The sequence below is a fragment of the Magnolia sinica genome, chromosome 8 (genome assembly GCF_029962835.1).
Source record: "Magnolia sinica isolate HGM2019 chromosome 8, MsV1, whole genome shotgun sequence".
Taxonomy (NCBI): Eukaryota; Viridiplantae; Streptophyta; class Magnoliopsida; order Magnoliales; family Magnoliaceae; genus Magnolia; species Magnolia sinica.
In genome coordinates, this window is record NC_080580.1 from 1417472 (window position 1) to 1561650 (window position 144179).

Sequence of the window (144179 nt, forward strand, 5' to 3'; positions counted from 1 at the left end):
GTTGACCCATGTATATTCATCAGCTACATGATGCCCTTGAATATCAAACATTACTCATATAGCTTCTAAGTTTCCAAATTTTCTCATACTTGCGGCCCAATTAATTAATGGAACTTCTTCTTATCTTCATCTGCTATTTTAATAGTGGGCCCAACCTGTTGAATAGCATACGTTCATGCGCTCCACATATGATGGAGGCCTGTTCTTTAGGTGGGCTCTAGCTAGAATGTGGACTACTGGTAAATCCTCTACTCCCCCTTTTTTATTAAGAGGACTATTGCACATATTGAAACATGACAATCCAAAATTATAGGCCATGGCACATTCCTAGACATAAGTGAGAGTATATTCCTATAGCTACACTGAGAGTAAGATTCCAATAGTTACTCAAGTAATTAAAAATAACATTAATAATATGGTTGGGAATGGGTACCCTCCATCCTGTAAAAGTTCATAACATAGCACGTGGATTGATGTTAGAAATTCCTAACTTCAGGAAAAACAGAAATACTAATTACTTATTTTAATGGATTCAACCGCTATTTTTATTTGAATACAAGTGGTTGCATACATTCCTGTGAGACATAAATTATTGAGTATGGAATGGGCGGTAAATCATCCACACAAGGAGAGGAAAGAGAGAGCTGCCACCTAGACCACCGATGCCATAAGTTTTTAGCATTCGTGTGTTAAAATTCACAAAATGCAGCTCGTCTCAAAAGTTATACAATTCTTATTATTTCCTTTGGTGTGGTCCACTTGAAATTCGGATTCTCTTCATTTTTGGGTTCATGTTTTAAAATGAGTTTATAAAACAGATGGACCGTGTGGATGAAACACATACAGCACCGTCTGCTCCAAAGATTTCGACTAAGTCTCCTGGCAATCCGCATGGGATCAACTGTAGAATGAGTTGAGGATATGTCCGTCTTGTGGGTTTTATTGTCAAATGTGAGCCATCCGTGTGGTTCCCAATACATAGGTGGACCTACATATCCATCACTCTGCCACGTGGCTTCACCATATTCTGGTACTTCCAGTTCTACAGTTGCATCTCCCTCTCGAATGGCACTGGATTGGGTGCGCGCCTGACTGCAGGCCCATCTTGATGTACATTTTACATATCCAAGCAATTCATCCGTTTTGCCAGCTCATTTTAGGGCATGACCCAGAAAATGAAGCAAATCCAAATATCAGGTGGACCATACAAAAGGAAACAGTGGTGATTGACCATTAAAATTTTCTTGTGGAATCAAGCTGATATTTGTTTTTCCCTTTTACCAAGGTCTGTGTGAGCTCATCAACAGGTTGGATGGAAAATAAACATTATGGTGGGCCTTAGGAAATTTTTTACAGTGGGTGTCCAATTGCCACTGTTTTGAGTATATGGCCTTAGGAAATTTTGTACGGTGGCTTCTACGGAGGATATGGCATTGGCACTAACACCAGGACGGAGATCAAGGTGATCCTTGATGGCCTTATGCTATGTGCTCTTTTTGGATTCAATAAAGTCCAAGTTGCTAGCGACTCTAGAATTGTGGTGCAAGCTCTATCCAGCAGCAAGAGTGCTGGGTCAATCTGGTGTTGGAAAGCGAGCATCTGGTCCATCTCGCAAGATGTACAGACTGAAATTTCTCATACTCCTAGAGAGGCTAATTCGGTGGCAGACGGCTTGCCAAGACTGGGGAGTGAATGCCAGGAAGACCGCAACTTCCATTCATGGAAAGCCCTCCCACCCACCATCAGATGTCTCCTCTTTCTTGACAAAGTGGGTCTGGATAACCGTAGGACCTCCTAGTTTGCTGTCTGATGTTTATTTGTATAGTCACACAATAGAGGAGGCCTTTTCCTTTTGTTATCAGCCCGCCTCTGAATCATTGCGCTGTAAGCCGTACGTGGCATCTCCTTCATTCAATATAGTTTTCTCTTAAAAAAAAATAATAAAAATAATTTGCCACTGTTTCCTTATGGTGTGGTCTACCTGAGATATTGAACTGCTTCATTTTTGGGTTCATGTCTAAAATGAACTGTATGTATAAAGTGAATTGGAAAAACCGATTAACGGTGTGGATATACAAAATACACATCAGGGTGGGCCCCATGGTCAGGACAATGCCGTGTTCGGTGAGGCTGGCCGCACCAAATCCACCCCCCTCCAATGAGTCGTCCCATAGATGAAATTTGTGGGTCTATACATGGTGACACGTGCACAGTGATTGAGTGCTCGATAGTTAATTTATAAGCTATTATCACCGTCCGTTCCGATGGGGGCATTTATTGCAAAAATACACCTAACGGTTGTGTGTTTACTTCTGAATGTATTAAAAATACATTCCAATAGGTAGCATCCATTTAGATTGGAACGTACAGGTGATACACCCGTCCATCAATCGGGGTGGGACACCAAGGTGTGATCTGCGCTAGTAGAATGCCACTTGGGGTGAATGTGCGTGTGACCCACCTCACCCATCGTATACACCACCTCATTTTTCAACCTGGATTTCAAAATTCAGGGCAATTTAGAAATTAGGTGGGACTACACCACAGGGAACATTGTAAACTCTTGTTTGAAACGTCTAAATTCTCATTCTGTGGCCCGGATGACTTTCGAAATTGAGATTGTCCTGATATTTGGGATGAGGGCCAAACCCACGGGTGGTGCACCAGATGGACGCGGTATGTCCCGTGAACTTAACAGCGATTCCCTCAAAGCTAGTCAGGTCACGCCTCCCCAAGGTCCGCAAGAGTGGTTGGGTTCTTAATAAAGGTAGTTGGATCGTTGCACAAAAAAAAGTGGTTGGGTTTTTAATATTTCCGATGCAATAATGAGGGTGCCCCTCCAAATTGACAGGGCAGTTGGATTCTTAACAAGAGTAGTTGGATTTTTAAAGAAGAAAAAACTTAGAGCCACAAAATTATGTGATCTTCTGTCATTACTAGCCTTCCCCCAACTCATCAATGGTTGAGAATTAGGCCTTCTCTATTAATAAGAGGATTCCCTACATATTATTTCTGGAACTCCCCAGCTGAATAATGGACCTCACGCCTATGATTTTAAGGGGCAATTTGCTCATTTTTCCTTCACACCATCCTTGTCTCCTCCATGAACGTTCTAAGGTTAGGACCGCCGCTATCTACTCAAATACTGATAGGCTCTCTTTGCTCTGCTTCAAGGATTAGAAAACCACGGATCCTCTGTAAATTTCTTGAGGGCCAAAAAGGTTTTAGATCAAGTTTTATTTGTGTTTTCCCTTGATATAAATATGTGTGACCTTATTTACAGGATGTACGGAAAATAAACATTACGGTAGGCCTTAGTACGTTTTTAATGTTGGGCGTTCAATCACCGGCATTTTCCTGTGGTGTAGTCCTGCTGAGATTTGGGTAATGTCCTAAAATGATTCGGCAAAACAGATGGACGTACGGTGCGGATGTTAAACACATACATCATGGTGGGCCTCAAAATTATGGATTCACCGAGTTTGCTGGCTCCCCAGATCCAACGAATACGCGTTCAATTTTCATATGGCATCGACAGCGTCCTTGTAATTAAAACATATACATTACAGTCGTGGTTCCAGATCCACCGAGTAGGCGTTCAGTTTTCACATGCTATGAGATAGTTAAACATGGATGCTTTCTGTAGACTTTACATATCGGATGAACAGTCCATATTCAATGAGCCATGGAGTAGGGTGATCCAACTAGTGTGCCTTTTCTTTTTGTTTACCACGCATCCACCGAAGATGAACACTCTGCTCATACACTATCTATCATTTGCAGATAATATTAGAACCTGGGGACAATGAGTCGGATTCAAAATTTAAGCAATCCACGCCTAGCATTTGAACTCTTCTCGGGACCTACCCAATTTTGGACCAGGTTGATATTGTTAATCCCCATTGTAATGGGTTTAAATGGTCACCCGGATTTCTGCATCAACACCCATTATCACCATTCCTCAAAAGAACCAATTGGAATAGGTTATGTGCGATCTGTACGGATTCGGTGTATTTGAAGATTTGCAGAGATGTATGAGGAAGATTTCTTAGTAATTATAGCTGAAACATATTAAACAACGTGTTGTGGGTGGAATTGGACTGATTGATTAACCGAAGAAAGATGAAAGCAACACAAGGCCAACAGCTCGGATGAAGGGTCGTGAACGAGCTCAGCCTTAGATGGCGAGCTCAACCCCCATGACTAATCTGAGCACCCATCATGAGGGGTAATGTCGACTACCGACCACGACCTTCTCTACTACCGAGTGGCGACCACAAGCACTCACCTAAGCAACCGAGCTAATGCCTCGCATCGACCATGGATGACGACTTCGCCTCTTGACCTCGATCATCCATTCCAGAGTTATCAGCCTTAACAAGTGACTTAGAGGTTGGCCTCAGCTATCAAACATGACCTCATGGGATACCAACCACCGGAGGTTGTTTCGCATTTGAAAAGGACATCCTCTTTGAGATCCTTGCCGAGAATCACGCCGAAGAGAGATCCCTTGCACGATATGCACCTACATAGTAGATTCATTACCACGTACGGAAGAGGCATTAAGAGAGTATAAATAAGAACCTTACCTACAGGAAAAGGTATGCACATCTACCCTAACCCAACGAACCCATTAAACTATAAACCTAACTTAGGCATCGGAGGGTCCCTGGCTACAACCAAGGCCCCAATTATTATTTGATTTTTATAGGTACACAGTGGTCCAGCAAGTGACAACCATATTTTAGCATCAACACAATGCATTGTCATTGTGTAACCAGCCGATAGATGAGCAATCATGAAAGATCGGTTATAGGACAGATGGCAGAGGAAAAAACAAAGGAAGCCAAGTAGTGGTTAATGTTTATAGCAACCATTAGAACATGAGAAGCATTTAGATAGACAGATTAGAGTTATAAATAGTAGAAGAATTCAATAAGAAAAAGTGTATCATATCAAACCAATGAAAACTAAACACTATCTTTCAATTATCATTTTAATTACCAGTCATATTACATTCTATATATAGTGTAATCATTTACTTTGCCTATCAAGTAAATTACATTTCTTAGTGTAACTCTTTACTTTCAGCCTACTGTTTACATTCCATCGTATAATCCGTAGCATTAATCAAGTAGTTGATAATCACAGTTGTAATTTGAGCCTATGCTCACACGCTGGATTAAGTTCTTCACTTGAAGTGGTGTTTTGCAGTTGTTCCTCACAATTGACTATATGGATCCCTTTCTCATTTTATTGTATCTTTATTGAAAAAGTCTATTTGTATGGAAGGCAAAAGTGTAATCCACCATCAAAGGGTGAACCCCGCCCTCTGAATATTATCTGATCTTGTCTACACATTGAGTGAGTGACTGAATTGGTGGCCAATCGCATCAGATATCGGTCATATACTATGTCTGACTATCTTGGCATTTGGGGTCATTGTTGTTCAATTTAAATTGATCTTCAATTTCATCATATAATCCGTAGCATTAATCAAGTATCTTATAATCTTAGTTGTAATTTGAGTCTATGATCACACGCTAGATTCAGTTCTTCACTCAAAGAGGTGTTTTGCGGCCGTTCTTCACAATCGACTGTAAGGATCCCAAAATTTAGGCTGCGCTATTATAAAAGTCAAATAATAATAATAATAATAATTAATAAATAAATAATAATCCATCTTTTGATGCGTATCAATTCATCAATGGATTAGAAGGGAAACGGATTGGCTGGTGTACCACACACCGCCAACCTACCTGGTCTGAGTACGTGTCCTGGGATGAAGAGCGCTGACTCTGGTCCCCGAGTTGTACGAACGCTTCAAAGGAAATCAAAGTTATATGGCCCGCAATGATGTATTTATCATAGCTATACTGTTCATCCATTTGCCGAGATCAATTTAAAAATTGACCCTAAAATTGAGTAATTTCCTATGCTTAAGTGGACAGCACCACAAATTAATATATATAAAAGTCGGGACAATGATTCTTACCGTTAAAACATTCGTATGGCCACGGTAATGTTTACTTTCCATCCAATCTATTCATAAGGTCACTCCGACGTAGATGAAAAGAAAAAACAAATGCCATATTGATCAAAATTTTTATGACTCTCGGAAGGGTTTCAATTGCAGGCGTTCAATCCCCCACTGCTTAAAAGTGGAATTTTTGGATCTGTCTTATTTTCGCGATCAAGCCTTACGACGAGCTCACCGAGTGGACAGACGCTAACTCATACTTTATGACGGTACTCACTGAACTTGGTGACGTCAAAACACCAGCTAGGTTGGTGGTGTGTGGTACACCAGCCAATCCGCTTGCGACTAGAAGTTGCCTTCTCTTTAAATACGGGAGAATCCACTCCGGTTTTGCACCTCACTTTGGCTTTCCTGCAATCACAAACTCCACAATGGAGTTCCCACGTATGAGCTTTTGGGCAATATGGTCATTTCTCCTCGTCTCTTCCATTCACGTTCCATGTTTCTTCGGATCTGCTGCTCGCTTCTCCAACGAAACGGATCTCCTTGCTTTGCTCAGCTTTAAAGATCTAATAAGGGACGATCCTCTCCAATCCTTGAGCTCCTGGAACCATACTCTCCACTTCTGCCACTGGCAAGGTGTCATTTGCGGTGGTCGATGGCATCCTCAAAGGGTCACCGCCTTGAACCTCACTGGCCAAAACTTGGTGGGTTCCATATCTCCCTACATTGCAAACCTCACCTTCCTCAGGATAATCGATCTCTCAGCCAACAGCTTCCATGGGAGGATTCCTGAAGAGATTAGCCGGTTGTTCCGCTTGAGGTATCTCGGTCTGACCAATAACACATTCACTGGAGAAATTCCAGTAAATCTGACCCACTGTTTGAAACTCCAAGTTCTTGATCTTTCCGGGAATCAGCTCACAGGGAGGATTCCGACTGAGCTTGGCTCTCTATCGAAGCTCACCAACTTAAGCCTTCGTCGCAACAATCTTACAGGAAGCATCCCACCTTCACTTGGAAACCTTTCGTCTCTCACTTACCTTTATCTCTCAATAAATAGTCTAGATGGCAACATCCCAAGCGATCTCGGTCGGTTGGTGAGGTTAACCATTCTTGTCATTCGTGAAAATGAATTGTCAGGTATGATTCCGCCCCAGCTATACAATCTCTCCTCTATTAAAATTTTGGACGTGGGAGGGAACAGATTCCATGGAAACATTCCGCCTAACTTAGGCCTCACTCTTCCTAATCTCCAAGAGCTTTATGTCAGAGCAAACCAATTCACAGGAACCATACCAGTTTCATTATCCAATGCTTCTGGACTTCTAAATATTCATCTTTCTGAGAACGGTTTTATTGGATCCGTGCCTATGAATTTTGGAAGTCTCAAGGGTCTCCACACCTTAGCTTTTTGGGGCAATGAACTTGGAATTGGGAAAGCTCGTGACTTGAATTTTCTCAGTTCTTTGACTAATTGCAGTAATTTACAAGTGCTGGACATAAGTAAAAATCGTCTCAGTGGGGTGTTGCCTGACTCCATGGCTAATCTTTCGACGCAGCTGAGGTTCCTATCATTAGGAGTTAACAGTATATTTGGAAGTATACCATCTGGGATTCAGAATCTTGTCGGCTTAACAGCACTAGCAATGGAGTATAACTTTCTAACAGGTACTATTCCCGTTGGCGTTGCGAAGCTTAACAATGTGAGAGTACTTTACTTGAATGGAAATGAATTATCAGGGAAAATTCCGTCAACCTTGTGCAACATCTCCCAATTGTTCCTACTCGCTTTACTTGAAAACAATCTATCGGGGAACATACCTTCAGCCCTTGGTAATTGCATAAAACTTCAATTCATATACCTCCAGTATAATAACTTCAGTGGTAGCTTACCCAAACAACTTTTCAGCATTCCGTCTCTGATTAAATTTGAAGCTCACAACAACTTCTTTACTGATCTGCCATATGAAGCCAGTTACTTGCCAGCTCTTGGAATATTCACTGTTTCTAATAACAAATTGTCAGGCAAAATTCCAAGCTGGCTAGGCAATTGCATCAGCCTAGAGATTCTCATGTTGGATGGGAATTTCTTTCAAGGATCAATTCCTCCTACATTTAGTAATCTAAGAGGACTTCAATCCCTGGATCTTTCCCACAACAATTTGTCTGGGAAGATTCCAGAATACATGGCGAAGCTTCTTGGTCTGCAGTATCTAAATCTGTCTTTCAATAATTTCGAGGGTGAGTTACCGAAAGAAGGGGTCTTTGGAAATGCCAGTCAAGTTTCAGTGCTCGGAAATGGTAAGCTTTGTGGGGGTATTCATGAATTACAATTGCCTCCATGCTCTGGCCAAGCTTCCAAGAAACGGGGGAAGTCTCTTGCTTCAAAAGTAAAATTCTCAGTAATTGGTGTTGTCCTGTGTCTAATTTCATTATCATGTTTCTTTACCGCTCTTTATTGGGTAAGAAAATCAAGAAGGAAACCTTTGACTGTGACTTCTGCGGAGGATACTTTTGTGAACGTGTCCTATGGGGAGCTCTTTAAAGCAACAGATGGGTTCTCTGCTTCCAATTTGATTGGCACTGGAAGTTATGGTTCTGTGTATAAAGGAATTTTGGAGGGAGACGGAAATATCGTGGCTGTGAAAGTCATCAACCTTCAACGACAAGGAGCTCTTAGGAGTTTCTTGGTTGAATGCGAAGTTTTGAGAAACATTAGGCATCGGAATCTTGTTAAGATCTTAACTTGTTGCTCGAGCATTGATTATAAGGGCAGTGATTTCAAAGCTCTAGTTTACGAGTATATGCCCAATGGAAGTCTAGAGAAGTGGTTGCACAGAGATGGCCATGACGAGCAGCCAAGGAACTTGAACTTTATTCAAAGGCTAAACATAGCCATTGATGTGGCTTCTGCATTAGATTATCTACATGAGCATTGCCAAACGTCAATTGTTCATCGAGATTTAAAACCAAGCAACATTCTTCTTGACGATGATATGATTGCTCGTGTGGGTGATTTTGGGCTAGCCAGCTTCTTATCTGAGGTTGCTCAAACCAGCTCGGTTGGTATGAAGGGATCTATTGGGTACATCGCTCCAGGTAACTATTTCATTTGTTTTTTTTTCTTTTTCTTTTTCTTTTTTCTTTTCTGTTTTTTTTCATGTAACTATTTCATATATTTCCATTTATTATATATATATGTTTGTGTGAGAGAAATTTTATACCAAAACTTGTGAGAACCCCCTGAGAACTCATCCTTCGTGATGTGTATACGCAGGCCCTTCATCTAGCTCAAATGAGGGGTTGGGCCAAAAATTCTCATGAGAGTCAGTTCTCAGCAAAATCTCTCTCTCTCTCTCTCTCTCTCTCTCTCTCTCTCTCTCTCTCTCTCTCCCCACAGGTGAGAGCACGCCCCTGTAACTCATTAACAGATGAAACATGTTACAGGAAGGGGAGAAGCTGTCAATTCTTTTCAAAAGAAATTCTAGCCCCACACATACCTTTGCAGTGCCGAATTGGGTGTGTGGAACATGGTAGCCCCCAGCGTTAACTTAACCATGTGCAAAAGTAGGGCTGGTACAGTTTTAAGGGCGATGAAAACTGTACTCAGTCAAGGCACACGTTTTGCGTGCCTGAAGAGTACTGGACTGCCGACTGACTTCTCTATATTGTATGCTTGTGGAGCATCTCTAGGGTAACAGTATGCTTCTGGTTTGAGTAGATAGACGTATGGGTGTAATTTGATCAGCCATGTTTACTTCTTCTTTTTTTATATTTCAACAAGAAAATATTTTTTTATCTAAACCATAACCACATAATAGAGAACCATTTACGATTACTAATTGTAGCTCTTGAGAGATCAAAAACCATAACAAGAGATCAAAAACCATGACAGGACAAGATCGAAAACATAACAGGAGAAGAAGATAACCCAGTCATTCCTCTCCACACATCATTTAACACAAGATAAAGATAACACAGCCATAACTAGTACTATTATTGCTGCTACTTAGTTCCTCCAGTTGCCATATGGTGCAAACCTGCCACTCTGGTAACCATTAGTTACTCCAGTTGCCTTCTGAAGCACTACCACCACAGTAACGAGATCCTTCATTTCACCCATCATAGCCACAATTCCCCTTCATAGCCATCACTGCTATTGCAACCACTGTTACAAAATCCTCCGCCTCTGGCACCGCTTCCTCTTGACTGAGCCACGTTTACCTTAAACATGAAAAACTAGTCATATTTTTATAAGCTTCCAACCTTTTGCATACGTGTGGCTGATTAATCGAACTTACCATGTTGGTCTGGTATTTTTTTAACGGATCCAAACTGTTGAATGGCTTAGGTTATTATACTCCCTACATATGACCAAGGCATGCTCTTTGGGTGGGCTCTAGCAAGTGTGTTGCCTTGGCTTGATCATTCAAAAAGGTGGGCCCATCATGGCAGGACAACTTAAATGGACAGGTGAGATGTCATACAAACACGATGGTGGGCTTCACATGCCAACTAGTTGGAGTATAACTAGTTGTGTGTGGACATTTTTATTAATAAAGGTGAGAGTTATTCCACGCTCCATGGTGGGCTGCTCCATGGTGTTAATGTGAAATCCACCCGACTATCAGGTGTGTCACCTCATGTTAGGCACATGGCTAAAAAATCTGACCCATCTGCAGTTCAATCAAGTGGACACACAATTAGAAACAGTGTAAAGAGTGAAGCTCACCATCCAAACTGTTTTGGTATGGCTCACCAGAATCATAGATGAACCTGAATTTTCCCTCTCTATATCTCTCAATATTCATCCTCTAATTTTGTTTGTACTTAAATAGTTTTTTTTCCATTAAAATGTGATATGTATAAATTATAGAGTATGCGATGGGAGTTAAAGCGTCTACACAAGGAGATATTTACAGCTATGGGATCCTTCTATTGGAGATGATAACAGGAAAGGGGCCAATTGATGATATGTTTAAAGACAATCTAAGCCTTCATCATTTTGCTAAGTTAGCATTGCCTGGAAGAGTAACGGAGATTGTAGATCCATTTCTCTTTAAAGAAGCTGAAGTTACTCAAGGTAGTGGAAATAATATCAATATAAGAAATTCGATGTGTGACTGCTTGATTTCAATGGTCAAAATTGGTGTGTTATGTACCGCGGAATCTCCAAGAGAACGAATGAAGATGAAAGATGTCGTCACGGAAATGCATGCAATCAAGGGCTTATATCGCAGGCCGGGCTAGGATTCACCAAGACAAGCAAGTTAGATCATAGAAGGCAGGTGAATGTCCATCTTATGTCAGTCTTTACTAAGATATTATTGGTAGTTATATTGAGAAAGATTTTAAAATAAAATAAATTTGTTGAATAATTTTCTTAACAAGCTTTAGATATATTAAGTCTTGGCTTAGAAGTGTACTCGTACTGATGGTAAATATATGAAAATACGTCTTTCTTTTTCTTTGTTGTATTTCGTGTTATTCAAAAGGAGGTTGTATCATGAATATAAGAACACTTAGACATCATCTTATTATAATAATAATACTGTTTGGATGTTGAGATATGGTCGATGCTAAAGGATTTTACTCAACCCTTTTCAAAATGCCATCACAGTCTAACGGAAGTGCTTCAACATTTATTTTTATTTTTTTTCGTGCTTCAGCAATTGGACTACCCATAGGAGAGTAATTAGAGGAAGTATTTGTCCAATGAATGTCATTAAAAGATTACGTTGTTTTGGGAGATGAATGTGAACCATTGCTGTACTTTCAAATATCCGTCAATACACCACCAACAAGATAATTAGAAACATCGAAATATAGTGGTGTCCTACAGCACAACCGAAATGCAAATGCCTAGATAGACTCCTTTTAAAAACAATAAATATATATATATATATATACCATGCGAAATGTCAACAAGAGCAAATGCATCTTTGTTCATGGGAATGTTTCCATGCACTTAGCCCACCAGATCATTCCTCATTGTTAATTATGATTGACGTCTTTTTTAGTATCTTTTTGGAATAGTATTGCTGTGGAAGATGTACGATATCCCCACTACACAAACAAAATGAGGAAAGAAAGTACAATGCTTACGGATCAATATTGGTGGCATTTCTCTACCGATCCAAATGATTCATATTGTGTCCCCCAGCGTAGATGGGAGATGCCCTTAAAAGCTCCTGCATCAGTCATGCAAGTAAAATATAGGCCATTGGCTGCTATTCATTTTCATTGATTTTCTAGGATTATCTAATTAAAAATATATATATTATGGCATGCAACATGCACGTAATGGAGTCCGTGAAATCAATGGACTTGGTTACCAAGATGTGTGGCCCAATAGTAACATTTATGGGTCAAGCAAAGGATCTATATTGGTTCTGATCGAGCATCACACAATATGTGAACAGAATGGCATCACCAGTTCCATTGAAACCAAGTACTAAGAGATTTTTGTTGAAAGATTTTCACATTGGAAGCAATTGCCTGTGCCCCTGCCCACAGGAAGTTCCTTGTGGGCGTAAGCTATGAGGGGCCACAGAGATGCCTGTGAAAGATCCAATCCGTCCATCAGTTTCTCAAGCTCATAATAGTGCAAGAATCCAAAAATCAGGCAGATCCAAAACTCAGGTGGGCCACAAGACAGGAAATGGCGAGAAGAAAAACGTCCATTATTGAAACCTTCCTAAAGCTGACCATGATGTTTATATGTCATCCAAACAAATAGCTGATTGTGCTAGGCCTGATCTGCTTTTGAGCCTCCTTGAAGATCTAACAGCTTGGCAAAGACCGGTGTTGGGGGCTGTGGACCAATCTTAGACCATTTTGTTATATCGTGGCCAGGGCTTGGAATCTGGTCCTCCACTCATAGGTCAAGCCAGAAACAATTTCAAGAAGACCAGGCCAGACCAGATGCAACTCTAGGGCGTGGTTCATTGACAAATAACCAAGTTTTGTAGGTTGTGAGATCTTTAGTAGAAGATTTCCTACCAAAGCCCAGCCAGGCCCAGCATGCTTGTGGGCTTTGGCCTGAAATGATGGTCAATTACGTTTCTTCGGCTGGAGGCATGCAGCTTTTTTTTTTTTTTTTTTTTAAATTGTATATTTGGATTTAATGGACCAGAGAGTCCCCCTTCGTCCGCATCTCTTTCTAACAAAAGATTTATTTTTCATTCTTTTTAAAAAAACGAAGATCGATTTCACTAATAACAGAGAATTCCTATACCAAAAGCAGGGGCCTCTCAGGATAGATGGCAACAGGCAAAATACAAGGAGAGAGACAAAAGGGGGAATTTTACATAAGCCTACCTACTTAATATAAAATCTACATTCGGATACTTTTCAAAAAGGTTTTCAATAAGTTACCCTTAATTTAAGTATTTATCATTAGGTAGCTTCCGTTAGATTTCTTAAGCGGTGGACTGTCTGAGCAAGTCAGCAGCATGGATGGGCCCCTATGAGAAATCCACCCCTACTACCAGGAGTATCATCCCATGCTAGGCCTGGGGCCCAAAAATCAGCCTAATCTATAGTTCAGGTAGACCATACGATTGGAAACAGTGTACAGGCAACCCTCACCGATAACACTTTTTCCCTTGGTGTGGCCCCACCAAAACCACAAATGAGCATCATTTTTGGGCCCATGTGCAAATTTTGGTGTGTCATCTAATGGTTAGAGTGGATTTCATTTAATCATCATGATGGGCCCTGCAAAATTCAATAGTGGACAACCCTCCCCCAATTGCGATTGCATGTCTAATGGTAAGAAGGGATACAACATACACATCATGTTGTAACCCTACAAAAAATAACGGTGGCCTCCCTATCATCACTGGATTTCAAAGGGATTTTAGGGACGCCCACCTTTAGTCTGATAAGGTGTTCATCGAGTGACTCCTCTAAATTCGGTGGAAAAAAGAAGAGGAAGAAGAAGAAAAAGTATGATTAGATGGTTCCATCCAACTGACGGAGTTCTTTTGCCTTATGAATGTGAATCATTACTCTATTTGAAATGTTTATTGATGCAGCACTTACTAGACTGGAATTATCAAATCAGGGTAGTGCTGGACATAATGGATGGTATTAATATGCGATGTGAGTAGCAACAAGTGCAACTATCTCTCTACCTCTGTAAATATAGATTGACTAGTGTTTGAGAGGAGGATTTTGCTTCTGTCGAAAGAAATATCAATGGAGGTTTGGGGAAGTATGGGTAGCATGGCATCAGAAAGTACAGGTTTATTGGACCCACACGTGAATAGATCCCTGTCCATATATAACATGCAATCACATGTGCTAATGTGGGGTATGTGTGACATCTGAGCCTTCCACCAGCCGAGCCACATTTACTAGTTATTGTGACTTTTTTTTTTTTTTTTAAAAAAAGGCCCTTTCACTCCTCAGGTAAGCCAAAAATGTACAATACAAATAAGCAGTCCAAATGGAAGTTAAACAGCCCGATTGGTAGGCCAAAAGGCCCAAAACATCCAAGCCCCCTGCCTACCCATTAGACGGTTCGTGTCTTATGCCTAGCACTATACTAGCCTGTATGCTTTCTTGTCGATGGTCAGGGTTTGAAACGCATGTGGGCTCTGCAAACCTTAGAAAGCAACTGCTGTTTGTTTTGCACATATAATGGCATACCTAAGAGCGAGTGAAATGGCCAAATTTTTAGAATAGATCTCAAAGGTGTGACCATATGATAAAATTTCAAATCTCCTACACAAAAAATCTTGGCACATACGAGCAATATACCAACTTTAGATTATACTTTAAACCTTGGATCGGCCTGAGGAAGGTACAGGTTAGAATTTGGAATGGTCGGGCTGGTCATATTTAAAATCTTGATTTTTCTACTCCCAGTCTCAGCCCATAGCTAACACCAATTTTCAATGACCCAAATCATTATTATGTGAACCCTACCATGGATAGAGGATGCCCAAAAAGTACTCCCAGATTGGCCAATAAGGAGCTGGATTTTACCCAAGTACCATTTGTAGCATTGTTAGCAGAGAATGCTTGATAGCCGTAAGTGTTCGGTATTGGAAAATTTTCAAAGTAAAATAATTTTTTAAAACATTATTATCTTGTATAAAAATTATTTTGGGATCTATTACAAATGTGTTGCTAGTTTTAGGCCCCAATTTGGTTGGCTTGCTTGATATCCTTGTAGTCCAGCTTGATGTACTAGGTGGGCTGGGCGGGTTGATCTTTGTGCAGACTTGGGAGTAGATGTCAGGCAATGCCTTCTTGTCCTGGCCCCGCTTTCTTTATGTTCATTTTGCATTTTTTTAAAAATCATTTTTCGTGTTTTAGAGATGGAGGATTGTAACTGAAGTTTTTGTTCTTTCATTTGTCATGTGTATTGAAGTGTTCAGGGTTGCCTTCAACACCGTCGGGTTATTGTGCAACATCATTATTTGATGTACCGGTGGACGTGGAATTGCTATATATATATATATATATATATATATATATATAGAGAGAGAGAGAGAGAGAGAGAGAGAGAGAGAGAGAGAGAGAGAGAGAGAGAGAGAGAGAGAGAGAGAGTCATGCTCACCTGCGCACCTATGCATGTGTGCACCTCTGCACACGTGTCATGGGCATCTAATCCGAACAGTCCAAGGGATGTGGAATCCTATGAAACCCCAATGGAAAAATTTTCACCTTAATATAAAATTCTGGTAGGCTATAACAAAGAGAAATACAAATCAAGCGACTAAACTGTTTTCATTTCTCATGGCCTACAAAGCTTTGGATGTAAAAAATTGGGCCCAAGGAGTTTCATGAGGTGCTGAATCACATGGACCGCTCAAATTTTGGAGTCAGATCAAGTATGATGAGTTCCAAAAAATGTTCGCATGAGTTATGTGTGAATTGGTGCACAGCTGAGCATTCGAATATATATATATATATATATATATATATATATATATATATATATTCGAATGCTCAGCTGTGCACCAATTCACACATAACTCATGCGAACATTTTTTGGGAACTCATCATAGGTTATGTGACTCCAAAATCTAAATGGTCAACGTGAAATAGCACCTCAAGAAACCCCCTGTGCCTAATTTTTACTTTGATCCAAAACTTTGGTGGGGTCATGAAAAACAAAAACAGTTACCTCCCTTAAAATTTGCATTTCTCTTTTCTATGGCCTACCAAAATTTTAGTTCAGGGAGAAAAAATTTCCCTAGAGATTTCATGGGATTCCGCATCACATGGACCGTTCGAATTAGACGCCCATAACACACACACACACACACACACACACACACACACACACACACACACACACATATATATATATATGTCGAAAAACTCATCCTGATTTGCAAGATACAACTTATTTAAGGTTCCGACGGTCTGAATTGTTTCCACCTCCGATCCGTCTTTCTTTGGCCCATCTTTGACATGAAAGAATATGTGACCTACTCTACATCAATCCCCTACACTTCAAAAGAACTCGACCTTGAGTTCTCGTCCAGCTTCAGTTTATAATACTCATTCAGGTCCACAACATTGAAAGTACGTGAGATCTACATGTTATATTAACAACATAAGAATTATCATTGATCTTTCAGAGGATCGGTACCAATCCAATTTTCTTATTCTTCAACTTGTTGTAGGTCTCGGCCGGAATCTCTCCTTACGTAGATGAATCATACTGGGCAAAGGGACCAAGTTAAGTGTGTGTTCGGGCAATCAACCATAAATAGTCTGGAATGAGAACTTCTATGTTAAGCGGTTCACCATATTGTTGAATACAAATTTTGCTTGAGACAACGCCAAATCCCACTACTTCGACCGGGAACCGGAAATACACCGGAGAAGGTTTTCCAATGTGTGATTTAAAACTTCAATTTGTCCATCGATATGCGGGTGGTAAGCACTATTAAACTAAAGTAGTATACCGAATGGATTCCATAAAGTCCATTAGAAGTGGCTTAAGAACTTCGCGTAATAGTCAGAAGTAATGGTCTTAAAAACCTTGTGTAGCGGCACAACCTCTCTGAAGAACAGATTCACCAAATGTGTTACATCGAGGGTCTTTTTACATGGGATAAGGTGTGTCATACTTGAAAAACAATCTACCTCTACAAACAACAAATTTATACAGTGTTGTGTTCGTGGGAGACCAAGTACGATGTCAATAAATAAGCCATCCCAAAGGCCACCAGGCATAGGTAACGAGGTATAAAGGCTCATATTTTGAGATTGTCCCTTAGAAGTCTGACAAACATGACAGTACTGCACTGCTTTACCTACGTCACGTATCAATTGCGGCCAGTAATACAGTTCCTCAACAAGAATCTGCATCTTGTCTTGCCTAGGGTGTCCACCAAGGTCACCTCCATATAGTGCCTGGATAATATACTCTCTCAGAGAACTTTGGGGTATGCATAGTTGATTCCCTTTGAAGAGGAAATCGTCTTCAGAATGAATGTGAATTCCTATAAAAATGCGACCTATCTAGCATGCACACGATTTACATTAGCCTGATTATAAATAAACTTTAAAGCTTGATAGTTAGTATAGAGAACAAACTCTCTCTGAATTAGATAATGTTGCCAATGTCGCAGCGCTTTAACTATTGCATACAACTCAAGTTCAAATGTTGACCATTTCTTTTGGGCTTCACCAAGATTCTCACTGTAGAAGACTACCAGCGTGCTTTCCTGTAATAAGACTCCTCCAATTCTAATATATGAGGCATCACACTCAACCTCAAACAACTTATCGAAATTGGGAAGAACCAAGATCGTTGTTGTAGATAATCGTTGCTTGATGTCAACAAGGCTCTTGTCAGCCTCCTCAGTCCACTAAAACGATCATTTTTCATGCAATCTGTAATGGGTGCGACTATAGTACTAAATTTTCACACGAATCGTCAATAGAATGTCACAACTCGTGGAAATTCCTCACTTCATTAATGTTTGTTGGAATCGGTCATTCCTTGATGGCTCAAACATTTTCATTATCTATACGAATGCCCGTAAATGTCACAACAAATCCTAAAAATAACAAGTTGTTTGTTAAAAAATTGCACTTCTTTAAATTAATGTACAACTTATTAATTGTTAGGACTTGTAGCACTTTTCTGAGATGTTCCATAGTTTATCTCACTTACACATCAAGGTGGGCCTCCTAAAAATTTAAAAGAGGAGACTGGGATGAGAATTATCATACCGCGTGATGAAGAGTACACCATTTCGGAAAAAGGGGTTGGCAGCTTGGGTGGGCTCCACCTTGGTGTTGATGTGAAATCTACCACCGTCCATCCGGTATGTAACACCATGCTAGGTACATAACTCAAAAATCAGCCCTATTCGTGATTTTAGTGGCATAGACAATTGGAAGCAATATATTAGATAAGGCTGACCCTCTAATCTATTTCACTTGGTATGGTCCACCGAAATTGTGGTTGGGGCTGATTTTTGGTTCACATGCCTAAAATTTGGTGTGGCAGCAAATGGTTGGAGTGGATTTTATATAATCATCATGGTGGGGCCTTATAATAATCAATGGCTGACATCTCTCTTGTAACTGTTTTATTGGATGTGGCCCACTTGAATAATAGGAAAGCCTAATCGTTTTTCCCTTGGCTTAGCATGGGATTACACAACTAATAGCCTGAGTAGATCTTATATACACATCACAGTAGATCTCTTGAAAAATAAAGGGTGTCCACCCCTTTCCAAAATTTCATGAGATTTGAGTCGACCGCATCTTGTATAAAAATCTAGTCTGGCACGGGCTGGACTTTTTTGGCTCATCATGGGCCTAGGCTAGGTTTGGGCTTAGCATGAAAGTGCAGGCCCACTTTAAGCAGAGCTTAGCCCAGCCCAAACCATGCCGGTTGACACCCCTAGCCCCACAGCCGCACTCGCAGCCTTCCAACAGCACTCGCCCAAGTAAGATGGTAAATGCATGGCCCTGCACCAAATGGCTAAAATAGAATAAATTTAAAATCTCATCTGTTCATTAGGTAGAAATTCTCGTTAGAATGATATTGACATAATATAATTGGCCATATATCCAATAGCCTCTATTTTTTATTTTTTATTTTTTATTTTATAAAAAAAAAAAGAAATGGACAATGGAGAATAGATCAATGACTAATATTCATCAGTATGAACTTTCATCGTATTACGTTTGGTTAGGAAACAGCCAGTCCAGCAATCCCATGACAGTGGGGCCCACCTTAATGTATGTGTTATATATCTACTCCATATATCCATTTTGTCATCTCGTATTGAGGTATTGGCCCAAAAATGGGCCAGATCCAAATCTCAAGTGGACTACACCATAAGAAATAGTGGCCATTGAACGCCCATGATTAAAATCCTCCCAAGGGCCATCGTAATGTTTATACTTTGCAATCCAACCTGTTGATAAGGTCACATAGACCAAGATGAAGCAGGGAAAACATCAAAACGGGTCCACCTTCACTGCTTGACCAAAAATGTTGTTATCTGACTTGACTTTGAGTGATTGTTGGATGAACCCAACTCTGCTCACTATGATGTTTCTTAGAAATTTACCCCATTCATCCATTTTATGGATCATGTTAGGAGGTAGGGCTGATGTTTGGGCCTCTGTGGTAAATTCTGATGGGTCATCTAGTGGTTAATTAGAGTGAATTTCATATAATCATCGCAGTAGGTGCCTGTAAAAATCAAGAGTGGACTTCTCTTTCCTAATTGTTTTCTTTGGTGTGGCCTATACCTGAATCATAGGTCGGCCTAATGTTTTGTCCTTGGGCCTGACTTGAAATTCTAACTGTCCGAATGGATTTCACATACACATCATGGAAATTACCACACATTCAAGCTGTGTGGGATCTAGTATGATGATTGAGTGATATCCAATTCATCCATTAGATGTACCCCTCTATTCATGCTTAGATCTCTAAGTCTAGCCTAATCCATAAGTCTGGTGAATCGCACCAAAGGGAACAACTGCGGCCATTTGGTAGGAAACACCACAGATATTTCCAGATGGAATGCCGCGCATGCTGTGCATATATCATCTAACCCAGTCATCGGGTCTGCATCACCAGGATGAAGGGACAAACCAAAACTCAAACCATTCCAATACTTATCTAGGCCACAACAAGTTAATATATATAGGTTTTTAGGTGTGATTATACATTGCTCCAGAGTTTTTGACAAAGATATTACCTTCTTCTTTTTTTTTTCAAAATGTTAAATGGAGGGAAAATAGTTTGCCTCTAAGAAGAGGTTTCAAATGAGAAGGGAAAAAGGTTTTCCTTTGTAGGAATTGCAATACAAACGGTTGCAAGTGCAAAGTAAAAGTATTTTATAGGATTTTTTTATTTTTTATTTTTTTTTATTTTTTTTAAGTGATAATACTTTGCTTTCGTAGTGCTGATGTGAGTTTACCTTGTGATGCATTTTCAACTTTTCCTTGTATTTCCCTAACTTCCAATCTATCAAACTTAAATTTCTCAGGCTAATCAAAAGGCTAGGACCATCCCTTCAATGTTTGACTTGCACCATTTTACCATCCCCCAGTAGGGAAAAACATCTTGTATGGTATCAATTGCTCCGACACCATACCATCTTATCTCGGGATTCTTAGTGTTGAGTGAATTGGTCCTAATTGATAATAAAAGTCATAAGGTGGCGATTGGGCATATAATTTTCAAAGAGGAGATATGGCATTGCTTACGTTCGTGCACTTATTTTTCCGTGTCTAAAGCGATAGGGCATCCATTTTTCTTCGTAGACTTTGACTTCTTTACATGTGAGATAATGAAGGGTTGACTAGATTGAGGAGGTGACTGTGGTATGCAACTGGATTATCTTTGCCGTTGTGTGTGTGTGGAAATGGTTCTATTGGGTCGAGCTCATGGGAAGTTCCCATGAGGTCTAGCTATGTGGTCCCCACCGTGATGCATGTCGACATCTACTCCATCAGTCAGATGCACCATTCTATGGTGGGCCTCAGTCTTAAAAATTAAGTCAATCCATGACTTATGTGGGTCACACCACATACAAAAGTTGAGAGGGATTACCTCCCATTAAAACATTCATAATCATTTGGGCTCACCGAGATGTGATTCACAAATCCAACCCATCCATTATGTGTGTCCCACTTGGATGTGGGAGCAGACCAAGTTTTAGACGCATCCAAATTTTTGGTGGGGCCCAACCAAGTGCTTTTTGACACGCATCATGGTGGGGCCCACATAGCTCGAACAAATGGGAAGTTCCTATGAGCTCCAATGGTATTATGAGGTCAAGGTCGAGCTATGTGGACTCCGCCATGATGTGTGTTGAACATCAACACCGTGCATTTGATTGGTCCACTTTAAATTATGGCATATCTCAAAAATCAGCCTTATACAGAACTCAGGTGGGCCATACCATATAAAACCATGTGAAGACATGTCTAAAACATCTAAAAGTACTTGGTGAGGCCCACCTAAGTTTTGGATGCAGCTGAAACTTGGTTTAACTGCTTATCCAAATGGGACACACATAATAGACGGTCTGAATTTATGAACCACATCTCAATAGGCCTAATAAATGATCATGAAGGTTTTAATGGGTGGGTAACCCTTCTCAAACTGTTATCTGTGGGAAGTTCCCATGACCTCGAGCTCACATTACCATTTCACACAAATTTTAGGTGGGCTCCACCAAGTAATTTTATATGTTTCAGGCATGTCTTTACATGATTTTAGATGATATGGCTCAACTAATTTCCTTATAGGGCTGATTTTTGGGATATCCCATAATTTAAAGTGGACCCATCAAATACACAGTATTGATGTTCGACACGCATCACGGTGGGACCCACACAGCTCGACCTCATGGGAAGTTCATATATATATATATATATGGGAAAAAGGTTTTATATATACGGGGGAGCTCATGGGAGCTCCCCATGAGGTCGAGCTGTGTGGGCCCCACCATGATGTATGCCAAACATTCATCCTGTCAATTAGATGCACCACTCCATAGTAGGCCTAAGGCATATGTATCAAGTCAATCCATGACTTGTGTGGGCCACACCACATACAAAAGTTGAGAGGAGTTACCCTCCATTAAAACATTCATAATCATTTTTTTGGGCCCACCGAGATGTGGATCATAAATCCAGCCCATCCATTATGTGTGTCCCACCTGGATGAGGGGTTAGACCAACTTTCAGATGCATCCAAATTTTTAGTGGGCCCCACCAATTGCTTTTATAAGTTTTAAGGATGTCTTCACATGATTTTAGATGATGTGGCCCACCTGAGTTCCATATACGGCTGATTTTTGGAATATCCCATAATTTAAAGGGGACCCATCAAATGCACGGTGTTGATGTTTGACATACATCATGATGGGGCCCACATAGCTCGAGCTCATGGGAACTTCATGGGGAGTTCCCATGAGCTCGACCTTAATAAAACCTTTTTTATATCTGGGAAAAGATATTATGTGCTCGAATGCATGTTACATTCCCATGAGGTTGAGTGTTGGCTCTATGCTAGTAGTTAGATGGTGAAAGTTTTAAAAGAATTGGTGAGATTTTATAAGGAGAAAAGTGAGATTTTATAGGAGAGTGGAGAAACAAAATTAGCATGAAGGTCCCACCCCAGAAACCTAAGTGGGGCCTACTGTAGGGTTTTTTGAGAAATCCACCCCGTCCATTTATTTTTCTCATATCATTTTAAGATATGATCCAAAATTTGAGTCAGGTCCAGGGATCAAGTAGACTACAAGTTGGGGATTGAACATCCACCATTAAAAACTTCTTGGGAGATGGAGAAGTTTAGGATCGGATCAATCAGATATTTGTGTTTTCACTTCATCAACATCTACATGACCTTTTGAATAGGTTGGATGGTAAAAAAAACATCACGGTGGCCCTTAAAAAGATTTCAACAGTAGGTATCATTATCACTGCAGCTTCCTTTGGTGTGGTCCATAGGAATTGTGGACCTACTTCATTTTTAGGATTACCTAAAATTCATAACTTGCTATAAATAGTAAATTTACTATTTACAGTAGGTGTCCTATTTGACTTAACCACATTATTCTCCTATATTTTCTAAGCACTTTTCATGTTGGACACAACTCCTAAAGCTCAAAGGAGAGTTATAATCAAACTAAAACTTACTATAAGTAGTAAAAATGGAAATAAAATGGATTTTCAACCATCGATCTGATGGAATCTCGCAAATTCGGTGTGGGAAACCCAGTTATGCATGGTTGGTTGGCAAAAGTAGCTTCTCCTACCCCAAAATTTTAAATGGTACGTTGAGTAATTCATTTTGGTTCGCAGGATATGCTTGTTTTAAGGTTCTGACGGTCTTGATGACTTCCTCCTCCGATCGGGCCTTCTCTGGTCCATCTTGGAAATGAAAGTGTACACGAACTGCTCTACATCGGTTATACACCATTCCATAGAAATAGGCTAGGTTACTTACCGAGAATAAATTGTATCTTAATATAAGAAAATGTTACTTTTTTTACTGATAGCCTATTGTTTTTGAGTTTTGTTGTGACGTCCATGGGCATCTGGTTGGATGATCAAAAGGTGAGAGGCATTAGGGAGTAGTCAATTCTCACAAACATCTACGAAGTGCGAAGTTTTAACAGGTTGTCAACATTTTATCGTTGGTTCGAGAAGAATTTCAACATCATTCTGTCATCAGTTACATATTATATGAAGATTGGACCATTTTAGTGGACTGACGAAGCTGAAAGGTGCTTCGCTAAAATTAAGCGGTTTGCTGAAATTAAGTACAAGTTGTCCACAACCCCGGTTCTCGTACTTCTCATCTTCGATATACTATTTGAGGTCTAATGCGATGCTTCCTATATTGGCATTAGGTGACTTTTGTTACAATAAGGTAGGTTGGTAACCTTCTACAATGAGAAGCTTAGTGATGCACGTAAAAGTGGTCGATGTATGAGTTCGAATTGTAGATAGTGGTCCAGACATTGCGACATTAGCAACATTATTTCATTAAGATGGAATTCATTCTTTACAAAGACCATCAAGCTCTCAAATTCATAAATAGTCAAGCTAACATGAATCATATGCATGCCATGTGGATTTCATTCATGCAGGAATTCATAATTGCGTTAAAGCATAAGTCCAGGCAACATAACAAGGTGGCTGATGTACTTAGCCATGTGCAACCTTATTACTCACCATGAGCAATGAGGTTGTCGGATTTAAATGTCTCAAAGACCTATATGACAACTTCAAGGACGCGTGGATTAAATGGCAGGAAGGTCCAACCTCCATATTCAGTATGGATTTCTCTTCTAGGGAAATCAGTTGTGCATTCCATTAAGTTCATTGCGAGACCACGTCATTCAAGAGCTACATGGACATGGCCTCGACAGTTATTAGGCGAGACGAGACAATAACTCTCCTAAAAGAACATTATTATTGGCTACGACTTAAACGAGATGTAGGAAAGGCGGTACAGCGGTGCCACACGTGTCAGGCATCTAAAGGACAGTAATAGAACACCAGCCTATACGCTCCATTACATGTCCTTGGTGGCCCGTGGGAGGATTTATCTACGTACTTTGTGTTAGGACTCCCCCAGACCAAGGGTGGTGTGGACTCAAAGTTCGTCATGGTCGATAAATTTTCCAAGATGGCCCATTTCATACTATGCAAGAAAATTCTCGATGCTATCGATGTTGTAGATATATTTTTCTGAGAAGTTGTTCGGGTACATGGGGTCCCAAAATCCATCACCTCAAATCGTGACACTAAGTTCCTCAGTTACTTTTGGAGGACTTTGTGAGGACGATTTGACACCAAACTACAGTTCAGAAGTGCATATCATATGCAAACTGATGGGTAGACCTAAGAAGTGAATTACACACTTGACGTACCAATTGCGGCCAGTAATACCGTTCTTCCACAAGAGCTCGCGTCTTGTCTCGCCCAAGGTGTCCACTGAGGCCACCTCCATGTAGCTCTTGGATTATCTGTTCCCTTAGCGAACTGTTTGGGATGCACAATCGATTTCCCTTGAAAAGGAACCCGTCTTGCATATGTAAGTCATCGGGGTGACCTTCTTGGCATCTAACCCATGCGTCCTTGAAGTCGTCGTCATCGGCATATATGTCTTTGAGGCGCTCGAACCCGACAACCTCATTGCTCATGGTGACTAACAAAGTTGCGCGGCGACTCAGTGCATCAGCTACCTTGTTCTGTTGCCCTGACTTATGTTTTAGTACGAACGTGAATTCTTGCAAAAACGAGATCCACCTAGCATGCACACGGTTAATGTTAGCTTGACTATTAATGAATTTGAGAGCTTGATGGTCCGTGTAAAGTATGAATTCCCTTTGAATCAAATAATGTCGCCAGTGCCGCAGTGCCTGGACCACCGCGTATAACTCGATCTCATATGTAGACCACTTCTTACGTGCATCGCTAAGTTTCTCGCTGTAGAAGGCTACCGGCTTACCTTCTGAAGACAAAACTCCCCAATTCCGACATATAAGGTATCACATTCGACTTCAAATAGTTTTTTAAAGTTGGGAAGTATAAGAACTGGGGTCGTGGATAACTTGCACTTAATTTCGGCAAAGCTCCTGTCGGCTTCGTCAGTCCACTGAAATTGCCCTTTTTTTCATGCAATCCGTGATTGGTGACATAATGGTATTGAAAATTTTCACAAACCGATGATAGAATTTCGCCAGTCCATGAAAACTTCGCACTTCGTGAATATTTGTAGGAACCGGCCATTCTCTGATTGCCTTCACCTTTTCCTCATCCACCCGAATGCCCGTGGATGTGACAACAAAACCCAGAAACAATAGGCTATCAGTCATGAAGCTGCACTTTTTAAAATTGAGATACAGTTTATTTTTAGTGAGCACTTGAAGGACCTTCTTGAGGTGTTCCATATGGGTGGTTTCGTCTTGACTGTATATCAAAATATCATCGAAGTAAACCACAACGAACCGCCCAATGAAAGGTTTCAGAACTTGGTTCATCAATCTCATAAATGTGCTAGGCGCATTCGAAAGCCCGAAGGGCATGACCATCCATTCGTATAATCCTTCCTTGGTTTTAAAGGCTGTTTTCCACTCATCACCCGACCGTATTCGAATCTGATGGTAGCCGCTCCTTAGGTCCAATTTAGAGAATATTTTTGCACCCTCTAGCATGTCCAGCATATCGTCCAACCGTGGTATAGGAAACCTGTATTTTATAGTGATTTTGTTGATGGCTCGGTTGTCGACACACATGCGCCAACTCCCATCTTTCTTTGGAGTTAATAGAGCTGGTACAGCACATGGACTCATGCTCTCTCGAATAAGACCCTTACGGATCAACTCATCTACTTGTCCCTGCAGAATCTCGCATTCATTCGAACTCATTCGATAATGGGGACGATTCGGTAAACTGGACCCAGGGACAAAGTCGATATGGTGTTGGATATCCCGCATGGGGGGTAACCCATCAGGAAGGTCATCGGGCCAGATTTCTTTGAATTCATGTAGCAGGGGCCTTAGTCTTTCAGGGATGTTGGTAGGCTCGAGTTCTTCCCCTTTTACAATTAATGCATAAGTCTGTCCTGTTTCCTTTGATTCTTCCACGAAGTCCCGTATGGTTAAGAGAAAATGGCCCTCCACTTTAGAAGTTTCAGGTGGTCCCTCTGGATCCATAGGGGCCAATATGGTCTTCCGGCCGTCCTTGACGAAGATATATATATTATCTCGCCCTTTATGAGTGGCATCACGGTCAGATTGCCAGGGCCGACCGAGTAGTATGTGACATGCTTCCATGTCGACCACATCGCATACTACTTCATCCTTATAATGTTTGCCAATTGAAAAGGATATGGTGCACCGTTCAGTTACCTTTGTTTCGTTGACCTTCTTGATCCAACCAATTGTATATGGAGAGGGTTGACATTCTGTTTTCAATTGCAATTTTTTCACCATGACCTTGGAGACGATGTTCTCGCTGCTCCCACTGTCAATGATCACGTCACAAACCTTTCGATTCACCGTACACCTAGTGCGGAAGATGTTATGCCGCTGTGGATGCACTTCTTTTCTTGGCGCATATAATAGTCGCCTCACGACGAGCAACTCGCCGTGATCTTGCTGAACCCAACCTGAATCATCTGCCTCGTCCTCGGTGGTATGCTCCTGTTCTTCAATATCTGGATCTTCATAAGCGTTATTAGCACTACCATCATTGATGGCGAGGTTTGCCACTTTTCACTGGGGACAAGTATTTGATAGGTGGCCCAGTTGGCTACAACGATAGCAGTTATCAGGCCTTGGCCGAGCATAGGGGTTCGGGGTTCTACTTGGACCAGTAGTAGTCGATACACCCCTTTGGGGTCTAGCTTGCCTGCTTTCTTGATCTCGGTTCTCAAATGTAAGAGGTTAAGTGCGTGCTCCTATGGGCTCCTTCCCCTTAGGCTGTGCAGTTCCCTGAGATAGATCTGCTACAGGGATCCTTGCAGTATGATAGGTCTGTGTGTTGGGACGTTCAAGTTGCGCTTCTGCCCGAGTAGCCAACTTGATCGCATCATTCATCGTCCAGACGAACTGCATCTGGACCCAATCCTAGATAGCTATACGCAATCCACCATTGAATCAGGCGACTTGCTGCGATTCAGTCTCGACCAAATCGTTACATGCCGCCAGGCAGTAAAATTCTTCTGTGTATTCTCTCACCGACCGACTACCCTATCGACAATTTTGGTATTGTTGGAATAATAGTTGATCGTAATCGCTAGGGAGGAATCGGGTATGTAGTAGCTGCTTCATCCGCTGCCATGTGCGGATTAGTGCTTTCATCTGCCTGGTTTGTGCGAGTCGCAGTTGTTCCCACCAAGTCGAAGCTCCTCCTTTCAACTTGTAGGCCACAAGCTTGACCTTTTTACTTCGGGATGTCCATGTAGTCAAAAAATCGCTACCTTAGAAAGCCAATCGAGGAAATCCTCAATGTGTAGTTGGCCATTGAAGATGGGAATATCAACTTGCATATTGAATTTTCGATCCGTTCGATCTACTCGATCACTGCCTTGTTTGTGGTGTTGGAAGATTATCTCATCGATTTTCTCCTCACTGGAGCCCCCTTCCTCAGGAATGACCCTTGGATGCACTGCCGGTACTATCCTGCGATCAGGGCGATTACGATTAATTAGGGGTGGAGGATTATCACCAGGAACACGGAGTTGCCTTAGGTTTTCTACAAAGAGATCCGCTATGCAGTCGATGGAAGCCTGCAGCCCTTGCATGGCTTGCCGATTTTCTCGTTGCGCTACTTCGAAAGCTGCCTCCTTAAAAGTAAATTCCTTGGAGCACTGTCCTTGGGATTGTTGCCCGACCCATCGTTAGAAGCCATTAATCCGAGGAGAAACCTCGCTTTGATACCAAACTGACGCGGGGGAGGACGTGAGGTCAAGCACCGTCTTCCTCAAGAGGATAACTATTCCGAATCCACGGAACTTCTCTGGACTCCTCACAGAGACTTCTCGAATCCACGAGGAAAGAAAGCAGAAAATAGAAATAAATTCTAATAAAATCGAAATTGATTGATGAATAATTAAAATCGAGTTCACAACCCTTTAAATAAGGGTATCAAGCAATGGGAAAGAAATCATAATCAAACTACAACTCAAACTCCTAGAATTCGCGACTTACTATAAATAGTAAACTTACTATTTATAGACGGTCGTGATGTCTACTAGTGCGCAAGGTTTTCGGCCAAAAATAGTAAGTGTCGTATTTGGCTTCACCAAACGGTTCTCCTAATTATTCTAAGCTCTTTTCACGTTGGGCGCAACTCCTAAAGCCCAACGGATGAAGAGTTATAATCAAACTAAAACTTACTATTTATAGTAAAAACGAAATTAAAATAGAGAAACGACCGTCAATCAAGGGGTTTTTCGCAATTCCGGGCGGCGCAACCCGGCGTAGCGGGGTTGGTTGGCTAAAGTAGCTCGTTCTACCCCAAAATCATATATTTTACGTCAGCTAACTCCTTCCGGATTGCGAGATACGCCCGATCTAAGGTCCGATGGTCCGGATCACTTCTGTCGTCGACCGGGCCTTTTCTGATCTATCTTGGCCATGAAATTATGGCATGCAACATGCACGTAATGGAGTCCGTGAAATCAATGGACTTGGTTACCAAGATGTGTGGCCCAATAGTAACATTTATGGGTCAAGCGAAGGAACTATATTGGTTTTGATCGAGCATCACACAAAATGTAAACAGAATGGCATCACCAGTTCCATTGAAACCAAGTAAGAGATTTTTGTTGAAAGACAGATTTTCACATTGGAAGCAATTGCCTGTGCCCCTGCCCACAGGAAGTTCCTTGTGGGCGGAAGCTATGTGGGGCCACAGAGATGCCTGTGAAAGATCCAAACCGTCCATCAGTTTCTCAAGCTCACAATAGGCAACGAGACCAAAATTTAGGCAGATCCAAAACTCAGGTGGGCCACATGACAAGAAATGGAGAGAATAAAAACGTCCATTATTGAAACCTTCCTAGAGCTGACCATGATGTTTATATGTCATCCAAACCAATAGCTGATTGTGCTGGACCTTTGCTTTTGAGCCTTCTTGAAGATCTAACAGCTTGGCGAAGACTGATGTTGGGGCCTGTGGACCAATCTTAGACCATTTTGTTATATTGTGGCCGGGGCTTGGAATCTGGTCCTCCACTCATAGGTCAAGCCAGAAACAATTTCAAGAAGATCAGGCCAGACCAGATGCAACTCTAGGGAGTGGTCCATTGATAAATAACCAAGTTTAGTAGAAGATTTCCTACCAAAGTCCAGCCAGGCCCAGCATGTTTGTTGGCTTTGGCCTGAAATGATGGTCAATAACGTTTCGGCTGGAGGCATGCAGTTTTTGTTTTTTTTTTTTTTAATTGTATATTTGGATTTAATAGATCAGAGAGTCCCCTTCTTCCATATCTCTTTCTACCAGAAGACGTTTTTTTTTCATTCTTTTTTAAAAAAGGAAGATCGATTTCACTAATAACAGAGAATTCCAATACCAAAAGCAGGGGCCTCTTCGGAGAGATGGCAACAGGAAAAATAAAAGGATAGAGACAAAATGGGGGATTTTACAAAAGACAACCTACTTAATATAAAATCTACATTCGGATACTTTTCCAAAAAGATTTTCAATAAGTTACCCTAATTTAAGTAATTATCATTGGGTGGCTTCTGTTAGATTTATTAACCGAAGTTAGGGTGGACCGCCTGAGCAAGTCCGCAGCATGGATGGGCCTCACTGTGATGTTTATGGGAAATCCACCCCTACTACCAGGGGCATCATCCCATGTTAGGCCTAGGGCCCAAAAATCAGCCTAATCTATGGTTCAGATAGACTGTACAATTGGAAATAGTGACAGGCAACCCTCACCGAAAACACTGTTTCCCTTGGTGTGGCCCCACCTAAATCACAAATGGGCATTATTTTGGGCCCCATGTGTGAATTTTGGTGTCATCTATTAGAGTGGATTTCATATAATTATCACAGTAGGCTCTGCAAAAAATCAAGAGTGGACATCCCTCCCCTAATTGGGATTGCACGTCCAATGGTAAGAAGGGATATAACATACACATCATATTGTAACCCTACAAAAAAATAACGGTGGCCTCCCTCTCATCACTAGATTTTAAAGGGACTTTAGGGACTCCCACCCTTAGTCTGATAAGGTGTTCATCGTGTTACTCTAAATTCGGTGGAAAAAAGAAGAAGAAAATATTGTATGATCCGATGGTTCCATCCTACCGACTGAGTTCTTTTGCTAAATGTGAATCATTACTCTATTTGAAATGTTTATTGATGCACAACTTACTAGACCAGAATTATCAAATCATGGTAGTGTTTGACATAATGAATGGTATTAATATGCGATGTGAGTAGCAACACGTGCAACTTTCTCTCTACCTCTGTAAATATAGATTGACTAGTGTTTGAGAGGAGGATTTTGCTTCTTCTGTCAAAAGAAATATCAATGGAGGTTTGGGGAAGGATGGGTATAGCATGGCATCAGAAAGTACAGGTTTATTGGACCCACCCGTGAATAGAGCCCTGTCCACATATGACATGCAATCACATGTGCCAATGTGGGGTATGTGACACAAGGACGAAGGTGATGAGGTCGATCACAGTATTCCTCAAGAGGATAACTGTTTCGAATTCACGAAACTTCTCCGAACTCTTCACGGAGGCTTCTCGAATCCAAGAGAAAGAAAACAAGTAAAATAGAAAATAAATTCTATAGAATTCAAAATTGATTAACGAATGAAATAAACGAGTTCACAACCCTTTAATTAGAGATATCAAGCAATGGGAGAGAAATCAGTTCACAACCCTTTACAAGTTCTTGTTGTTTTTCAATGGATTGAAGGCAGTGCCTTAAAAATAAACCAAAAAAAAAAAAAAAAAAGTGGTTGTCCCAAAGTAGGGGATGAATCAGGGCAAACCATGAGAATGGTTTGGATCATCATGTTGGGCTCACATGTAAATTTAGTTACAGACCAGAAAAGATTGAGATACCACTGGTCATTTATTACCCCTAAAAAAAAAAAAAAAAACTACAACTAAAACTCATAGAATTCGCAACTTAGTATAAATAGCAAACTTACTATTTATAAAGGGTCATGATGTGTACTAGTGCTTAAGGTTTTCGGCCAAAAATAGTAAGTGTCCTATTTGGCTTCACCGGGCTGTTCTCCTAATTATTCTAAGCTCTTTCACGTTGAGCGCAACTCCTAAAGCCCAACGGATGAAGAGTTATAATCAAACTAAAACTCCTTTTTTTTTTTTTAAACACACGCACACACACCACACACACACACATGCTTACACACGCACACCGTGGGATTCCACCACTGATGGGTACTCGAACCCTTGACCCGGTGTTAAAACTCCTGGGAGTCTACTACCTGGGTAAGAGTAAGGACCCAATCAAACTAAAACTTACTATTTATAATAAAAATGAAATTAAATTAGGGAAACGAATGGCGATTCAGGGGCATTTCGCAAATCTAGCTTGCGCAACCCAGCTAGTGGCTAAAGTAGCTCGTTCTACCCCAAAATCATAAATTTTATGCCCGATAACTCTTTCCGGATTGTGAGATACAACCGATCTAATGTCCAACGGTCCGGATCACTTTTGTCGTCGACTGAGCCTTTTCTGATCCATCGTGGCCATGAAACTGTCCGCGGTCCGCTCTGCGTCAGTATGTGTGACATTGAGCCTTCCACCAGCCAGGCCACATTTACTATTTATTGCGACTTTAATATATATATATATATATATATATATATATATATATATATATATATATATATATATATATAAGGCCCTTTCATGCCTCAGGTAAGCCAAAAATGTACAATACAAATAAGCGGCCCAAACACTTTAATTTGGAAGTTAAACAGCCCAATTGGTAGGCCAAAAGGCCCAAAACATCCGAACTCCCTGCCTACCCATTAGACAGTTTGTGTCTTATGCCCTTGCACTATACTAGCCTGTGTGCTTTCTTATGGTCAGGGTTTGAAACGCATGTGGGCTCTGCAAACCTTAGAAAGCAACTGCTGTTTATTTTGCACATATAACGGCACACATAAGAGCGAGTGAAATGGCCAAAATTTTAGAATAGATCTTGAAAGGTGTGACCATATGATACAATTTCAAATCTCTTACATAAAAAATCTTGGCACATACGAGCAATATACCAACTTTAGATTATACTTTAAACCTTGGATCGGCCTGAGGAAGGTTCAGGTTAGAATTTGGAATGGTCCGGCTGGTCATATTCAAAATCTTGATTTTTCTACTCCCAGTCTCAGCCCATAGCTAACACTAATTTTCAATGACCCAAATCATTTTTATGTGAGCCCTACCATGGATAGAGGATGCCTAAAGAGTACTCTCAGATTGGCCAATAAGGAGCTGGATTTTACCCAAGTACCATTTGTAGCATTGTTAGCAGAGAATGCTTGATAGCCGTAAGTGTTGGGTATTGAAAATTTTTCAAAATAAAATAATTTTTCAAAACATTATTATCTTGTATAAACATTATTTTGGGTTTTATTACAAATGTCTCGCTTGTTTCAGGCCCCAATTTGGTTGGGCTGCTTGATGTCCCTGTAGCCCAGCTTGCTGTTTTAGGTGGTCTGGGCGGGATGATCTTTGTGCAGCTTTGGGAGTGGATGTCAGGCCATGTCTTCTTGTCATGGCCCTGCTTTATTTATGTTCATTTTGCATTTTTTTAAAAAAAAAAAAAAACAAAAAACATTTTTCGTGTTTTACAGATCTGTAGTTTTCGTTCAATCATTTGTCATTTGTATTGAAGTGTTCAGGGTTGCCTTCAAGACTGTAGGGTTATTGTGCAACATCATTATTTGATTTACCAGTGGAAGCGGAATTGGTACAACCTATTTCACAATCTATGAACTCAACTGTAGATGGTGCAACTATTATTTAAAGATAGCAATTGTAATAATATTCAATATTCTCGTGCCTTATATATATATATATATATATATATATATATATATATATAGAGAGAGAGAGAGAGAGAGAGAGAGAGAGAGAGAGAGAGAGAGAGAGAGAGTAATGCTCACACACAACTAGTTGGACATTGCATTTTCATCCAACTAAACTGTGCATTTAATAAAAAAATTTCCTCTTTTATATAATACATATGCTTACATTCGGGGATTTTAAAATGCCTCTCATGGTTATGCAAAGTGACACATAAAAGCAATGAAATAAATCAAAGCATCAACCACACCACATAAGAGATTTTTACGTGGAAACCCTCAAAGAGGTAAAAATCCTGGGACCTCGTCCAGATCAACAATCCACTATAAAGCAGAACATTACAACCGATCACAAGCACACCTTGCTATGATCGAACCTTCATCACTCATGCAGGAGTGGATAAACAGTAAGAGAAACAAAGAAAACTGAGAGATCTCATCAACTACGAGGACGTAAAAGCGCTGAGATATGGTAGATCACCTCCACAAGCATAACCTCCCTTTTATAAGCTTCCTTTCTCTCTTTCTCTCTCTCTCTCATACCTTTGATAGCCCTCTTGTGTTTCTCTTGTCACATCATACCTTAGAAAAACCCTAGAGATCTTTTTTTATAGTTTTAGGAAACTCCCTTCCGAATCCCGATTACGAAAGGACTTGCGATACGAAATCCGCGCAAAATCGCGGAACGAATCTGCGTAATCACGACTGGTCGTGCGCCACCCCACGACCAGTCGAGCACCACCTACGACCAGTCGTGAACCACCAACGACCGGTCGAGCACCCCGGAGAAAAATAGTCCAAACTCGCTGGACTTTGAGTTGAGTTACGACTCGACCCCACGACTGGTCGAACACCAGCCCACGACCGGTCATACAGGGCTCACGACCGGTCGAGCATGAGATAAAAATCTCATCAAATCTCTCCCTTTTTGACTCAGGAGGAATTCACCTTCTTCAAGCCAGCCTAGTTTCTACAAACCTTAAACTTGCCCTTGAGCAAAGCCTTGGTCATCATGTCTGACCCATTATCGTCTGTGTGGACCTTCTCAAGCTATAACATATTTTTTTCCAAAGTATCCCTGATCCAGTGATGTTGAATCTCTATGTGCTTCGACTTGGAATGTTGACTTGGATTCTTGTTCAAGTGTATAGCACTTTAACTATCGCAATAAACCACGTGCTCCTCCTGCTTCGGGCTAAGTTCCTATAGGAACCTCTTTATGCAAAGCATCTCTTTATATGCTTTTGTGACTGCGATGTACTCGGCCTCTGTCGTCGACAATGTTACGACCCTCTGTAACTTGCTCTGCCAAGAAAATGCTCCCCCTACAAATGTGAACATGAACCCCGATGTAGACTTCCTGGAATCTATGTCACCTGCCATATTTGCATCTGTTTAGCCTTCTAACACAGGTTTTTCGTTACCATAGCATAGGCTTAGCCTGGATGAGCCTCTTAGATACTGCAGTATCCACTTCACCGCTGCCCAATGCTCTTTGCGAGGATTGGCAAGATACCAGCTGATAACACCAACCGCATATGCTATGTCTGGGTATGTACACACCATAGCATACATCAAACTTCCTACGGCTAACGCGTAGGGTATTTTCTGCATCTCTTTCACCTTTACCTTGGTCTTGGGACACTGTCTATCGCTCAATCTGAAGTGACCATCCAGTGGAGTACTGATCGGTTTTGCTGTATTCATATTGAACAGCTCTAGGACTTTCTCAATATACCGCTTTTGTGACAGCCAAATCTTCTTGCTGCTTCTGTCACGGGTTATCTCCATTCCTAGGATCTGTCTAGCCGGGCCTAAGTCTTTTATCGCAAAAGAGTTGCCCAACTCCTATTTCAGCCTGTCAATTTTCTTGATTTTTTTTTTCATAATGAGCATGTCATCAACGTATAACAGTAGAACTAAGAAATCATTATCTGAGAACTTGCGCATAAACACACAGTGGTCCAACTCCGTTCTGTCATACCCATGTTGTAACATGAACGAGTCAAACTTCTTGTACTATTGTTGTGGAGCTTGTTTCAGCCCATACAAGCTCTTCCTTAGCCTACACACCATATGCTCTTTGCTCTTGACTTCGAACCCCTCTGGTTGGTGCATATAGATCTCTTCTTCCAGGTTACCATGGAGGAAGGCAATTTTAATATCTAACTACTTTATCTCCAGATCCATGCTAGCCGCTAACCCAAGCAATACCCGTATGGATGCCATCTTTACCACTGGTGAGAATATCTCCTCGAAGTCTATACATTTCCTCTGATCAAACCCCTTCACCACAAGTCTGGCCTTGAACCTTGTCTGTGGATTCTTTTACTCAACCTTCTTTCTGAACACTCACTTGTTGCTCAAAGCTTTCTTGTCCTTACGCAGTTTCACAATATCATAGGTGTAGTTCTTATGTAAGGATTTCATCTCCTCTTGCATAGCTTTCAACCACTCCTCCTTATGCTCGTCGGCTAGGGCCTCAGAATAGTCTTTTGGCTCTCCCCCATCAGTCAGCATAATGTACTCATGCGGCGAGTACCTCTTGAATGGTTGTGTCCTTAGATGACCTCCTCACCTATGGCTCAGCAGGTGGATCAAGTGGGGGCTGCTCCCCTAGTCCATCTTCTGAAGGAATTCCCTCGTCCTCTGGATCTTATTGTACTCTCCCGTCATCAGGCACCACAGGAGGAATAATTGGATCCATGTCCTCTAGCTCACCTAAACTAGGCTGGTTCTTCTCTAACTTACCAATGTCTTCTATACACTGATCTTCAAAGAAAACCACATCTCTGCTCCTGATGAGCTTCCTCACGGTCGGATCTCATAACCTGTAACCGAACTTTTCATCACCGTACCCCAAGAACACACACTGCCTGATCTTCATATCGAGCTTGGACCTCTCGTCTTTTGGTACGTGAACGGATGCTCTGCATCCAAACACCCTGAGATAACTGTACGATAGATCCTGTCTAGTCCACACCTTCTCAGGTACTTCTCCATTCAATGAGGCTGATGGAGACATATTTATCAAATACATCGCTGTATGCGTTGCTTCTCTGCAGAACGTCTTAGGCAACTTCGCATGGGGATAACATGCATCTGATTCTCTCAACAATGGTGTGATTCATTCGCTCATCTACACCATTATGCTGGGGGGTCTTGGGAACCGTCTGTTTATGCCGTATACCTAGGGACTTGGAGTACTCATGAAAGTCGCTAATGTATTCACCACCATTGTCAGTGCAGATGCACTTCAATGATCTACCTCTCTCTCTCTCTCAAACATAACATGAAACAATTTAAACACACCAAAGACCTCGTCCTTGGATTTCAATGCATAAACCCAAACCCTCCTAGATGCATCATCTATAAAAGCAACAAAATACAATGCCCCACCCAAGGTTTTTGTCCTCATAGGACCACAAACATCAGAATAAACCAAATCTAATGCATGCACTTTATTAACATGAGAAGCAGTTTTAACAAATGAAACTCTATGTTGTTTCCCTGATAAACAATCATGATAGGTTTTAAGAGGTGTACCTGTCACGTCTGAAAGGAGCCGCTTCCTCGCTGGTAGAGCTGAAGCCATTTTTCACTCATGTGGCCTAAACGCCTGTGCCACATGTCAATAGCTAAATCTTCCGCTGTGTTCAACCCACCCTTACACACACTGAGACATGCCTTGTAAAGGGTGCAACACTTCTTTCCTCTGACTACGATTAATAAACCCTTGATGAGCTTTCAGTGCCCACCAGCAAACCGGCTTTTATAGCTATCATCATCCAACCTTCCCGTCAACATCAAGTTGAGGAGAAGGTCTGAGATATGCCTCACATCCCTGAGAACCAATATGCAGCCCATATCAATCTTCACATAAATATCACCGACCCCTACGATCTTCGATACACCAGAATTTTTCATCTTCACAGTCCCATAGTCACCTGACTTGTAGTTTGTGAAGAAGTCCCTGCGTGGAATCGCATGAAAAGAAGCTCCTGAGTCAATCACCCAGTCAGTGTCCTGACTCGTAGCTGTGAGACATATATCATGATCTGCAGAAATAATAACTACAATGTTACCATCTGAAGTGACCGCAATGAAATCTGATTCATCTTCCTTTCATTTTCCTTTCTTGTCATTTTTAGCCTTACGACATTCATGCTTATAGTGGCCCTTCTTGTCACAATTCCAGCATTCAACATCTTTTCTGTTACTCGACTTGCCTCTTGATTAATCTCAAGCCTTTCCGCCCTTCCTGTTCTTTCTTCTCCCCCATTCCTGTATCACAAGGGCCTTTTGCTGAGTAGACCCCTAAAATTTCATCCTTGTCTCCTCATTGAAGAGACAGCTAGTCACCTGTTCCATGAATATCTTTCCGTCTGGCGCGGAGTTACTTAGAGACACCACTAATGTCTCCCAACTGTCAGGCAACGAACTAAGCAAAAGTAAAGCTTGCAATTCATCATCCATGACCATCTTCATAGCGGAGAGTTGGTTCACTATATTGCTGACCTCATTCATGTGCTCGGCCACAGAACCACCATCCTTGAACTTGAGATTCATAAGTCGCCTTATCAGAAAAATTTTATTACCAGCTGTCTTCCTCTCATACAGCCCTTCTAGTTTCAGTCATAAGCTAGCAGCTGAGGTTTCCGTAGACACATGGTGAAACACAGAATTATCCAGCCATTGTCTAATAAACCCCATCGCCTTTCGGTCTATCTTCTTCTAATCATCATCAGATATATCCTTGGATTTTACTGATATGCCTAAAATTGGAGAATATAGGTCATTGCAATAAAGCAAGTCCTCTATCTTAACTTTCCATATGGTCCAGTTAGAACTATTAAGGCTGATCATCCTTGATGAGCCACCTTCCATAATTCCAAACCGATCCTACCTGTTTAATGAACTTAGCTCTGATACCACTTTATTAGGGGCCTTGCACAAAACCTTAGGATCTAGCCCTTCAGAACAAACCAGAATTATGGGATAATAAAAGCAATGAAATAAATCAAAGCATCAACCACACCACACAAGAGATTTTTACGTGAAAAACCCTCAAAGCGGTAAAAACCACGGGACCTCATCCAGATCAACAATCCACTATAAAGCAGAACGTTACAACCGATCACAAGCACACATTTCTATGATCAAACCTTCATCACTCACGCAGGAGTGGATAAACAGTAAGAGAAACAAAGAAAACTAAGAGATCTCACCGACTGCGAGGACGTAGAAGCGCTGAGATATGATAGATCACCTCCACAAGCATAACCTCCCTTCTACAAGCTTTCTCTCTCTCTCTCTCTCTCTCACCTTTGATAGCCCTCTTGTGTTTTTCTTGTCACATCATACCTTAGAAAAACCCTAGAGATCCCTTTTTATAGTTTTAGGAAACTCCCTTCCGCATCCCTGTTGCGAAAGGACTTGCGACATGAAATCCGTGCAAAATCGCGGAACGAATTTGCGTAACCACAACTAGTCGTGCGCCACCCACAACCGGTCGTGAACCACCTACGACCGGTCAAGCACCCCGGAGAAAAATAGTCCAAACTCGCTGGACTTTGAGTCGAGTTACGACTCGACCCCACGACTGGTCGAACACCAGCCCATGACTGGTTGTGCAGGCTCACGACCGGTCGAACACGGAACAAAAATCCCATCAATACATATGCATACATCGAGGGATTTTAGAATGCCTATCATAGTTATGTAAAGTGACACACGTGTCGAAGATCTAGGCCATTCATCAGTTAAGACTCATTAAAGAGGAATTATGTACCAAAAACTAAGAAACTATGCTTGTAAGGAAAGTACAAGTGAAAGTACATATGCATATTAAATTTGGATAGTTGGATTGTTTTATTAACAACCAATACTTTTCGTAAGTATTTGACATGATTGATCATAAGATTATCGAATTCTTTTTTTCCCTGGCACATTGACGTGTAATCTATCTATCGCATGGATCTGATTTTGAGTTGGATGGTCCAAATCTATAATGGCATACAGCACATCCTAGATTTACTCTCCCTTCAGATGTCCCTTCTTCCCAAATATTAGTATAAAGTTTGCATGACAAACCTAAGAGTAACAGGCATTGCTTTCACAGACCTAGAAGGAAAGAATTCATGTGGAGTAGATCCATCCTCTCCATCATGTGGGCCACCTTATATTTGGACAAGGGCTTAAAACTAAGGTAGATTCAACACTCGAGTGGGCTACACCATGGTAAATAGTTAAGATAGAAATTCCCACCATTAAAATCGATCAAATTGTGTTTAACCCACTGGCTTATACATACGGTTGTTGTGATGTTTTACAAAAAGTAATGCTTGTAATGGACCAACCTATTAGACGGGTTGGATGTCATATTTACATAAAAGGTTGGATGATACGTGCTGGCTGGACATTAAACGGTACTCCAACTTGGACTTTTATTGGAAAAAATAATTTCAACCTACGCTCTATCTTGATTTTTTATGGGGCTCACCTTGATGTGTATATGTGATCCACTCCAACCATTAGATGTGTAATCTTCCATCGTGTACAGAACCTAAAAATCAAGCCCCCTATAATTCAGGTGGACCACACTGAGGAAAATAGTTGGAATAGAGACATCAGCCCTTGATTTTTACAGGGCCCACCATAGAGATTATATCAAATCCACTCCAGTCATTAGATGTCACAATAAAACTTAGGCCTAGGGCCCAAAATTCAAGTCCATCTATCTTTCAAGTAGGCCACACAAACGTAAATAGTTTGGAGGGTGAGTTTTTCTTTATCAACAATTTCCAGATGCATGGTCCACCTGAAACAAGGACGGACCTGCTTTTTGAACCTTAGGTGTAAGGTGAGGTCACCAACCTGATTTTCGGGGTAGATTTAAAATTAACCCATGATGGGCAGACCCGAACGGGCCATTCTTTTCCAAAGTTAGTTTAAATCACTTCTCCACCGGCATCACGAGGATTAATTACCAAAAAAACGCCATTTGTATTCTCTGCCAAGCATTATGAGCATTAATTATCATCTTAAATTAAGCCAAGCGGTAGTGCGTTGGGAACGGTACGGCACGGACTCCCGCATCTGATTTTCAATGAGCCCACTCTAACATGTATGTGAGGATCGTGATTCAGATGGGCCACTCCAATGGAGGAGGGAGACATCCACCCTCGATTTTTACAGGGCCCATCATGATGAAACTGTGAAATCCATTCCATCCATTAGATGTCACACCAAAACTAAGCCTGGGTTCCAAAAATCAGGTCTATACATGATTCATGTGAGCCACACCAAAGGAAATAGTTTAGTGGGTGAACCTTTCCATGTACGATGTTTCCAATTGTGTGGTTGACCTGAACTAAGTATGGGGATGAAATTTGAGATCTCGATCTAATATGGGGTGACATACTTGATGGTCGGGTTTGATTTTACATTAACACAACGATGGGCCCACCCAAGCTGTGGCCCCTTTTACATGCCAAAATGAAATTAGTATGCCGTGGAAGCATTTACTTCCATTAATTAAGAGGGATTAATTTTTTTAAATGCATGGCTAGTTGGACGAAAATGCAATATCCAACTAGTTGTGTGAGCATTACTCATATATATATATATATATATATATATATATATATATATATATATATATATAGAGAGAGAGAGAGAGAGAGAGAGAGAGAGAGAGAGAGAGAGAGAGAGTGAGTGTGTGTCATGCTCCTCTGCGCACCTACGCACGTGTGCACCTTTGCACACGTGTCATGAGTGTCTAATCTGTAGAAACCAATGAAACCCTAACAGGAAAATTTTCATCCTAATATCAAATTCCAGTGGGCCATAACAAAGAGATACAAATCAAGAGAGTAAACTGTTTTCATTTCTCATGGCCTACAAAAGTTTTGGATCAAAGTAAAAATTGGGCCTAGGGGGTTTCATGAGGTGCTAAATCCCATGGACCGTTTAGATTTTGGAGTCACATCACCTATGATGAGTGCCCAAAAACATTTGCACGAGTTCCGTGCAAACATATATATATATATAGTTTTTGGGAACTCATCATAGGTGATGTGACACCAAAATCTGAATGGTCCACGTGAAGCAGCACCATGAAACCTCCTGGGCCGAATTTTTTACTTTGATCCAAAACTTTGGTGGGCCATGAAAAATGAAAACAGTTACCTCCCTTGATTTACATTTCTCTTTTCTATGGCCCACCAGAATTTTAGACCAGGGTGAAAGTTTTTCCTCCAGGATTTCATGGGATTCCACATCACATGGACCGTTCGGATTAGACGCCCATAACACGTGTGCAAAGGTGTGCACGTAAGCGTGACTCTATATATATGTGTACTCACACACACACATATGTCCAAAAACTCATCCAGATTTGCAAGATAAAACTGATTTAAGGTTTCGACTGTCTGAATCGTTTTCACCTCTGATTAGGCTTTCATTGGTCCATCTTTGATATGAAAGTATATGTGACCTAGCCTACATCAGTACCGTATACTTCAAAAGAACTTGACCTTGAGTTCTTGTCCAGCTTCAGTTTATAATACTCATTCAGGTCCATAATGTTTAAAGTACGTGAGATCTACATGTCATCTAGAAAATTAACAACGTAAGCATTATCATTAATCCTTCAGAAGATTGGTACTAGTCCAATCTTTTTGTTCTTCAACTTATTGTAGGTCCCGGCCAGAAATCACTCATTGCATAAATGAACCATAATACTGTCGCGCACCTCAAACACATTTTGCCACTAATGCTTGCCGGATTGCTTTTACTTGTCTTTCAAAGCTAGCAACTTGTCTTGCACATCTGCGATTCAGTCCATCATATGTTCTATTACAATGCTTAAGCCTGAGAGGTTGGGCAATGGGCAGTGGGACCAAGTCAAGTGTGTGGTGGAACACTTGAACATAAATATTTTGGAATGGGAACTCACCGTATTGTTGAATGCAAATTTCGCTTGAGACAATGCCAAATCTCAGTACTTCGACTTGGAACCTAAAATTCATCGGAGGAGATTTCTCATTGTGTGATTCACAATTTCAGTCTATCCATTGATATGCGGGTGGTAAGCACTACTGAATTGAAGTCACATACCAAACTGATTCCAGAAAGTCTGTTAGAAGTGGCTTATATATGAACTTCTTATCACAATCAGAAGTAATTGTCTTAGGAACCTTGTGTAGCCGCACAACCTCTCTGAAGAATAGATTCACCACATGTGTTACATTGAGAGTCTTTTTATATGAGATAAAGTGTGTCATCCTTGAGAAACGATCTACCACCACAAACAACGAATCTATGGAGTATTGTATTCATGGGAGAACAAGTACGAAGTCCATAGATAAGTCATCTCAAAGGCCGTCAGGTACAGGTAACGAGGTGTAAAGGCTCGTATTCTGAGATTGCCCCTTAGAGGTCTGACAAACATGACAGTGCTGCACTACTTTACCCACGTCATATATCAATTGCGGCCAGTAATACAATTCTTCAATAAGAGCTTGCATCTTGTCTTGCCGAGGGTGTCCACCAAGGCCACCTCCATATAGCTCTTGGATAATATACTCTCTCAGAGAACTTTGAGGGATGTATAGTTGATTCCCTTTGAAGAGGAAATCGTCTTCAGAATGAATGTAAATTCCTGTAAAAATGCGACCCATCTAGCATACACACGATTTACATTAGTTTGATTATAAATAAACTTAAAGCTTAATGGTTAGTGTAGAGAACAAACTCTCTCTGAATTAGATAATGTTGCAAATGTCGCAATGCTTAAATTACTACATACAACTCAAGTTCATATGTCGACTATTTCTTTTGGGCTTCGCCGAGATTCTCATTGTAAAACGCAACCAGTATGCTTTTATGTGATAAGACTCTCCAATTTCAATATATGAGGCATCACACTCAACCTCAAATAGCTTGTCGAAATTGGGAAGAACCAAGTCTGGTGTTGTAGACAATCATTGCTTAATTTCAACAAAGCTCTTGTCAGCCTCATCAGTCCACTAAAACGGTCATTTTTCATGCAATCTGTAATGGGTGCGACTATAATACTAAAATTTCACACAAATCATCAATAGAATGTCACAAAATCGTCATTCCCTGATGGCTCACACATTTTCATTATCCACACGAATGCCCGTAAATGTCACAACAAATTCTAAAAACAATAAGTTGTCTGTTAAAAAATTAGACTTCTTCAAATTGAAGTATAACTTATTAATTTTCAGGACTCGTAGCACTTGTTTGAGATGTTCCAAAGTGGATCTCACTTACACATCAAGGTGGGCCACCTAAATAAAAGAGGAGACTAGGGATGGGAACTATCATACAGCGTGATTAAAAGTAGGGGTGCACACAATTCGGTTTGGTCTGGTTTTGGGGTGAAACCGGAACCGAACCGTTCCCTACGGTTTTAGGAATTTTGGAACCGGAACCGAACCGTTAGCACCCTAGAACCGAACCGAAACTGGACCGTGAAAACCGGTTCGGTTCCGAATCGGTTCTAGGGTTCTGGGCTTTTTAAGTAGGTAAGAAAGGAAACACAACTACCGTCCACATATAAAGGATGAAGGCCAAAGATTTGATGGCTGGGGTCGAACGATCTTGGATTTCACGTGCTTTTCTACACAGTTCTCGAAATAACAGCAAAGAACAGAGCCGCTACTTCGTTTCCCTCCCTCTCTTTCTATCGTCTCTTTCTTTTGTTTGCAGCATTTCAGCAAATGAAAATCAGGCGGTGCGAATTTTTCATTTTTCGTTATGAACCGTACCAGCACTGAGCATTTGCGTGCTTTTTCAGCCGAGATTTATTGTAATATTGGCGCATTTAAATCACCTGCTGTAGAATCTCTTGGATTGGATGAGTCTTTATCTTTAATCCCTCTTCTCCCAACACTCTTCTATTTCTAGCTTCCGTTTCTCGTTTTTCTTGTCAAAAAGCAAAAGGAGAGAGAGAGAGATTCATGCATTTGTACTGAGAGATTTCAGATCTTCGATACTTACAAGAATGAGAAGAAAAGTTTCTCTCTTCTCTTCTCTCAGGTGAGAGCAGTTGATTTCTCGTTTCTCTGTCAGATCTTCTTCGGTTTCTTCCGTTTTTTTTTTGTATTTCTTTTTCTTTTTTGGAGTTCAGATCAACGGTTCGGTTCGGTTCTATAAGACCCTAAACCGGAACCGATCCGTAATCAACGATTCTAGGAATTTTAGAACCGGAACCGGACCGTTAGCACCCTAGAACTGGACCAAACCGGACCAATCCAACAGTTCCAACGGTACGATGTGCACCCTTAATTAAAAGTACACCATTTTCCGAAAAGGGGTTGGCAGCTTAGGTGGGCTCCACCTTGGTGTTGATGCGAAATCCCACCCCGTCCATCAGGTATGCAACACCATGCTAGATACATAATCCAAAAATCAGCCCCATTCATAATTCTAGTGGCACAGACTACTGGTAGCAATATATTAGATAAGGCTTACCCTCTGATCTATTTCACTTGGTGTGGTCCACCTAAATTGTGGCTGGGACTGATTTTTGGTTCCGATGCCTAAAATTTGGTGTGGTAGTTAACGGTTGGAGTGGATTTTATATAATCATCATGGTGGGGCCTTATAATAATCAATGGTTGACATCTCTCTTGTAACTGTTTTATTGGATGTGGCCCACTTGAATAATAGGAAAGCCTAATTGTTTTGCCCTTGGCTCAGCATGAGATTACACAACTAATAGTCCAAGTAGATCTTATATACACATTACAGTAGATCTCTTCAAAAATAAAGGGTGTCCACCCCTTTCCAAAATTTCCTGGGATTTGAGTCGACCGCACCTTGTATAAAAATCTAGTCTGGCACGGGCTGGACTTTTTGGCTCATCATGGGCCTAGGCTATGTTTGGGGTTAGCATGAATGATGCAGGCCCACTTTAGGCAGAGCTTAACCCAGCCCAAACCATGCCGGTTGACAGCCCTAGCCCCACAGCCGCACTCGCAGCCTTCTAACAGCACTCACCCAAGAAAGATGGTAAATGCATGGCCCTGCAACAAATGGCTAAAATTGAATAAATTTAAAATCTCGTCTATTCATTAGGTAGAAATTCTCGTTGGAATGTACATAATATAATTGCCCATATATCCAATAGCCTCTATTTTTATTTTATTTTATTTTTTTTAATTAAAAAAAATGGACATTGGAGAATAGATCAATGACCAATATAATTTTAATCATCATCCATCAATCTCCACATAAAATAAAATAGCAACTCCTAATATTTATTTTCATTATTTATCCTCGAGCATAGAGCTACGCTATCCTCCTTGTACGAACAATTTCCCATAATCTTGACCTTTTATTTCGTAAGTAGTTTTTCCATCAGTCTATTCCTTTACGTCCATTTAGAATTCATTACCCAAGGCCCATTGAGGTAATCTACACCCTTCAGATTTATCCAAACCAACATAGGTTTTTAGTTTTTATTCATTTCAAAACATATATAATTGTGATTGTTGGTAGACTAGTGGGTCTTGACTATGCCATTAGGTTCACTAGGCCCCCCTCCAATAGCAGGCCCACAATAGTCCAATAGAAAAAGTAATGGGCTTGATGCAGACCCACTGGGCTTTGGCAAATCTGACTTTATTTTTAAATGTCTCCAATTAATGGCCCACCCCTAGTGTCCACAATCACAATCATTCTAACAGGAGGGACAACTACCTTAAGTCTATTTTCTTTTGCTCACCCAAAGCTGAGTTGGGATGTTAGTCGGTCACCCGTAATATGCCCACTTTATTAATCCAGATTTGATTCTTTTTGTTCTGAAATGATTCTTTTGCTGACCCAAAAATGTTGTAGAAGGTAGATTTTATTCTGAAATGACAACTACCACATCTAGTTCATCCAATGTTCCAGATTACAGTCTAACCCCAAATTTTCTTCATAATTAGGCTTTAAAACAGCCTTTTTAGATCAGAGATATGAATAAAAAACGGCTGCCAAGTGGTCAGATCTGACTTCTTAATATGGCCATTCAAACATTACATGGAACAATATGTGATCGTACGTACTCCATGACCCTGTTTAAGGATTCCAAGGCCCTTAGATTATGGTTCTTTTGAGACCTTTTAATGGCAGATTAATGTCGCATTTGAATAGCATAACAGCTTCAAAAGTTGGAGAAAAACCGTAAATGAAAAGTCATCCAGGTTGAAGTATATAGTAGTGATTGATGAAGTATTATAACAAATAGTTTTTCAGATAGATTTTAGGATATGGAACTGACCCAATCTTGAATTTCTAACCATCCAGAAAATGCCATCCTCAATGGTCCTGATCTGACCGTCAGATTGGACGGTCCAAATCTGGCCTTTTAATGGCCCTTAATTGCAATCGTTCTTGGACTGTCTAGGGTCCAGATTTGCTGAAATTCTTAAGGTTATTTTGTGGTCATTATTTCTTGTAACTGAGAGTTTCTAGATGGTCAGATCTGTCCCATTTCAACAGATTTGATAGCTACAAAATATACCTTCTACAACATTTTTATAATGACAGATTTTTAAGTAACATGATTAATATGGTTCTCAAGGGTGCATTCTGGACATCAGAGAGACCGATTTGACTTGTTCGGACCGACTCAACCCAAACCGAATGGGTGAGTAGGTCCGAACCAAGTAAGCTTCGCCCAATCTTAACTCAAACCGAGTCGAATTTGAGTTATTCAGCAACTCGACTCAATCCAAAACCGACTTAACTCGGATTTGGGTGTGTGTGTGTATTCTAATTTTTAATTTTTAAGTATCTCTAATCCTCACCTGACCCCACCCCAACCCAATCCCAAACTCACTCTTCCTCCCTCATCTTCCTCCTCTTCCAGCGCGACAGTGATGTTTATTCAACCTGTTCATAAGATCACACAGTCATGGATGAAGGGAGTAAACAACTAACAGCTTGGTCCAAGACTTATGTGGCCCCAAGATTTTTTCAATGGTAGAATTTTAATTCACCCGGTTTCCATGGTGAGCTTTGCACATAATTCATTTTTTGGATTCAAGCACTAAATTTATCTGCTGACAGAGTGGATAAAATACATAAATTACGGTGTACACTCAGTATTTTTGGATCTGACTCATTTTTCGTATATGTCCTGCGATGATTTGTAAAATTGGATAAATGATGTGAATATAACAAATATATTATACTGGTGCCCACATGACTTCTTTTTTTTTTTTTTCTTCTTTTTCTTTTTCTTTTTTAAGTAAAGAAACTGATAGGAACCGATACCAAAAGCCAATCGCGACCTCATAGCAAAGTAAAAGGATAAGCAATAAAAAAAATAAAAATAAAAATAAAAATAAAAAGAAAGAAATAGGGAAGTTTATAAAAGACTGCCTGCCTATTATTCAATTTACATTCCGGTAGCTTTTAAAAATTTATTTCAACACAGTACTATTGTGAATTTAGGTAATCATCGTTAGAGTATCCGCCGTTAGATTTCATATATATAATTCTTAACCCAAGTTGGTGTTAGCAGTGTGAGCAAGGCATTTGCAGTTCAGGTGGGCCTCACTGTGATGTTTATATGAATCCACCCTTATCACTATGGACCTCACTAATGTAAGCCCAAGGCTCAAAAATCAGTCCAATATATTATTCAAATGTACCGTACTATTGAAAGCAGTGTACAAGGCAGCCCTCAGGTTTTAAACTGTTTTTTCTTGGTGTGGCACCACTTGAATGAGGGATAGGCCTGATGTTTGGGCCCTATGAGTAAATTTTGCTTATGAGTAAATTTTGCTGTGCCATCTAATAGTTGTAGTAGATTTTATATTATTATCACCGTGAGCCCTGTAAAAATCAAGAGTGAACATTTCTCTTAACTATTTTCTTTGGTCTGGCCACCTGAATCACGGGTCAGCCTGATTTTTTGCCCTGATCATAACTTGGGATTACCCTTATAATGGAAGGGATTTCATGTATACATCATGGCAGTTACAATAGGTTTAAGCTGTGTAGAGTGACATCCAATCCGTCCATTAGATGCGCTCCTCCATACTGGCCTCTTTCCCCAATTCCAGCCTTAATTTTGTGGGCTTGGGCTGGGAATGATTGTGACGCAGGGATGAACGTGATGAGGATAACTACTCCGAATCCACGGAGCTTCTCTGGACTCCTCACAGAGACTTCTCGAACCCACGAGGAAAGAAAGCAGAAAATAGAAATAAATTCTAATAAATTCGAAATTGATTAATTGATGAATAAAAATGAGTTCACAACCCTTTAAATAGGGGTACCAAGCAATGGGAAAGAAATTAGAATCAAACTACAACTCAAACTCTTAGAATCCATGACTTACTATAAATAGTAAACTTACTATTTATAGACCGTCGTGATGTCTACTAGTGCGCAAGGTTTTCGGCCAAAAATAGTAAGTGTCCTATTTGGCTTCACCAAACCGTTCTCCTAATTATTCTAAGCTCTTTTCACGTTGGGCGCAACTCCTAAAGCCCGACGGATGAAGAGTTATAATCAAACTAAAACTTACTATTTATAGTAAAAACGAAATTAAAACGGGGAAACGACCATCGATCCAGGGGTTTTTCGCAATTTCGGGCTGCGCAACCCAGCATAGCGGGGTTGGTTGGCTTCAGTAGCTCGTTCTACCCCAAAATCATATATTTTACGTCAGATAATTCATTCCGGATTGCAAGATACGCCCGATTTAAAGTTCGATGGTCTGGATCACTTTTGTCATCGACCGGGCCTTTTCTGATCCATCTTGGCCATGTAACTGTCGGCGACCCGCTTTACATCAGATTGTCAATTGGGTAGGCTTGGGATTGAATTTTGTATCTGTTTTTTTTTTTTTTTTTTCCTTTTCTTTTCTTTTAAAAGGGGAATTTTGTCCCTTTTAAAATTGGTTAGATTTCAAAGGCCAGCACACTGGCAATCCCCCACTAACTAATTTAAAACATGTTTAGATACATCGCCTGAAGTGGAGCCTAGCCATAAGCAAACAACCTCATGCACCACAAGCAACCATAATATGTCAAGGGATAACAAGATTCTTCGTGAAACATTCCTTTTACAAGCCATGTAATTGGGGGTTGACAAGAGTCTGCGTAAAACATTACTTTTACAAGCCATATATAGGTCAATTGGTTCTCATCCTTGGACCATGGGTGTTTCTTTCCAAATCCTGGGCAATCAGAGCTGGGGCCCACTAAATGTATATTCAAAATATAATAGAAAGACTTTTCCAACAAGTGCTAAAAAAAAAATACAATTACTAATACGTTTTGACTTGGAGGCATGCTGCTTTTTTCTTTTTCTTTCTGGTCTTTTTTCTTCTTTTTTTTTGCCTTAATTTTATATTTGGATTCCATGGACCACTACCCTTAATTTCCCATCTCTTTCTAACAAACGCCTTTCTTTTGTTTCTCTCTCGCTCTTTAAATAAAAAAGTCAGATTTTATTAGTCACTAAAAGAAACCTGATGCCAAAAGCAGGCCCCCTGTGAGACGGCAACAAGCAAAGTCGAGTGAGAGAAGTGAGCGTGGAATGACCAAAGAAGTCCAGATATTCTTGTGGTCCCTTCATCCAGCTCTTCGTGACCTTATAATCAGTGATCGTAGGGCCCAACGTGATGTATGTGTCTTAGGTGCATGTACATCCGTTGAAGTAATCCAAATCTCAAGCAGACCCCACCACAGGAAACAACGGTGACCAACCATTAAAAACTTCTCATGAACGACAAAAGTTTTGGACCAAGCTGATGATTTGCGTAGTCACTTCATCCAGGTCTTTGTCGCTTTATCACCACGTCCGATGGCAAATAAACATTCCGACTGCCCTAAAAAAGTTTTTTTTTTTTTTTTTTTTTTTCATTTTATAGTGTGCCCTCAATCACTACTATTTCTTGTAAGTATGGTTTACATGAAATTTGGATCTATTTCATTGTTTCGAACATCTGTGCAAAATAAGTTGTCAAAATGAAAGGGCGGCATTCATATATAGTACTGGGCTCGCAGAAGCCCTTGGATTGCACTTTCTGTAGTAATGATTCGGTGGGTGGATCCCTGATAGTGGGGTCCACTGTGATGTATGTGCTCTATATCTATGCTGTTAATTCATTTTGACAGTTTATTTCAGGGGGAGAGTGCTAAAAATGAAGCATATTCAAATGTTAAGTGGAACTCACTAGAGGTGTGCAAGATGGACCCGATCCGGCAGATCAGACCCGATTCGCCCCGATTCAAACAGAACCGATGGCCTAGATTGGTCAGTTCGGGTGAGATCGGGTAGATCTGAATGGTATTCGGATCAGATTCGGGTAAGTAGCAAATCCGACCGATCCGATCCGATCCGTTTGGATCCGATTCGATCTGATCCGGACTAATCCGGATGTATGTGTTTTATTCATTCCGTTCATCCATTTTTAAAGTTCATGTTATGGCTTGGTACCCAAAATGAGAGGAATATAAATCTCAGGTGGACCACACCACATGAAAATAATAACGGTTGGATATCCACCATTAAAATCCTCTTGAGACCTACCATACTGTTTATTTGATATCTAGTTTGTTAACTACTTCATACAGTCCCAGATGAAGAGAAAAAACAAAGATCAGCTTGATCCAAAACTTTTATGGCCCTCAAAATATTTTTAATGGTCAACTCCCATTCAACATTGTTTCTTGTAACGTGGTCCACTTGAGACTTGGATATACCTCATTTTTTGACTCATACTGTAAAATGATATGTAAAAATAGATGGACGGCATGGATGAAACAAATATGTCATGGTGGAGCCCACATAGCACTGACCATGTCTCCGTTTCCCTCCCACCATGACTGATGTCTCCGACTACGCTCCGGCTGCCGTAGGAACGTGCCGTGTGAAAGACGAGCAATGATGCTCCTCAAGCTCCGAGTGGTATGAACGGTTCAAAGGATATCAAAGTTACATGAGCCCCACAGTGATGTATTTATTATATTTAAACCGTTCTTATATTTTTAGAGATTATTATAGAGCATCATCCAAAAAATGAATAATATCTAAAAATCATCTAAACCACACCACAAATAGCAATAGAGAATGATTTTCACTGTTAAACAATTGGTATGGTCCACATGATAGTTAAATTTGTCTTATTTTTCATCTCAAGCCTTAAGACGAGGTCGCCAAATGAATGGCCGATTTGGATATAAAACATACCCCATGATGAGACCCGCAATACAGTTACAGAGTTTATGTGGAAAGAACATCAACAACACTTTCTTGCAGTGAATGTTAACACTACATTACGTTTCGGTGAAAGCGTGGATACTGTTTTTGCAGTCATGTGAGGCCTACCTTGATATATATGTTTCATCTAAGCCGTTCATCCATTTCTACATATCATTTTAAGCCTTGAGCACAAAAATATAGTATATTGAAGACTGAAGTGGACCACACCATAGATTAAATTAAAACGATTCGAATTATACCCAACCTAATCCGACTCGGCTTTCCTGACTGAGTCAGACTCGGTTCGGGTCAAGCTAACCCTACTTCGGATCTATCCGAGTCAGGTGACCCGGACTCGGTACTGGATCGGATCAAGTTTGGGTCAGACCAGGGAGATTTCGGATCTGCTCGAGTTAGGCCCGATCCGTTCCGATCCGGACCGATGCCTAGCACTAGAACTCACCACTAGAAATCAACACCGATGGTTGACCATTTAAAACTTTTTGTGAGCCATGAAAGTTTTGGATCAAGCTGATGATTGTGTGGTCCCTTCATCCAGATATTTGCGACCTTACCACCTGGTTGGATGGCAAATAAACATTCCGGTGGACCTCAATAAGCTTTTAATGGTGAATATTGTTTCGCCATTGTTTCTTTTGGTGTGGTCCACCTGAAATTTGGATCTACTTTATTCTTTTGGTCATAACCTAAAACGATCTGTCAAAACAGTTGGATGGCATGGATGTAACGCACATACATCATGGTGGGCCCCACCAAATTTTTTTCATCAAGCTAATTATTTGTGAACCCTCGTAAAGGTTTATTTTATTTTATCCTTTTTTACGGTGGTGGCACTCAATCACTACTACTTATCGTGGTGTGGTCTACTGAAATTTGGATTTGTTTCATTGTCAGATCATCTGGGGTAAAATGAGTTGTCAAAATGAGCAGACTGCTGGAATAGGAGAAACATGCACAACGGTAGGTTCCACATAAGCAGCATCCCTGGATTGCCTGACCATGGGCACTACTATACCATACTATACCATAGTATACTATATATATATATGTGTGTGTGTGTGTGTGTGTGTGGGCCCCACCATGATGTATGTCAAACATCAATACCGTGCATTTGATGAGTCCCCTTTAAATTATGGGATATCCCACAAATCAGCCGTATATGGAACTCAAGTGAGCCATACCATCTAAAATCATGTGAAGACATGCCTAAATATATAAAAGCACTTGGTAAGGCCCACCTGAAATTTTGATGCATCTGAAACTTGGTCTGACCCCTCATCGAAGCGGGACACACATACTGGATGGGCTGGATTTGTGAACCACATCTCGGTGGGCCTAAAAAATGATTATGAATGTTTTAATGGAGGGTAACCCCTCTCAACTTTTGTATGTAGTGTGGCCACACAAGTCACGGATTGACTTGATTTTTAAGCCCTAGGCCTACCATGGAATGGTGCATCTGACTAATGGGGTAGATGTTCTACATACATCATGGTAGGGCCCACACAGCTCGACCTCATGGGGAATTCCCATGAGCTCGACCTTATAGAACCTTTATATATATATATACCGTCCTTCCATTTTGATAGACATGCCCCCAAATTTGAAGTAGATCAGAAGCTCATGCGGATGTGGTGGGGATTGAAAGCTTGTCATTGAAAACTCACCTAAGTCTATGTGACCCTATGAACACGTTGCATGGCAAATAAACATCGTAGGTAGCCCAAGAAAGATTTCAACTGTGAGCGCGTCATTGCCCTCCTCGATGCTTTTTGTGGTGTGGTCCACTTGAGCCTTTGATCTGTCTCATTTTTGAGCTTGCGGCTTAAAATGATATGATAAAATGGACGGATGGTTTGAATATAACACATACATCATGGTAGGGCCCACGAAACTTTGCCACATCAAGTGTGTGACACACCACACATGTCTATTGGGAAAAGTAACGGGTGACTTCTATAGCCTTTCCACATCCTGTCAAAATTCAACGGCCTGTAGAGTAGATGGATTTAGCTGGTGTTACTTTTCTTTTCGCGTTCATGGATCCAGGCTGTGGTAAAGAAAGAGAAATTGAATATTGTAGATGTAACCTTTTACCCAGTTTCTACTCTGAGGAGTCTGAAACTTACCTTCTCAACTTAGACGTTGGATGTACGGACAAGCATTTGATGATCAAAATACTCCTACCTTCTTGTTTGAAGCGGATTGGCTGGGACTTGGATTAGCTACTTACAGGTTGAGTAGCGATACTTACAGGTAGGGCTGTATGCAAACTGGGCTAGCCCGGTTAACTTGCTTGACTTGGCCCGAAAAAGCTCGACTCGGCCTGACTCGGAACTGAGTTTGGGTCAGGACGGGTCATTTTCTTCAGCCCGAAACGGAGTTCGGGCCGAGTTCGGATAGGTCCCAATTCGGCCCAACTCGGTCCAAAACCCGACTCGACCTAGACCGACTCAGTTGAGTGGTGTGTGTGTGTGTGTGTGTGTGTGTGTGTGTGTGTGTGTGTGTGTGTGTACGGAAACGCTCACCTGCGAACCAGTTCGTACGTACTACATACGAACTTTTTTGAGAACCATCATACATGATGTGGGTCCAAAATCTGAACTGTTCATGTGAACCAACACCTCGTGAAACCCCCCGAGACCAAGTTTTACTTTGATCGAAAACTTTAATAGGCCATGAAAAATGAAAACAGTTTCCTCCCTTGATTTACATTTCTCTTTGCTATGGCCCACCAGAATTTTGGATCAAGGTGAAAATTTGTCATAGGAGTTTTCATGGGATTCCGCATCACATGGACCATTCAGATTAGACACCCATGACACGTGTACAAAGGTGCGCACGTGCGTAAGTGCACAAGGGAGCATGACTCTATATATATATATATATATATATTTCAAAACTCTACCCGTCCCTTTCTCCTTTACTCTTCTGAGATAGTTTACCTCCCATCTTTGAAGTAACAGTGACTCATCCACCTCACAGACGTATAACTTGAACGACCTAGATTCTTCCAAATACAAAAGGAATTATAATGTCTTGACAAGTTAGATTTTTTGTGGAGTCTATAGTTCTACTATCTAAACCGTTGATCGAGGGCCCTGTAATGGGACGTAGATTACCTGCCAAAGCCCTTCCCATGAACTTGCTATAAGGTCCGAAACTGGGCCAAACTCGGCCCGAACTTGCCCGATTGCTGACCGGGTCAAGTTCGGGCTGGACATGCTGGCCCGGTGACCGGGCTAGGCCGGGTTCAGGCTGGGTTTGGCTGGTGACTGAGCTGGGCCAGGTTGAGCCCAATTCGACTCAGATCGACTCGTGTACACCCTTACTTACAGGTTGAGTGGCGAGACTAGCTATTGAAGTGACGTCAACAAGTTCCATGGACCCCACCATGATGTATGTTTTGTATCCACACCTTCCATCCATTTGGAGAGATCATTTTAGGGCAATATCTAAAGAATGAGTTAAATCCAAAGCTCCAATGGACCCCAACATAGAAAAAGTGGGACGGTGATGCCCACTATTAAAAACTTCTTAAGGCCACAAAAGTTTTATATCAACCTGATATTTGTGTTTTCCCTTTTTTCATATCTTTTTTAACTTGTGAATAGGTTGGATTTCAAATAAAGATTATGATGGTTCTTATGATAGTTTCAATGGTAGGAATCACTCTTCCCACTGTTTTCTTTGGTGGGGTCTACTACAGATTTTTATTTGCCTCATTCTTTGGTTCATACCCTAAGGGCTTGTTTGGCCGGGTAAATTGGATGGAATTGAATGGGATTGGATGTTGTTAGAGTGGATTGCATGGATTTCAAGGTAAGTTGCGTCAGTGGATTAATCCCTTTCAATCCCTCGAACCAAACACATCCTAGGCAATTTTGAAGGGATTAGGGTGGATTGGATGGGATTTAAAGGTAATGATGGTGATGTCAATGGATTGTCTTAAGATCCATGGGATTGCTATATCCCGGGATCAGGATCCCGTGTCTGTTTGGCACGCCGGGCCAATCCCGAGATCTATCTTCCAATCCATTCCAATCCCTTCCAATCCCATCCAATCTACCAAGCCAAACAGGCCCTAAAATGATATCTAAAAATGGATGAACGGTGTAGATATAACATATACATTATAGTGATGTCACTTCAGTAACCGACTCGCTACTCAACCTGTCAATATCTAATCTGCGTCCAATTGGCTGGTGTGCAAAGACGAGCGTTGACGCCCCACCATGATGTATGTGTTTCATCCATTTTTAAAGATCATTTTATTCTTGATCCCAAAAATTAGAGGTATATAAATCTTAGGTGGTCCACACCACATGAAAACAATAGTGATTGGATATCCACCATTAAAATCTTCTTAAGGCTCACTGTACTGTTTATTTGCTATCCAATTTGTTGATTAGGTCATACAGCCAAGATGATGATTAGGTCATACAGCCCAGATGAAGAGAAAAAACAATAATCAGCTTGATCCAAAGCTTTTATGGCCCTCAAAATGTTTTTAATGGGCTATGCTCATTCAACACTATTTCCTGTAATGTGGTTCACTTGAGATTGGGATATAACTCATTTTTGGTCTCATGCTGTAAAATGATCTATAAAAATAGATGGACAGCATGGATGAAACACATACATCATGCTAGGGCCCACGGAGCACCGACCACCAGCCATTGGCTGGTGTCGGGGAGTAGCCAGTCCGTTCCCCTTTTGAACCGTTCGTACAACTCGGAATTCAAAGACCATCAGCGCTCGTCTTCGCACACCAGCCAATCTGCTTCCGAACGGTTGGTGGGGGTATTTTTGTCCTCTTATGCTCGTCCGTACGTCCAACGTCTAATAAGTTCTGGATTCTTCTGGAAAAGAAACTGGGTCAAAAGTTGCGTCTACAATGGGCAATTTTTCGAGATAAAACAGTGTTCAGTCGTACATGCGCATTCATCGGATGCGGATTAGCTAATGAACCCGACAGTAGCTTGGCTATTGAAGTGACATCACCACGTTCTTTAGGCCCATCATGATCTATGAATTGTATCTACACCATTCAACCACTTGGAGAGATCATTTTAAGTCATGAGCCAAAGAATGAGGCATATCCAAAGCTCAAGTGGATCCCACCACAGAAAACAGTGGGACAGTCGTGCCCACCGTTGAAAATTTCTAGGGCCCACCATGATGTTTATTCGAGATCCAACCTGTTTATAAGCCAAAACAGACATGGAATAAGGAAAAACACAAATTTCAGCTTCATCTAGAAACTTTCGTGGCCAAAGAAGTTTTTAATGGTAAGCATTCAATCCCCACTGTTTTCTGTGGTGGGGTTCATTTGAACTTTGGATCTGACTAATTCTTTGGTTTATGCCCTAAAATGATCTCTCCGAATGGGTGGACAGTGTAGATACAACATATACATCATGGTGGGGCTCAAAGAAAGTGGGACGTCACTTCAGTAGCGAGAATGACACTCCTACTGTCGAGTTCACAGTAGCTAATCCGCGTCCACAAACAGTCGTCGCAAGAAACTCCAATGTTTTGTGTAGGCCACCTACTCCCCGAGTTTCAAGGGACGCGGATTGTATCCTACGCCCGCCCGGACGGTAATCCGTCCGTGCAGGGATATGTGGGGCCCAACGTGATGTAAGTGCCTTATCCCCGCTGTTCATCATTTTTCCTGAATCATTTTTAAGGTATTACCCGAAAAATTGAAATAGTTTCAAAACTCCAATGGACCACACCAAAGGAAGCTGCAGTGATAATGACACTCACCGTTGAAACCTTTCTAAGGTAGAACGTGATGTTTTTTTACCATCCAACCTATTCATAAGGTCATGTAGATATGGATGAAGCCAAAAAACAAATATCATCTTGATCCGAAACTTCTTCAGCTCCCAAGAAGTTTTTAATAGTACGTACCTTCAATCTCCAATTTGTGGTCCACTTAAGAATGTTAGCTGCCTTGTTTACCTTTAAATGATATGAGAAAAACGATGACAGGACGAAATCCGCGTCGTGTTGTAAGTCTTTCCGGACCATTTACAGTCAAAAGAAAAGAAAAGAAAGTTTTTTCGCCTCCTTTCTAAAAGCAGGCTTTCGTTTCTGCGGACGTGAAATGACCGTCCGCTTTTTACATCGCTCTTCACCGCGTGCCTCTTAAACTAGTATCCATATAGAAGCTTGCTGTAGGGAGCCGATTAAGTGAGACATCGGCGTTACCCAATATAGTGTAGCCCTTACCGTGGGGCCCACCTTTATATATATGTATTATGTATCCATGCCCTTCATTCATTTTTCCCCCATCATTTTAAGGCATTACACGAAAAAAGAAACAGATCCAATTATCAGGTGGACTACAGGGTAGAAAACAGTGGTGATTAAATGCCTTACCAAAGCTTTTAGGGCAAGATCCAATTTCGGCAGTTTTTATTTCCATCCAATCTGAAATAAGGGAGGAAAAAAAATAAAATAAACAACCGTCCGTTTTTAAATGCCCTACCATTAGGTGTTTATTTTCTACCTAATGTTTACTTGCCATCCTGATAATGTCACACATACCTGTGGACAATAAAAGTTTTAGATCCAGCTAGTTTAAAATGAATACTAAGATAGTCAGGCCCTTGTGATGTTTAGGAAAAATCCAATCCGTCCACCAGTTTCTTGAAATGATTTTAGTACGTGGGCTCAAAAATGATGAGGATCCAAAACTGAAGTGGGCTATACGGTTAGAAGTAGTGAGTATTGACGGATCAACATTGAGAGACTGGGAGGCCACAGAAGTTTTGGAACAGTCTACTGTTGCAGGGAGCGACCCCTGTTGATGATAGAATTCAATCCAAGGGCGTGGCGTTGGCTTCCAAGTGTCTTTGCTGTCATGGCGAGGGCCTTCTAAGTCAGCATGCGGAGTCCATTCACCACCTTTTCCTCGTTGGCTAGCAGGCGATCTCCATCTGGAACCATTTCGGCAACTTGTTCGGTGTGACCTCGCCTCCTCAGCAAACGGTTCGCAATAGACTATTCCAATGGAGAAGTGCCTCAGCCCCGGGTAGTGCTTCATCCCGTGTTAGAACAATGCTCCCAATTCTGATCCTTTGGGAAATTTGGCGAGCGGGAAACTTTGCTATGTACGAGAACAAACCAATGCATGTCAGGGCCTCTATCGCCCGAATTAATTGGTGGGCTACCCATGTGATTGGAGAGGACAGTGCCTTCACCTCTGACACTAACATTCAGAGGTTACGACTCAGGATAGGTACCGAGAATAGCCAAAGAGGCAAAGCCATCGTTGTCAAGTGGAATAGGCCCCCCCTGGCTAGGTAAAATTAAATGTGGATGGCTCCGCCAGAGGAAACCTCGGAATTTTGGGTGGTGGCAACATATGCAGAAAAGATGATGGCGCTTTCATGTTTGCGTTTGCCACTGGATATGGCATGGGCTCTAATAATCTCGCAGAGCTGCGTGCAATCCACGACGGGATGGTGATTTGCCTCAAGAGAGGATTGAACAAAGTGATTGTTGAATCTGACTCCAAAGTGGTGACCAACCTTCTTCTGGGAAAGTCTGCCACCCCGTGGAGATGGAAACCATGGGCTGCATGGATAAACGGTTTAAAACAGTTGGGCATTTTCACCTTCAATCACATCCTTCGAGAAGGGAACGGCCCCGCCGACAGTATGGCTCGAGCTGGAAGTGGGAATCAGGAGACAGCCTTGTACCTCCATGTGGCATCTCTTCCGAAACATGTTAGAGGTTAGATTTTCCTTAACAAAGTCGGTTTAGGGTCGCTCAGGTCAGAACCGTCCACCCCTTAGGCAGGTTGTGTTCTGTTTTCATTTTGTAAATAGGTGGTCGTGCTGTGACCCCTTATGATAGGTCCCCCAAGTTGATCTTTTTGTTGCTGGGGCTGCCCGAATGTTTTGTACTTTTTGTACAGCCGTTTTGGGTTGTTTTAAATGAAAAAAGTTCCCAAAAAAAAAAAAAACTCACACTAGTAGAAAATACCTTATGAACCGTTTGGTAAACCTTATCAACAATGTGGATGGCATAAAATATATGATGTTGGGCGCGAAAGATTTCAACAGTAGGCATTTGCTGTCCTTTTTTTCTTGCCATGGGACCCACTTGCACTTTGGATCTGCCTCACATTTTGACCCAGGGCAAAAAATGATGCGTCTGAAACTCTTGTGATCAGTCACATGGATAAAAATATTGAGTATTAAACGGCCACCGTTAAAATGATAGTGGTACCATTAAAGTTTTGAATTATGCTACCATTAATGTGTTTTAAAGTCATACAAGTGGGAATGACAATATGAACAATTTGATAAACCGTGTCAACGATTTAGATGGCATATATGCATCATGTTGGACCTCAGAAGGTTTCAATTGAATATATTTTCTACTCCTCTTTTCCCTCTTCTTTGACCCACTCAGATTTCAGATCTGCCTCAATTTTTCGATGACGCCGTAAAATAATCTGGTGAAACTGGTGGACGGTGTGGATTTATCACTAACATCACCAAGGTTGCCCCACCTAGATTGATGGGTTGCATGAAAGGAATTACTGAAAGTGTGCATTAGACTATCAGTTGAGAAATGGATATTACCGTCGATATCAGCGATCAAAATGTATGGAATGTATTCGTAGCTTTGGCTTTCTTGCATTCACAAACTCGATACTGCTAACCTCATTGCTTACCATTACTAAGCTCGGTACTGGAAGGGTCACTACCAAATCCGAATCGGTCATCAACTGCATTTCTCTATAAATAGAGTAGAATGTAGAATCCACTTCATATTTCTCTCATCATCACTTTGGCTTTCCTGCATTCACAAAGTCGATAATGGAGATCCTGCCTATGAGTCTATGGGCATTTTGGTCGTTTCTCCTTCTCTCTTCCATGTACATTCCATGCTTGTTGGGTTCTATAGCTCACTTCTCCAACGAAACGGATCGGATTGCTTTGCTCCATTTCAAGCATCTGATAACCGATGATCCTCTCCAATCCTTGAAATCATGTGATGTAGAACGGGTCGCAGACAGTTACATGGCCAAGATGGATTAGAAAAGGCCCAGTCGACGACAAAAGTGATCCAGACCATCGAACCTTAAATCGGGCGTATCTTGCAATCCGGACTGAGTTATCTAACGTAAAATGTATGATTTTGGGGTAGAACGAGCTACTGAAGCCAACCAACCCTGCTACGCCGGGTTGCGCAGCCCAGAATTGTGAAAAACCCCTGAATTGACGGTCATTTCCCTGTTTTAATTTCGTTTTTACTATCAATAGTAAGTTTTAGTTTGATTATAACTCTTCATCCGTCGGGCTTTAGGAGTTGCGCCCAACGTGAAAAGAGCTTAGGAGAACGGTTTGGTGAAGCCAAATAGGGCACTTACTATTTTTGGCCGAAAACCTTGCTTACTAGTAGACATCACGACCGTCTATAAATAGTAAGTTTACTATTTATAGTAAGTCGTGGATTCTAGGAGTTTGAGTTGTAGTTTGATTTTGATTTCTTTTCCATTGCTTGTTATCCCTATTTAAAGGGTTGTAAACTCATTTTTATTCATCAATTAATCAATTTCGAATTTATTAGAATTTATTTCTATTTTCTGCTTTCTTTCCTCGTGGATTCGAGAAGTCTCTGTGAGGAGTCCAGAGAAGCTCCGTGGATTCGGAGTAGTTATCCTCATCACGTTCATCCCTGCGTCATCATGGAACCATATTCTCCACTTCTACCATTGGCAAGAAATCACATGTGGTGGTCACTGCCATCCTCAAAGGGTCACGGTCTTGAATCTCACTGGCCACAACTTGGTGGGCTACATATCGTCCTACATAGCAAACCTCACCTTCCTCAGGACAATCGATCTCTCAGCAAACGGCCTCCACGGGACGATTCCCGAAGAAATGGGTCGTTTGTTCCGTTTGCAGCATCTGCAACTGGTTAACAACACACTTACAGGAGAAATTCCAACAAATCTGACTCACTGTTCGGAACTCGCATTCCTTCATCTTCGTGGGAACTGGCTCGCTGGAAGGATTCCAACTGAGCTTGGTTCTCTATCCAAGCTCACGAGATTGGACCTTGGTCACGACTATCTTACAGGTAGCATTCCGCCTTCACTTGGAAACCTTTCGTCTCTCACATTCCTTTATCTCACGATAAATAATCTGGAGGGAAGAATCCCAGATGAACTTGGTTGGTTGGTGAGGTTAAGTGTTCTTGCCATTGGTGGAAATAAACTGTCAGGTACGTTTCCGCTCGGCCTATACAATCTCTCCTCTATTAACATTTTGGACGTAGGATGGAACAGATTGCAAGGAAATCTTCCAAGTAACTTAGGCCACGCTCTTCCTAATCTCCAATGGTTTCATGTCGGATCAAACCAATTAACAGGACCCATACCAATTTCATTATCCAATGCTTCAGGACTTGCATCTATTTCACCTGCTGGGAATAGTTTTAGCAGATCCGTGCCCATGAATTTTGGAAGCCTCCAGAATCTCATCTGGCTAAATATGTGGGGCAATGAACTTGGAATTGGGAAAGGTGAAGTTTTCTCAAATATTTGACCAATTGCAGTAGCCTAGAAACATTGGACGTAAGCAGAAATCGTCTCAATGGTGTGTTGCCTGAATCCCTATCTATTCTTTCGACCCAGCTTTGCTTCCTGTCGTCAGGACGTAACAGCATGTTTGGAAGCATCCCATCTGGGATTCAGAATCTTGTCGGCTTAACAACACTGGGAATGGAGTATAACTTTCTAACATGTACTATTTCCCATTGGTGTTGGGAAGCTAAACAAGCTGGGGCGACTTGTCTTTGAGGGAAATAAATTATCAGGGCAAATTCCACCTACATTTGGCAACTTCTCCCAACTGTTCCAACTCAGTTTATCTGGAAACAATCTATCCGGAACCAAACCACCTTCAAGTCTTGGTAATTGCAAAAACTTGCAGTTCATATACCTCAGCTTTAACAACTTCAGAGGTAGCTTACCCAAACAACTTTTCAGCTTTCCATCTCTGATTGAACTCCAAGCTCAAAACAACTTGTTCACCGAAGCCAGTCACTTGAAAGCTCTTCAAAACTTCAATGTTTCGAATAACAGATTGTCAGGCTAAATTCCAAGCTGGCTAGGCAACTGTCTCAGCCTTGAGTATCTCCAGTTGGATGGGAACTTCTTTCAAGGATCAATTCCACCAACATTCAGTAGTCTAAAAGGTCTTCGATACCTGGGTCTTTCACGCAACAACTTATCTGGGAAGATTCCAAGATATCTGGAGAAGTTTGCTCTAGAGTATCTAAATCTATACTTCAATAATTTCGAGGGTGAATTACCAAAACAAGGGGTCTTTGGAAATGCCAGTCGAGTTTCAGTGCTCGGAAATAGTAAGCTTTGTGGGGGTATTCATGAATTACAATATCCTCCATGCTCTAGCCAAGCTTCCAAGAAAAGGGGGATCTCTCTTGCTTCAAAAGTCAAATTCTCAGTAATTGGTGTTGTCCTGTGTCTTATTTCATTATCATGTTTCTTTACCATTCTTTATTGGGTAAGAAAGTCGAGAAGCAAACCTTTTGCTGTGCCTTCTGTGGAGGATCCCTTTCTGAACGTATCTTATGCGGAGCTCTTGAAAGCAACAGATGGGTTCTCTTCTGCCAATTTAGTTGGCACCGGAAGTTTTGGCGTCGTATATAAAGGGATTCTAGATCGTGATGGGACTATGGTAGCAGTGAAAGTCTTCAACCTTCAATGACAAGGAGCTCTGCGGAGCTTCATGGCCGAATGCAATGCCTTGAGAAACATTAGGCATCGGAATCTTGTTAAGATCTTAACTTGTTGCTCGAGCATTGATTTTAAGGGCAATGATTTTAAAGCTCTAGTTTACGAGTACATGCCCAATGGAAGTCTAGAGAAGTGGTTGCATATGAAGGGCCATGACCAGCTGAGAAGGAACTTGAAGTTTACTCAAAGGCTAAACATAGCTATAGATGTGGTTTCTGCACTGGATTATCTACATAATCTTTGTCAAACATCAATCATTCATCAAGATTTAAAGCCAAGCAACATTCTTCTTGATGATGACATGATTGCTCATGTGAGTGATTTTGGGTTATCCAGGTTCTTATCTGAGGTTTCTCAAAGCAGCTCAGTTGGTATGAAGGGATCTATCGGGTACATTGCTCCAGGTAACAATTTCATCTATTTTCTATCATCATCATCATCATCATCATCATCTTTGTTGTTATTGCTGTTGCTCTTATCCTAATCACCATCATCATCATCATTATTATTATTTTCAAGAAAGGTGGGAGCACAATGGCACACCACCTATAACTTTTGTTGATCATAAAAGAGATTTACATAGATTTCGTGCGAGCACCACAAAAAGGGCCATGCCTCGCTTATCATATACCCCAACAAAGAAATATCTACAAAAGTTCATCAAATGCTGCAAAAAAATTAAACTTGCAATGGCTAAAAAAACACAGCCTCAAAACAATACCGGTAGATAACTTCCTTCTAAGCAGAACAGTGTCTGAAACCTGAGAGCACACCCACCACAATTCAAACAGCAGTGCCTCTACAGAGTAATGGCTCCCAATAAACATAAACCAACCCTGAACCACCACACCAAACTCGGAGTAGCTGAGCTTCATAACAGAGCAAGAAAACAGATCATAGAGCTTTCTTGCTTAACAGAAAAGGCGCAAAACACAAGGCTTAAGACCCAAAAATCAAACTGGTTTGTGATTCAGGTGGACCTTACCTAGGGGAACCGTTGGGTAGAGCGATGCAGGCTCTTGGTTTTTTACATGACCCATTTTATGTTTATGTGAAATACACTCCAACAATTTGATGCGGCATCCTGAGTTAGGTTCAGGGCCAAAAGATCCGGCTGCCCTATGATTCAAATGGAGCACAACAAAATATTAAACGAGTGGCAGAGATATATTCACTCTTGAATTTTTATAGAGCCTATTGTGATGATAACATGAAATCCACTCCAACCATTAGACAGCACACTAAAATCTAGGCCGGGGGCCCAAAAATAAGCAATCCATGATTCAGGTGGACCACATGAAGGGAAATAGTTTAGAGCTGAACATTGCCCTTAGTACACAGTTTCCAATCATGTGGTCCACCTGAATCATAGATTGGGTTGATTTTTGGGCCCTGAGCCTAACATAGTATAACACACGTACTAGGGTGGTTGGGTGTGGGCTACAACAGTGGTACAAAAGCAGAGTCAGCTAATCGCCCCCACAGTGGACAATGTCCTGCATAATAAGACCATCTATGCGCAAGCTTTTCACAACTGCCTCTATGCAAACAATTCCAGCTTGTGAGCAGATTATCCCAATTGACAACAACCTCGCTGGGTGATTGGGTTTCACATAAACAGTACTTGCCCTAGAATAGATTCAGACCTGACCTGGGCCTAAATCAAAACGAGGGTCCAAGGACTTGATGACTACACCAACCCGATTTTATTCAAATCAGGGTCCTTAGAGAATGACCCCAAATTGGAAGGACCCACACCCAGCAAGATTCACAAAGATCAGGATATACAAAACGATACTCACTTGCACCCCACATGAATCACACCATGGTAAGGTATGAATAATTCTTTTCTGTTAATGGCTTTAGTTGTGATGTGTTACATTAAAATCATAACAGCAACTCATATGTTCACTTGATGACTGAGGAGCTGATTTCTGTCATTTGAGTAGCAGATACTTTTTCAATATACATATTTATAAGAACTTATAAGTTTATAGCACACCAATTGATGTTAGGAATTCAGATCCTTAGTAAAGGAAAAAGGCAAATTACTTGTTCAAATAGAATATTCTCTCTCTCTCTCTCTCTCTCTCTCTCTCTCTCTCTCTCTCTCTCTCTCTCTCTCTCTCTCTCTGTTTTTTTTTTAACACACACACCCCACATGGGCACTCAAACCCATGACCTCGGTGTTGAAACGCACTCTGTCTACCACCGACTTATGATCACATAGATTCTAATAAAAGTATAAAATACAGAGTATGCGAATGGGTGGAAAACCATCTACACAAGGAGATGTTTACAGCTATGGAATCCTTCTATTGGAGATGATCACTGGGAAGGGGCCAACTGATGACATGTTTAAGGACAATCTAAGCCTTCATCATTTTGCTAAGTTGGCTTTGGCTGAACGAGTAATGGAGATTGTTGATCCACAACTGCTCTTAGAAGAAGTTGAAGTTATTCAAGGCAATGAAAATCACGCCAACACAAGAATCATAATGCGTGACTGCTTGATTTCAATGGTCAAAATTGGTGTGTTGTGCTCTGCAGAATCTCCAAGAAAACGAATGCATATGAGAGATGTTGTTGCTGAAATGCATGCAATCAACGACTTGTATCTTGGGGTCGGGATTCACCGAGACAGACAGGTCAGGTTGCAAATATTAGATGAAGGTTTGTCTTACCTCAATCATTACTAAGTTCTTATTGGAAGTTATGTTGAAAAAGATTTCCAAATAAAAAGAGTTTGTTGAATGCTTCTCTAAACAAGCTCTATATATTTTTAATCTTGTCTTAAGAGTCTACTTGTATTGATATTGAATATATGAGATGTATTTCTCTCTTCTTCTTCTTCTTCTTCTCTTTTTTTGGTGGGGGGCTTGTGTTAGGCAAACGAAGATTGTACCATGAATTTATTAAGAAAAAGACATAATTCTATTATAATAAGAATAACATTGAATTACTAATATGTTTAATCACTATTATATTTTATGCAAAAAATTTCAAAATGACTATACAATCTTAAGGAATCAGTTTAGCATTTGGACTACCAACTTGATATTAGTTACAATGTTAAGGAATTAATTTAGCATTTGGACTACCAACTTGATATTAGTTTTATGAGGTATTCATCCAGTGATTTTGACCATGGATTTGGCAAAAAAGAAAAAGAAAGAAAGAATTTCTATGATCCAATGGTTCTATCCAACTGATGTAATTCTTTTCCCTGACGAGTGTGAATCACTGCTCTGTTTTCAAATATATATTGATGTACAACTAACAAGATGGTTAGAATTATCAAACCCTGGTAGCCTCTAATGTAATGGATGGTACAGATAAAACTGTGAATACCAATAGGTATGGGCTAGGCTGGAACAGGGTTGGGTTAATATAAAATAGGCTAAGCCGGAACAGGATGTGTAAAACTGAATGTGGATGGATCCTCAAGTGGGAATCTTGGTGAGGGTGGATAGGGTGGAATCTGTAGAGATCACAATGGCAAAGTGATCCTTGCCTTTGGTAACTTCTATGGCAGGGTCACTAATACTGTGGCTGGAACACATGCGGTGTTTGATGGCATTATGTATTTCATCGACTTGGGTCTCGGGAACAATTTTATGCAATCTGACTCCAAAATTGTTTTTTCTGCCATATTTAATCCCCATGCACCAGCCCCATGGAAGATTTGGTACCGGGTGGGGGTTATTGCCGGCTTGAGAATTGTTATAAATTTTAGGATTGCCCACACCTTTAGAGAAGGAAATTCATTGGCCGATGGTCTAGGAGAACTTGTGAGTAGTGGAAGGCCTAATCGTTTGTTCTGTAGTTGGGGTGAGCTCCTGTACGATATCCAGGGCTTGGTGGCGATGAATAGTGAAGGTATGGGTAATGCTTAGAAAAGCCGGCTGGTCAATGTGGTAATTAAAGGGCATTGGGTAATCCTTTGTAAAGTTCTCCACAGATGAAATATACACACAGCCTTGGCTGTTTTTTTTTTTTTGAAAAAAAAAATGTAAATATTATATTATGAAGCAGCCAAAAATGAGGCAGTTCAAATAATCAAGTAGACCACACTGGTAAGATTTCATTTAATGGTCCATTATCAACTGTTGAGACTTCCCATGACTTTTATGTCTGGTGTATGCCTGATGAATGGCTGCCTGGGAGATAGCCTATGTTTGATTTGCGAGCTTTAGGGAGCTCAACCTTAGTCCATTTCTTTTGCTGCTGTTACCCCTGACATCTTCCATTACCTTCAGCCTAGTAGAACTTTATGTACATATAGTGGGGCCAGTGCCAGAGTAGTGTGCTACTGGCCGATCTCTGCTGCTGTTCCTGTAGAGTTTGACGCCAGAGCCACTCTTCATCTGTCTTCTTTATGCTCCATTCGTTTAGACCCCATTATGGCTTGCTTTGCTGGTTTTCTTGTGTAGCTCATCATGGGTTTGGTATATGATGGGCAAGGCCGGCTTTTTTTGTGGAAGCTGTCTGAAAGATGTAATTTTTCTTTTGATTCAAGAAATTTACAAGTGTATTCCTACTTTCTTGAGAGAGAGAGAGAGAGAGAGAGAGAGAGAGAGAGAGTAAACTCTATAGCCCAACCGTGATGAATGTCGTATCCACACCACTCATCTGTTTGACCAGATCATTTTAGGGAATTAGCCTGGAATTAAACCACACCCAAAGCTCAAATGCACCACATCATAAGAAAACAATGGGAATTGAATGCCTACTATTGGAAACTTAACGGGGCCACAGAAGTTTTAGATCAAGCTCATATTTTGTTATCTCTGTATCCATGTCTATGCGACCTTATTAACAGGTTGGGTGGATGTCATTATCCCCACCGTTTTCTGCAGTGTGGTCCACTTGAACTTTGGATATGCTTCAATTTTGGGCTCATGTGGAAAAATGGATGGACAGCCTGGATATGACACATACATTCACAGTAAGCTCGGCAGAGTTTACTCAGTACACTATAGCATGCTGCATTACCCAGGACGCAATCTGCTTCCCTCAAACCAAAGACCATCAAAGCAATGGAGCATTGAGGACCCCATTTTAGATGGTCTGCGCACCAAAAACTTCCCACAATAGAGAATCCTAACTGTTCAATAGGCGGTCGTTAACCCAGACACTTAACATGTTAGAGTAACAAGGCCAAATATTAATAGTTCAGGATCTCCCAGTCCTGATTATTTTTGGCATTGCATAGTCAATGCATGATGAGGCCCATTGTATCGATGGTTAGGATCATTTGAACCATGGACCCCACTCACGTAAACCAAAAACCCATATTGTACAGGAACAGGGCTCCATCATTCCTGCATTGAATCTGATACCACTCTAGATTGGATATATGAAAAAAAAAAAAAGCATTCTCAGATTGTAGTATTCCAACCCTTCAGCTGTGAAAAAAAAAAAAAAAAATTCCTTCGAATATGGGCAGTCTCATTATCCATTGCTTCATGGTTCGTTTATAAATATCTTTGAGGCAATTATCATCTACTGGGTACAGGGGAGCAAATGGGGCGGGTTGGATTGAAGAGGGGACTCAGGATAAAAATCAGGTCAGAAATTATTATTATTATTTAATTTAAAGAAGCACTTGTTTCATTAACCTAAAATGCTCCTTTACAGATGACGTACAATTTCGGGCTGGACCTCCAATACAATAAGGTGAGGAGGCAACCTATTCTATAGTAGATTGAACAGAACCTCATTTTGATTCTCTAACTATACCTAGGCCCACTCGGTCGAGAAGGAGCTCTCCTTTGATCATGTGTCGGAGGTCTGGCCCAAGTACAGTTAGGGACACAACCTATTAAACTTTGGGTCAGGTTGGGATTGGGCCCAAGTCAAAATTAGCCAATGTGATGTCAAAAGAGGCTGATCCTTTTGTTTTAATGGATCGGGTGTGGGTAGACCTACGCTCGGGTGATTTCGTAAGGTGGGGAGAATCCAACACATGGTAACGATGTCTTGATTTGACAGAATATAGTAGACCGTGCTAAAGTGATACATGTCCGTCAATCCAACTCTAGGAAACCTCCTGGCGAGATGAGTGTCGTGACGTGAAAATTACATTTTTATTTCTCAGATTATAATAGACTTTTGCCAGATCATACAAGCACATAAATACAAAAATAATTTAAATTTTTACATCTCCAGCTGCCCAGGAGTTCATTTGTAAATTATGTAGCACATGCCAAAGTCGTCTTCAATTCCCACAATATAAAACAAAGATATTTTATGGGATCCATTGGATCTAGCCTCATGTTTGGTGATCCAAACTATTGATTTGATGAAATTGTACGAGCCCACCGTTCAAACATTTGTGGGGCCACAGAAGGTTTGGATCTGACTAATATTTTTGTTCTTCGGGTTCTTCCCATTGTTATGACCTTATGAACGGTTGGAATGATAAATTTTTCAGGTAGATCATGCCATACGAAACAGTGGTTAATGACTATTAAAAATCTTTTGTGGCCCACAAACGTTTTTCATTTTTTCCTTCCATCTAGATCTGTTTGGCTTTATCAATGAGTTGGATGGTCAATCAACATAACGATGAATGCTAGGAAGCATTTAATGGTGGGAGTTAAATGACCCCTGTTTCCTGTGGCGTGGTCTACCTGAAAATTTTATCACCTTCGGTTTTACAAACGATGTCTTAAAATAATTTGGAAAAACAGATGAACCGCATGGATATAAAATGCATACATTGATGTGAGCGTTATGGCCAGGGTCCCACCCACATCGCAGTGTCTCACCCAAGGGAATGGATAGGTGCAGCCTGCTTCACTCAACACGGTGCCGCCCTCACAGTGGGGCCTGCCTGAATGTATATATTGTATATCCACACCTTTCATACGTTTTTCCAGATTACTTGTATCAAGATAATGTTTGTTTTTTCCTTCATCCAGGTCTGTGTGACCTTATCGACCTATTGGATTGCAAGTAAATATTATAAAATGGGCCCTAGGGAGTTTTTAACGGTGGATGATAATCACCAGGTGTGGTCTACTTTAGATTTGGTTCTGCTTATCCGTTTTTGGGTGAAGCTCTAAAATGAGATGGGAAAAAAAGGGTGGACGGCCTGGATATACAATGCATAGATAAAAGCCCCACTGTGAGAGAAGCACCATGTTGGCTCATGCCTGGGTCGCACCTAATCTGGGAGAGTCAGATGGACTGGACTCGATAGTGACCTCGCCATTGAAGAGGTGTACTGGTCGGTGGTGTGAGCCTGACCTATTTTATCTATGTCGTCCATTCATTTTTCTTAAGGTATTATTCCAAAAATGTTTTTCTTAAGGTATTATCCCAAAAATGAAGTGGATCCAAATTTCAAATGGACCATACCATAAGAAAATAGTGCCGATTTAATATCCCCAATTAAAAACTTTCTGGTGGGTCTAATATTTGTGTTTTCCTTTCATCTTTGTCATTTTGATCTAATAAATATGTTGGATGACAAACAAACCTTATAGTGGGCCTCAGTAGGTTTTAAATGGTGAACTATCAATTACCATTGTTTTCCTGTGGGGTGGTCCACCTGAGATTTGGATCTGCTTCATTTAGCGCGGTTCATGCCATAAAATAATTATCCAAAACGGCTAGCCGGAGTAGACAGACCAAATGGATAAAATAAATAAATCATTATTGTGAGGCGACTAAATTAAAGTAGCAACCTTGTCATTGATGTTCTCATTGCGCAATCCGTGTATGGCAAAGGATGGTGAGCGGAGTAGGTGCGTACGCCAGTCTCACTGAAATCGGTGTACTCCTAACCGCGAGGCTTACCTTGATGTGCGCTATTTTATATCGAGGCCATCCATCTGTATTTCCAAATCATTATGGATCATGGGCAGAAAATTTTAAGTAGACCAAATCTCAGAAGGACCAAAGCACAAGAAAGAGTAGTGTTTGAACATTAAAAAAATGGTTGATGGCCACAAATATTTTGGATCATGATATTTGCTTTACCCTTCATCCATGAGTCCGTGACCTTATCAAAAGGCTGGATATGCAATGCGTACATCAAGGTGGACTCCCACTGTGAGGGCCCCACCATATATAGTGAGACCAGGGTGGCACTGACTCCACTTTCCAAAATCGGATAGAAAGCTAAGTCGGGCCCACTATGGTGTTTGTAAAAAAATTTATGCCGACCATCCATTTTTCATATCATTTTAGGGATTGCCTAAAAAATGATGCAGATGCAATGATCAAATGGACCACACAGGATAGATCCATTTTACGGTCTAAAGATGGACTCTCGTTGAAACTTCATAGGCCCCACCTGATATTCAAATATGCCTCATATTTTAAGATCATGGCGTAAAATGAGTTTACAGAATGGATGGACGACAGTACGGATCAATTCGTATACACAAGGGTCTTGTAAACTCTTTAGCATGCCCACCCATTTGGGGTAGAATCAAGACAATGAATGGCGTACGGGTCCTTACTCTTGCTCTGGTGGTAGACTATCAAGAGTTTTAACACTTGGTCAAGGGTTCGAGTTCCCGTAGGTGATGAAATCCCACTATGGCGTGTGCAGTGGCGCGTGTGTTAAAAAATAAAAAAGCAGTTTGTGGCACTAACACCAGCCAACTAGCTGGTGTCAAAGCTCTTTAATTCCCACCATGTTTGTTTTATCTACACATTTATATTCATTTTTCAGCACATTTCAAATTAAGGTAAAAAAATGAGGCAGATCCAAATATGAGGTGAACCGCACCATAGGAAGTAGTAGGAATTGAATGCTCACGGTTGAAATTTTCTTAAGGACCATGGAAGTTTTGGATCAAGTTGATATTGTGTTTCCCTTCATCCAGGTCTTTATGACCTTGTCAACAGGTTAGATGGCGAGAAAACATTATAGTGGGCTTCCGAAAGTTTTTAATATTGGACGTTCAATCAATTCTGGTTTCACAGGTGTGGTCCACCTGTGATTTGAATCTGCCTTATTTTTGCATTCTTGGGTTAATATAAGATGGAAAATTGGATGGATAACGTGGGTAAAAGACACATTATGGTGAGGACCATAGAGCTTTGACACCAGCTAGCTCATCTTAGTTAATCGAAGTTGTTCACTCCCCAAGTATAGGGTTGTGATGTAGTAATAAACTCGGTAAGACCGAGGTCGAATCCATAGGATGAAACTTGTACGTAAATTGAAACTAACTAGAAATAGAACTAGCCTAAGATGCAATCTAAATCAAATATAAATTGATGAATAATGGTGAGAGATTAATGTAAAACTTAAGGAATTTAGAGGAAGGAAACTAGGGATTCAGAGGATCCACTTGTAGGGATCAGGGAGATCTTATGCCTGCATCAAGAATTATGAAATTTAAACTGAACTTTATTTGATCTGGTTTTCAAGAGATGAAAGGTATATGAATTAGAATGGATTCCATCATCTAACCATGCCCAGGAGACAAAGCAAACAACAGGATTAAACTAATTACCAACCAATCAACAGTGTATGAAAGTTAGGAAGGGTACCATCATCCAACCATGCCTAGGAGACGATGGTGAACAATAGGGCTTCCTGACGTCATAAACATCAAAAAGGGAAAAAGAAATATTCAAAGCCATTGCAGACCTATTGTAATTTTAGTCACAACAGATCATTAAAGACTAAGAAAAACATTCCTTTAATAATCAACACAAATCAAATTCAGTTTATGAATTTAAGTTAAAAGCTTGAAATAGTATCTCCCATCTCGCTACAGGCTTCACCTCTTAGCCCTAGCTAAGGGGTTTAGCCACACATGAATGGGCTAAAATAAACAAATAAACAAAAGAAAAAGAAGAGGAAAGAAAAACCACAGCAAGGAAAGTAAAAAAAACTTCTCTCTCTCCTCCCTGTCTTCACGTTCCCATCTCCCTTTCAATCGTCCTCCTTGTTCTAGCTAAGCCAAACTCCACGTCCCAGCTTTTTCTCAATTCTCCCCCTGACGTCCAGCCCAAGCCACGCTCACGTGCCACCTCTCTCCCTCTCTCTCGGCCTCCACGGCTGCCCACGCCAACTTGGATCCCCCCATCCCTCTACTCTCTTTCTTCTTATAGGCAACGGCATCCTGTGTGCGGAGCCTTTACGCACAGCAGAAGACGTGCGTGCGTAATAGGGCTTACGCTGGATGTTGGTGGGCCCCACTTCTTGGTGTCAGGTGAAAGATCCACGCCGTCCATTAGATTCTGCTCGAAAAACTATGTAGAATTGACTGGTTTGGGGTTAGATTTAGTGTGGCCCACGGAACGTTTCATTGCACCGTTTGTCTTCCGTTTGGATAAGAAATTCACACGATCGCTTGTATGGGACTAGAAAGGAATCATATCTAGGGTCTTGGCCATCCTCCAGAGCAAATGGACGGGTCAGATCATCTAATGGAATGATGGGTGGGGCCCACTGTCAAAACCCAAGTGGAACACGTACGTCACTGGACGTCCCAAACTGCTCAATTTGGATATTCTGCGCAAAAAATAGGTGGGGTCCACTGTGATGCCTGTCCTAGAAATCCACTCCCTCCATCAGCTCCTGTACATAGTGTTAGCCCATGGCCTCTAGTTTAAAGTAGATCTGACTTCAGGGTGGGCCACACGCTTAACCGATGTATGGACAACATTAACCCTTAAAAATACAATTTGCTTCACGTAAGCCATGCATGGCACATCTATTTACAGATTTGCCCTTCTCTTTTGTTATATCTTCTGCCGTCAGTATCTCCTGATTGCACCATGCAAATGACACAAAATTTCACTAGGATTTGTTATTTTTCGTGCTCTTTCTAACGCCTAAGTTTGAGCCTTAATCGCTTCTGGATTTCCAAGATGCTCTTTAACGGCTAGCACCCTCTGATCTCTCTGTTTGGCCACTTCCACGAGGATCTAATGGCTGAAATTTGACGTGTACGGTTAATTTATGGTCCTCGTGCCATGTATGAAGTTTCGAGCCGAGTGGATGGTGGAAACCCCGTGATCTTGCATTCGACCAATTTCGTGCCACTTGAGCGTGGGCTTCCGAAAGTTTTTAATATTGGACGTTCAATCAATTCTGGTTTCACAGGTGTGGTCCACCTGTGATTTGAATCTGCCTTATTTTTGCATTCTTGGGTTAATATAAGATGGAAAATTGGATGGATAACGTGGGTAAAAGACACATTATGGTGAGGACCATAGAGCTTTGACACCAGCTAGCTCATCTTAGTTAATCGAAGTCAACTAGGCAGTTTTATCAACGAGTTTTCAAATGGTATGTAATCGAGATTAGGATGTATCTTAGAGCTTTCTAATTCATTTATAGGATTTTCAAGGGCTTGTAAAGGGAAATTTGAAGCTGGTTTGAATCGGGTATTCTTTGTATCTCTTTCTGTCGCTTTGTGCCATGATTTTTTCTCGAAAGGATTTTTTCATGTTAAATTCGGAGTCTTTGTGGTTGTGATTAATTGTGTTATTGAAATGCTTGGCTTGATTCTTCTTATGTGCTTCTGGGGTCTCCTAACAAGTGATATTAGATAAAAACGTTAGGACGCAGGTTGAATATAAAAGTAGAGAATCTATGGCATCTAATCATAAGTTCATTGTTGAGAAGTATTTCAGGAAAAGCAATTTTGAATTATAGAAGGTCAAGATGATTGGCCCTATTCGTTTAGCAAGGTTGGGACTGATGTGGACATGTTGTTTCGTATAGCAACCATGGGCAGTGGAGCAACCAAAGGTGGTGGAGCATCGCTTAAGGTTTGGTGCGAAAGTAGCGCATCCGCAAGACGGTCGAGGGTTGTCTGCAACCCTTGCATGGTTAATTGACTCTCCCCGTGGAAAGCTTCCATTCTTTCCTCAAGATCACGAATCCTTTGATCATCGTCTACAGGATTTTGGTTCATACCTTCGTTGTTTGCCATCAGCCCAATGAGAATCCTCGCTCCGATAACAATTAACGCAGGGATGAACAAGATGAGGTCAAGCACCATCTCCCTCGAGAGGATAACTATTCTGAATCCACGAAATTTCTCTGGACTCCTCACAAAGGCTTCTCGAATCCACGAGAAAGAAAGCAAGAAAAATAGAAAATAAATTCTATAAAATTTGAAATTGATTAATGAATGAAATAAATGAGTTCACAACCCTTTAAATAGGGGTACCAAGCAATGGGAGAGAAATCAGAAGCAAACTACAACTAAAACTCCTAGAATTCACTACTATCAATTGTAAACTTACTGTTTATAGATGGCCGTGATGTCTACTAGTGCATAAGGTTTTCGGACAAAAATGGTAAGTATCATATTTGGCTTCACAAACCGTTCTCCTAATTATTCAAAGCCCTTTTCACATTGGGCGCAACTCCTAAAGCCCGACGGATGAAGAGTTATAATCAAACTAAAACTTATTATTTATATTAAAAACGAAATTAAAATAGGGAAACGACCATCGATCCAGGGGTATTTCGCAAATATGACTTACGTAACCCAACAAAGCGGGGTTGGTTGGCTAAAGTAACTCATTCTATCCTAAAATCATATATTTTACGCCCGATAACTCATTTCGGATTGTGAGATACGCCCGATCTAAGGTCCAACGGTATACATCACTTCTGTTGTCGACCGAGCCTTTTCTAATCCATATTGGCCATGAAAATGTTCGCAACCCGCTCTACATCACAAATTGGGCCCAAGTTAAAAATAACAAGTTCAAAATAGCTGATGCATTGTCAAGAGAGGCTGACCCTTTTATTTAATAGGTCGGGCGTGAGTAGACCTAAGCTCACAAAGTAGTTTCATAAAGCGGAGGCAATCTAATACACGAGAACGGTATCTTGATTTGACAGAATGTAGTAGACCGTGCTCAGGTCATACATGTGTAGCACTCCAAATTTATGAAACCTGCCGGCCAAATGAGTCTCGTGGGATGTGGACAATCAAACAGGCCTAAATGACATTTTGTTTTTGAAAGATTACAATAGATTTTGTCAAGATTATCCAAGCACATAAATCCAAAATACCTAAAATTTTAAATCTAGCAACTGGCAAGACCATCTTCATTTGTAAATTATGTAGCACCAGGCAAAGACATATTCAATTGGCACTAGTTAAAAACAAAGATGTTTCCAGGATCCATGTGGGCTGAATCTATTAGATCTAGCTAGCCTCATGTTTGATAATCTAAACTATTGATTCTATGAGATACATGGGTATGGCCGCCTCCAATATCTTTAACACTGGACCATCCTAGACTGTTAACCAATGGCACATGAAAAACAGAGGAAGGTGCATTTTCGAAAGATCGGTGGGCTGAGTCTATTAGAAACTTACCATGCACATAGTAGCATTTTGGACTCGTTGCAGCAATCAACATGATTTTTTTTGAATTTTTGATGGGTTCGAGCACCTGTTAATAGCATTGACCTCTGCTCCATGGCATCAACAGACCCCTATTGCTCACGAAATTAAAACTTATTATTTATAGTAAAAACGAAATTAAAATAGGGAAACGACCGTCGATCCAGGGGTATTTTGCAAATCCGACTTGCGTAACCTAGCAAAGCGGGGTTGGTTGGCTAAAGTAGCTCGTTCTACCCTAAAATCATATATTTTATGCCCGATAACTCATTTCGGATTGTGAGTTACACCCGATCTAAGGTCTGACGGTCTAGATCACTTCTGTTGCCGACCCGGCCTTTTTTGATCCATATTGGCCATGAAACTGTCCGCGACCCGCTCTACATCACAAATTGGGCCTAATTTCAAAATAGCTGATGCGTTGTCAAGAGAGGCTGACCCTTTTATTTAATAGGCCGGCGTGAGTAGACCTAAGCTCACGAAGTAGTTTCATAAAACGGAGGCAATCTAATACACGAGAACGGTATCTTGATTTGACATAATGTAGTAGACCGTGCTCAAGTCATACATGTGCAGCACTCCAAATTTATGACACCTGCCGGCCAGATGAGTCTCGTGGGATGTGGACAATCAAGCAGGCTAAATGACATTTTGTTTTTGAAAGATTACAATAGACTTTGTCAAGATTATCCAAGCACATAAATCCAAAATACCTAAAATTTTAAATCTAGCAACTGGCAAGACCGTCTTCATTTGTAGATTATGTAGCACCAGCCAAAGACATCTTCAATTGGCACCAGTTAAAAACAAAGATGTTTCTAGGATCCGTGTGGGCTGAATCTATTGGATCTAGCTAGCCTCATGGTCTAAACTATTGATTCTACGAGATACATGGGTATGGCTACCTCCAATATCTTTAACACTGGACCATCCTAGGCTGTTAACCAATGGCACATGAAAAACGGAGGAAGGTGCATTTTCGAAAGATCAATGGGCTGAGTCTATCAAAACCTTACCATGCACATGGTAGCATTTTGGACTCATTGCAGCAATCAACATGAATTTTTTGAATTTTTGATGGGTTCAATCACCTGTTAATAGCATTGACCTCTGCTCCACGGCATCAACAGACCCCTATTGCTCATGAAATTAAAACTTATTATTTATAGTAAAAACGAAATTAAAATAGGAAAACGATCGTCGATCCGGGGGTATTTCGCAAATCTGACTTACGTAACCCAGCAAAGCGGGGTTGGTTGGCTAAAGTAGCTCGTTCTACCACAAAATCATATATTTTACACTCGATAACTCATTTCGGATTGCGAGATATGCCCGATCTAAGGTCCGACAGTCTAGATCACTTCTATTGTCGACCGGGGGGCCTTTTTTGATCCATATTGGCCATGAAACTGTCTGCGACCCTCTCTACATCACAAATTGGGCCCAAGTTAAAAATAACAAGTTAAAAATAGCTGATGCATTGTCAAGAGAGGCTGACCCTTTTATTTAATAGGCCGGCGTGAGTAGACCTAAGCTCACGAAGTAGTTTCATAAAGTGGAGGCAATCTAATACATGAGAACGGTATCTTAATTTGACAGAATGTAGTAGACCGTGCTCAGGTCATATATGTGCAGCACTCCAAATTTATGAAACCTGCCGGCCAGATGAGTCTCGTGGGATGTGGACAATCAAACAGGCCTAAATGACATTTTGTTTTTGAAAGATTACAATAGACTTTGTCAAGATTATCCAAGCACATAAATCCAAAATACCTAAAATTTTAAATCTAGCAACTGGCAAGACCATCTTCACTTGTAAATTATGTAGCACCGGCCAAAGACATCTTCAATTGGCACCCGTTAAAAACAAAGATGTTTCCAGGATCCGTGTGGGCTGAATCTATTGGATCTAGCTAGCCTCATGTTTGATAATCTAAACTATTGATTCTACGAGATACATGGGTATGGCTGCCTCCAATATCTTTAACACTGAACCATCCTAGACTGTTAACCAATGGCACATGAAAAACAGAGGAAGGTGCATTTTCAAAAGGTCATTGGGCTGAGTCTATCAGAACCTTACCATGCACAGTAGCATTTTGGACTCGTTGCAGCAATCAATATGAATTTTTTTGAATTTTTGATGGGTACGAGCAACTGTTAATAGCATTGACCTCTGCTCCACGGCATCTACAGACCCCTATTGCTCACGAAATTAAGACACCAACAATAATTTACATTTACATTACCTATATATGGACAGCCCATTATGTCCCCACTCATTCTTCACACGCGGTCAGCCTTGTGACGAGATACAATGGAAGTTCATCCTTGATAGATACAAGTTTAGAATGTTGGGCCCATGGATTCAACTACTTGGTGTGCCAAGAAACTCAGGTTGGTGGAAGTGACACAGATGATGCTTAATTAGCCATGATCCAATTGGCACATTCAGCCATTTAACTGTACAGCTGCCTCTAATGTTTTTTCCATAATCTGGATTCTGAAAATTGTGATAATTTCTTAGCTTGAAAGCCCAATAGTATGCATGGTGTTGTATTATTAATTGCAATTTGACTTATTCCATTGTATGGTAGGAACTTCGTAGGTTAGGTGTGGTTCACTTGAGCTTTGCTTCGATTCCAGGCTCTGCCCTAAAATAGGCTGGAAAAATGGATGGCCGGCGTGGATAGGATATGATACATGCATCACTGTCGGCCCTACAGACTTTACTCAGTAAGCTAGAGTAACTCAGTAGGCAATTTGCTTCCCATGCATCCACCGCGTCCATAAACCGTACGAACGTGGACGCAGATTGCGTCCTACCCTTACCAAAACAGATTCCCACGGGTCGGTGGAGCCCACCCTTATGTATATGTTTTATCCATGCGGTCCATCAATTTAAACAGATAAATTTAAGGAATAAGCTTAAAAGGAGGCACATCCAAAGCTTAAGCGAGCCACACCATAGGAAACAGTAGGGATTAAATGTCTACCGTTAGATAACTTCCCAAGGCCACAAATTTTATTTTATTTTATTTTTAGGAAGCTGATATTTGTTTTTATTTTCTTCCTTCAACTAGATCTATGTGACCTTATCAACAGTTTGGATGGCAAATAAATATCACAGTGGGCCCTTAGAAGGTTTCAACGGTGGCGTCATTATCACCACTGATTCCTATGGTGTGCCCCATTTGAGCCTTGGATCTACCTCTGTTTTGAGGTCATACCTCAAAATGACCTGTTAAAACTGATGGATAGCATGGATAAAACACATATGTCATGGCAGGTCCAAGAGTATGCAATATATATGTATCCTGTGGACTCATAAACGTATCAGGCTGGTTTTGGGACACACCGTATGGATTGCTTTGGTGGTATGTTTAGGTGGCAAAGTTATGTGGGCCCTGTCATAATACACATCATCTATCCATTTTATAAGATCATTTTTGGGTATGAGCCTAAAAAATATGCAGATCCAAACCTCAAGTGGACCATACCATAGAAATCCATGGGAATTGAACACCTACCATTGAAATCTTGTTAGGGCCATCGAAGTTTTGGATCAAGTTGATATTTGTATTTTCCCTTCATCCGAATCCGTATGACCTTATGAACATATTGGATGGAAAATAAACATCAAGGTATGCCTTAGTAAGGTTTCAATAATGGCTGTCCTTGTCACACTGTTTTCTTTGGTGTGTCTCACTTAAGATTTGGATATGCCTCATCGTGCCTCAACAATGGTCTGGCCCGATCCCACCGTATTAGGTGGGATGGGATCGCAATATCCCTGGATATGCATGACGAGCCAAACAGACCCCGTGAACTTGTCCCTGGATATAAGCAATCCCATGGATCTTAAAACAATCCACTAACACCACCATCATTACCTTAAAATTGATCCCATCCCTTGGTTGGACGGATTGGATGGTAAAATCCCGGGATATGCCAAGCGTGCCAAACATACCCACTGAACTTGTCCCGTTAAATAGCAATCCCATGTATCTTAAACCAATCCACTGACACCACCATCAGTACCTTAAAATCCATCCCATTCCTCCTAATCCCATGGGATTCGCCCGGCCAAACAGGCCCTAAAATAGTCACCTAGAATGGATGAACCGCGTGGATATAAGGCATACATCATGGTTGGCTGCAGAATATTATCAGGCCAACATACCACAAGGGTCGGTGGTGGAGGAAGCGGATTGGCTGGTGTACCACACATCAGCTATCTAGCTGGTGTATTGATGTTAGCAAGTTCTGTGGGTCACATCATGAGGTATATGTGATATCCAAACTGTCCATCCATTTAGAGATCTCGTCGTAAGGCTGTAACCGAAAAATAAGACAGATATAAATATTAAGTGGACCACACTACAAAAAACAGTAGAGGATTGAATGTCTACCATTGAAATCTTTTACGGGTACAGAAGTTTTGGATCAATATAATACTAGTTTTTCCTCTCATATATGTTTTTGTGACCTTATGAAAAGATTGTATGAAAAATAAACGTCATGGTGGGCCTATGAATGTTTTAATGGTGAAAATCATTATCACCGCTGCTTATTTGTGGTGTGGTCCATTTGAGCTTTGGATATGATTCATTTTTTGTCTCATGCTCTGAAATGATCTTGAAAAATGGATGAACGGTGTGTATATAATTAATACATCATTTTGGGGCCGTATAACTTTGATCTCATTTGAACCGTTAGTACAACTCGGAGCCGAGGAGCATCAGCGCTCTTCTTCGCACGACACGATACCCACACCAGCTATATCGATGGTGTGTGATGCACCAGCCAATCTGCTTCCGGTGGGGGAACACCATGCAATTCGCTTCTACTCATGGTGGGGCTGATGGGGTATAAACATCACAGCGGTCCCATTAAGGTTTCAAAAGTGGACGTTCATGTATCATCCTCACCCTTGTGATGGCCGATTGGAGTTTTGCAACGTCCGGAACTTTTGGTTCCTGTCTTGAGGGGAGCAGATTAGCTATTACCATTACTACGGGCCTGATTATGTTTTTCATATCTACTGTCCATCCCTTTTCCGAGCACATTTTAGCATGTAATCCAAAAACTTAATGATGTAGAGCGAGTCGCGGACAGTTACATGACGAAGATGGATCAGAAAAGGCCCGGTCGACGACAAAAGTGATCCAGACCATCGAACCTTAAATCGGGCGTATCTTGCAATCTGGAATGAGTTATCTAATGTAAAATATATGATTTTGGGGTAGAACGAGCTACCGAAGCCAACCAACCCGGCTATGCCGGGTTGCGCAGCCCGGAATTTCGAAAAACCCTTGGATCGACGGTCGTTTCCCTGTTTTAATTTCGTTTTTACTATAAATAGTAAGTTTTAGTTTGATTATAACTCTTCATCCGTCGGGCTTTAGGAGTTGCGCCCAACGTGAAAAGAGCTTAGAATAATTAGGAGAACGGTTTGGTGAAGCCAAATAGGACACTTACTATTTTTGGCCGAAAACCTTGTGCACTAGTAGACATCACGACCGTCTATAAATAATAAGTTTACTATTTATAGTAAGTCGTGGATTCTAGGAGTTTGAGTTGTAGTTTGATTCTAATTTCTTTCCCATTGCTTGGTACCTCTATTTAAAGGGTTGTGAACTCGTTTTTATTCATCAATTAATCAATTTCGAATTTCTTAGAATTTATTTCTATTTTCTGCTTTCTTTCCTCATGGATTCGAGAAGTCTCTGTGAGGAGTCCAGAGAAGCTTCGTGGATTCGGAGTAGTTATCCTTATCACATTCATCCCTGCGTCAATTGGTATCAATGCGAGGATTCCCCTTGGGCCGATGGCAAACAACGAAGGTATGAATCAAAATCCTGTAGACGGTGATCCACGGATTCGTTATCTTTTGGAAAGAATGGAAGCTTTCCACCGGGAGAGTCAGTTGACCATGCAAGGGCTGCAGGCAACTCTCGACCGTCTTACGGATGCGCTACTTCCGCTCCGAGCCCTAGGCGGTGCTCCACCACCCATGGTTGCTGTACGACGCAACCCCGATTTTCGTAGAGCACTACCAGTGGCAAACCGTAGGGCTACACCAGATGATTCAAGTTCTAGCGACGAGGACCTTAATGAGGATTTTACTCGACAACCAATCCATGGAGGTGATCATCTAGATCGTGCTGAAAGAGACTATCGAGGTAAGGCTGAACTTTCTAGTTTTAACGGTTTATTAAGTATATAAGATTTTCTCGATTGGCTAGCCGAAGTAGAGAGATATTTTGATTATATGGACGTGCCAGATCATAAAAGGGTAAAATTGGTAGCGTTTAAATTAAAATCTGGTGCTTCTGCATGGTGGGAACAATTACAACTCTCACGAGCCTGCCAGAACAAGGCGCCCATCTCATCATGGCCATGGATGAGACGTCTTCTTCGATCTCGATTTCTCCCCAGTGATTATGAACAGATATTATTCCAGCAATATCAAAATTACAGGCAAGGAAATCGAACAGTCACAGATTACACTGAAGAATTCCAACGGCTGGCTACACGAAACGATCTGTCAGAATCTAAGTCACAGAAGGTGGCACGATTTATAGGTGGGTTGCGACCTACAATTTAGGAACGAGTTCAGATGTACCCAGTCGGGACTGTGGATGAAGCAGTTCAATTGGCGGGTAGAGCAGAAACACAACTTGTAAGAGCTTCTGCTCGTCCATATCCTTCAATTCGACCCCCCATGACGGGTCCCACGCAGGATCCAGTGCTGCCACGAGGAAAAGACCCAGTACCTCAACTTCCTACAACCGCAAACCGTGATACGGTGAGCAACTCATCCAGGCCTCAACGTGCAGCACGTACAACAGTGAGTCCGAGTAGGATTCCAAATCCTTATGCTCGGCCAAGGTCGAACAATTGTTACCACTGTGGCCAACCAGGCCACTTATCAAATACTTGTCCTCAACGTCCCGCAGCACACTTGATTATAAATGAAGGGGGCACTGAAGATGAGGTCGCAGAAGAAGACCATCGCTGTGATGAATATGAACAAATCACTGAAGAAATAGCAGGTGGTGATGAAATGACGGGCGAGGATCGTGGTGAATTTCTAGTTGTGAGGCGATTGTTGTATGCCCCACGAAAGGAATTACATCCACAACAACACAATATATTTTGTACTCGGTGCACCGTCAATGGAAAGGTCTGTGATGTGGTCATAGATAGTAGTAGTAGCGAGAACATCGTCTCAAGAGTGATGGTGGACAAGTTGCGGCTATCAACGATAAAACATCCTTCCCTGTACTCAATTGGTTGGATAAAAAGGTAAATGAGACCAAGGTAACTGAATAATACTTTGTAACGTGGTCGATATGGAAGCTTGTCATATATTACTCGGTCGACCCTGGCAGTCGGACCATGATGTGACCCATCGGGGACAAGATAATGTTTACGTATTCGTCAATGATAGTCGAAAAATAATCCTTGCCCTATGGCACCAGAGAACCACCCCGACGCCTCTAAAGTGGAGGGGAGTTCCCTCTTGACTATTCGGGGTTTTATGGAAGAATCTAAGGAAATCGGCGAGGTATACGCTGTAGTGGTGAAGGGCGAGGAAGAGGAACCCTCAAACATCCCTCCAAGTTTAAGACTGTTGCTAAACGAATTCAAAGAAGTCTGGCCTGAGGATTTACCTGATGGATTGCCCCCCATGAGGTACATCCAACATCACATAGACCTTGTCCCTGGGGCTAGCCTGCCCAACCGCCCTCATTATCGGATGAGTCCGAAGGAGTATGAGACACTTTATGGGCAAGTGGAGGAATTGATCCGTAAGGGTCTCTTGAGAGAGAGCATGAGCCCATGTGCCGTACCAGCATTATTAATGCTAAAAAAAGATGGAAGCTAACGCATGTGTGTCGACAGCCGGGCAATCAACAAAATTACCATCAAATATCAGTTCCCAATACAACGGTTAGACGACATGCTCGATATGTTAGAAAGGGCCAAGGTGTTCTCTAAACTAGATCTAAGGATCGGGTACCATCAAATTCGTATTCGACCCGGTGTTGAGTGGAAAACGGCATTCAAGACCAAGGAAAGGTTGTATGAGTGGCTGGTCATGCCCTTCGGCCTATCAAACACACCAAGTACTTTTATGCATTTGATGAATCAAGTTCTAAAACCGTTAACTAGCCGATTTGTGGTAGTATATTTTGATGACATATAAATATATAGCCAGGATGAGGCGGCACAGGAAACATCTCAGGCAGGTGCTGCAGGTCCTACAAATTAACAAGTTGTACCTCAACTTGAAGAAGTGTAGTTTTTTAACTGACAGCCTATTATTTTTAGGATTTGTTGTAACGTCCAAAGGCATTCGTGTGGACGATGAAAATGTGCGAGCTATTAGGGAATGGCCAATCCCGACAAACATTCATGAGGTGAGGAGTTTTCACGGGTTGGTGACTTTTTATCATCGATTTGTGCGAGATTTTAGTTCCATAGTCGTGCCTATAACAGATTGCATGAAAAAAGGACCGTTCCAGTGAACCGATAAAGCTGATAAGAGCTTTCATGAGATCAAGCATCGTTTGTCTACAACACCGGTTTTGGTGCTTCCTAATTTCGACAAATTGTTTGAGGTTGAGTGTGATGCTTCATACGTCGAAATTAGAGGAGTATTATCATAGGAAGGCAAGCCGGTAGCCTTCTACAGCGAAAAGCTCAGCGAAGCCAGAAAAAAGTAGTCGACTTATGAGCTTGAGTTATACGCAGTTGTTCAGGCGCATTTGTTTTGTACACTGACCATCAAGCATTAAAGTTTATTAATAGTCAGACTAACGTGAATCGTGTGCATCTAGATGGGTTGCATTTTTATAGAAATTCACGTTCGTTTTGATGCACTTAGCCGTCGTGCATCACTACTTGTTACGATGAGCAATGAGGTGGTCGGCTTCGACTATCTCAAGGAGCTGTATGTCGAGGATGAGGACTTCAAAGATTCTTAGATGAAGTGCCAAGAAGGTCACCACAGTGACCTTCATATACAGGACGATTTTCTCTTCAAAGGGAATCGATTGTGCATCCCCCAAAGTTCTCTGAGGGAGAAGATTATTCAGGAGCTACATGGAGGTGGCCTCGGTGGACACCTAGGGCGAGACAAGACGCGAGCTCTTGTGGAAGAGCGGTATTACTGGCCGCAATTAGTACGCGATGTGGAAAAAGCCGTACAATGTTGCCATGTTTGTCAGACCTCCAAGGGACAATCTCAGAATACGGGCCTCTACACCCCGTTACCTGTGCCTAACGGTCTTTGGGAGGATTTATTAATGGACTTCATGCTTGGTCTCCTACGTACACAACGCGGCATGGATTCGATGTTTGTAGTGGTAGATCGTTTCTCCAAGATGGCGCACTTTATCCCATGCAAGAAGACCCTCGATGTAACACACGTGATGAATCTGTTTTTCAGGGATGTCGTACGGCTACATGGGTCCCCAAGACCATTACTTTCGATCATGACACGAAGTTCATTAACCACTTTTAGCGGACTTTATGGAATCGATTCGATACATGACTTCAATTCAGTAGTGCTTACCACCCACAGACTGATGGGCAGACCGAAGTTGTGAATCGCACATTGGGAAACCTCCTTCGTTGTATTTCAGGAGAAAAACCGAAGCAGTGAGATTTGGCTTTATCTCAAGCAGAGTTTGTATTTAACAATATGGTGAACCGCTCAACAGGGAGATCACCGTTTCAGATTATCTACGAACGAGTGCCTTGCCATACACTTGACTTGGTCCCTCTGCCCAAGCACTCAGGCACGAGTATTGCAGCAGAACATATGACAGACAAGATCATAGGCATCCATGCAGAAGTGCAGACCAAGCTACATGCCTCGAATGAGAAGTATAAGGAACAAGCGGACAAGCATCGGCGACAAAAAGTGTTCGAGGTGAGCGACCGCATTATGGTCCATCTGCGCAAAGAGAGATTTCCAACCGAGACGTACAACAAGTTGAAAAATAAGAAGATTGGACCGGTACCAATCATCTGAAAGATCAATGACAATGCTTATGTTGTTGATCTCCCAGATGATATGGCAATCTCATGGACTTTCACGGACCTAACTGAGTATCATGAACCAGAGCATGACGAGAACTCGAGGACGAGTTCTTTTGAAGTGGAGGAGACTGATGTAGAGCGGGTCACGGACAGTTACATGGCCAAGATGGATCAGAAAAGGCCCGGTCGACGACAAAAGTGATCCAGACCATCGAACCTTAAATCGGGCGTATCTTGCAATCCGAAATGAGTTATCTAACGTAAAATATATGATTTTGGGGTAGAACGAGCTACTGAAGCCAACCAACCAGGCTATGCCCGGTTATGCAGCCCGGAATTGCGAAAAACCCCTGGATCGACTGTCATTTCCCTATTTTAATTTCGTTTTTACTATAAATAGTAAGTTTTAGTTTGATTATAACTCTTCATCCGTCGGGCTTTAAGAGTTGCGCCCAACGTGAAAAGAGCTTAGAATAATTAGGAGAATGGTTTGGTGAAGCCAAATATGACACTTACTATTTTTGGCCGAAAACCTTGCGCACTAGTAGACATCCCGACCGTTTATAAATAGTAAGTTTACTATTTATAGTAAGTCGTGGATTCTAGGAGTTTGAGTTGTAGTTTGATTCTAAACTCTTTCTCATTGCTTGGTACTCCTAATTAAAGGGTTGTGAACTTGTTTTTATTCATCAATTAATCAATTTCGAATTTCTTAGAATTTATTTCTATTTTCTGCTTTCTTTCCTCGTGGATTCGAGAAGTCTCTGTGAGGAGTCCAGAGAAGCTCCGTGGATTCGGAGTAGTTATCCTCATCACATTCATCCCTGCGTCACTTAAGGAGATCAAAATCTCTCCTATGGTTGCGCATTGTAGAGGATATATTCTAAAAACAGAAGTCTAGGGTCAGCTGGCTGCAAGAGGGAGATAGAAATACCAAGTATTTTCACTCCTCAGCGACCGAACGTCAAGGAAATCAGTCATTCGTAGTATAGAACTCAAGTCTGGACTTAGGCTGGATGAAGTATCTTAGATCGAGCTTGTGGCGTCAGAATATTTCCAATCAGTTTACAAGGCAGATAGATCGGACTTGGATCCTTCCCTGCTGGATGTCGTCCCATGTTTAGTTTCCCAAGAGGTTCATGACCGCCTATTAGCCCCTCCTTCCATTCTTGAAGTATATCAATGATGTAGAGTGGGTCGGAGACAGTTTCATGGCCAAGATGGATCAGAAAAAGCCCGGTCGATGACAGAAGTGATCCGGACCGTCGGACCTTAGATCATGCGTATCTCACAATCCGGAATGAGTTATCTGACGTAAAATATATGATTTTGGGGTAAAATGAGCTACTTTAGCCAACTAACCCCGCTACGCCGGGTTGCGCAACCCGGAATTGCGAAAAACCCCTTGATCGATGGTCGTTTCCCTGTTTTAATTTCGATTTTACTATAAATAGTAAGTTTTAGTTTGATTATAACTCTTCATCCGTCGGGCTTTAGGAGTTGCGCCCAACGTGAAAAGAGCTTAGAATAATTAGGAGAACGGTTTGGTAAAGCCAAATAAGACACTTACTATTTTTGGCCGAAAACCTTGCGCACTAGTAGACATCACGACCATTTATAAATAGTAAGTTTACTATTTATAGTAAGTCGCGAATTCTAGGAGTTTTAGTTGTAGTTTGATTCTGATTTCTTTCCCATTGCTTGGTACCCCTATTTAAAGGGTTGTGAACTCATTTTTATGGAGGGATTAATCAAATTTGAATTTATTAGAATTTCTTTCTATTTCCTACTCTCTTTCCTCGTGGATTCGAGAAGTCTCTATGAGGAGTCCAAAGAAGCTCCGTGGATTCGGAGTAATCCTCTTGAGGAAGACGATGCTCGACCTCACGTCCTCCCTTGCGTCAATCAGGCAGTCCTAACTATGCCTAAGGATGGAGCTCCTAGCCTGGACGGTTTCCTTGCTAGTTTTTATGCATCCTGCTGGGATACCGTTGGCTAAGTTCTTCTCAAGGCGACTTCATTCCCATATGGTGGAGATGGGGCATACTTTTTGAAAAAAAGGAGATAGGACATTGGTTCTATCCCTGGACTTATTTTTCAAGTGTAATCGGTTTACATACTATTCTATATGACTTTTAAGTGATAATGTAAACGGAATATATTGTGTATTTGGATAGCTGGTAAAGTGTTTACAATGAATAAAGTACAAATTCATACAATAAAACTTGGGCGGTGAACTACAAACACTAAATGGATTGGATGTCTTCCACCCATCATAGTGAGCCCCAAATGCAATGTAGAAGTTATTAATGATGGACGCCCCATACTTTCCTCATCTGGTCCATTTAATAAGGGAGATATTGTTTTTTAAGGTCACAGGAGAGCATAAAGGGAAGTACATGATGGATTGATTTGATATATCATATACTCATAATATATTATGAGTGTATATTAACTGTTGTTTTATAACATGTATAATGCACTTTTAGCTGTACGAACTTTATGTGAAATATAAAACATGGTTTTTTTATTAGGCATAAGATGCCATCTAAAAGCTGTAATATGTTTACAGCTTGTAAAGCCTTTCTAGAAAAATACATACATCCAAATAACCCTTGTAATTAGATTATCTTTAATTCATTTACAACTTAAAGACTTTACAGGCATTTAAAGGACCATTAAAAGAAGACAAATTTGTCATTTTCTTACTGTTTTTTTTTTTTAAAAGCCAGATGTCATTTTCTTACTTAATAGTGTTGTTATAACTTTAGTTGAAACGTGTGGTGGCAGGTCTGTATATGGTAATAACAAGGTTTGTTTTTTGAGAAATAGTTTAAGACTAAGTGCTTTTCAGTCGATATACCAAAGTAGTGACGGTTTATGAAAAGAAAAATTTATTCCCAAAAATAAGCCGAAAACTGGGCCCACCCAAAAAAACAAAAAACAAAAAAAAATCATCAACGGACGAGAAGCCGGAAACGTCAGTGACGTGTACCAATGGTAAAGCTGGATTCAGGTGCTCGCTGTTTCCACGCAACAGGGGATCATCCGCACTCAAGTAGAGGCGGTTTATGAAAAAAAAAAAAGAAAAAAGAAGCAAAAATAGGCCGAAAACTAGGCCCACCAAAAAAAAATCATCGACGGACGAGAAGTCGCCCTTCTCTGTATATATATGGGAGAATCCATGCCATATATGTCTCCTCACTTTGCCTTTCCTACATTCACAAACTCGAGCTCCCACGTATGAGCTTATGGGCAATTTGGTCATTTCTCCTTCTCTCTACCATTCACGTTCCACGTTTCTTTGGATCTGCCGCTCACTTCTCCAACGAAACTGATCTCCTTGCTTTGTTCAAATTCAAACATTTAATAACCGACGATCCTCTCCATTCTTTGAGCTCGTGGAACCATACTCTCCACTTCTGCCACTGGCAAGGTGTCACTTGCGGTGGTCCCCGTCATCCTCAAAGGGTCATGGCCTTGAACCTCACTGCCCAGAAATTGGTGGGCCCCATATCTCCCTTCATAGGGAACCTCACCTTCCTCAGGAGAATCGATCTCTCAGCCAACAGTTTCCACGGGACGATTCCTGAAGAGATTGGCCAGTTGTTCCGCTTGAGGTATCTCGCTCTGATCAACAACACATTCACTGGAGAAATTCCAGCAAATCTGACCCACTGTTTCAAACTCCAAGTTCTTGATCTTTCCGGGAATCAGCTCGCAGGGAGGATTCCGACTGAGCTTGGCTCTCTATCGAAGCTCACCAACTTAATTCTTCATCTCAACAGTCTTGCAGGAAGCATCCCACCTTCACTTGGAAACCTTTCGTCTCTCACTTCCCTTTATCTCTCAAGAAATAGTCTGGAGGGAAACGTCCCAGATGACCTTTGTCAATTGGTGAGCTTAAAGATTCTTAGCATAAATAGAAATAAACTGTCAGGTACGATTCCGCCTCGGCTCTACAATCTCTCCTCTATTGTCATTTTTTCCGTGGGATTGAACCGATTGCATGGAAATCTCCCACCTAACATAGGCCTCACTCTTCCTAATCTCCAAGCGCTCTATGCTGGAGGAAACCAATTCACAGGACCCATACCAGTTTCATTATCCAATGCTTCCGGACTTGCAATTATTATCCTTGCTGAGAATAGTTTTAGCGGATCTGTGCCTATGAATTTTGGAAACCTCAAGGGTCTCTTGCAATTATCTTTGGGGGCAAATGAACTTGGAATTGGGAAAGCTCGTGACTTGAGTTTTCTTGATTCTTTGACCAATTGCAGTAGCTTACGAGTGCTGGAGTTTAGCTATAATCCTTTCAGCGGCATGTTGCCGGACTCCATAGCTAATCTTTCCACCCAACTGACATTCCTACATTTTGGAAGTAATATGATATTCGGAAGCATCCCATCTGGGATTCAGAATCTTGTCGGCTTAACAGCGCTGTATATGGAGGATAACTATCTGACTGGTACAATTCCCATTGGTGTTGGGAAGCTTAACAAGTTGGAGGCACTTGACTTGAATTCAAATGGATTATCAGGGAAAATTCCACCTTCAATGGGCAACATCACCAGATTGTACCAACTCTATTTAAATGAAAACAAATTATCGGGGAGCATACCTTCAAATCTTGGTAATTGCACTAACCTGAACCTCATATACCTCAGCTATAATAACTTCAGTGGTACCTTTCCCAAACAACTTTTCAGCATTCCCACTTTGATTGATCTCCAAGCTCAAAACAACTCTTTCACTAATCTGCCACAAGAAGCCAGTTGCTTGCAAGCTCTTGGAGCATTGGGTGTTTTCAATAACAAATTATCAGGCGAAATTCCAAGCTGGCTAGGCAATTGTCTCAGCCTAGAGTATCTCGGGTTGGATGGGAACTTCTTTCAAGGATCAATTCCATCAACATTCAGTACTCTAAAAGGTCTTAGATATCTGGATCTTTCACGCAACAACTTATCTGGGAAGATTCCAAGATACCTAGAGAAGTTTGCTCTAGAGTATCTAAATCTATCCTTCAATAATTTTGAGGGTGAATTACCAAAACAAGGGGTCTTTGGAAATGCCAGTCGAGTTTCAGTGCTCGGAAATAGTAAGCTTTGTGGGGGTATTCATGAATTACAATTGCCACCGTGCTCTAGCCAAGCTTCCAAGAAACGGGGGATCTCTTTTGCTTCAAAAGTCAAATTCTCAATAATTGGTGCTGTCCTGGGTCTTATATCATTATCATGTTTTTTTACCATTCTTTATCGGGTAAGAAAGTCAAGAAGGAAACCTTTTGCTGTGCCTTCTATGGAGGATCCTTTTATGAACGTGTCTTATGCGGAACTCTTTAAAGCAACAGATGAGTTCTCTCATGCCAATTTGATCGGAACTGGAAGTTTTGGCGCAGTATATAAAGGGATTCTAGATCGTGTTGGGATTATGGCAGCGGTGAAAGTCTTCAACCTTCAACAACAAGGAGCTCTGCAGAGCTTCATTGCCGAATGCGATGCCTTGAGAAACATTAGGCATCGGAATCTTGTCAAGATCTTAACTTGTTGCTCTAGCATTGATTTTAAGGGCAATGATTTTAAAGCTCTAGTTTACGAGTACATGTCCAATGGAAGTCTAGAGAAGTGGTTGCACAGGGAGGGCCATGACCAGCCGAGAAGGAACTTGAAGTTTACTCAAAGGCTAAACATTGCTATAGATGTGGCTTCTGCACTGGATTATCTACATAATCATTGCCAAACATCAATCATTCATCAAGATTTAAAGCCAAGCAACATTCTTCTTGATGATGACATGATTGCTCATGTGAGTGATTTTGGGCTAGCCAGGTTCTTATCTGAGGTTTCTCAAAGCAGCTCAGTTGGTATGAAGGGATCTATTGGGTACATTGCTCCAGGTAACAATTTCATCTATTTTCTATCATCATCATCATCATTATCATCTTTGTTGTTACTGCTGTTGTTCTTATCGGAATCACAATCATCAATATTTTTATTTTTTTCAAGAAAGGTGGGAGCACAATGGCACACCACCTATAACTTTGTTGATCATAAAAGAGATTTACATATACTTCGGGTGAGTACCACAAAAAGGGTCATGCCTCACCTATCATATACCCCAACAAAGAAAGATTTACAAAAATTCATCATATGTTGTAAAAAAATAAACTTGCAATGGCTAAAAAAACACAGCCCCAAAACAATACTGGCAGATAGCTTCCTTCTAAGCAGAACAGAGTGTCTGAAACCTGAGAGCATACCCACCACAATTCAAACAGCAGAGTCTCTACAGAGTAATGGCTCCCAATAAACATAAACCAACCCTGAACCACCACACCAAACTCAGAGTAGCCGAGCTTCATAACAGATCAAGAAAACAGATCATAAAGCTTTCTTGCCTGACAGAAAAGGCCCAAAAATCAAACTGGTTTGTGATTCAGGTGGACCATACCACGATGGGACCGTTGGGTAGATCGATGCAGGCCCTTGGTTTTTTACATGACCCATTTTATGTTTATGTGAAATACACTCCAACCATTTGATGTGGCATCCTGAGTTAGTTTCAAGTGGACAACAACGACATAATAAGTGATTGGGAGAGATATATTCACCCTTGAATTTTTATAAGGCCTACCGTGATGATAACATGAAATCCACTCCAACCATATGACATCACACTAAAATCTAGGCTGGATGCCCAAAAATAAGCAATCCATGATTCAGGTGGACCACATGAAGGGAAATAGTTTAGAGCTGAACATTGCCCTTAGTACACAGTTTCCAATCATGTGGTCCACCTGAATCATAGATTGGGTTGATTTTTGGGCCCTGAGCCTAACATGGTGTAACACACCTGCTAGGGTGGTTGGGTGTGGGCTACAACAATGGTACAAAAGCAGAGGTAGCTAATCACCCCCATAGTAGACAACGTCCTCCATAATAAGAGCATCTATGCACAAACTTTTCACAGCTGCCTCACCATGCAAACAATTCTAGCTTGTGAGCGGATAATCCCAATTGACAACAACCTCGCTGGGGGATTGGGTTTCACATAAATAATACTTGCCCTAGAACAGATTCAGACCTGACCCGGGCCTAAATCAAAATGAAGGTCCAAGGACTTGATGACTACACCAACCGGATTTTATTCAAATCAGGGTCCTTAAAGAATGACCCCAAATTGGAAGGACCCACCCCCGGCAAGATTCACAAAGATTTGGATATACAAGGTAATACTCACTTGCACAACACATGAATCACACCATGGTAAGATATGAATAATTCTTTTCTGTTAATGGATTTAGTTGTGATGTATTACATTAAGATATGAACAACACATGAATAACTCATATGTTCACTTGATGACTGAGGAGCTGATTTCTTTCATTTGAGTAGCAGATACTTTTTCAATGTACATCTTTATAAGAACTTATAAGTTTATAGCACACCAATTGATGTTAGGAATTCAGATCCTTAGTAAAGGAAAAAGGCTAATTACTTGTTCAAATAGAATATTCTCTCTCTCTCTCTCTCTCTCTCTCTCTCTCTCTCTCTCTCTCTCTCTCTCTCTCTCTCGTGTGTGTTTCCCCTATACAATAGGATCCTTATATAGAGGACATTCAAACCCATGACCTTGGTGTTGAAACGCACTCTGTCTACCACCGACTTATGGTCACTTAGATTCTAATAAAAGTATAAATTACAGAGTATGCGATGGGTGGAAAACCATCTACACAAGGAGATGTTTACAGCTATGGAATTCTTCTATTGGAGATGATCACTGGGAAGGGGCCAACTGATGACATGTTTAAGGACAATCTAAGCATTCATCATTTTGCTAAGTTGGCTTTGGCTGAACGAGTAATGGAGATTGTTGATTCACAACTGCTCTTAGAAGAAGTTGAAGTTATTCAAGGCAATGAAAATCACGCCAACACAGGAATCATAATGCATGACTGCTTGATTTCAATGGTCAAAATTGGTGTGTTGTGCTCTGTGGAATCTCCAAGAAAACGAATGCATATAAGAGATGTTGTTGCTGAAATGCATGCAATCAACGACTTGTATCTTGGGGTCGGGATTCACCAAGACAGACAGGTCAGGTTGCAAATATTAGATGAAGGTTTGTCTTACCTCAGTCATTACTAAGTTCTTATTGGAAGTTATGTTGAAAAAGATTTCCAAATAAAAAGAGTTTGTTGAATGCTTCTCTAAACAAGCTCTATATATTTTTAATCTTGTCTTAAGACTTTACTTGTATTGATATTGAATATATGAGATGTACTTCTGGCTTCTTCTTCTTCTTCTTCTTCTTCTTGGTTTTTTTTTTTTTTTTTTGGTTGGGGGGCTTGTGTTAGGCAAACAAAGATTGTATCATGAATTTATTAAGAAAAAGACATAATTCTATTATAATAAGAATAACATTGAATTACTAATTTGTTTAATCACTATTATATTTTATGCAAAAAATTTCAAAATGACTTTACAATCTTAAGGAATCAGTTTAGCATTTGGACTACCAACTTGATATTAGTTACAATCTTAAGGAATTAATTTAGCATTGGGACTACCAACTTGATATTAGTTTGATGAGGTATTCATCCAGTGATTTTGACCATGGATTTGGCAAAAAAGAAAAAGGAAGAGAATTTCTATGATCCAATGGTTCTATCCAACTGATGTAATTCTTTTCCCTGACGAGTGTGAATCACTGCTCTGTTTTCAAATATATATTGATGTACAACTAACAAGATTGTTAGAATTATCAAACCCTGGTAGCCTCTAATGTAATGGATGATACAGGTAAAAATGTGAATACCACTAGGGATGGGCTAGGCTGGAACAGGGTTGGGTTAATATAAAATAGGTTAAGCCGGAACAGGATGTGTAAAACTGAATGTGGATGGATCCTCGAGTGGGAATCTTGGTGAGGGTGGATGGGGTGGAATCTGTAGAGATCACACAGGCAAAGTTATCTTTGCCTTTGGTAACTTCTATGGCAGGGTCACTAATACTGTGGCTGCAGGAACAGATGAGGTGTTTGATGGCATTATGTATTTCATCGACTTAGGTCTCAGGAACAATATTGTGGAATCTGACTCCAAAATTGTTTTTTCTGCCATATTTAATCCCCTTGCACCAGCCCCATGGAAGATTTGGTACCGGGTGCGGGCTATTGCCCACTTGAGAATTGTTATAAATTTTAGGATTGCCCACACCTTTAGAGAAGGAAATTCATTGGCGGAACTTGTGAGTAGTGGAAGGCCTAATCACTTGTTCTGTAGTTGGGGTGAGCTCCTGTACGATGTCCAGGGCTTGGTGGCAATGAATAGTGAAGGTATGGGTAATGCTTAGAAAAGCCGGCTGGTCAAGTTGGTAATTAAAGGGCATTGGGTAAACCTTTGTAAAGTTCTCCACAGATGAAATATGCACACAGCCTTGGCTGTTTTTTTTTTTTTTTGAAAAAAAAAAATGTAAATATTATATTATGAAGCAGCCAAAAATGAGGCAGTTGAAATAATCAAGTAGACCACACTGGTAAGATTTCATTTAATGGTCCATTATCAACTGTTGAGACTTCCTATGACTTCTATGCCTAGCGTATGCCTGATGAATAGCTGCCTGGGAGATAGCCTCTGTTTGATCTGCGAGCTTACGGGAGCTCAACCTTAGTCCATTTCTTTTGCTGCTGTTGCCCCTGACATCTTCCATTACCTTCAGCCTAGTAGAACTTTATGTACATATAGTGGGGCCAGAGTGCCATAGTGTGCGCTACTGGCCGATCTCTGCTGCTGTTCCTGTACAGTTTGACGCCAGAGCCACTCTTCATCTGTCTTCTTTATGCTCCATTCGTTTAGACCCCATTATGGCTTGCTTTGCTGGTTTTTTTTGTGTAGCTCGTCATGGGTTTGGTATACGGTGGCAAGGCCGTCTTTTTGTGGAAGGTGTCTGAAAGATGTAAATTTTCTTTTGATTCAAGAAATTTACGAGTGGTGTATTCCTACTATCTTGAGAGAGAGAGAGAGAGAGAGAGCTCTATAGCCCATCGTGATGTATGTCTTATCCACACCACTCATCCGTTTGACCAGATCATTTTACGGAATTAGCCTGGAATTAAACCACACCCAAAGCTCAAATGCACCACATCATAAGAAAACAGTGGGAATTGAATGCCTACTACTGAAAACTTAACGGGGCCACAGAAGTTTTAGATCAAGCTCATATTTTGTTATCTCTGTATCCATGTCTATGCGACCTTATTAACAGGTTGGGTGGATGTCATTATTCCCACCGTTTTCTGCAGTGTGGTCCACTTGAACTTTGGATATGCTTCAATTTTGGGCTCATGTGGAAAAATGGATGGACAGCCTGGATATGACACATACATTCGCAGTAAGCTCTGCAGAGTTTACTCAGTACACTATAGCATGCTGCATTACCCAGGACGCAATCCGCTTCCCTCAAACCAAAGACCATCAAAGCAATGGAGCATTGAGGACCCCATTTTAGATGGTCCGCTCACCAAAAACTTCCCAGAATAGAAGAATCCTAACTGTTCAATAGGCGGTCGTTAACCCAGACACTTAACATGTTAGAGTAACAAGGCCAAATATTAATAGTTCAGGATCTCCCAGCCCTGATTATTTTTGGCATTGCATAGTCAATGCATGATGAGGCCCATTGTATCGATGGTTAGGATCATTTGAACCATGGACCCCACTCACGTAAACCAAAAACCCATATTGTAAAGGAACAGCGCTCCATCATTCCTGCATTGAATCTGATACCACTCTAGATTGGATATATGAAAGAAAAAAAAAAAGGCATTCTCAGATTGTAGTATTCCAACCCTTCAGCTGTGAAAAAAAAAAAAAAAAAATTCCTTCGAATATGGGCAGTCTCATTATCCATTGCTTCATGGTTCGTTTATAAATATCTTTGAGGCAATTATCATCTACTGGGTACAGGGGAGCAACTGGAGCGGGTTGGATTGAAGAGGGGACTCAGGATAAAAATCAGGTCAGAAATTATTATTATTATTTAATTTAAAGAAGCACTTGTTTCATTAACCTAAAATGCTCCTTTACAGATGACGTACAATTTCGGGCTGGACCTCCAATACAATAAGGTGAGGAGGCAACCTATTCTATAGTAGATTGAACAGAACCTCATTTTGATTCTCTAACTATACCTAGGCCCACTCAGTCGAGAAGGAGCTCCCCTTTGATCATGTGTCGGAGGTCTGGCCCAAGTACAGTTAGAGACACAACCTATTAAACTTTGGGTCAGGTTGGGATTGGGCCCAAGTCAAAATTAGCCAATGTGATGTCAAAAGAGGCTGATCCTTTTGTTTTAATGGATCGGGTGTGGGTAGACCTAAGCTCGGGTGATTTCGTAAGGTGGGGAGAATCCAACACATGGTAACGATGTCTTGATTTGACAGAATATAATAGACCGTGCTAAAGTGATACATGTGCGTCAATCCAAATCTAGGAAACCTCCTGGCGAGATGAGTGTCGTGACGTGAAAATTACATTTTTATTTGACAGATTATAATAGACTTTTGCCAGATCATACAAGCGCATAAATCCAAAAATAATTTAAATTTTTACATCTCCAGCTGGCCAGGAGTTCATTTGTAAATTATGTAGCACATGCCAAAGTCGTCTTCAATTCCCACAATATAAAACAAAGATATTTTATGGGATCCATTGGATCTAGCCTCATGTTTGGTGATCCAAACTATTGATTTGATGAAATTGTACGAGCCCACCGTTCAAACATTTGTGGGGCCACAGAATGTTTGGATCTGAGTAATATTTTTGTTCTTCGGGTTCTTCCCATTGTTATGACCTTATGAACGGTTGGAATGATAAATTTTTCAGGTAGATCATGCCCTACGAAACAGTGGTTAATGACTATTAAAAATCTTTTGTGGCCCACAAACGTTTTTCATTTTTTCCTTCCATCTAGATCTGTTTGGCTTTATCAATGAGTTGGATGGTCAATCAACATAACGATGAATGCTAGGAAGCATTTAATGGTGGGAGTTAAATGACCCCTGTTTCCTGTGGCGTGGTCTACCTGAAAATTTTATCACCTTCGGTTTTACAAACGATGTCTTAAAATAATTTTGGAAAAACAGATGAACCGCATGGATATAAAATGCATACATTGATGTGAGCGTTATGGCCAGGGTCCCACCCACATCGCTGTTCCAGTGTCTCACCCAAGGGAATGGATAGGTGCAGCCTGCTTCACTCAACACGGTGCCGCCCTCACAGTGGGGCCTGCCTGAATGTATATATTGTATATCCACACCTTTCATACGTTTTTCCAGATTACTTGTATCAAGATAATATTTGTTTTTTCCTTCATCCAGGTCTGTGTAACCTTATCGACCTATCGGATTGCAAGTAAATATTATAAAATGGGCCCTAGGGAGTTTTTAACGGTGGATGATAATCACCAGGTGTGGTCTACTTTAGATTTGGTTCTGCTTATCCGTTTTTGGGTGAAGCTCTAAAATGAGATGGGAAAAAAAGGGTGGACGGCCTGGATATACAATGCATAGATAAAATCCCCACTGTGAGGGAAGCACCATGTTGGCTCATGCCTGGGTCGCACCTAATCTGGGAGAGTCAGATGGACTGGACTCCGATAGTGACCTCGCCATTGAAGAGGTGTACTGGTCGGTGGTGTGAGCCTGACGTATTTTATCTATGTCGTCCATTCATTTTTCTTAAGGTATTATTCCAAAAATATTTTTCTTAAGGTATTATCCCAAAAATGAAGTGGATCCAAATTTCAAATGGACCATACCATAGAAAATAGTGCTGATTTAATATCCCCAATTAAAAACTTTCTGGTGGGTCTAATATTTGTGTTTTCCTTTCATCTTTGTCATTTTGATCTAATAAATATGTTGGATGACAAACAAACCTTATAGTGGGCCTCAGTAGGTTTTAAATGGTGAACTATCAATTACCATTGTTTTCCTGTGGGGTGGTCCACCTGAGATTTGGATCTGCTTCATTTAGCGCGGTTCATGCCATAAAATAATTATCCAAAACGGCTAGCCGGAGTAGACAGACCAAATGGATAAAATAAATAAATCATTATTGTGAGGCGACTAAATTAAAGTAGCAACCTTGTCATTGAACGAGCTACTGAAGCCAACCACCCCCGCTACACCGGGTTGCCCAGCCCGGTATTGCGAAAAACCCCTTGATCGACAGTCGTTTCCCTGTTTTAATTTTGTTGGGACGATAACTAGTAAGTTTTAGTTTGATTATAACTCTTCATCCGTTGGGCTGTAGGAGTTGCGCCCAACGGGAAAAGAGCTGAGAATCATTAGGGGAACGGTTTGGTGAAGCCAAATAGGACACTTACTATTGTTGGCCGAAAACCATCACGACTGTCTATAAATAGTAAGTTTACTATTTATAGTAAGTCATGGATTCTAGGAGTTTGAGTTGTAGTTTGATTATGATTTCTTTCCCATTGCTTGATACCTTTATTTAAAGGGTTGTGAACTCGATTTTAATCAATTATTCATCAATCAATTTCGAATTTATTAGAATTTATTTCTATTTTCTGCTTTCTTTCCTCGTGGAGTCTCTGTGAGGAGTACAGAGACGTTCAGTGGATTCGGAATAGTTATCCTCTTCAGGAAGACGGTGCTCGACCTCACGTCCTCCCCGGCGTAGATTTGGATCTGCTTCATTTAGCGCGGTTCATGCCATAAAATAATTATCCAAAACGGCTAGCCGGAGTAGACAGACCAAATGGATAAAATAAATAAACCATTATTGTGAGGCGGCTAAATTAAAGTAGCAACCTTGTCATTGATGTTCTCATTTGCGCAATTGGCACATGGCAAAGGATGGTGAGCGGAGTAGGTGCGTACGCAAGTCTCACTGAAATCGGTGTACTCCTAACCGCGAGGCTTACCTTGATGTGCGCTATTTTATACGAGGCCATCCATCTGTATTTCCAAATCATTACGGATCATAGGCAGAAAAATTTTAAGTAGACCAAATCTCAGAAGGACCAAAGCACAAGAAAGAGTAGTGTTTGAACATTAAAAAAATGGTTGATGGCCACAAATATTTTGGATCATGATATTTACTTTACCCTTCATCCATGAGTCTGTGACCTTATCAAAAGGCTGGATATGCAATGCGTACATCAAGGTGGACCCCCACTGTGAGGGCCCCACCATATGTAGTGAGACCAGGGTGGCACTGACTCCACTTTCCAAAATCGGATAGAAAGCTAAGTGGGGCCCACTATGGTTTTTGTAAAAAAATTATGCCGACCATCCATTTTTCATATCATTTTAGGGATTGCCTAAAAAATGATGCAGATGCAATGATCAAATGGACCACACAGGATAGATCCATTTTACGGTCTAAAGATGGACTCTCGTTGAAACTTCATAGGCCCCACCTGATATTCAAATATGCCTCATATTTTAAGATCATGGCGTAAAATGAGTTTACAGAATGGATGGACGACAGTACGGATCAATTCGTATACACAAGGGTCTTGTAAACTCTTTAGCATGCCCACCCATTTGGGGTAGAATCAAGACAATGAATGGCTTACGGGTCCTTACTCTTGCTCTGGTGGTAGACTCTCAAGAGTTTTAACACCTGGTCAAGGGTTCGAGTTCCCGTAGGTGGTGAAATCCCACTATGGTGTGAGTGTGTGGTGGTACCTGTGTACAAAAAAAAAAAAAAAACAGCAGTTTGTGACACTAACACCAGCCAACAAGCTGGTGTCAAAGCTCTTTAATTCCCACCATGTTTGTTTTATCTACACATTTACATTCATTTTTCAGCACATTTCAAATTAAGGTAAAAAAATGAGGCAGATCCAAATATGAGGTGAACCGCACCATAGGAAGTAGTAGGAATTGAATGCTCACGGTTGAAATTTTCTTGAGGGCCACGGAAGTTTTGGATCAAGTTGATATTGTGTTTCCCTTCATCCAGGTCTTTACGACATTGTCAACAGGTTAGATGGCGAGAAAACATTATAGTGGGCTTCCGAAAGTTTTTAATATTGGACGTTCAATCAATTCTGGTTTCACCGGTGTGGTCCACCTGTGATTTGAATCTGCCTTATTTTTGCATTCTTGGGTTAATATAAGATGGAAAAATGGATGGATAACGTGGGTAAAAGACACATTATGGTGGGGACCATAGAGCTTTGACACCAGCTAGCTCATCTTAGTTAATTGAAGTCAACTAGGCAGTTTTATCAACGAGTTTTCAAATGGTATGTAATCGAGTTTAGGATGTATCTTAGAGCTTTCTAATTCATTTATAGGATTTTCAAAGGCTTGTAAAGGGAAATTTGAAGCTGGTTTGAATCGGGTATTCTTTGTATCTCTTTCTATCGCTTTGTGCCATGATTTTTTCTCGAAAGGATTTTTTCATGTTAAATTCGGAGTCTTTGTGGTTGTGATTGATTGTGTTATTGAAATGCTTGGCTTGATTCTTCTTGTGTGCTTCTGGGGTCCCCTAACAAGTGATATCAGATAAAAACGTTAGGACGCAGGTTGAATATAAAAGTAGAGAATCAATGGCATCTAATCATAAGTTCATTGTTGAGAAGTATTCCGGGAAAAGCAATTTTGAATTATAGAAGGTCAAGGTGATTAGCCCTATTCGTTCAGCAAGGTTTGGACTGATGTGTACATGTTGTTTCAATGTCGAAGGCACTTGAGGCAGCCAACTTTAACTATGCATCCCATCACGGGGCTCACAATGAAGAGTAGACTGGACCTAATGGACAGTCCAGACAGGTGATGTAGATGTAAACAAGTCCAAATGAAATTATGTGCATGGTAAGGTTCCATACACTCAGCCTACCAATCTTCCTCTCAACTGCTTTTTTGTGTGTGTGTGTGTGTGCCATTGGTAAATAATCTAGAATGTTCCAATGTTAGATACTCCAGGCAGCCATGCCTATGTAGCTCGTCAAATCAATAGCTTGGATCACCAACCACGAGACTAGATCCAATAAATTCAGTCGTGATGGACCCTGCAAACATTATCTTTGTTTTATTCAATGCCAATTGAAAATGTCTTTGGCGTGTAATCCATAATCTACAAACGAAGTCGTTCTTGCCAGCTGCTAAATTTTCGACGTTTGATTTTCTGTTAATTAAAGATTTAAGTAGTTCAGATAAATGCACATTTATGTTCTGAGCAAAGTCAGTGGTCACCTGTCAAATGAAAATGTTATTTCCACGCGTTAGGTTGCCCACATCTCACGGGACTCATCTTGCGGGAGGTTTGCTAAATTTGGACTGATGCACATGCATGACCTGAGCATGGTCTACTACATTCTGTCAAATCACGATTGCCTTTGCATTGTGAAACTATCTAAGCTTTGGTTTACCCACGCCGTACCCATTTAATAAAAGGGGCAGCCATTTTTTTTACATTAATGCATCAGCTATTTTTAACGTGGACCCATCCAAACCTGACACAAATTTTAATGAATTATGTCTACGTCTAAAATTCTGACTCAATTGTTAAATGAGTCATGCCTGAGTACCCACTTCAAGTCGACTTGGCTCACTTACCCCTCAACTCAACCCGGCTCACTAGATGGTGGTTGAGTCAAAGATCTATACAAGCACCCCCATGAAGCAACTGATAAAGAGATGGCCCATATACAAGGGGATTAAAAAATAAAAAATTAAAAGAAAAGAAAAAATAACAATGCCTTAAATGGTGAGAGGTTTGGAATATTTCAATCTGAGGATTCTTTTTCCCGTATATCCCATTTCCAGCGGTCTCGGATTTAATGGCTAGATTAGGACACTGGAATTAATGATGGAAGACTTGTCACATCCATCAGTGCTCAAGACTCTCTGTAAAATTGTCAAATCAATATAGGTTAAGGATAACACTGGCGCCACAGTGTCTTATACTACCGTCGATGACACATGAGCTGCATTGCATAAGCTCACCCAGGTCACAAACAACTTACGACTGGTGACTTTCATAGAGGATAATAGTGGTGCTTCAAATTTCATAAGATGTTGGCAACAAATGGCACAACAAAAGGGTTTCCATCCCTCCATGATTCCAATTTGGTGGATTGAGCGACAAGATTGGCCTTGGGCATATAATATAACCCGAGTTATCCTAGCAAGAACCGTTCCTTCAAGTTCTATGTCAAATTGACAAACCGGGTCTATGACAACCAACCCTAAGCAGCAGTCACCCAAAATTTCAAGTTACAGAGACAACCACGTACAATCAAGACATATAACTCTAAGCAGCATTATGTACACGAAAAGGACATAATATCTCGGCAACTTATTTCAAACAATTCATCAAACACTTGACATGCATCATAGAGTTATACATGATTTCACAGAAAGAGGCTAGGTTACTTACTATACGCATAAGGGTGAGTAATCACATAATCAAATCAAAGAATACAACACATGAAACATAAGCATAACAAAGTCATAACCACCGAGAAGAAGAAAAACACCGCACAACATATAATTCATTACCTAAAATTATTATTGGCTGAAAAATGTTAACCCAGAAGAATGGTCCTCACCTACGATAATAAAATCTCTAGCTAAGGGCTTCTATAACAAAAATGATTGAAAAAACTCTAGCCTTCAAGCCTAATTTCATCAAAACCTTAGATTAGATGCAAGAAAAACTAAACTAGGCTTGAGAACACACAATAGAACGGTACCCCACTTTCGATTACTACTTTACTTCGATTAAACGGAAGCATAGGCAGCGGAATCGATAAAATCCCCAAAAACCCTCATCTCCATAACACTAAAATCATAAATGTTAAATTTTTCTAACACTTTAGGAATGAATTTCATATATATAGCTTTTTCTGGAGACATCATAAGGTGAGTCACCCAACTCATGACACTCTCGGGTCTTGGCCATAGTTGTACGATTCCAAGAAAAGCCTAAAAAATCTAATTAAAGAGAAATGCTAAGTCCAATGAGACGAACATATTTCTGTAGTTTCATAATCATTGGGTCACCAACAAATGGTCCAGGACTCTTTCAGGCATTTCAAGTACTATTGACAATTTTGTAAATACAGTTTCGCAGGTTTCTATTATAAGGTTGTAGAGGCTATTGATGATAAGTGCAAGATGAAGTTTACCTAGTGCATTTATTTGTGATCTAAGTATGTTTAATGGTAATTATATTGTGACACTTGTATTTATTCCCTAATTACTTAAGGTTGATTGTTTTTCAGGTCGTTACACCTGTATATCAATGTTTCTACCATATAGGTGTAACTCTTGCCCGGGTGGTAGACTCTCGAGAGTTCAACTCCCGGTCAAGGGTTCGAGTGCCCATAGGTGGTGAAATTCCACCAGCGTGAGCGTGTGGGGTGTGTGTACGCTCGATGTTAAGTTGAGCAGAAGTAATTAGGCCGTCTTTGGATACAGGGGCAGATTAATTAGGTGAGGCCCTTACTGTGGGGTCCACCTTGATGTATTTATTCTACATCCACGATGTCCCATGTGTTTTTCCACATAAATTTATGGCACGATTTCATAATTGAAACATATCAAAATTTCAGGTGGACCATATCATAAGAAACAATGGTGATTGACCATTAAAAACTTCTTATGGACAGTGGAAGTTTTGGATCGAGGTGTATCCCTTTATCTAGGTTTTTGTGACCTTATCATCAAATTGTATGGCAAATAAACATCATAATGGCCCTACTTTTTATTTTATTTTTATTATTTTTTAATGGCAGGGCATCCAATCATACTGTTTCGAATAGCATGGTCCACCTGAGATCTGGATTGCTTCATTTTTGGGCTAATAACCTAGGTGGAACACATCACATCATAGGAAAGTGATGATTGACTATTACAAACTTTTTTTGTGGGCTACAAAAGTTTTGGATCAAGCTGATATTTGTGTTTTCCCTTCGTCTAGGTCTGTATAATGTTATCAACCGGTTCAATGGCAAGTAAGCATTATGGTGCACCTTAGGAAGTTTTTAATAGTGGGCACTCAATGAACAATTTATCGTATGACGTTGTTCACCCAAGATTTTTGTCTGTTTTGTTTTTAGGACTATGACTTAAAATAAGCTAGAAAAACAGATGCAGAGCATGAATACACAACGCATATTGATGTGAGTCCCATGGTCAAGGAATCACCCACTAAGCTGTTGCCTTGGACTCACCTAATCCGCACCCAAAAGGGACATGGATTGACCGCACCTCGCACTGCAGGAAGTTTGGGTGGCCGCATCGTTCTTTTCACATGGAAAATCCTCCACATAGCAGTCCTGGTGGACATTAGAACTCAAGACAAAGGTATTGCGCTGGCCTCTAAATGTAGTTGTTGTCCCGTCCATTTTCTCCTGACACCGAATCTATTCACCACCTCTTCTCCTCCGGGCTCCTCACCAACTAGGTCTGGGATCATTTTGAAATGATTTTCCACATCCACTCCTCGACACCAGTTTCTGTTGCTGTCAGAGCAAGAAGATGGTGGTCTGCTGCTGCATCTACGAACCGCCTTCATATCCTCAAGGGGCTTCTTCTATGCTTCATCTTCTATGAGATCTGGCTGGCCAGGAATGCGGCCTGCTTTGACGATTCCCCGATGTGCCCATTTAAGGTGACAGGCAGGGTCAAATATTGGATGAACCCCCCAAAAAAAAATAAAATAAATAAATAAAAAAAATTGCTAAACAGAGCTAGCGCCTCCACCTTTGTTGTGTTAGGAATTAGAGGGACCACTGCGGATGCGAGAAGGGTCCATGTTGTTAAATGGGCTAGACCTCAGAGGGGCTGGGTTAAAACTAATGTTGATGGCTCATCTCTGGGTAATCCTAGCCCCTCAGGTGGAGGCGGAGTGGGGAGAGATAGCTCGGGAAATGTCCTATTTGCGTTTGCGTCCGGTTATGGTTTCGGGTCTAATTCGCGGGCTGAAATCAGGGCAATCAGGGAGGGCCTCTCCCATTGCGTCAATCGAGGTCTTTCCAAGGTGGAGGTAGAAAGCGACTCCAACTCTTTAGTTACATCCCTGCTCCATGCTTCATCCCCTCCATGGGCCCTTTGGTACTGGCGGACCAAAATCAGATCGATCATGCGGACCATAGAGATTGTCCTTTCCCATACGCCCAGGGAGGCAAACACTGTGGCTGATGCTCTAGCCTATATATAGAGGCAGCGCTGGCCAAGTGAATAGAGTCTTCAACTCTGCAGCCATCCTTCCCTCTCCTATCTCAGGTCTCCTCTTCCTTGATAGAATTGGCCTAGGGAATTTAAGGGATGGCTAATCGTTGTTTCCCTTCCTTTTCTTCTCCTTTTCCCTTATGATTGGTGGGCCTATGTCCCTTTTTGTTTATGGGCCTGCCCGAAATCTCTGCTATTTGTACATCCTTCTCTAATCAATGAAATAGCTTTAAAATAAAATTTAAAAAAAAAAAAAAAAAGTTCGGGTAGCCGCAAGCTAGGGGCCGCCGACCATGATGCTTGTTTTAAATCCACCCTTTCAAGATCCTGTTAGGACATGAACTCAAAAATCAGTCAGATCCAAAAGTCAAGTGGGCCTCAGGAAAGGAATGAATGGGCAGAGAAATGCCTATGATTGAAACCTTCCCAGGTCCATCGTGATGTTTATAAGTCATCCAATCTGTTCATATGGTCTGAAAACTCCAAAATATTAGCCTGATCCAAAAATTTCTGCGGCCCCACAAACATTTCAACGGTGGCATGGGCATTCAAAAATGAAAAGAACAAAGAAAATGAAAATTCCACAAAAGAAAAAAAAATCTGTAATCACAGAGGAAAAAAAAAAAACTCAAACTGAGTGCCAACGTCTATCTTGAAGGACAATGAGTTATTGTGTCCGCCACCTCTTATTAATAAACGTCACCTCTGATTACATTAGCTGTCAACAGCTGAGAAAAACTTAAAAAATAAAAATAGAAATACAAACGGATTTCCAAAAGGCCCACCGACTCTCTCTCCGGGATTGGATTGCGGGCTGCGTAAACATCATCGGAATATTTTTTTACATAGGGAACTTCTGTAGCCCATCATGATCTATATGTTAGATCCGCACCATACATCCATTTTGCTCAATCATTTTAGGGCATAAGGTTAAAAACAATGCAGATGCAAAACTTAAGTTGATCGCAGCATAGAGAGAAGTGGAGACTGAACGACTAACTTCGAAGCCTTTCCAGGGCTGCTATAACACTACTTTTCAAACCCTTCTCAGGCTTCTATAACGTTTATTTACCATCTAACTTATTAACAAGGTCACACGGACCGGATGAAGGGAAACATAAATATAGGCTTATCCATGTCTTTTTTTGCCCCAGGAAGTTTTTAACAGTTGGTATTCAATTCCTAATGTTTCCTGTAGTGTGGTCCAATTGAACTTTGCATCTACATTGTTTTTGGGCTCATGCCTTAAAATTATCTTGAAAGAATGGATAGAGTGTGGATCTAATACATACATCATGGTGGGCCCATAGAAGTTCATCACGTCAAAACATACTGCTTTCCTTCTCTCTAAATAGGATTTGGTACCGCCAACTCATTTCAGGGCATCCATTTTGGATAGGGTCCACCGAGCTAGTTGGTGTCAAAGGTCGTGAACCCGCCATGATGTATGCGTTTTATCCACACTGTCCATCTATTTTGGCACTGCATTTTTAGGTAAATCTTAATCTAGGTGGACCACACCAGCTGAAAACAGTGGTGATTGGACTCCAACCATTAAAAACTTCCCAGGGCCCACTGTAAATTTATTTGCTATCAAACATGTTAATTATGTCACATAACTCACACAAATATCAAACTGATCCAAAAGCTTCAATGGCCCTGGAGAAGATGTCAACAACAAGAGTTCAATCCCCACTATTTCTTGTGGTATGGGTCACTTGAACTTTGGATTTCATCATTTGTAGGCTCATGCCATAAAATAAGCTCCCAAAATGGATGGATGGCATGTATCAAACACAATACATCATGGTAGGGTCCATGGAGCCTTGACATTAGATAATTGGCTAGTGTTGGGGTCACTAGCCAAACCGCATATTCCCTTCAGGTGGTGTAAGGACCGTATGTGGGACCCACAATGGGCACAATGTAACATCCATCTATTATGTCAACTCATTTTAGGGCATAATCTCAAAATTGAAAGGCATCCAAAACTTAAGTGGAGCAACAATGAGAATTGAATGATTATTGTTGATGCATAAAACTAGCTCACCCCCTCCAAGCTCCAAGCATTCGCGTCGAGCCTTGTATGCCAGCACAGGAGGAAGACAAAGGAGACCATGGGTAGAGCAAGGGACCCTCCGATGCCAAAGTTAGGCTAGGAATCTAGGTCTAAGTAGTGTAGATGGGGGTTTGGGTGAGAGATTTTGCATACCTGTTTATGCAAATGAGTCCCCTATTTATACTTTCTGGATAAAGTGACCGTGCCCGTCATTCTCAGTATGACTTATGCCATTTAGAACGACGCATGCGCTAGAGTTGACAGTTACCCTGAGATTGTGCGTCGGATATTGCTCCATACTTACGTTACTGGAGTTAAGCCTCGAGCGCGATTGTAGGGCATATCTCTGTCCGAACCGACCCTATAATCCAAGTCCTTCCCATGACAGTTTGGAACAAGCCTAGTTGTGTTGTCGATGAGCACCTACTTGAGGTCGGTAGATGACATATGTAATGGCTTCTTCTGAATTTCAGATTGATGTGAAAGCTCTAAAAAGGAACTTGGACAAAGTGGTATGGCTCATTTCGGACCATGGGTCAGCTTATCTTGCTCGGCCATCCATTTTCCTCGACGCGGTCACTCAACTGGCCTAGCCAAGCTTACCCCAATTGAAGTCGGCTTCAAACTCTCCCATAACAATCGTCATCGAAAACGTTTTGGAACAAGCTTACATTTGTATTTTTCCCTTCATATGTATCTTTATAATGATACAAACATTGCAAATAAACATTATAATGACCCTTGGAAGATTTCAATGGTAAATGTCTGCTTTATGTAGTTTGGTATACTTTGAATCCATCTTATTTTTTGAGTCATGCCATAAAGTGATGTGGCGAAAATAAGGTAAATTGACCATATTGGCCTTGATGTTTGGTCTACTTCACTTTGAATTTATCTTATTTTATGCCATAAAGTTTGCCATGTCACGTGAGTGGCTGGGCTGAATGAGACATAAAAGCTAGCCGCTGAACCTGAAAATATGCAATGCGTATGCTTATTTTATTCTTTCCGTGGCACTGGGCTTTGAACAAAAACGGTGTGAATATGGCCAAATGGATAGACATTGGGTTTAAAAATTATTAAAACCCATACATCAGGTCAAAGACCCTGCCCGTCACGTGAGTAATGTTTAGTCAACTTCACTTTGAATACATCTTATTTTAAACCATAAAGTTTATCTCGTCACGTGAGTGGCTAGGCTGAACAAGATAGATAAAAGCTGAACACCGAACCTGAAAATATGTAATGCATATGCTTTTTAACTCTTTCAGTGGCAACGGGCTTTCAACAAAGACGGTGTGAATATGGCCAAATGGATAAACGTTGCGCTTAAAAATTAAAACCCATACATCAGGTCAAAGACCCTGCCCGGAGCGGGTAGGGGCAACCCCAATCCGCGTTCAGCCAAAACTCATTCAATCATTTACTATTACTAGCAACGTAAGTAATCAACGGTTTTTTTTTTTTTTTTTTCTTTGTTTCTATGGGCGCGGCTTCAGTGGATCCGGGGGTGAGATCCCTGACTGTGGAGTCCACCTTGATGTATTTTTCATAAATCTATGTCATCCAATTGTTTTGACGGATCATTTTAGGAAAGATCCATAAAATTAAGTATATCCAAATCTCGTTTAGATCACATCACATGAAAAAGTGGTGAATGACAATCAAAAACTTCTTATGGGCCACGATAGTTTTGGATCAAGATTATATTAGTTTGGGACCTTCGTCCAGGTCTTTATGACCTTATCAAAAGGTTGGATGGAAAATAAACGTTTTGGTGGCCCCCAAGATTTTTTTTTTATGGTGGGGATTCAATCACCACTGTTTTCCTGTGGTGTGATCTATCTAAGATTTAAATCTGCTTAATTTTTTGTTTAATACCCTAAAATGAACTTTCAAAACAGATGGACGGCATGGATGTAAGTTATATAAATAAACATGTCCCCACAGTTGGGGATCCATCCAGGATCCACGCGCTCTATAGATAAGAAGAATCTACTCTATATTTGCTTCCTCACTCTGGCCTTCCTGCATTCAGAAACTCTATAATGGAACTCCAGTCCATGAGCCTATGGCCATTCTGGTTGTTTCTCCTTCTCTCTTCCATGCACGTTCTATGCTTCTTCGGATCTGCTGCCAACTTCTCCAACGAAACAGATTATCTTGCTTTGCTACACTTCAAACATCTGATAACCGAAGACCCTCTCAATTCCTTGAGCTCATGGAATCATACTCTCCACTTCTGTCACTGGCAAGGAGTCACATGCGGTGGTCGCCTCCATCCTCAAAGGGTCACCGCCTTGAACCTCACTGGCCAGAAATTGGTGGGACCCATATCTCCCTTCATAGGGAACCTTACCTTCCTCAGGAGAATCGAACTCGCGAACAACAGCTTCAACGGGCGGATTCCTGAAGAGATGGGTCAGTTGCTCCGCTTGCGGTTTCTCGGTCTGGACGATAACAAATTCACCGGAGAAATTCCAGCAAATCTGACCCGCTGTTCTGAACTCCAGCTCCTTTATCTTGCTCGAAATCAGCTGGTAGGGAGGATTCCAACTGATCTTGGCTCTCTATCAAAGCTCACCGTATTGGCCCTTGGTATAAACAATCTCACAGGAAGCATCCCACCTTCACTTGGAAACCTTTCGTCTCTCACGCTCCTTTATCTCTCAAGAAACCGTCTGGAGGGCAACATCCCAGACGATCTCAGTCGGTTGGTGAGGTTAAACATTCTTGGTATTCGTGAAAATGAACTTTCAGGTACGATTCCGCCCCGGCTATTCAATCTCTCCTCAGTTATCATTTTCGACGTGGGATTGAACAGATTGCATGGAACTCTTCCACCTAACTTAGGCCTCACTCTTCCTAATCTCCAACAGCTTCTTTTCGGAGTAAACCAATTCACAGGACCCATACCAGTTTCATTATCCAATGCTTCTGGACTTGCACTTGTTAACCTTAATAACAATAGTTTTAGCGGATCTGTGCCTCGGGATTTTGGAAACCTCAAGAATCTCTCTAGGTTACGTTTGTGGGGAAATGAACTTGGAATTGGAAAAGGTAGTGACTTGGGTTTTCTTGATTCTTTGATCAATTGCAGTAGTTTACAACTACTGGATGTAGGCATTAATAATCTCAGTGGTTTGTTGCCCAACTCCATAGGGAATCTTTCAACCCAGCTGAATGAACTATCGTTAGACAATAACATGATATTCGGAAGCATCCCATCTGGTATTCAGAATCTCATTGGCTTAACAGTAGTCAATTTGGGGTATAACTTTCTAACAGGTAGAATTCCCATTGGTGTTGGAATGCTTAACAAGGTGGAGCAACTTTACTTGAGCAGTAATGAATTATCAGGGCAAATTCCATCTTCCTTGGGCAACATCTCTCAATTATACCGACTCGGTTTATCTAGAAACAATCTAATGGGGAGCATACCTTCAAGTCTTGGAAATTGTAAAAACTTGCAGTTTCTCTACCTCGAAAATAATAACTTTAGTGGTACCTTACCCAGACAACTTTTCAGCATTCCTTCTTTGATAGAATTCCATGTTCAGAATAACTCTTTTAACGGTTTTCTACCACAAGAAGCTGGTTACTTCAATGCTCTTGGAAGCTTCATTGTTTCTAATAATAAATTGTCGGGTGAATTTCCAAGCTGGCTAGGCAATTGTCTCAGCCTAGAGTATCTCCTGTTCGATGGGAACTTCTTTGGCGGATCAATTCCTCCAACATTTGGTACTCTAAGAGGCCTTCAAATCCTGGATCTTTCACGCAACAACATGTCTGGGGAGATTCCAAAATATTTGGAGAAGCTTGCTCTACGGTCTTTAAATCTATCTTTCAATAATTTCGAGGGCGAATTACCAAAACAAGGGGTTTTTGGAAATGCTAGTGAAATTTCTGTGCTCGGAAATAGGAAGCTTTGTGGAGGTATTCAAGAATTACAATTGCCTCCATGCTCTAGCAAAGCTTCCAAGAAACGGAGGAACTCTCTTGCTTCAAAAGTCAAATTCTCAGTAATTGGTGTTGTCCTGGTTCTTATTTCATTATCATGTTTCTTTACCACTCTTTATTGGGTAAGAAAGTGCCGAAGAAAACCTTTCACTGCACCTTCTACAGAGGATCCTTCTATGCACGTGTCTTATGCGGAGCTCTTTAAAGCAACAGATGGGTTCTCTTCTGACAATTTGGTGGGCACTGGAAGTTTTGGTGCTGTATATAAAGGGCTTCTGGATCGTGATGCAACAATGGTAGCAGTAAAAGTCTTCAACCTTCAACGACAAGGAGCTCTGCGGAGCTTCATGGCCGAATGTGATGCCTTGAGAAACATTAGGCATCGGAATCTTGTTAAGATCTTGACTTGTTGCTCGAGCATTGATTTTAAGGGCAATGATTTTAAAGCTCTAGTTTATGAGTACATGCCCAATGGAAGTCTAGACGAGTGGTTGCACAGTGATGATGATGACCAGCTGAGAAAGAACTTGAAGTTTACTCAAAGGCTAAACATAGCTGTAGATGTGGCTTCTGCACTGGATTATCTACACAATGATTGCCAAACATCAATCATTCACCGAGATCTAAAGCCGAGCAACATTCTTCTTGATGATAACATGATTGCTCAAGTGGGTGATTTCGGCCTAGCCAGATTCTTATCTGAAGTTGCTAATACTAGCTCAATTGGGATGAACGGATCTATTGGGTACATCGCTCCAGGTAACAATTTCATCCCTTTCCTTTTAATTTTCTTGGACATGTGATGTATGTATGTGAAAGGGCCCACTATAATGTTTATGTGAAATCCACTCCAATGAACAGATGCATCAGCCCATCTTAGGGCTAAGACTCAAAAATCAAATCGATAATTATTCTAGTGACCATACTTAAGGGAAATAGTTGGGGCCAGGGATGCTCACCCTTGATCTTTACATTGCCTGCTATGATGTTTACGTGAAATCTACTCTGACAATGAGATGTTCATCTCAAGTGAGGTCTGGCGCCAAAAGTCAGGCTGACTTGAGATTAGCACAATAAAGGAAGCAGTTGGGACTTGGGAGTGTGGTGTCCACCCTTCACTTTTTTTAGGCCCACGGTGATGATAATTTGAAAATCAGTCTGACCATTAGATGATACATTGAAATATAGACCTGTGGCAAAAAATTAGGTCCATTTGATATTCAAGCAAGAGTAATAGTTTTGAGGGTGTGTTACTTTTTATATTATTTCCAATCATGTGGTCCACCTAGATTAAGGGATGAGGCTGATTTTTTGCCTTGGGTGCGCACCTAGCAGTCAGAGTGACTTTCACACAAGCATTAGGGTGGGGGCCTACCTGAGCTTCCAACCTCTTTGGTCTCGCAAAGGGTCAAGTTACAGTGCAGTGATAACTTGTAACCTTTCATGTACTTGCTTTGTTTAATCTATGCAATAGGTTGGTCATATTATGATGATTTTCTTATGCAAAAATTAGATTCTTTCATCAGGTGATCTTCTATCCCGCTATTTATCAATGGTTAGACGTTGTTTTCTAAGCGTGATTCATTTGAAGAATAGATGGGACTCATTTTTGCACTAGTTGATACTCATGGTAGGCCAATCCCATTGGATGTCCCGTTCACTTAATAAGTTGAAAGTTATCCATTGGGTGGATCATATCTTGTGGTCCAACTGGACATGAAACCTATATATATATGTGTGTGTGTGTGTGTGTGTGCTCGCGCACTCCCTCCAGTCCATCGGGGAGGGTCCAGCTGGTGCTGGGCCGAGCAGCTGAGTGGCCCCTATTTTATGCTCTCCTGCTGGTTCCCCTGTTCTTTAGTAGATGGTCCTTCCCTTGCTGAATGTTTCTAGTTTCTCTGTTCCTGGTGTTCCTGCTTCTTTCTTTGTTAGCTAGCTTCTTTGTGTAGCTTTCCTTTTCTTGGTATACGATAGGTGAGGTCATTTTTTTTTTTTGTCTAGACCCGCCTGAAAGGCTTTAAATCCTGTTTTGTCAATGAAATTTTCGGTGGAAAATGTCCACCTTTCTTCTCTTTTTTTTAAAAAAAAAGTAAAGTGTAGGATCATGCTCATCTGCGCACGTGCACACATTTGCACACATGTCATGGGCGTCTAATCCGAACGGTCCATGTGATGTGGAATCCCATGAAACTCTGATGTACAAATTTTCACCCTAATCTAAAATTCTGGTGGGCCATACCAAAGAGAAAAGCAAATCAAGGAAGGAAACTGTTTTTGTTTTTCATGGCCCACCAAAGTTTTGAATCAAAGTAAAATTTGGGCCCAAGGGGTTTCATAACGTGCTGCTTCATATGGACTGTTCAAATTTTGGAGTGCTGCCCATTCAGATATATATATATATATATATATATATATATATATATATATATATATATATATATATATATATATATATATATATAGGGAAAAGGCACTATGTGCTCGACCTCACGAGTCCGTCCCATGAGGTTTGAGCTGTGTGGGCCCCACCGTGATGCGTTTTGAACATCTACCCCATCAGTCAGATGCACCATTCCATTGTGGGCCTAGGTCTCAAAAATCAAGTCAATCCGTGACTTGTGTGGGCCACACCACATACAGAAGTGGGGAGGGGCCGTGCACCATTAAAACATTCATAATCATTTTTTGGGCCCACCGAGATGTGGTTTGCAAATCCAGCCCATCCATTATGTGTGTCCCACTTGGATGAGGGTTCAGACCAAGTTTCAGCAGCATTCAAAACTCAGGTGGGCCCCACCAAGTGCTTTTATATGTTTTAACGGTGTCTTCACATGATTTTAGATGGTATGGCCCATCTGAGTTCCGTATACGGGTGATTTTTGGGATATCCCATAATTTAGAGGGGACCCATCAAATGCATGGTGTTATGGTCGACACGCATCACGGTGGGGCCCACACAGCTCGACCTCACCGGAGCTTATCGTGAGGTCGAGCGCATAGTACCTTTTCCTTGACACACATCCCATGAGGTCGAGCTGTGTGGGCCCCACCGTGATGCGTTTCGAACATCTACCCCATCAGTCAGATGCACCATTCCATCGTGGGCCTAGGCCTCAAAAATCAAGTCAATCCGTAACTTGTGTGGGCCACACCACATACAGAAGTGGGGAGGGGCCGTGCACCATTAAAACATTCATAATCATTTTTTTGGGCCCACCGAGATGTGGTTTGCAAATCCAGCCCATCCATTATGTGTGTCCCACTTGGATGAGGGTTCAGACCAAGTTTCAGCAGCATTCAAAACTTAGGTGGGCCCCACCAAGTGCTTTTATATGTTTTAACGGTGTCTTCACATGATTTTAGATGGTATGACCCACCTGAGTTCCGTATACGGATGATTTTTGGGATATCCCATAATTTAGAGGGGACCCATCAAATGCACGGTGTTATGGTCGACACGCATCACGGTGGGGCCCACACAACTCGACCTCACGAGTGCTTATTGTGAGGTCGAGGGCATAGTACCTCCCCCCCCCCCCCCACACACACACAGGGAAAACGTACTATGCGCTCGACCTCACGAGTCCGTCCCATGAGGTCGAGTTGTGTGGGCCCCACCGTGATGCGTTTCGAACATCTACCCCATCAGTCAGATGCACCATTCCATCGTGGGCCTAGGTCTCAAAAATCAAGTCAATCCATGACTTGTGTGGGCCACACCACATACATAAGTGGGGATGGGCCGTGCACCATTAAAACATTTATAATCATTTTTTGAGCCCACCGAGATGTGGTTTGCAAATCCAGCCCATCCATTATGTGTGTCCCACTTGGATGAGGGTTCAGAACAAGTTTCAGTAGCATTCAAAACTCAGGTGGGCCCCACCAAGTGCTTTTATATGTTTTAATGGTGTCTTCACATGATTTTAGATGGTATGGCCCACCTGAGTTCCGTATACGTGATTTTTGGGATATCCCATAATTTAGAGGGGACCCATCAAATGCACGGTGTTGATGGTCGACATGCATCACGGTGGGGCCCACACAGCTCGACCTCACGGGAGCTTATCGTGAGGTCGAGCGCATAGTACCTTTTCCCATATATATATATATATATATAGGGTTATCAATGGGCTGCACCCAGAATAGACCTTGGGCAAGATTTTGAACTGTTGCTGGCTGATACACACATATGAAGGGTTCTCAATGGGCTGGGCCCAAAATAGGTTTTGGCCCAGATTTTGAACTGTTGTTGGGGGCCGTTGGGCTAGACCTGTTCAAAATTCTGATTTTTCTCGCCCGAGCCTGGCCCATTGACACCATATGTGTACGTCTACACGTATGTATGGCTATATGTGTCAATATATATATATCTCTTTGTGGTCGTGCAAGTGCACGCACACGTAAACGAATATGCGTACGGCCCCTCCAAAAGGTGTGAGCTACGAGGCATATTAATGCTTCTGGGAGGGGGAAATTGTCAATTATTTTCAAAAGGTATTCCAGCCCAGCCCCACATACAGCTGTACCTACTTGACTGCCTGGGACAAGGTAGCCCACAGCACGAAGGCAGCCATTTGCAAAAGTATGGCTAGGCTTTTTACCATTTCTCAATTATTTGTTTCATGAGGACCATTTAAAAAATGGCGGTGATTTTTTTTATTTTTATTTTTTGTTGTTACGAGAAAAAAAAAAACAGAAGATGTTCAAGATAGATTTTCCCACGGTGGGACCCACACAAAATAATTGAGCCTCACCTACTATCAAATCAGCTAAAAAGATAACAAAAATAATTGAGCCTTACCTATCAAATCAGCTAAAAAGATAACAGTAAAATTGGCAGTGATACTTCAACCGTGTACATGCATGAGACAACAGGAATCCAAACTTTCTCAATTATTTGTTTCATAAAGAATGACCACCATTTTAAAAATGGCGGTGACTCTTCAACCGTACACATGCATGAGACTACAGTAATCCAAACCGTCCAGATAACCCAATTGTAAATTAAGCATAAACCAAAAGTGTATTGATAAGATAAAAGAAGCCATCTGATTTTACCCTTGGACTTCATAGCACTAATTATTTTACTTTTAAGCATTTATTTGATCTCCATAAATTGAATGGCTACAAATGCTCTAACAGCGTGGACAACTTAAATGGATAGGAGAGATGTCACACAATACCATGTTGAAACCACACACCAACTATTTAGATGTATAACTAGCTAGTTGTGTATAAGCATTTCTAGTATGTATGTATGTGTGCATGTGTGTATAATTTCTCTGGAGAACCCATTCTTACAGGAACTTATGAGAACCAAGAACTTATGAAACTCTAGAGGGTCCAAAAAATCAGGTGGGACTCATCACAGTCGGTGGGATGCCCACCCTTTGATTTTTACAAGAGTTGCCTGAATTGCAAAATAGCCTAATTTTTTCCTCAAAGTCTTCATCAAAAACAGCTGAAGGGTGATGTGGCTTAGATTACATGAACATACATCTTGTGAAATGAGGTTTGCTGATCTACAAGCATGTATAAGACCCTATTACACACCATGCATGGATAAAAGTGGTGCACATGTGCAATTTATTCCATGAATCGGGTGGACCCAATCAAGTACTTGACTTAGATCAGATTTGAACCTGACCTGCACCTAATTCAAAACAAAGGTCCAAGTACTTGATGGCCACCCAAACCTGGTTTTATCCGGATCCAAGTCCTAAAAGAATGACCTCAGATTTGATGGCCCACACATGGCAAGATTCAAACTTGATGGCATCGAAATCTAATTGATTTCAAAGATATGAATATACAAAGTAGTACTCACTTGCACCCCCACATGAATCACACTATAATAAGGTAAGAAGAATTCTTTTATGATAATTGCTTTAGTTGAGATATGTGTTACATAAAAATCATCGCTATAACCGTGTTCACTTGATTGAGGAGTTGAGTTCTTTCATTTGAGTAGTAGTCTTGTTCAATGTAGAATACCTTTGCAAGAACTCACAAGTTCATAGCACACCAATTGATGCTAGAAATTCCGATATAAAAGCAAAATTGTCAATTACTTCTCTCTCAAAATTCAACATTTGATATTATATGTAGCTAAATAGTCTCTGACACTTTAATTTGAGATGTATAAATTGTAGAGTATGCGATGGCTAGTAAAGCATCTACACAAGGAGATGTCTATAGCTATGGAATCCTTTTATTGGAGATGATCACTGGAAAGAGGCCAACTGATGACATGTTTAAGGACAATCTAAGCCTTCATCATTTCGCTAAGTTGGCTTTGCCTAATCAAGTAATGGAGATTGTTGATCCACGACTGCTCGTAGAAGAAGCTGAAGTTACTCAAGGCAACAAAAATCATATCAATATAAGAAATAGAATGCAAGACTGCTTGATTTCACTGGTCAAAATTGGTGTGTTATGCTCCGAGGAATCTCCAAGAGAACGAATGCAGATGAGAGATGTTGTTGCAGAAATGCATATAGTCAAGGACATGTATCTCAAGGTCAAGATTCACTAAGACGGATAGGTTACATTGCAAATGTTAGATAAAGGTTTGTCTTTTCTCAATAATTATTAAGTTATTATTGGTAGCTATGTTAAGAAATATTTCAAAATAAGATGAGCTCGTTGAATACTTTTTAAGCAAGCTCTTTATATGTTTAGTCTTGGCTTAAGAGTGTGCTTGTATTGATATTGAATATTTGGAAAGATGTGTTTTCCTTTTCTTTGTTTTATCTTGTGTTAATTAAGAAAAGGGAGAATATATCATGGATTTAATACGAGAAAGTCATCATCTTATAATAATAATAATAACAACCACAACAGCAACAACAGCAGCAGCAAAGCAACAACAACAACAATAATAATATTGAGCTACTAGGATGTTAATTTACTCACTAATTTTTATGCAATGCTTTTCAAAATGGCATTACAATCTTAAGGAATTAGTTTAGCTATTGGACTACCGACTGGATATTAATCTGATGAGTTATTCATCCAATGAATCCCACTACTGATTTGGCAGGAAAAAAGAAAAAATGATTGATCTATTAGTTCCATCTAACTGATGCAGTTTTTCTACCTGGTGAATGTGAATCATTGCTTTGTTTTCAAATCGAATCTTGATGCATCACTAACCAGATGGCTAGAATTATCAAACCATAGTAATCTCAGACATAATGGATGGTACAGATAGATTCCCTCTGTAAAAATAGATTGATAGGCACTTGAAATGACGAATTCGTTTACGGCACAGCATGTCACTAGAAAGCACGGGTTCGTTAGACCCACACGCAAATAGAGCACTGTCCATTGCATGAAATCACACATGCTAAAGTGGAGTATGTGTGACATCTGAGCCTTGCACCAGCTGAGCCAAACTTTTTAGTTCTTGTTATTCAAAATAAGGCCATTTTACTCCTCAGGTGTGCCAAAATGTACGCAAACAATTTTGGAAGTTAAGAGCCTGATAGATAGTCTATTCCTTTTGGTTGGTGGGCTGTTTATTCCTTTTTTGTTTAACAGGTCCATCCATGCTATGTACAGTGTTTTAATTCCTTATATATCAAATAGCATTTTATTTTATTTTTTTATTATTTTTTTAAAAGATAGGCCAAACATCCAAACTCGGTGCCTACACAGTGGAGAGTTCATGTCTTATATCCTTGTGCCGTATTGGCGCATGTGCATTCTTGTAGATGGGCATAGCTTCACCTACATGTGTGCCTAGCATCTGCAAATATTGGAAAGGAACTCAAGAAAAAGAGTCAAGAATTTTAATTAATGGGCTAAACTATTTAGAGATTCGAACTTAAAAGTTGAGCTGTTCCACACTTAAGTGGGCCACCTTGTACAAAAGCAACGGACAACCGCTTGGTTTGCACAGTGGCACACCTTTATTTTATTTATTTATTTTGAGAAAGGTGGGAGAACTCCACTCTCACAGTGGCACACTGAGATTCAGTGAAATGGCCTGATTTTTAGATAGAAAGTTCTTAAAATTTGTGAGCATATGAAAAAAGCTCAGATCTCATACATAAAAAATCTATAAAAACAATAAATAAAGAAAAAAAATCCTAGTGTCCCAACCATCATTGTTTCATTTAAAGTTGGATGAACTGTCGAAAGAAAATGTCAACAGATCACATTTGACAAACAAATCAATGGTTTTGAATCATCCTTCACCATAGCCAATCTGCAAATCCATGAATGGCCTACATACGGTCATCTGACCATCACTTCTTATAGCGCTAAAGATGAATGAAAGTTGGCTAGACTCACTCACAACTCTTTTTGTACTTTCTCGTCTAAGGTTTGCTAGAAAACGTCTATACATGTTGCAATAAGGATGCATCTGTACTTTAAATGTGAATAGGCTATTCACTCCTGTATCATTCGTGGACAATACCGGTACATATGAGGTGATGTTCCAGTTTTAGACTATTTAAAACTTGGATTTGGGTTGTTTTCAATAGGCATGGCAATGATCAGGTTGGTTCATGCTGTTGTAAATTGATGTCTTAAATCTGTAAATCCCGCGCTGCTCGACCAGTCGAGGGACTGGCTCAACCGGTCGAGGGGGCTGCTCAACCAGTCAAGGCACGCTCGACTCGAAGTTCAGCGTGTTATTCTTTTAGGTGTCTGTGGTGCTCGACTAGTCGAGGCCCAGGCTCGACCGGTCAAGGGTGCCCTTCAACCAGTCGAGGACCTGGCTCGACTAGTCGAGGGTTACGCAGATTGTGCACGGATTTTGTGCGGACTGCGTAAATTTGAGGCGGTTTCGCAAAGGTGCGAAAGGGGAGTTTCGTAAACTATAAATAGGGGTCCCTAGGGCTATTCTCGAGGATTCTAAGGCTTTTTAAAGGGGTTCCTAAAAAGGTTTTTAGGGTTTCTAAAGGGTGTAGCAAGGGTAAGATTTGAGGTTGTTTGAATCGGGTAAGTCCTCTCTTTTTGTAATTTATGCTTTCATAGTGAATTTCTGTCGCTTTATACCATGGTTTTTTCTTGCAAGGGTTTTTCACGTTAAATCTTTGTTTCTCTTGTGATTTCTTGGTGTCATTGGATTGCTATCCTAGATCTAGATCTGTGTGATTTTGCAGCACAAATCCCCAACAAGTGGTATCAGAGCAATCGTTATGGGATAGATCGGAATATGAGAGATTGGTAATAATGGTAAGCACTAGGTATGATATTGAGAACTACTCAGGGAAAAATAATTTTGAGTGATGGAAGATCAAGATCATCAGTTCCTTAATCAAGCAAGGCGAAGAAGATGCTCTTGAGAAGCGAAAGTCTACTATGACTGATGATGAGCGGAATGCTCTTGATAAGAAGGCCTTATCTTCGATCCGTTTATGTCTCACGAATGAGGTTTTCTACAATGTCATGGGCGAAGTTAGAGGATGTCTATAAGAAAAAATCCTCTGAAAATCATCTACACTTGAAGCGGCAGTGGTATAACTTCAAGATGTCAGAGGGTGGAGATCTGAAGACTTACATCAGCAACTTTAATAAATTAGTTTGCAAATTGCTGGATATGGAGGAAGTGATGAAAGATGAAGAACAGGCATGTATGTTGCTGAATTCTCTTCCGGCGTCGTATGAGTTATTCAAGGACACAATGTGCACCACGAATAAAACCCTGAGTATCGAACCGTTATCTCAGCCCTTCAAGGGAAGGCTATGAGAAAGCTTAACGGCGATATGGGGATATCTTCTGATGCACTGTTTACAAGGGGTATGAATTCTAAATAAGGTACCGGTTCTTCAAGTTCTAGATTCAAATCCAAGGGCAGGGGCAAAGGAAAGGTAAAGTGCTGGAATTGTGGGATGGAAGGACATGTGAAGTAGGATTGTACAAATCTTAAATCTAAGAGAAAAGATTCTAAGGCTTCATACAGGGAGACCAATACTGCCACGTCAGATAGATCGGGTGGATGTGATGGTGATGTTTTGTCTGTGTCTACTCTCAGACGGCCATATGATGATCGTAAGGTCGAGTTGATGCTAGACACATGGATATCTTTTCACATGACTCCTCACCGAAGTTGGTTCACCAGCTACAGAGAGTGCGATGGTGGACAGGTATTTATGGGCAATAACATTGCCTGTAATGTTGTGGTTGTTGGTACGGTGCGCAACAAGATGTTTGATAAGGTGGAGCATACCTTGACTGATGTCAAGCATGTTCCTGATTTGAAGAAGAATCTGATTTCTCTTGTTGTACTTGAGGTAATGGGCTGCAAGTTCACAAGTATTGATAGTGCTCTTAAGGTATCTAAGGGGGTACGGGTAATCATGAAAGCGTAACGACTCGGTAACATGTACAGGTTGATTGAGAGTACTTCAAAAGGTGAAGCTGCAATGGCTGTAGTGGATTTCACCTCTGCACGTGTGTGGCATGATGGGCATGGCCACATGAGCGGGCAGGGCATAGCCACATGAGCGGGCAGGGCATGAAGGCTGAGATGCGCGGACAGAGATACAGAGCAGGTGGAGCAGCCACCTATGAGAAGAATCACATGGCATAATCACAGGATATCGGCAAGGTATATGGATGACTCCAATATTGTAGGGGATTCGTCTTCCATTCAAATGGCTCTAGGTGAGCCTGATGCTGAGAAGTGGATGGTGACTATGGGCGATGTGATGGACTCGTTGTACCAGATCGACACATGAGAGCTGGTGGAACTTCCAGTGCACCGGGAAGCAGTTAGATGTAGGTGGATCTTTAAGGGGATAAAACATAAATACATAACGAGGTTGGTAGCGAAGGGTTATGCTCAGAGAGAAGGGATCGGCTTCTCAGAGATATTCGCATCGACGATATAACAGGTGTCTATTAGATCCGTGATTGGCGCTGGTTGGCCAATGCGATCTCGAGCTGGAAGGATGGATGTGGAGTCTGCACTTATGTACGGAAAATTGGAAGAGCAGATTTACATGAAGCAACTAGAGCGGTTCGAAGTTAAAGGGGCTAAGAAAAAGAGTTTGCAAGAGGTCGTGGTACGACTATTACCTAGGCAGTGGTTTGATTCTTTCATGGTGGGTCAGGTATTGTTTGTTAATGACATGTAGATTGCCAATTATGTCATGGCTGAAATCAATGTACTGAAGATTCAGTTAAGTGGGACATTCAGGATGACGGATCGAGGGGACTGCAAAGATAGTTCTCGGCATTAAGACTGGAAGAGGAGTAGGCTTTGGTTATCTCAGGCAGAATACGTTGGGTGGGTATTGATCAAGGATGTGATGGACCAGGCAAAGCCAGAGAGCGTTCCCTACGTGTCTCTCCTCAAAGTTTTCCTCAGGATATGTCCTAAATAGATGAGGAAAAGCAGGATACATCTCATGAGTCTTATTTTAATGCGGTTGACAGTGCATGTCATGGTCTGGATTAGACCGATTATTTCACAGGCTATCAGTGTTGTGAGGAAATACCCTGGCAAGCAACATTGGATAGTGGTGAGATGGTAAGAAGACTACGTCTTTACTTTTGGGAAGATAGGAATAAAATTGGAAGGGTATGTGGATTCAGATTACGTATGCAGTGTGGATTACAGGAAGTCGACTTCACGTTACTCGTTTGTACTAGTGGGTGGAGCAATTAATTGGATGTCCATGTTATCCGACAAGTGCTTGAGGAAGGAGGCGTAACTCTGGAGGAGATTCACACCTGTGTGAATCTGGAAGACATGATCACGAAGGTCGTTCCTGCAGAGAAGTTCAAGTTCTGTACAACTTCTCTGGGCTTGGCGATGGCGGAAAAGAAGGACGGAGTGTATATGAGAAGCAATGATGTGATGCAAAGATAAGAGAAGAGATCAAGGAGCTACATGATTGAAGACACATGATTAAAGACTGAAGACATGGTGGAGATTGTTGTAAACTGATGTCTTAAATCTGTAAATCTCATGCTGCTCGACCAGTCGAGGGATTGGCTCGACTGGTCAAGGCACGCTCAACTCAAAGTCCAACGTGTTATTCTTTTAAGTGTCCGTGGTGCTCAACCAGTCGAGGCCCAAGCTCGACCGATCGAGGGTGCCCTTCGACCAGTCGAGGACCTGGCTCGACTAGTTGAGGGTTACGCAGATTGTGCATGGATTTTGTATGGACTGCGTAAATTTGAGGCGGTTTCGCAAAGGTATAGAAGATGAGTTTCCTAAATTATAAATAGGGGTCCCCAGGGCTATTCTAGGGGATTCTAAGGCTTTCTAAAGGGGTTCTAAGGGTTCCTAAAAAGGTTTTTAGGGTTTCTAAAGGGTGTAATAAGGGTGAAATTTGAGGTTGTTCGAATCGGATAAGTCCACTCTTTTTGTAATTTATGCTTTCATAGTGAATTTTTGTCGCTTTATGTCGCGGTTTTTTTCCCGCAAGGGTTTTCCACGTTAAATCTTTATTTCTTTTGTGATTGTTTGGTGTCATTGGATTGCTATCCTAGATCTAAATCTGTATGATTCCGCAGCACAAATCCTCAACACATGCTAGGATTTTGAGAAGTTGGGCTGGCCATATCAAAAACTTTGATTTAAAAATAAAAAATAAAAAATTTGAATTTTTTGGCCCAGTTTCAGCTCTTCCCAATAACCCAAAACATTCCTACCTCTAATTTTCAATAACCCGAAATGTTTTGATGGTGGGTTTTTTTGAGGATGGAGCATGCCCAAAAATCCCAGAACGTTTCAAAATTGGCCTAGGCGCAGCTCATAGCTAGCCCTAATTTTCAATGACCCAAACTTTTCTTATGGTGGCCGTTATCATGGACAGATAATATCCATGGGGACTCTCAACTGAAAATATATATTTGAAATTTCACCATTCAAAGTTAAAATTCTAAACTATTCAAAATGTAAAGAGACGTACACGTACGAAGTAAAAGAGCCAAATGATCAAATGATTAAAATACTTCTTTTTATCATTCATCTAAGGTGAACCCCATCTTATAAACAGTTTGGATTACTGAAAGCTAACTCTATAAATTCAAAAGCTAAATTCACTACGCATGTCATTATAACACAATCAGAATGTATTCTAGCAAACAACTATTTTATTTATTTTTTTAACTAGTTGCTTCTTGTGAAACTCCACCCACTAAGATCCACCCACTGTCTCAAGTATACAAAAATATAAAAATTACAATTATCAAAAAAGAGCACACAAAAGGAAAAAAAAAAAACCCCTGGGACCTCTTCTGTACAGAGAACAGAGAAACCAGAGTCAGCAGAATCTGGCCTGCTGCAAACTCCAACCTACACGGGCTACAACAACCACACCAAAACAAACAGCCCCCACAAATACAAAATGGCACTCTGAAACTACGCTCCCAAACACTGCTGAACAAACAGCACCAAAATCTACCATCAAAACAGCAAAGGGGTAGCAGAGGACCATAGCCACCAGCATGCTGCACCACCACGCCGCAACTGCAACCCAGGCAGACTGGCTGGAGTAGCCACAGAGGACACAGCCCACCACTGCGTAAATTCCTGCAAACAGCCTCATACAAAAACCAATAATAAAAAGAGGGAAAACAGAGGCAGCAACAAAACTTGTACAGAGCCCCACGCTGAATAGCACAATCACCACACAGAGCACCAATCACAACTGGGGCAAGATTATAAAAAATAATAGTAATAAAATAATTGTTAAAAAAAAAAAAAAAGTGGCCTCTGCCATTAGCTGAACCACAAAGCATCCAGCCCCACCTGTCGAGGAAAATGTCACCTTTGATAGCTCGCGGAAGATCTACCTATCTGGTGATCAAAATTCCAATCCTGGTAAGCCCATCCGCAATTGAATTGGCCTACCAAAGCACATAATTCAATTTAAAATTTCTTGCTTGAAGATTCTCTTTGACTGTTATCCACCAATACAACAGAACCTGAGGGAGAGCATCAAACTTCAACCAATCGACAACCAGGTTTTGACACCAACGTACCATTCATAACGTTTCTAGAACCGCAAATTTAGTAGTGTTCTTGATAGCCGTATTGGGTTTGAAAGATTTTTCAAATTAAAATATTTTAAATATTATTATCTTGTATAAATTTAATTTGGGTTTTATTACAAACGTGTCGACTGTTTTAGGCCCCTGTTTGGTTTGCACCTAAAAAATGAGTTTATCCCATTTTACGTAATAGTAAACTTCCATGAATTTCTTTCAATCAAGTTTTATAATTGTAAAGTTGCAGATATCAAAGATAAGTTTAAAGGACGTAGAGCAATTAGAGTTGGTTTCAGAAGTTCACATTATTATCATAACCATAGACTATTCAAAGTGAATCAACAACCTAAACCAATTAAGGACATTAGAATGACAAGAAAAATAAGCCGAATAAATAAAAGTACTTGCTTGTGTGCCATTCATGGTTATTGCAAGAAGAAATATTGCCATTATTCTGGCAACAGCCCATGGCTCTTGCTTAAATACTGAACTGGTTGGGCCGGACTATTGGGATAGCCCAATTCAAAATTTTGACTTTGTTGGATCAGGCCCAGCCCATTGTCAGGTTTAGATAAACAGAACATAAATTGTGTGGGATATAGATGTTATTTACGGATAAAAACTATGTTTGAAAGCTTTAACCCAAAAAATCTAGCAAACATATTCATTAATTAAGAAGTTAGCAATGTTCCATGTGCATCACTTTTGTTGGGAAACTACAAAAGTAAATTTCAAGTAAAATCAAACAATCGAAAGATAAACACAAATAAAACAATTCAGAGAATATACAATTTTATGTCGAAAAACCCTTGTGAAAAAAGACTACGGTACAAAGTGACAATGATCCATCATGAAAACAAATTACAAGATATTAGAATCAACTTACAAATGCAAAATTACTAGTTTTTTTTTTCCTTCCAAGCCCTAAAAATAAACTAGCACTCCTTGTTCTATACTAATCATGCATTATATATATATATATATATATATATATATTATATATATATATATATATATATATATATATATATATATATATATATATATATATATATTATATGTGTGTGTGTGCGCGTGCGTGTGTGTGTGTGTGGGAAATGGTTCTATGCGGTCCCATATACCACATACAAAAGTTGAGAGAGGTTACGCTCCCATTAAAACATTCATAATCATTTGTTGGGCCCACTGAGATGTGGTTCATAAATTCAGCCCATCTATTATGTGTGTCCCACTTGGATGAGGGGTCAGACCTAGTTTCAAATGCATCCAAATTTTAGGTGAGTCCCACTAAGTGCTTTTATATGCTTTTAGGCATGTCTTCACATGATTTTAGATGGTATGGCCCACCTGAGTTCCGTATACGGTTGATTTTTGGGATATCCCATAATTTAAAGGGGACCCATTAAATGCACAATGTTGATGTTTGACACACCTCACGATGGGGCCCACACAACTCAACCTCATGGGAAGTTCCCATGAGCTCCACGGAATAAAACCATTTCCACACACACACACACACACACACACACACATATATATATGCAACACTATGCGCACCGTCGATCTAACCATCGATTGATCAACATCGATCGAGCAGCTTTCGATCTATCAAATTCATATGTTCGAGCAATATTCAAACATGGCCGAAATTATCTAGCGAGCAAACTACATAAATCAAAGAATTTCAATCATTCGACATACATTAAAGGCACATGATTTCAACAAACTTTGGTACATGTTTCTTTGGATAATTACTAGAATACAATATACTCAATCATGGGAAGGATATTTTATTCATCCCAAGTGATTAGCATGTCTCATTATTGAAATCTAAAAAAGTGAGGGCTGCCACATATACCACCAAGGCGGTAAGTTAGTAGCTATTGTATTAAAAAATTGGGTACGTTTTTAGTATATACTCGACGGACTACTCACATTATTTCATTCTGACTCAAAAAAACCTTAATTACCAAACTAGACTATTATTGGTACGGTTGAACCCAGAAAGATGAAAATAGCCATGCTTTTTCCAACTGCTTTACCCTAACAGGCAGGGATATTTTCGTCAAAAAACCAACGTCCGTACCCTAAAAATCGCCTTTAGTTAGATAGGCTTTCCAGCGGCGAAAAAAAAAGGCATTGTACAGACTCGTCTACGGTGTAAATTTTTCTTCAAAAATTCACAAAATGCATCTCAGTGTATTCCAAAGGAAGCCTAGGTCACTATTCTTGACCTTTAACTCAATGATTTGGATCGTGGAGGACTCAACATGTGTTTGCCACCACGGATGGTTAGCACATGCACGGTGTTCAAATGGGAACTGTCCAACCGGTCGACCTCGCGATGCAAATGAGAAATCTGAACTGTCCACGTGAACCGGACATCTGGATGATATTGAATGTTCCAAATATATGGTTTCAATTCTGAACATCACCTTATTCTCGCTGCATCCGGACCATCCACATGATGGACCTGTGCAGAGGATTGCAAATCTGAACTGCATATTGTCATGGTTGAGTATCATATCATGGTTGCTATTATGATATCAAGCATGACATCATGTAGGATGTAATCTCGAGCCTATTGTTGTTGTCATTGAATGATCAAGGCCTAGCAATATTTTACAGTTGTATGGTTTTTCGTTGCATGGTTAGTCTCCGGCTGATTAGAGTATCCGCATTGATTATGTTGTACTGAAACCGTGATGACTCCACTTCAGCAGTATTGCTTGATCAGTTTTGGTCTTTAAACTGGCGATTGGTAGCTTATTGATTTAGAGCGGGTGGGTCACGGACACTTTCATAGAGAAGATGGAGCAGAGAAGACCCGATCAAAGACGGAATTGATCCAGACCATCAGAACCTTAAAACAAGCGTATCTCGCAAACCAAAATGAGTTTTTCGACATATCATATATGATTTTAGGTAGGAGAAGCTACTTTAGCCAGCCAACCCCTCTATGTTGGGTTGCCCACACCAAATTTGCGAGATCTCATCAGATCGACGATCAAAAGTCCATTTTAATTTCATTTTTACTATAAATAGTAAGTTTTAATTCAATCATAACTTTTAATCTTTTAAATTATATGAGTCATGTCCAAAAATGAAAAGGGCTCAGGAAAATTAGAAGAATAACATTGTTAGGCCAAATTACACACTTACTATTTTTAGCCAAAAAACTATGAAGTGTAGTAGGAATCACGTTTTTAGGGAGTTTGAGTTAGAGTTTGAGTATGAAACTTATTCCTATGTTTGGGCTCATTATTTAAAGGATTGTAAATTCGATTTTCATGATCAATCATTTTATTTTCGATTTTATTAGAATTTATTTTTTAATCCATCATGAATTCGAAGAATCTTTGCGAGGAGTCAAAAGAGCTTCATGGATTCGGAGTTATTATTTCCTAAGGAAGACAGTGATCGACCTCATCATGTCCTTCCTTGTGTCACTTATGGACACTGGTATTTTTCTTACACACCCCAATTCATAGCTCAAGTGGTAGATTGAGTGAAGAAAACCTTGTTTCAACACTGAGGCCTTGGATCGATTCCCTAGTGAGCTAGGTGTGACGAACGTTGGAGTGTCTACTAACAAGCTAACCCGACCATATATATATGTATGTGTGTGTGTGCGCGCGCGCACCACATGCTTGAATGTTATCGATGATGGAATGTGGGATTGTTGGACCATGATATCCAATGTCATCTTTACCGTCAGCGAATTCATGATCAGTGAGAATGGAAATGCACTGTGTTGAAACCTTCTCGAAGCCACCCATGATATACCATCCAAACCCTTCAAAAGGCTAGTTTCCAATGGCGTGTGTTCCTTGCCCACATGTTTCATATGGCGTGGGACACCTGAGTTTTTGATCTGCCCGATTGGACTACTATCGTATTGTAATTGATTGATAAACTGATGTGCAGAGTGGATTTCTCCTGGCATTTGGTAGGCCCATATAGCTTCCGGCCACAGGAAATTCTGATGGGTAGGGGAAGACACCACAAGAGTGGGAACGGGACACCGATCCTAGAGACCTTCCTTCGATCCGCTGTGATGTTTATATCCCATCCAGCCCACGCATGAGGTGAGTCTGGAAAGGATGAAGTGAAAACTCAGATGTCTGCCTAAATTCGGTAGGTCTCAAGCGAGAAGGTTTCAATAGTAGGGGTGCCTAGACGCTGATTGCATACTACCCTGCCAGTAGCGACTCAGTAGCTAGTACTGTACGGTGCTCTCTGGGCTCTGCCATGATTTATGTATTTTATAATCCCCACTGTTTTACTGTGGTGTGGTCTACTTGAGCTTTGGATCTGCTTCAATTTTGGGCTCCTGCCCTCAAATGAACTTTAAAAATGGATGGATGGTGTTGATACAAAACGCAAATATCACGGTGGCCCCACAGGATCATAGTGGCATGGTCACCAGGGAATCCGCTTCCCTCGTTGTATTAAACTATCAGATTGACTTCTAAGTGGAGTGGATCCAAAGCAATCGGTAGATCTAGAAGTTCTTCCTACCGTTGTGAGAGTATTTTGAGATGTTTTACAGCAGATCTATGGTGTAGATATACGATCTAACAGATTCTAATAATCAACATTATACATATTAGATAATCCCATCCATCAATTCTCTCCAATTTTTTGCTATTCAATGGCTGGGACATCTCACTGAAGGTTGATTTGGACCATCCAACTAGAGAAGACTATTTATATAGTAATAAATTTATACATCTTCATTTCACGTGTTATGTGAAGAGATGGCTTTAGCATGCACGGGTTGTAAGGGCGGTAACATAACATCTCAAGATTTTCAGAGTTGAGCCGATCAATCGATGTCCTAAAAAGATTAAAGCCATGAGCTAGAGATGATGTGGAGATTGGACATGGCTTCTGTATCGCCAACTTACTTATCAAGGTAGCCGACGAGATGGGGCATAGCTTTCTTCAACACTTATTTTTCAATGTCCCGAGAAGATACGCCATCACTTTTTTCGGTTGACTTTCTTTCCACATTGGATGAAGACAAAGTGCAGCCAACAGTCAACAATCAACATCTATTGAGAAATTTTTTCTCCAATGGGGCCCTTAAGAACTTCATTGATATGGCAAAATTTATACAACTAGGCTACTCGGACCGGGCCTACGGCGCAGGGCAGACCCGCCTATCATATCCTATACAGTGGTGTGTCTATGAAGCTCTCTAACAGAGCCCAAACCGGCTTTATCTAACAGAAAATGGCCCTTGATTAGCCGGGGAAGAGAGGGAACCTCCTAGAAGGATCTGTTTGATTGCATCTTACTGCCCTTTTTAGCTAACCCGTCTGCCGGTACATTCGCTTCTCTTGGGATTTGGGAGATCCAAAAGAATCCCCTTTCACTAAGATTTTTTATTCTAGACAGCCAATATCTCCATTTCCAGGTGCGGGTGGACTTCCCATTTATGCAATCCATCACCCATGTAGAGTCAGATTCAATGAGCACTCTGTCTAAACCGATAGTAACACAAAACTTCAGACCATCGAACACGGCCTGCAGTTCAACCATGTTGTTAGAGGCAATCCCGTACCCGCTGATGAATGCAAATTTCATTTCACCATGGCTATCCCTACAAATGCCCCCACCTCCTGCTGGACTTGGGTTGGAAAGAACAAAGCCATCAACATTTAGCTTAAACCAATCCACGGAAGGCCTGATCCATTTGATGATATCGAAATCCGAGGAGGGCCGGATTGAACGGGCCTGAAGTATGACCGAAGGATTAGCTAGGACTGCCAATGACTGCCGGGGGTTCCTCTTATCTCGAAGGAAAATGGACTCCATCCACCATTTAATTTTGTTAAACACTCCAAGAACTGAAATAAGTCGACCGTCGAACCTTGCCTCGTTCCTGGCCCTCCATATTTCCCAAAGGATGAAGGCTGTGGCTAAACGAAAGATGACAGAGATGCTTCTAAATGGGAGAGGCCTCTACCACCACCAGTAGAGCCAGTCCTGGACCAAGAGGTGACAAGCTAGGGAAATCCCAAAAAATCCAGCAAGCATATTCCATACCTTATCTGCCCGGCTCCTGAGTAAGAGTAGGTGCAACATTAATTCTAATTGAGGGCTGGAATCTGGATCAACACCGCAACAAATACATTTCGAAGCAATGAGAATCCCTTTCTTTTGAATGCAATCATCGACAGGTAGGGTTGTACATCGAGCCGAGCCGAGTCGAGTCGAGGTGGGCCAAGCTCGGCTTGACTCGTCCATGCTATACTCGAGTTCGAGCTCGAGCTCGAGCTCAACATTGAAGCTTGGCTTGTTTGCCAAAGCTGTCGAGTTGAGTTCGAGTCGAGCTAGTGGTTCGAGTCGAGTTGAGTTTACCTCGAGTCGAGCTCGAGCTTGTTTATATGTTAACCCGACTCAAACCCCAACCCGACCCGACCCAACCTATCCCCCCCAACCTGACCCAAACCCCAACCCGAGCCAACCCATCGCCCAAAGCCCAACCGGCCAACCTAACTCAATTTGATTATTATTTGGAAAAAAAAAAAACAACTAAAATTATATAATTATTGTATTAAATAAAAAATAAACCTACCTTTGTTTGTGAATGCTTGGATGGTGGCCGAATGGGCTAACTGCTGAGCGGGCCAAGTTGGAGAATGAGAGAGTAGAAGACAGGCCGGCGGTGATCGGCGGGCGGGCAGCTGCTGGGTTGGGTTAGGGGAAAAGAGAGAGAGAGAGAGAGAGAGAGAGAGAGAGAGAGAGAGAGAGAGAGGGTAAGGGGTATGGGCGCGGTCGAGTAAGGTTTGTTTGTTTGTTTTTAAAAAAAAAACTTTAAAGTGTGTGTGTGTGTGTGTGTGTACATGTACATATTAAAAATTTTACTCGAGCCGAGTCGAGCTCGAGTTCGAGCTTCGAGTCGAGTTGAAATGCACCCTGCTCAACGTGGCTTGAACTCAACTCGAGCTTCAGAAATTTAGCTTGACTAGGCTCGAGTCAGCCATTCAAGCTGAGTCAATCCGAGCTGCCACGAGCCAAGTCGAGCGAGCTTTTCGAGCTAGCTTGACTCGTGTACAGCCCTATCGACAGGCAAGGCCCCCTGCAATAACCTCCACATAAACGTGGATATCTTTGAAGGAATCTTGAGGTGCCACACCCATTTCACCTAGATCTTCTTCAGCCCATTTTCTCTGCCAACATTCCAGGCCGTTTTAACAGAGAATTTTCTAGAGGGGTTAAAAGGCAAGATTTGATTATCTTCAACTTCCGAGGTGCAAAACCCACCTTGCTGAATATGGGCTGTAACCCAGCTAAGGAGATCAAATGGGACATCTTGCTTGAGCCCACCTTCGCCAAGAAAATCTACAATGCGCAGGCCCATCAAGTCGGGCGGGATTTCAAGCGAAGGCAAAGTGTCGGGGTAGCCGGGTCCAATTACATTGCCGCATGTTGAAATTCCCATGGCCCACTTCCCATTGGATATTTCTGTCCAGAATGGGGAAGAGGCCCAGCCCGGTGGTGGTTGACTAATACTCTAATCAGTCCCTTGAAGAATAAGCTTATTCAATTAAGGGGTCGTTTGGATGATAAGTTACTTATGCCTTAAATAGCTTATTTTTAAATTTTTTTTCCTATTTTTTTAATTTCCACTTAATCACTAAATAAATATGTTTGGTAAGTATGTTTTTTTAAAACACCTTGTCCAAATAAACAAGTTTGGTTAGGAAACACTCAGCCCAGCAATGCCATAACGGTGGGGCCCACCTTAATGTATGTGTTATATAGCCACTCCATCTATCCATTTTGTCATCTCATATTGAGATATTGGCCCAAAAATGGGCCAGATCCAAATCTCAGGTGAACCACATCATAGGAAATAGTGGTCATTGAACTGCCATGATTAAAAACTTCCTAAGGGCCACAGTAATGTTTATAATTTGCAATCCAACTTGTTGATAAGGTCGCATAGACCAGGGTGATCGAAAAACACAAATAGCAGCTTGATCCAAAACTTTTGTACCCACGAGAAGATTTTTATGACAGGCATTCAATCATCATATTTCCTATGGTGTGGTCCACCTGAGATTTGGATCCGCTTCATTTTTGGACTCATGCCCTAAAATGAGCTAGTAAATTTGATGGATGTCATGGACACGCAACACATACATCAAAGTGGGTTCACTGCCACAGCTTGACTAAAAATGTTGTTACCTGACTGAGTGATTGTTGGATGAAGCCAACTCTGAATGCCTAGGGCCCACTAAGATGTTTCTTAGAAATCCACCAAATCTATTCATTTTATGGATCATGTTAGGAGGTGGGCCTGATGTTTGGGCTCTATGGTAAATTTTGATGGGTCATCTAATGGTTAGAGTGGATTTCATATGATCATCATAGTGTGTGCGTAAAAATTAAGAGTGGACTTCTCTCACCCAATTGTTTCCTTTGGTGTGGCCTACCTGAATCATAGGTCAACCTAATGCATGTTTTGGCCTTGGACCTAATGTGGGATTTTCCATCTAATAGTCCGAATGGATTTCACATACACATCATGACCATTACCATGCATTCAAGCTGTGTGGGATCTAATATGATGTTTGAGTGATATCTAATTCATCCATTAGATGTACCCCTCTATGCATGCTTAGATCCCTAAGTCCAACCTAATCCATAAGTCCGGTAAATCGCACCAAACGGAACAATGGGGACCCATTTGGTAGGGAAACACAACAAACATTTCCAGATGGAATGCAGCATGCTGTGTATATATCATCTAACCCAGTCATCCGGTCTACCCCACCAGGATGAACGGACAAACCAAAACTCGAACCATTACAATACTTATCTAGGCCACAACAAGATAATATATAGGTTTTAGGTGTGATTATACATTGCTCCGGCTAACCTGAGTTTTTGACAAAGATATTACCTTCATTTTTTATTATTTTTTTTCAAAATGTTAAAGGGAGGGAAATTAGTTTGTCTCTAAGAGGCGGTTTCAAATGACAATGCTGAAGGAAAAAGGAATTTCCTTTGTGGGATTTCAATACAAACGGTTGCAAGTGCAAAGTAAAAGTATTTTATAGGACATTAATTTGTTTGTTTTTTTTTTTTTTTTTTTTAAGTGCAAATGGTTTGCTTTCCTAGTGCTTATGTCAGTTTTTATTTTTATGTTTTTTAACGCTAAATATTCATTTCATGAATAGGCTGTATAGGGCGATCTACATTTGGGCTGCCCCAGGAAAAATAGCCCTAGGGAAGCCTATCATAAGAGATGAAAATCAAGAAGAAACAGGGCCCGGCCCGCTGCACACTCCCCTAGAGAACTGACTAATGGCTTCAAGCCCAACTCTGTCAAGGAAAAGAAGACCCTTGATGTGAAGAGGAAGAATCGGAGGATGACGGACAAGCGAACTACCTTGGAGATCACTCCCTTAGCGGGCCATCCCATCTGCCGGAGCATTCCCTTCCCTTAGAACGTGAACAAATCTAAACTGACCTCTTAGCTTCGTCTTTTCAATCCTAATTAACCAGTACTTCCTGATCGAAGCCGGTTGAGATCTACCATTCATCAAGTCCGCCACTAGCTTAGAGTCGGATTCCACCTCTACCGGCTGAGATCTTTTCAATCCTAGTGCTTATGTGAGTTTACCTCCCACTTATGTGATGCATTTTCAACTTTTCCTTGTATTTCCCTAACTTTCAATCCATCAAACTTCAATTTCTCAGGCTAATCAAAAGGCTAGGGTCATCCCTTCAAAGTTTGATTTGCACCATTTTACCATCCCCGAGTAGGGAAAAACATTTCGCATGTTATCAATAGTTACGGGCAGTATACCATATTATCTCAGGATTCTTATTGTTGAGTAAATTGGTCCTAAATGATAAAGTTCGTAAGGTGGCGAGGAGACCGGGCATTGCTTATATTATGTCCGTACACTTATTTTTCAGTGTGCCCTAAGAGACAGGGCATCCTTTTTTTTCTTTGTAGACTTTGACTTCTTTTTATAGATAATGAAGGGTTGACTAAATTGAGGAGGTAACCGCCGTATGCAACTGGATTCAGGCCATGATTGTCGGTATCTATCTTTGCCCATTGGATTCAAGATGGAGTAGCTTCACCCTCCTAAATGTGTGGTTAATTTAGATAGGCCATCAGTTTCCTTGTTTTGGCTTTTCAATCCAGTTTATTGATGTGGCCGTCTAATTGTAGAATTTGTGGACCAACAGTTAGTGGGTGGTGTGTGTGTGTATATATATATATATATATATATATATATATATATATATATATATATATAGACATCGGATCACTGTATTTAAACACTGACATTATGGGTTCAAGTGCTCACGTGGGGGTGTGTGAAAAAAAAATAAAAATCATATGCCACTAATTGGATAGAAAATCAGTGCAGTGATGAGTGATCAATAGGCTGATTTTGGTGCTGCAATGGATCTTATGGCGCATGGTATAATGTTCCCTAGCTTATGCATTGTATTGGTGTGATCCTCCTTGGAAGCAGATTGCCTAGTTCCCTTGGTTCTGTAGGGCCTACTACTGTGATACATCTGTGTTGTATCCGTACCGTCCATATATTTTTTTCAGCTCATTTTAGAGAATGACCCCAAAAATGAAGAAAATCCAATGCTTAATTCGACCACACCACAGGAAATATTGGTGATTAAATGTTCCACCATTAAAATTTTCTTGGGGGCCACAAAAGTTTTTGATCAAGCTGATATTTTTATTTTCTCTTCATCCAGGTCTGTGCGACCTTATCAATAGGTTGGATAGCAAATAAGCATCACAATGGCCTGAGGAAGGTTTCAGCTGTGAGTGCCATTATCCCCACCGTTTCCTATAGTGTGGTCCACCTGAGGCTTGGATTTACTTCATTTTCTGGGCACATACTCTAAAATGAGGTGGCTAAACAGATGGACACTGTGGATATAAAACACATACATTACGGTGGAGCTCACAGCACCATAGTGGCATGATCACCAGCCAAGAATATTTTGAGATGTCTGGGCAGATCTGACGGTGTAGATTTCAGTTTAATGGATTTTAACCATCAAAATCATAAACTTCATTCCATCCGTACATCTTCATTCCACCTGTTATGTGAAGATATGGCTTTAGCATGCTCAAGTTCCATGAGCTAGACTATATCATATCATATTAGGATTCTTAGAGTTGAGCGGATTGGTCCTCGGAAGATTAAAATAATGGGGTAGAGATAGGGCATCGCTTCTCTCTCTTGAACTTACTTTTTACAGTGGCAGAGGATACACGGCATTGTTTTGTCCCCATTCCTTTTCTCAGTAGACTTGACGTGTCCTTCTTTCCGCATTATATATTGAAGACAGGAAGCAACTAAAAAACACAAGTCTAGCCAATAGTCAACATCCGAATGAGAAATTTCTTCTCCAATGGGGAAGATTTTGGATCCATACATGTGTGCCATCTGTGATACTCTATTATCAGGAAATTTTAATCATACAATGTCATGTCCTGCTAATTATGCCAGTGATACTGCTCTGCATGCATTTTTTGCTTTCCCTTATATTTCTCTAATTTACTTTCAATCCATACATGTGCTTGAAATATCGGTGTGGCTATCTAGCCATACAATACAGGGAAGTTGAAAGAAACTAATGAAATGAACTTGTAAAATATTTTTCTTACTGCTTGTTGCTAGTCATTTAAACCAATCGTTGGATTGAATCTGATGAGTGATCGCAAGCCTAATTTTGCCATTGTGAATAGTGCTTTTGTTGTGTGGCAAGTGGTGGATTACTTGAAGTGCTTAAAACGCTTAGGGCTCATTCATGGTTCATGCTCTGTATTGGTGTGATTGTTAGTGTAATATTGAAATGTTGGATTGACCTTTTGAGTGGTGCAGATTTCATAGCGTTGAGGGACGACGGAAGCTCATAGAAATGAATCAAGCAAACACACAGAAATGAATCAAGCAAAGTATTTCAATCGCACAATTAAGTCCAATCACAAACACCCTAAATTTAATGTGGAAAAACTATTATAGGAAAATTACAAGAGATAGTAATGCACAAAGCGATAGTAATGCACTATGAAAATAGAAAATTAGGAGAGATAAAGATTATCTAATTCGATCAAGCTTCGAATCTCCCTTACAAGCCCTTGAAACCCTTAAGAATGAATTAAAAAGCCATGAGATACTTCATATTCCCAATTACACCCATATATTGCCTCTATGAGAATCACAATCAAAATAGAAAAAATAAATAAATAAATAAATCTCGCACTTACGCAACTTTGCACGATCGTTTGATGGCACTTTGATAGCACTTCGATGCCCTTGACAGACTATTGATGGCATCAAACATATTTGATGTCATCAAACTAAACACCAAACTATTCCAACGATAAAACAAGGATTTTCCAGATTTTTTCGATGGCATTGAAGTTTGCTCGATGGCATCAAGCTGTCATCGACTGACCTATTGATTTTCATATTTGAAAACATCAACAACATACAATGAGCCCTACATATCATGAGTATATATTAACCATTGTGTTTTAATATGTATAATGCATTTTTTATTGTAAAGACTTTACCTATAGTCTAAAACATGTCTTTTTACCAAGTTTCTGTTTACCGTCTATAAAGCTTTTATAGGCAAATATACACATCCAAATAGCCCTATAATGAGATTACCTATAATAAAATTACTTGCAATGAGATTACATATAATGAGATTACTTGCAATGAAATTACCTTTGATCCTTATCCAACTTTAAGAACTTTGCGGGCATTCAAAGAAGATCAAAGTTACATGGCCCCACAGTGATATATTTATTATATCTACACCGTTTATCCATTTTTTTGAGATAAATTTATAGCATTATCCAAAGATCAAATGGACCGCACCACAAATAGCAGCGGGGATAATGATTTTCACCGTTAAAAAATTCATACGGCCCACCATAATGTTTATTTTCCATTCAATCTGTTCATAAGGTCACAAAGACCTGGATGAAGAGGACAAACAAATTTCATATTGATCCAAAACTTATGTGATCCTAAAAGGGTTTTAATGGTAGATGTTCAATCCCCTACTGCTTTTTGCAGTGTGGTCCACTTGATAGTTAGATCTGTCTTATTTTTCGTTTCAAGCCTTAAGACTAGCTCGCCAAATGGATGGACGGTTTGGATATAACACATACCTCATGATAAGACCCACAGAACTTGTTGAGGTCAATACACCAGCTATATAGCTGGTGTGTGGTACACGGACCCGGATTCCCTACTCCCTCTGCGACTAGCCCAGTGGCCGATGGTCGGTGCTATGTGGGCGATGGCCATGATGTATGTGTTTCATCCATGCTGCTTATCCATTTTTACATATTATTTTAGGGCTTTTTCAAAAAATGAGAGGGATATAAATCTCAGGCGGAACACACCACAGGAAAACAATAGTGATTGAATATCCACCATTAAAATCCTCCTAAGGCCCACTGTAATTTTTCTTTAACATCCAATTTGTTGATTAGGTCATACAGACCTAGATGAACGAAAAAAACAAATATCAGCTTGATCGAAAACTTTTATGGCCCCAAAAAGTTTTTAATGCTCGATACCCATTCAAAACTTTTTCCTGTAATATGGTCCATTTGAGATTGTTATATTCTTCTTTTTTGGTCCCATACCCTAAAATGATCTATAAAAATAGATGGACGGAATGGATGAAACACATACATCATGGTGGGGCCCACAGAGCACCAACCACCAGCAGCGGGGGAGTAGCCAATCCGTTTCCGTGGTACACCAGCCAATCCGCTTCCAAGGTTTTTTATTTGAGAACTAATTTTCGGTAGATATACCAAAGTAGAGGCAGTTTTACGGAAAAATAAAGAGTGCGGATCCTCTGCCTCCTGGAGGCAGGAACTCCCTGCGTCCAGCGTTTTCATTGGACAATGTCACTATAAGTGCCACATCAATAAATTTTTTAAATATATTTTAAAAAGTACAAGAAGAATAACGGAGACATTAAACGGAAGCGGTTTGCGTGCTGAGTAAAGTCTGTGGAGCCCACCGTCATTCGTGTATTGTATCAACTCCATCCATCTCTTTTATCATCTAATTTTAGGGTTTTACAACAAAAATTAATCATATCCAAAGATCAAGTGGACCACACCACCTGAAACAGTGTGAATTGAATTCTACCGTTGAAAAGTTGTTGGGGGCCCACAGAAGTTTTATATCAAGATGATATTTGTTTTTTTCATTCATCCATGTCTTTGTGATCTCATGAACAGTTTGGATGAAAAATAAACATCATTGGGGGCTTAGAAACATTTTAATGGTGAAAATCAATACTTTCACTGTTTCCTTTGATATGGTGTACTTTAGCTTTTGATATACTTCAGTTTTGGGTTCAACCCCCCTAAAATGATCTGAAAAAATGGATGGACGGTGTGGATAAACCACATGAATTCACAGAGGGCCCAACAGAATTTACTAAGTGCGATAAGACTCGGTACGACCATCCGATTTCACGTGTCTAACGAGAACACTGATTTCCTGCCAAATCCTTTTGCAGTAAGATCTTGCGCAAGGATTCCGGATGGGCCCACTGCGATGTTTGTGATAAATCCAACCCGTTCATCCATTTGTAGATATCATTTTAGGACATAATACCAAAACTAAGGTGTATACAAAACTCAAATGGGCCACACGAGAGGAAACAGTGGGGATTTAGTGTCCACCGTTGAAATATTTATATGGCCACAAAAGTTCTGCATCAGTCTAATATTTTGGTGTTTTCACTTCATCCTAGTAAAAATGGCCTTATAAACAGTTTGGATGGCATATAAACATCAAGACGCCTAGGAAGGTTTCAACTATAGGAATTTCTTTCTCCACTGTTTCATCTTGTATGGCCCAGTTGAGTTTTTCATCATCCTAATTTTTGGTTACATGTCTTAAAATGAGCTCTAAAAATGGATGAATGGATTGGAATTCTTATAAACATCATGGTGGACCTCACCATACATCCCAGCACTAGAACTTCATGCAAAAGGCTTTCCCCCATGATGCATGTGTTTCATCCATGTCGTCCATTTATTTTTCTAGATCATTTTATGGTCTGAGACAAAAAATGATGTATAACCCAATCTCAAGTGGACCACATTACATGAAACAATTTTTTTTTTTTGAAGAAGAAGACACTGCAAATGATATTAAAAGAAAGTACTGCCTTAGCTACTGCTACATTTCAGATCTGAATGCTGCATCCTTCATCAATGAAACTCAAAACCGGAAATAACATAAATCACTCAATAGATTCTCAAGTCCTAAAGCAAAAAAGGACCAAAAATAGACTAAATGGGAGAACAAGCACACTACTTCATTTCTTCTTCCCGGCCTTTGCGGCATCTCCTGCTTTCGTCTTCTTGACACCGCGTATCTTCTTAGCCCAATTCTTCCTCTCTTTCAATGTTGAATGAACGTTGACCATTAAAAACTTTTTGGGGGCCATAAAAGTTTTGGATCAAGTTGATCTTTGTTTTTTCCCTTCATTTGGGTCTTTATGACCAAACCAATAGATTGGATGTCAAATAAACAGTACGGTGGGCCTTAGGAGGACTTTAATGATGGATATCCAATCACCATTGTTTTCCTGTGGTGTGGTCCATATGAGATTTATATCCCTCTCATTTTTGGGATCAACCCCTAAAATTATATGTAAAAATAAATTAACGGAATGGATGAAACACATACATCATGGTGGGGCCCACAGAGTATCGACCACCACCACCACCGAGCTGGTGGTGGGGGGAGTAATCAATCCGCTTTCATTTTCATTTGGGATTCAGTGCCACATTGAGTAGTGAGACTCGCTACTGAAGTGATGTCACCTATTTATATGGGTCCCACTATGATGTATGTTTTGTATCCACACCGTCCATCCATTTGGAGAGATCATTTTAGGGCATGAGCCAAAGAATGAATCAGATCCAAAACTCGAGTGGACCCCACCATAGAAAATAGTGGAGAGAGTCACACCCACCATTTATTACGACTGAATTCAATCCAAACCTCGTCACTTTGTCTACTGAATCCCGTCACTTTATACTGCAACCCCGTCACTTTATCTATTGAACCCTGTCACTTTGTTTTGCAACCTCATCACTTTATCTAGTGAACCCCATCACTTTGTACTGCAACCCCGTTATTTTGTCTACTGAACCCTATCACTTTGTACTGTCACCCCGTCACTTTGTCTACTGAACTCCGTCACTTTGTACTGTAACATCGTCACTTTGTCTACTGTACCCCGTCACTTTGTACTGCAACCTTGTCACTTTGTCTACTGTACCCCGTCACTTTGTACTGCAATCCTGTCACTTTGTATTGCAATACTTTGTTAGTACAAAGTAATGGGATTCAGTAGACAAAGTAACGGGGTACAGTAAACAAAGTGACAGGGTTGCAGCATAAAGTAACGAGGTACAGTAGACAAAGTGATGATGTTGTAGTACAAAGTGACGGGGTTCACTAGACAAAGTGACGAGGTTGCAGCACAAAGTGACGGGGTACAATAGACAAAGTGACGAGGTTGTAGCACAAAGTAACGGGGTACAGTAGACAAAGTGACGATGTTGTAGTATAAAGTGACGGAGTTCAGTGGACAAAGTGATAGGGTTGCAGTACAAAGTGACGGGGTTCAGTAGACAAAGTGACGGGGTTGCAGTACAAAGTGACGGGGTTCACTAGACAAAGTGATAAGGTTGCAACACAAAGTGACAGGGTTCAGTAGATAAAGTGACGGGGTTGCAGTACAAAGTGACGGGGTTCACTAGACAAAATGATGAGGTTTGGATTGGATTCAGTCATAATAAATGGTGGGCGTGACTCTCTCCACTATTTTCTGTGGTGGGGTCCACTCGAGTTTTAAAATGAAAAATTCACTGTGCGCATTCCGCGTTCACCGTTAAG

At 40.9% G+C, this 144179-nt stretch overlaps 3 protein-coding genes across 3 annotated transcripts; all 3 read left to right on the forward strand.

The window, feature by feature from the left end:
- The first annotated feature begins 6286 nt into the window (after positions 1–6286).
- On the forward strand, positions 6287–95294 carry LOC131252549 (probable LRR receptor-like serine/threonine-protein kinase At3g47570). The gene is made up of 2 exons (XM_058253141.1): positions 6287–9082; positions 94709–95294. The coding sequence occupies exons 1-2, from the start codon at positions 6412–6414 to the stop codon at positions 95149–95151; spliced, it is 3114 nt and encodes a 1037-aa protein (XP_058109124.1). The 5' UTR covers positions 6287–6411; the 3' UTR covers positions 95152–95294.
- LOC131252553 (probable LRR receptor-like serine/threonine-protein kinase At3g47570) lies at positions 62988–66449 on the forward strand. Its single transcript, XM_058253145.1, has 2 exons — positions 62988–64003; positions 66150–66449. Exons 1-2 carry the CDS (start codon positions 63592–63594, stop codon positions 66296–66298), a joined length of 561 nt encoding a protein of 186 aa, XP_058109128.1. The 5' UTR covers positions 62988–63591; the 3' UTR covers positions 66299–66449.
- Positions 95295–111282: 15988 nt separating the features above from the next.
- On the forward strand, positions 111283–119996 carry LOC131252551 (putative receptor-like protein kinase At3g47110). The gene is made up of 2 exons (XM_058253143.1): positions 111283–114002; positions 119399–119996. The coding sequence occupies exons 1-2, from the start codon at positions 111332–111334 to the stop codon at positions 119779–119781; spliced, it is 3054 nt and encodes a 1017-aa protein (XP_058109126.1). The 5' UTR covers positions 111283–111331; the 3' UTR covers positions 119782–119996.
- The last annotated feature ends 24183 nt before the right edge of the window (positions 119997–144179 follow it).

Coding starts and splice junctions, on each gene's coding strand:
- LOC131252553 (XM_058253145.1), top strand. CDS start 63,592: ATGGCCGAATGCAATGCCTTGAGAAACATTAGGCATCGGAATCTTGTT. Junction 64,004..66,149: donor TATCGGGTACATTGCTCCAG/GTAACAATTTCA, acceptor TGTGCTCTGCAG/AATCTCCAAGAAAACGAATG.
- LOC131252549 (XM_058253141.1), top strand. CDS start 6,412: ATGGAGTTCCCACGTATGAGCTTTTGGGCAATATGGTCATTTCTCCTC. Junction 9,083..94,708: donor TATTGGGTACATCGCTCCAG/GTAACTATTTCA, acceptor TATAAATTACAG/AGTATGCGATGGGTGGAAAA.
- LOC131252551 (XM_058253143.1), top strand. CDS start 111,332: ATGGAACTCCAGTCCATGAGCCTATGGCCATTCTGGTTGTTTCTCCTT. Junction 114,003..119,398: donor TATTGGGTACATCGCTCCAG/GTAACAATTTCA, acceptor TATAAATTGTAG/AGTATGCGATGGCTAGTAAA.